The sequence below is a fragment of the Trachypithecus francoisi genome, unplaced genomic scaffold (genome assembly GCF_009764315.1).
Source record: "Trachypithecus francoisi isolate TF-2019V2 unplaced genomic scaffold, Tfra_2.0 Lachesis_group6, whole genome shotgun sequence".
NCBI classification, from domain to species: Eukaryota; Metazoa; Chordata; class Mammalia; order Primates; family Cercopithecidae; genus Trachypithecus; species Trachypithecus francoisi.
The window spans coordinates 129,987,639-130,131,817 of NW_022681471.1; positions in this window are offsets into that span (position 1 = coordinate 129,987,639).

The window sequence follows — 144,179 nt, forward strand, 5'->3', positions numbered from 1 at the left end:
CCAGTTACTCTGGAGGCTGAGGCAGAAGAATAGCTTGAACCTGGGAGGCGGAGGTTGCAGTAAGCCGAGATGGCACCACTGCACTCCAGCCTGGGTGACAGAGCCAGACTCTGTTTCAAAAAGAAAAGAAAAGAAAAGAAAAGTAGTTATGTGAAAGTACAAAATGTCTATATAAAATTATGAAATACACAATGCCCAATCAATACTGTTACCTCACAAACCCTACTAAACATTAGTCATGTTATTTCAATCATTTCAGCATCAGTAAATACAATTCTAAAACTGCTTGTAGTCATCTACATGTGGTTATCCAGCAATTTAAAAACAAAGCTATGAATTATTTATTTAACAATTAGATGAGAAAACTAATGTGACATTTTTACAGTCCAGAATAACTAACCAAATCAGCACAATTCCAAAAATATTTTGATTGAAATTTGTGCATTTTATTTCTTTAAAAAGTAAAACTATTATTTCAAATTATAAAAAAATTAATTCATTGATTCTCAGCCTACTTTAAGTTAGCAATACATATTTCTATGAATATTACATGTTTTTTCCAATTTTACCTAGCTGATATTTTAAGACCAGTTTCTCCTACCTATAAATATTTTTCTACTCATCTCTACTGCATTATTCCTTGATTTAAGTTTAGCATTTATACCACTAAAAATATTATAAATAACACAACAATAAAACATATCGATCTAAGTATTCAGAAATGTTTGTAGAAGTTAAAGGAAAAGTTAGCCAAAAAAACCTAAGACTTTCTTCTGTTTTTTTTGTGTGTTTTTTTGTTGTTTGCTTATTTGTTTATTTGTTTGTTTTCCCAGCAGTTGTCTCCCCTGTGCTTAATCAAGGTTATATTTGAATTGATTCTAACCACCACCACCAGAGCCAGAACAATAACAAGAAATTACTTCCAACTGAACAGAAAGTAAAAGCTCAATTTATTTAGCAAGGCTTTCTCTCTGCTTCTCTTTTTGTTCTGCTTCTCTCTCCTTCTTCTTTCTCTTTCTTCCCCTGTGTTTCTGCTTCTCTCTTTAGCTATTCCTTCCCTTCTCTAATTTTTGGTCAAATGTATTTGTGAACACTTCCCCCTTCAAAATCTTCTCTGATTGAAAACCCTGAAGTGGCGCTCCCATGTTGAAATAGCTGCAAGATAGTGGCACATACAAGGATAAGTTACAATCTTCCTAAAATAGGTAAGGACACTTCGCACTTCATTTGATACATAAACATGGCTGAAACTTGGTATTGTAAATGCTGGAGTTAATATATTATAAAATAGTGTTAAAATCACACTCAAGGTCTCCAGTTATTTGAACAAATGACCACAAATGTTGTCCTGGTTTTAATGTAGCAGCACATCTCGACTGGTGTAAAATCTGTCCCACAGCGGGTACTTGGCAATGTCTTCAGGCATTTTTGGGTGTCACAGTTGGGGAAATTAGGTGCTACTGACATCTGGTAGGTCCAGTCCAGGGATGCCACAAAATATCCTACAATACACGAGACAGCCCCCACCACAATGATGTCTCAAATCCCAAATGTCAACAGTGCTAAGATTGGCAAACCTTCATCCAAATAAAGGATTAGAACAAGTTATACCAATCTGTATCACTTAATGTGAACATTTTAACTTCATAATACTTTCATTATCCATCGATTACTTGACATTTATAGGCTTTTAAGCATGCTCATTTTATTTCATTAAATGTTCATTTTCTAGGGCCTCTCCTTCTACAAAGAAGACATTGACACTTCGAAGGAAAGTGTGAAGGTGGCTAAGGGAAGTTGTGATCATTAACTTTATGTGTCAGCATGATTAGGCAAGAGGAGACCCAGGTAGATGGTGAGACATTATTTCTGAGTGTTTCTGTAAGTGAGTTTCAGGAAGAGATTAGCATTGAAATCTGTAGACTGAGTAGAGAAGATCCAATGTCACCACTGTGGGTGGGTATGATTTAATTCGTTGAGGTCCAGAATAGAAGAAAAAGGTAGAGAAGCAGTGAATTTGCTCTCTCTTCTTGAGTTAGGACAATCATCCTCTCCTGACCATGGACATGTGAGCTCTTGGTTTGCAGGCCTCCAGACTCGGGCTAAATGACATCGACAGCTTCCTTTCAGCTCGCAGATGGGAGATTGTGGGACGTCTTGGCCATCACAATAGTGTGAGCCAATTTCCATAGTAAATCTCCTCTTATACGTCTCTACATATCCTGTTACTTCTGTTTCTCTGGAGACATCATGGAATATAACACAGGGACATAATGAGATTGTCTAACTGAGAAAGCTGGATGAGCAAAATTAGTTTAAGTTTTGTTTGTCTTGGCCAGGCGTGGTGGCTCACGCATGTAATCTCAACACTTTGGGAAGCTAAGGCGGGCAGATCATTTGAGGTCAGGAGTTCGAGACCTCTCTGGCCAACATGGTGAAACCCTGTCACTACTAAAAATACAAAAATTAGCTGGGTGTGGTGGCACACACCTGTAGTCCCAGCTACTCGGGATGCTGAGGCAGGAGAATCGCTTGAACTCAGGATGCAGAGGTTGCAGTGAGCCAAGATTGCCCCTCCGCACTCCGGCCTGGGTGACAGAGTGAGACTCCATATCAAAAAAAATAAAAATAAAAAAATTCTACTCATCTTCACTCTGGGTCTTGTTATTTTTCCCATGTTGTAAAACTATGTGGAGGGGATGTGCTTTAATATGGTTTGTAATGAGAGGGGCCTCCCTCTGCAGTTTATCCGTATTTCCAACTTTGTTCCATTCCCCAGGGAAAACTGACTGGACTCTCTTAATTCACCTCTATCTGAACTGATGAATTTTGTTAAAAATCTTGAAATCAAAGAACAATCCAAATCAAATCTAGAACTGTTGGTCTAGGCTTTCCTTGAAGTGTCCAACATTTTCTCATTCTTCTTGGGACCAACTCACTCGTGTAAGAGGCTGCACAGGGTTTTCAAGAGGATGTGTTCATTGACAACCAGTGGTTTTTATTTTTTTATGTCCTTCAGAAGTTAATTGGAAAACAATTTCTGACATTTTGTCCGCAGTGAGAGATTCAAGGTTTTAGCCAGTTTTCATATGTCGAAAAAGGCATGTTTGTGATATTTTTATTTGAGTGTGTTTACACATCTCTTTGTAAAATATAAAACTAAAAAAACCTACCATGAGCAACACACAATTACTATTTATAAAGCTATGCACAGTGGCACACTCCTGTATTCCCAGCACTTCAAGAGGCTGAGGTGGGAGGATTGCTTGGGCCCAGGAGTCTGATACTAGCCTGGGCAACATAGTGAGACTCCATCTCTACAAAAATAAAAATAAATTAGCCAGGCATGGTGGCATGTGTCTGTAGTCTCAGCTACTTGGAAGGCTGAGGTGAGAGGATCACTTGAGCTCAGGAGTTTGAGGCTGCAGTGAGCTGAGATTGCACCATTACACTCCAGTCTGGGCAACAGAACAAGACCCTGTCTCAAAGAAAAAAAAAACATCTCTATTAGTTTCCTGTGACTGCTGTAACAAATTACCACAAATAGGGTAACCTAAAATGACATAATCTATTATCTTCCAGTTCTGGAGGTTCCAAGTCCAACATGGGTGTCTCTAGGCTAAAATCTAGATGCAACAGGGCTGTATTTTCTTCTGGAGTCTGTAGAAGTCAACAATTCTCTGACCTTTTTCACAGAGGCCAGTTTCTCTCTGGTCCTTGGACGTAGCCTCCTATTCTCAGAACCAGTGCAGGGACTGATAAGGCTTCACTGTGTCCCACCCAAATCTCATCTTGAATTGCGGTCCCATAATCCCCACATGTCGTGGGAGGAAACTGGTGGGAGGTCATTGAATCGTAGCGGCGATGACCCTCATGCTGCTGTTCTTGTGCAAGTGAGTAAGTTCTCATGAGATCTGATGGCTTTATAAGGAGCTCTTCCCCCTTTTGCTCAACACTTCTCCTTGCTGCCTCCATGTGAAAAAGGACTTATTTGCTTCCCCTTCCATCAGGACCGTAAGTTTCTTGAGGCCTCCCCAGCCATGTGGAACTGTGAGTCAATTAAACCTCTTTCCTTTGTAAATTACTCAGTCCCAGGTATGTCTTTAAAAGCAGCATGAGAACAGACTAATACAGGGACATGGAGTTCTTCTTCAAATGCCATATCACACACTCTTTTCTGCCTCCCTTTTCTACTTTTAAGAACTCATGTGGTTAAGCTAGACTCCTCTGGGTGCGGTGGCTCACACCTGTAATCCCAACACTTTGGGAGGCCAAGGCTGGTGGATCACTTGAGGTCAGGAGTTCGTGACAAGCCTGGCCAACATGGCGAAACCCCGTTTCTACTAAAAATACAAAAATTAGCCAGGCGTGGTGGTGGGCACCTGTAATCTCAGCAATTTGGGAGGCTGAGGCAGGAGAATTGCTTGAGCCTGGGAGACAGAAGTTGCAGTAAGCTGAGATCATGCCACTGCACTCCAGCCTGAGGGACAGAGCAAGACTTTGTCTAATAAATAAATAAATAAAATAAAAAATAAAGTGGGCTCACCCCAATAATTCCATGAAAACCAGTCCACCTCAAATCCATAATCGAATTCCATTTGCAAAATCCCTTCTGCCATGTACATTCACATATCCATAGGTTTCAGGGGTTGGGATGTGCACATGTTTTTTTTCTTTCTTTCTTTTTTTTTTTTTTTTGTAGAGTGGTATTATTCTACCTACCACATCCCCCAAAATATATTTTATGCTAAACAAGAATATACATATAACACACTGGCCAAAATTAAAAAAACACATTGTTTGTTTTGGGGAGGTGAACACAGGGAAAAAAACTGTAAAATATAATTTTAAAATACTGTTTTATTTATTCAGCAATTTTCTTTTATTATTAACAATGAGCTAGATCATTTTTAGAGTACTTGAGATACAGTAGTGACTAAAAGAAGCCAGCATTCCTGCCTTGACAGAGATTTTATTCTATTGTGTAAACTGACGGCACATTAAATAAATGAGTAATGTGTGTAGTTCTTTAGGTGTGGGAAAGTGCAATGGGGAAGTGTGTGGTAGGAGATGGAGCTGCACACAGTGTGTGTGTGTGATTCACTTTTTAAAAATTGTGGGTGGCAGATTACTGTCGAGGTGATAATTGCACAAAAATTAGAATAACCAAACCCCCTGGGAAGACAGAGTACCACAAAAATGAAATTGCAAAAGAGACACCATGCTTGGTAATTTTTTGGAAGAGCAAGAAGATCAGTATAACAGCAGCTGAATTAAATAAGTGGGAAATTGGTAGGGTCAGCTACTGGATAAGCAAAGGGGATACTAGATCATGGTGGGCTATGTCATTTTCAGCATTTTGACCTTTATTCTGAGTAGAAGATAGAAACACTGGATAATTTCAGCAGAGGAGTCACATGAAGTCACATATTTTATTAGGAATCTTCTGGGTGCTATGTTAGGACTGAAGTGTCGAGAAGTAGAAAGACCAGTTGGAAAGTGGCTTTCAAGTTCCAGGTAAGAAGATGTGTTTATTTTGAATTCAAAAGAAGAGATTCACACAATTAATTTTCTATTACAGGTAATTATTTTTATTATTCAAAATATTATTAAAGCTCATTTTAAGAACATACTCAAGAAGTCTGAAAATTGTAATTCCAGCATTTGGGGAGTCTTAGGCAGGAGCATAGCTTGAGGCCAGGAGTTTGATACCAACCTGGGCAAAATAACAAAACCCCATCTCTACAAAAAATACAAAAATTAGCCAGGTGTGGTGGTGCATGCCTGTAGACCCAGCTATTTGGGAGGCTGAGCTGGAAGGATGGTTTGAGCCCCAGGAGGTTGAGGCTGCAGTGAGCTAGAATTGTACCTCTGCACTCCAGTCTAGGTCACAGAGCAAGATCCCATCTCTTAAGAAACAACAAAAAAAGAAGTCTGCGATTATCTGCTAGTCATGAGAAAAAAGAGGACAACATTGAAGTGAAAATGATTGAAATGGGAGATTCAACTGGACTTGGGAAAGAAGAAGTAGAAAAGTAACTCTTCTTGATATTTTTAAAATATATTGTTTCATGTGCTGATGAAATCATTGGCTCGGCTGGGTTCGTGAGTAGATAAGGATGCTCATCAAAATTTCACATACAAATTTGGGTTGGATTAGCAGGATGCGGGTTGTAGAGAAAAGGAAACACACACTGTTGGTGGAAATGTGAATTAGTTCAACCTCTATGGAAAACAGTACAGAGATTTCTCAAAGAGCTAAAAACAGAACTGTCAGTCAACCCAGCAATGCCACGACTGGCTATCTAACCAAAGAAAAATAAATTGAGACGAGGTGTGGTGGCTCACACCTGTAATCCCAGCACTTGGAGAGGCCAAGGCAGGTCGATCACTTGAGGTCAGGAGTTCAAGAACAGCCTGGCCAACATGGTGAAATGCCATCTCTACAAAATATTTAAAAAATAGCCAGGTGTGGTGGCACATGCCTGTTGTAATCCCTGCTACTAAGGAGACTGAGGCACAAGAATAGCTTGAACCTGGGAGGTGGAGGTTGAAGTGAGCCAGTGCACCAAGATTATACCACTGCACTCCAGCCTGGGGAAAAGATCAAGACTCTATCTCAAAAACATTGTTTTGTCAAAATGATACCTGAACTCATGTTTGTCACAACATTATTCACAATAGCAAAGATACGGATTCAACCTAAGTTTATATCAACAGATGATTGGGTAAAGAAAATGTGGCATATAGACACCATGGAATACTACCCAACTATAACAAAGAATTAAATAACATATTTTGCTGCATCATGGCTAGAACTGGAGGCCATTATCCTAAGTGACATTTCAGAAACAGAAGGTGAAATACTGCATGTTCTTACTGATAAGTGGGAGCTAAAAAATGGGTACACATGGACCGACAGTGAGGAATAATAAATACTGGAGACTCCAAAAGAGGGGATGATGGGAGGTTAGTGAGGGTTGAAAAAGTACCTCTTGCTGGGTGCATGTGGTGGCTTAGTCCTATATTCCCAGCACTTTGGGAGTCTAAGGTGGGCTGATCACTTGAGGTCAGGATTTCGAGACCAGCCTGGCTAACATGGCAAAACCCCATCTCTACTAAAAAGAAAATACAAAAATTAGCTGGATGCTTTGGCACATGCCTGTAGTCCCTGGTACTCGGGAGGCTGAGCCATAAGAATTGCTTGAGCCTGAGAGGCAAAGGTTGCAGTGAGCTGGAATTGCACTGCTGCACTCCAGCCTGGGCAACAGAGCAAGACTGTCTCAAAAAAAAATTTTTTAAGTACATATTGGGTACAATGTTCACTATTTGGGTGATGGGCTTACTAGAAGTACAAATCCCATCATTACACAATATAATCAAGTAACAAACCTGCACACGTATGTACCCACTGCATCTAAAATAAAACAAAAATTTTTTAAAAATTAAAAAATTTGGGCTGGACATCAAAGGCTAGTAAAAGCCAGGTAATGCCACAAGATGGGAGGCAAGAGAAGAAGGCTGTGAACAGAATCACTGGATGTGAAACAAGGACATATTAATAAAGAGAAGAAAGAAGAATCTTCGGAAGGAACTGTTTCTGAACAGTTGACAGTCATGAACACAGTGAAATTTTAAATATATATTTTTAGATGTTCCAATAGAGTTGGCAGGGTCTAGTAGGATGATGTGGGTCAAGGCGGTGGCTCTCTAATGGAAAAGTAGAGTTTAAATACATGAGGTGGGTGTTGAAAAGACCAATTTCCATTCTGGCCAACATGGTGAAACCCCGTCTGTACTAAAAATACAAAAATTAGTTGGGTGTGGTGGCACGCACCTGTAGTCACAGCTACTTGGGAGGCTGAGGCAGGAGAATCACTTGAACCCTGGAGGTGGAGGTTACAATGAGCCGAGACTGCACCACTGCACTCCAGCCTAGCGACAGAGCAGGACTCCGTCAAAAAAAAAAAAAAAATTATCTCGCTGGAGAAGTGGCTGTGGCTTGGGGGCTTGGGTCTAAGGACAAGTAAGAATCAAGCCAAGGTATAAGAATGAGCAAGGGCAGATGGCTTTGAAGGTTCCTAGCGTTACAGAAACTGAGCCTACTGATAGCTTTGCAATGAAGTGAAGAGCGAATGGTGAGATTATATTCAAGTACTGTTGGCTAAAATCAAACTGACATCACTATGAAAGGCACCTGGCCAAGCCTGCCCATGGAAGGTGTTATTTAGCATCTAAATGAAATAATAATAAACTAAGGGACAGAGAAGCAGTATCTTGGTCTTGGGAGACTGGACATTGGGCATCAAAGGTAAAGGTTGATTATCTGCCCTGGATGGGACATGATGACTGAGTTTCTCAGGTGGAGCATCTCAGAAAATTGTAGAAGGAGCAAAGTCATGGGAAATCTATGGAGACAACAAACCTTTTAGTGTAACCAGCTTCAAGACTCATGGTCTAGGGGCAAGCCTCCAAACACATGACTACTAAACTTTTCTTTACCTAGGGATAGGCATGGTCTTAAGTAGTGGAAAACTAAAGTCTGCAATAAATGGACAATCAGGCCAGGCACAGTGGCTCATGCCCATAATACCAGCACTTAGGAAGCTGAGGTGGGTGGATCGCTTGAGCCCAGGAGTTTGAGACCAACTTGGCCAAAATAGCAACATCCCGGTTCTACAAAAAAATACAAAAGCACATTAGCTGGGTGTGTTAGTGGCATGCCTCTGTTCCCAGGTACTCAGGAGACTGAGGCAGGAGAATCTCTTGAGCCTGGGAGGTTGAAGCTGCAGTGAGCTGTGATAGCGCCACTGCACTCCAAGCTGGCCAATGGAGTGAGATGCTGTCTCAAAAACAAGACAAAGCAAACAAACGAAAATATAGTCAGCCATAAGGTTGAGGATTTGAATATCTAAGAAAACAAAAGAAACATATTTGCACCTTAACTATAGACCAGGGGTCCTTCTAACCATAGCTGGTGGGCTATGTCTGTCTCAACGCTTGTTTTTGCAGATGGAATTTCATAAACACACAATCACACCCATTGGTTTACATATTGTTTCTGGCTGCTTTTGTGCTAAAACTATAGAGTTAGGTAGCTGTACAGAGACCTGGAAAGCCTAAAATAAATACATTCTACATTCTTCCCCTACAAAGAAAAGGTTTACTGACCCCTGATAGAATCTCTTCTCCCACAGTTTCCTTTAAATCTACTTGTGTTCTCTTCACCTTTTTCCCACCCCTTTCAGGGTGACTGTAGGTGAATGCAACTTATTCCTAACCCATAGTAAAAAATCACCCCTGCTTTAGCATAGGTCTTCTTTCACTCCATATGAAGAGAACGATGTGTTCTATTGTCTCTTGGTATTGCCTCTGTAGTAATTGTATTTTAATACTGTTCCTATGAAAACTTTCTATGTTTGAGCAACAGTTTATGTTGGACTAAAATGCACAAGCTACAGTTAGTAAAGGAGTCCCTCATTCACACACACTCACACAGACACACACATGCACACACAGACACACACATGCACACACAGACACACACATAGACACACACACACAAGCACACACACTCACACAGACACACAGATACACGTACACGCACTCACACAGACACACACTCACACAGACCCACATCCACATACATACTCACGTAGACACATACACTCACACACACGTACACACATTTTATAACAAAGTAAGAAAGCAAAAACTGTATAGCATTTGCTGTTGGTTTCTTAGAATGCATACTGCTTTATATCCCATGAGTTTCAATTAGGAGTCATTTATTATTGCTATTAAAGGAAAAATATCTATTTTGGTACAAAAGTGCAACCTTTTTAGGGTGTGATTGTACTACTAGTACACCCCTAGGAAGGGATCATCTATTCCTTTTAACGTCTTTAGTACAAACATGATTTAAGTTGTAAAACGCCAGAAACAGCTCTTCCATGTCAGGTTTATCTCAGTCTTTAACAGACTCTCAAACTCAAGATATTTCTGAGCATATTGATGCATTAATTATGGAGAAGACAATTAATTATATAGATCATAATGAGACTTTCATCTTTGCTTAATTTAATGCAAAAAACCCCACAAAAATGAAATTTCCTTCACAAGAATCAGATAAATATGGGCTATCATCAATGTTTTTAATCATGGGACATTTCTTGATGACAATCTTGGAAAACCGTGAGCTGAGTCATTTTGTTCCCAGAGGAACTGATACCACTGACCTGAAGCTGGTCCTATCTCGTTCTCTCCATAGAGACTATTGCATCTGTAGCAGGTGTAATTTCTGCATTAACATACTTCCCAATTTGAGTTCAATTAAAAGTTCCTCACAAGGAAAAACAATCTCATTTTATTGAAATTCATTTCCTATAAAATATTATTGAATGACGACGGGTTTTGCTTGTTCTATTTAACAAGAGAAACAGAATAAAATGAAATGGGCTCCTGGGTCTACGGTCTTCCTGCAAAAATCAAACACGTTCATTACATTTCTTAAATAACTGAAGACAGTTGGAGTATCTTTCTGCAACTAAAGTTTAGCATGGGAAGCTCACACTAGTGAGACCGACACTTAGAAGATGTATTTTAACTTTTTTTTATCTTTCAAGTTCATGTAAGGAGATGTATTTTAAGAAAAAATAATTTGGTTTTAAGTAATATATTTTTGAATTATTAACAGAATGTGTTTTCTATCAAACTAAACTATATTTAAGTATTATCAATCTTATGTAAGAATTTTTACAAGTGTGTGTCAGTACTAACTTCAAGCTATTGATTTTTCCTTCCCTGGCTCTGTCTCTCTTTCTCTCATAAACCCAATTCTTTAAAAAAAAAAATGACTGAGATTCTTGATTGCATTTAAAATTTGAATGCTAGAATTTTTCTCTTTCTTCCATCAGTTCTGATTTAGCAATTATACTTAAAATATTCTTGTAAAGTCAGAGACTATCATTCCAATAACCTTACAAATGTGTATCCTGCAATTAATAGTCATGTTCTCTCAAATCACAAAGTGTTTTTTCTTAATTCTCTTATTTTATATGCCAGTTCTCAGAATGCCCATTGCAAGCCAAATGTATACACATTATGCTGCAGAATTAAGGTATAATGTATTCCTCAAGATACTTAGTAAGACTATGCAAGACATGAACTGAAATGAAGTTAAGCAAAGCACACACACACACAAACCATCAATACACTCTACATGCCTCTTCCTTATCTTACATGTTATGACCCAATAATCAGATACATACCCTGTGGTAGGCAACATAATGGCCCTCCCAAAATGCCTGCATCCTCTGCAAATTCTGAATGTGCCACCTTACATGGAAAAAGAAGCTTGGAAGGTGTGATCAAATGTGTAGATTTTGTAATGGGGAGATGATGCTGAATTATTCAAGTGGACCCAATTTCATCTCATGAGTCCTTAAAATCAGAGATCATTTTCTAGCTGTGACCCGAGGGAGATATAACTATGGAAAAATTCTCAAAAAGAGATGTAGCACTACTAGCAATGAAAATCGTGAATAGGACCATGTACAAAAGAATGCGGATCACCTCTAGAATTTGGGAACAGGCAAAGAAACAGTTTCTACCCCGAGGCTGCAGTTTTGATCTCCAGCCCTTTTGCAGAACTGTAGGACAAACACCTGCATTGTTTTAGATGCCGAGTTTGTAGTAATTTGTTACAGAAACTGTAGACAACTAACGCAAGCCCTACTTTTGTTGTATGTTAGTTCTCTTGAACTACAGTGAATACCATGCATTTAACTCCAGAATTCTGCCAACAATCATTGGCAGTGTAAATGGAATGGTCTCCCTAAATGATACATTTCAGTACTTTCCTTTCTTTTTGAAATGTCAGCAATGCTAGAGCACTCAATCTTCTGAACATGTTTCATTCAGCCCTAATGATTCAATCTTCTCCTTAGTACCCATACATCTGAGACCCCCTAGGCAGAAACCATGGTGACTTGCTCATAAGAATCCCTTTGTTAATTATCTTCCTCTCTTCTGGATTGATTTCTGTGTCCATCTGTGTTGCCATAACACTGTATTTTTTGGACTATAACTCAGCTGAGTTAAATCAAGTCTTATTATTTAAGTCTCATTAATTGGGTCTTTCCTGATCTTTCTTGTCACCAGTAGAACTGGCTACATCATAATTTGTGAGCCACTTATGAACTCTGCATGTATTGCACACAACATCATGATGCTTTATTCACTGGGTTTGTTTGCAGGTTTTCCTCCATCATGATTCCCAATAAAAGGACTTATTCGAACTCCCATATTTCCCATAATTACAAATAAAAGCAAAACTTGCATGATTCTAATCATGCAAGGCTCTGAGAAATAGAGTCTATATCAGCACATCAGTCTATGGGATTGGTGGACAATGACATAGGAGATAAAAGGTGAGTACTATAGACATTCTTTTGCCTTGATGAAGCTTATAATCTAGTAGTGTGGCAAACAGTAGTCCATAAATGAGTAACACTGCAACTTTTACAAACAATCTGAAGGGAAGACAACATATTGTGAGTGTGAATGGTGAGATAAAAGGATTGCTCACATAAAGACAGTCAGGAGATGTTCTGCTGAAAATATTATTCATACATGTCATCTATGACCTGAAAGATGAAAGCAGTAAACTCGGTAGCAACGTGATAAAGAATTCCAGGGAGGGACTGACATCCATCAGTAGTGGAAGCACCATAGTGCTTTCATAGGAACTCAAGGATGGCAAGCGAAGACCCAAGATTAAAAAAAGAAGACTAAGTCAATGCCAAAAAAGGTAACTGTAGGATTCTGCAGTATGGAAGACAGCATCTGAAAGACAGGTAGAGCAGGTGGACTTCAACATAGTTAGGGAAGCTAAGATCAAGAGACAAAGGAAAATCTGGAAAGAGTTGTATCTTTGAAGACAAGGGAAGCAATTCTTTGCAATCACTGGGAATGGACAATAGTGTGGAACTACTGACCAAAGGGTCAAGAAGGACAAAGAAATTTCTATTAGTTTTACAACGTAGAAGTCAAAGGGGACTTGTCCATAATCTGCAGTGGTAGAATGAATAGGTATCAGAGAAACGCAATAAAGCAAATAAACAAAGATTTTCCTTAAAGGCAAGTGTTATGTCCTTATATACACAATGCCTGGAAGAGAGTAGGTATGTAAAATTAGTAGTTAACTGAACATGTAAGCTTAAAGATAGATTTTCTTCCTAATGCCTGCTATTGAAGGTACTCCATGGCAGAATCATGTATACATTCAAGTTTCTCCTTCTGCAGAGGAACAATGGAATAGGGCTAGCAATACTCAGAGTCCTCTCAGCCGTATGTGTCAGTCAATGAGGGATGTTCTCTCCGCCTGGAATTCATTCATCCCGAGCCGTGTCTCCAGATTCTAATGTCTGTGCTTCACGACAAGTGCATAGGAGGGTTAAAATAAAATCCTCTCAAGTGCAAAATTAGTGCCTGAAGACTTCTAGATGGGTCTTAAGAAGTTCAGATGAGATCTTAGTATGCCTGGGCAAGATATATCTTTTAGTGTTAACTCTATTGCTTGTTGTGTCTTTGATCATGACCCCCCAAAAGTTAAAAATACACCAGAAAATGTCCCATATTTAAAAAGCAATGGCTACAAGAGCACATTTTTAATCCATGGCATATGGACTTAGCATCTGCCAGGAACATCCGAGAGTTAACAAGATGTGACGGTAAAGAAATTGAACATTAGAAAAATGATTAAATATTACAAGTGTAGTCCAAACTACACATATGTCTATGTGCATCTCGAATGAATTCCAATTAGAAAGAACATGTGGGTATTCTCTTCCCCAAAAACTTTATTCAGTAATAAAGACAGAAGCAACTTATATTTCAATCCAATTATTTTTAATCATGTGATAAATGTAAAAAGTATAGGAACAAAGGAATAACAGATGAATAGAGAAAAATGGGTAATATATGGTTTTAATTTAATAATTCTTAGACTATACTGAGATTAAATGGTTGTGAAGGTAGTCTAGATTTCTGAAATTAAAAACCTGACATTTTGGCAATAACAAAGCAGCCGTCCCAAGAGGACCCACAGATGCTCTGAAGGAAGCGGACTGCTCCTGCAGGACCCAGGAGACCCCCCAAAAACTGTGAGCCCCAACTGAAGAAGTGGGAAGGGGTGTTGACATGGTTATATGTTGAGAAAGAAACTCTTATTCTAAGATCAGTTATATTCCTACAGCCAAAGAGATTGTTGTAGAAGTCTTTCATGATTATAGTAGAAACCATGTCATAAACATGAGATTAAAAAGAAAATTTCCCATAATAATGCCACTCCTAAATGATGAGCCCCATAGTAGGCCAAATAATAGTTTTCCAAAGCTGTATCCTGGACAAAAGTCCCAGAAGCTGCGAATGCGTGAGCTTGCATGGTAAGAAGGAATTTGCGGATGTAATTAAGTAAAGGATTGTGACATGGGGAGATGATCTTGGATTGTCCTGGTGGGCCCAATATAATCGTGAAGGCACTAATATACAAAAAGGAGGTAGGAGAATCAGAGTTTGTAGTGGAAGATTTGAATACTGAAGAAATACAACTGGTTGGAAGAAAGCAAAAAAGCAATTATGAGCCAAGAAATGAGGACAGACTCTATCAGCTGAAAGAGATGAGAACAGATGTCTCCCTAGAGCCTCGAGAAGAAACACAGGCCTGTTGAAACCTTGATTTTATACTTTCTGATTCCAAGGCTGTAAGAATATGAATTTGTAATAAGGCACTAAAGGTGTAGTAATTTGTTATATCTGCATTAAGAAATTAAAACCAATTCAATTAGTATTTTATGTTATGTTTCATAAATACATATACATATGGGTTGTAGTAATTTAAATACATACTATGTATTTAATCATATTAATAGTAATAGTAATCATATTACCATGGTTGCAGCAATTAAATACATACTATGCACTTCTGGATTGATTAGAAATATTTATGTGCACATACTTGCCACAGTTGCTAATATGTTTAATTTATGTAGGGGTGTGTATTTGTATATATATACGTGTGTATACACACACACACATATATATATATACAACTACGTAGATATTCACATGCATGTGTGTGATACAGGGTTAAGTGCAGGGTAATATTACTTACACTACTTTCTGAATTTTTGTTTTAGACACATGGTCTTGTTCTGTCATTAGGCTGGAGTGCAGTGACATGATCATAACTCCATGTAGCCTTAAACTCCTGGGCTCAAGTGATCCTTTTTTCTCAGCCTCTTGAGCAGCTGGGACTACAGGCATGTGCCACCACACCTAGCTAATTTTTTCTTCTTTTTTTTCTTGTAGGGATGGGCTACATCAATGTTGCCAAAGCTGGTCTCGAACTGCTGGGCTCAGGTGATCCTCCTGCCTCAACCTCCCAAACTGCTAGGATTACAGGCCTGGGCCACTGCGCCCAGCCTGAAAATTTTTTATTAAAGTGAAGTTCGGCAGCCAAATATACAAATACGAATTGTGTGGGTTGAGAAATTATTACAAAGTGAACATACCACATACCACCAATTAAAAAAAGAGTATTTAGGGCATGTTAGAAATTGTGCCCTTACAATTGCTGCTTCTTCCTCTGTAGACTGCCTTCATTCTCCTATTATGAATCTGTTTTGCTGTATTTCATATTTATATTAGCACATCTGGAGGACACATTATTTAGTGTTTGGCTTAGGGCACTCACCAATGTGTTCATGAGATGCATCTATTTTGGGTCATGCAGACACAATTCATTCCTTCAGTGCTGTGGAGTAACCCAGTGCATTGACAGAATCGAATCCTCATTGACATTTGGGCTGTTTATGTTTGGCTATTAAGAAATGATGTTATACATACATGTAGTGCCACCTGGAACACATGTTCTCGATGGTCTGTAATGTATAGAACTTGGCATGGAATGATGGTTCATAAGGAATGGGCAAGTTCAATTTTAGAGGTACTGCCAAGCCAGTTTTCCTGACTTATAGAAATTTACATTTTCCACAGGAATGTATAAGAATTATACTTATATCACATTCAAATCTACATTCACAATTGTCTACTTTTTATTTTTCAAGGTGGCTTTGTTGAATTTATAATGATATTTCACAGGGACATTATTCGATAAATTAATTACTTCCTTTACTAAGTTGATAAAATAATAATTATATTCATTGTAACAATATATAATGTGTTATAATAATTATAATATAGTAGAATATAATTGTGTAGTATTTAATTAATTACTTTCTATTGTTAATTAATTTATTAATACATTATATATGTTTACATAACAAGTTGAGGGCCTTCTGTTGAATTTAATGTTCTTTTCTATGTTCTCTTTGGAAGAGTTTTGTTTCAGTCCTCACCCTTTTATTTAAAAAAAGAAATTATATTTGTAATTGATTGTCTCCCTTCCTCTTATTTGTTTGTACATGTTCTTTATATATACTGCATAGCAGTCCTGTGGTACACATGCCACAGATTTGTTCTCCCACTCTGTAGCTATAATCACTTTTAATTGGTCACTGCTATTTTGTAAAATTATTTTTCAAATTAAGATAAAATAGGGCGGGTGCAGTGGCTCATGCCTGTAATCCCAGCACTTTTGGAGGCCAAGGCAGGTGGATCATTTGAAGTCAGGAGTTCAAGACCAGCCTGGTCAACGTGGTGAAACCTCACCTCTACTAAAAATACAAAAATTAGCCAGGCATAGTGACAAGTGCCTATAATCCTAGCAACTCGGGAGACTGAGGCATGAGAATCACTTGAACCCAGGAGGCAGAGGTTGCAGTGAGCTGAGCAGTCACCATGGAAAAAAACAGTATGATGCTTGTTCAATAAATAAAAAATAGAATTACCATATGATCCATCAATTCCATTTCTACGAATATACTCAAAAGAATTAAAAACAAGGACATAAAGAAATACCTGTCCACCCATGCACATAGCCATTTTCAATATTGTCCTGTATGGTCAATAGCTATCTCCTGTTTATGTGCCTAATATTTGAGAACAGCTACTACTTTTTGATATTTGAACATTTTTTCATTGTAAAATTCCCTTTCATTGTAAAACTACCACCCCCCCCCCCCGCCTTTTTTTTCTTGAGATGGAGTCTTGCTCTGTTGCCCAGGCTGGAGTGCAGTGGTGCAATCTTGGTTCACTGCAACCTCTGCCTCTGGGGTTCAAGCGATTCTCCTGCCTCAGCCTCCCAAGTAGCTTGGATTACAGGTGCACACCTCCATGCTGGGCTAATTTTTGTACTTTCAGTAAAGATGGGGTTTCGCCATGTTGGCCAGGCTGGTCTCGAACTCCTGACCTCAGGTGATCTGCCTGCCTCGGCCTCCCAAAGTGCTGGGATTGCAGGCGTGAGCCTCTGTGCCCAGCCCATATTTTTCTTAAAGCCTGCTTTGACAGCTATTCATATGACTGGGTCTACATTATTTAGTGCTGAAAATACATTCTACTTGTCATTCATATGACCAGCTACATTATTTAGTGCTGAAAATACGTTCTACTTTTCATTCTTTTACTCTGAATTTGTTTGTATTTCAGGAATGCCTCTGGTAAGCAGCATCTGTTAGTTTTTGTTGTCCTTAATCAACAGTCAGTTAGAGATATTATGGCTGTATGACAGATAACTCCAAAGGTTCATGGGCTTTGTGGACAAGGACTTCAGACACAGCAGTATGCACTGTGATATAGCAGCCTCAGTGGGGGAAGCGTGGTGTCAGAGGTCACTGGATAGTTGGGCTGAAGGCTTGGTCACCAGATGAGTTAAAAATGAGAACGTCCAACCAGAATTTCTCTTTGTGCCCTTTCTATGTGGCATATTTTCCCCACAGCATTAATAGTTATTCTTTCTACAAGTAAATTCAGGGTCTCAAGTGCAAAATTCCAGTAGACCACATGGAAGGCTTCTTCCTACGTGACTCACCCTCAAAAGTAACACAGTCTCACTTCCTCCCTGAAAAACTCGCTGAGATTCATGGGGGAGGAATCTGATTCTGTCTCATGATCAAGGTGTGAGAAATTCATATTGTAGGAGACACTATGGAATGGAAGATATTGTTACGGACCTCTATGGAAAATACAATTATCCACATAGCTTAATATTTGCTTTCTCATATTTAGAGCATTAAATCCATGTATATTAAAACTAATTATTGATATATTCATTTTAAAATCTACTACCTTATTATTTATGTTCCCTTGTCCCCCATCAATTCCAACCTCATCATTCCTTCATTTCTTGATGCTTTTGAAAAATTGCATTTTATTATTTTTTCCAGTTATCTTCTTGAAAGTTATGCTGTAAAAAAATTAAATTATTATTCTGTGTTCTGCATAGAGAAGAACTTGTATCATAGGTTACTACTTCTTCCCACAAAGTGCAAAGATCTGACACTACATCAACAAAATTTATTTACTCTATTTGTCAATTATATCTACATTTTAAAACCCAAAAGCCAATATTATTATTACATAAATATTTATGAATACATACATATAAGTGTATGTGTTTTATACATATACCAATATTATACCATAATACATATTAGCTTGCTATATATCAATGACATATTATGATGCATAACAATTATGTATCAATTTTGCACACACACACACATGCACACACACCCACCACTATCACCACCACCATTTGGATCCTGTAAATTTCTCCCACATCTCAAAACTTTTATCTTAGAGAGTTTTCTTTCTGCCTGAATTGTTACCTTGAGTGAAAATCTACTGTTGATAAAGTTCCTTGAGTTTTGTCTTCTGAAATATCTTTTCTCATTATTTTTTTCTGAAAGTGTTTAAACAGGGTACAGAATTCTAGGTTGGAAGTTACCTTCTTCTTTCTTGCTTTCCAATTTCTTCTTGGTTCCACGTGTTCTGCTGAGAGGTGATGTTTAAGTTTCATAGCTGCTCTTCTAAATATAATCCCTACATGGAAGGTAATTCACAAAAAAGTTCTATTATTTATTGCCATATTTTTGTAGGTTAATTCTCAGTATTTTATTATTATATGCTATGTATGTGGAGTTCTACAATTTATCATTTTTCTTTTTAATTATTTCTTGTACCTCTTTTGATGTGTATTGTCAAAATTGAATAGAGGCTGGCCTAATTGAACATTGCCGATTCCCCATTTTCTTCTTTCTGTGTGTGTATAGAAATACAGATATACATGTGTTGGGCATTTTTACTTTGTTCTCATGTCTTTTATGTGGTTTTCTGTATGTTCAATCTTATTATCCCTTTATATTTTATTCTGCATATTTTCAATGACGTATCCTTCAGTTTCTTAATTCCCTCTTCAGTGGTTCCTAATTTGTTAATAAGATCATGCTTTGCCATCTTTTAAAAAGTAATTTATATAGTATAATCTAATCTATACACAGTGGAATTTACTTGTTATATAGTTCTATTAATTTTGACAAATATAATATATGCATTTATGTAATCACTCTTACAGACAAAATATAGAACAATTACCTCAACCCAATGCACTCTATCATGTTTCTTTCTAATAAATTCATCCTTCTCCCCAAACCCAGATGCTGACAACTTATCCTGTCCCTATTTCTGCAATCTATCTTTTCTTATGCCAACATCTGTGTCTACCCTTCCACAAACACTACACTGTCTTATTATTGCGGCTTTATGTAAATTTTCAAAACTGATGAAAGGAGTCCTCCAACTTTGTTATTGCTTGCCAAATTATTTTGGCTTGGTTCCTTTCTTTTCCCATATATATTTAATAACTAACTTGTCAATATGCACGAAACAAATTTGACTGGAATTTTGACCAAGAATGTGTTTATTCATAGTTTTAATTCATTGTCTTGCCTCTGAGCAAATCTACAGAATTTTTCTTGGGGTGCAAGGAATTGAAGTGTAAGAAACACTTCACCCATTGTTGCTTTCTTTCTGTCATAGTACCCATTGAGGGCAGGCAGTTTGTTCACATATTTATGACTGTTAGGACAAGTGATTCACCACCTTATCGCTTGTAATAGAATAAATTATATCAATTTATTATAGGATCAATCAAATTAATTCTAGGTCAGGTGCCTGATAAGTCACTAAAAGCCCACAAAATCACCTGCACTGCTTAAATTTTTATTTTTTTCTTGCCATTTTGAAATATAAAGTTAACCATTTTATAGTATAGTATGGGCAAGACGCAGTCACTGAGGCCTGTAATCCCAGCACTTTGGAAGGCTGAGAGGGGAGGATCACTGGGGTCCAGGTGTTCGAGACCAGCCTGGGTAGCATCGTGAGACCCCCCGTCTCTCCAAAATTTAAAAAAAAAAAAAAAATGCCGGTGTGTTGGTGCACAGCTGTGGTCTCAGATACTTAGCAGGCTGTGGTGGGAGGATTGCTTAAGCCTGGGAGGTCAAGGCTGCAGTGAACTGTGATCATGCCACTTTACCCCAGCCTGGGAGACAAAGACCCTATTAAAAAAATATACAAACACCCAGACACACACACACACCACACACACACACACACACACAGTTTAAAAGAAACACAAATGGTGAAGTAAGAAAGGACAAGTAAGAAGATTTTCAACTTTGCAAAAATCACCCTAAGTTTTCTTAAATGTGAGCTTTCGTGGCCCACTAATTATTTACAGAACATGTTCGAACTGAGGATAGACTATGTACAAAATTAAATTTAAGAGGGCCTACTGGTTGAAATGGATCATTTACAAATTTACACAAAACAATTGGAAAACAAGAACCATAACTCTATAAAACTGATTAACTCACAGATTTTAAAACTTCTATTGCTTAAAGAAAGATAGATGTTTCTTTAAAGACTTATATATACATATATTTTTACTTAAATTTCTTCCTATCTGAACCCAGGTAAACAAAGGAAACTTCAGCATATTAGAAAAAGCATTTCACACACCAACAGAATTTTCCTCTACATATGTTAATCCTTCTTTTCCAGGTCAATGAAACTATTAACTTTTCTACAGCATTTTTCTGAACATATGTGTTTTCCTCATTTTGCTGAAGGTGAAATGGGAATTCTCAAATAATACTGTGAACAGCAATATTGCAATATGCACCAAAAACTTGTTAAATGTTCATTTGTCTCACCAAATGATTCCAATTCTTTCGATATATCTCAATGAAGTGGTATAGATTTTGAAAAAAATAATAAAAACAGATTCATAATGCTTTAAGTGGGTGTTGTAGATGTTAGTGATCGAAAAAAAAATCTGATGTCGAATTTTAAGGTATTTTGTATGTAATTTTGGAAGGACTACCTCATGGAAGAATACTTAACCATTACGCTGATGCATAATAGCATAGAAAAATGTTGTTAATATAAAGTGACTAAAGGTAGGGTATGGACTTATATGGATAAAAGGCATACACACATGTGCATATATATGTGTGTGTATATATATATATCAACATGACTCATATATTTAAAAAGAAAACTATGGGTCAGGCAGAGTGGCTCATGCTGGTAATCATAGCACTATGGGAGGCTGAGGTGGGCAGATCATATGAGGCCAGGAGTTAGAGACCAGCCTAGGCGATATGGTAAAACCCCTTCTCTACTAAAAATACAAAAATTAGCTGGATGTAGTGGTGCACCTGTAATCCCAGCTGCTCCAGAGGCTGAGGCAGGAAAATTGCTTGAATCTGGCAGGTGAAGGTGGCAGTGAACCAAGATCGCACCACTGCACTCCAGCCTGAGCAACAGAGTGAGAGTCTGTCTCAAAAAACTACATACATACATACATAAAAATAAAAACTATGTAAAAACAATACCAGATACATTTAGAAACATGTTAGTAATGACATTTTTTGCTGCCAGGCATGGTGGCTCACTTTGGGAGGCCAAGGCTGGTGGTCACGAGGTCAGGAGATCGAGACCATCCTGGCTAACACAGTGAAACCCCGTCTCTACTAAAAGTACAAAAAATTAGCCGGGCATGGTGGCGGGCACCTGTAGTCCCAGCTACTGGGGAGGCTGAGGCAGTAGAATGGCGTGAACCCAGGAGGCGGAGCTTGCAGTGAGCCCAGGTCCCGCCACTGCACTCCAGCCTGGGCAACACAGCAAGACTCCATCTCAAAAGAAAGAAGAAAGAGAGAGAGAGAGAGAGAGAGAGAGAGGGAGGGAGGGAGGGAGGAAGGAAGGAAGGGAGGAAGGAAGGAAGGGAGGAAGGAAGGAAATTTGTTGAACGATGCTTGCATGAGTAGTTCAAAAGAAAGAAAAAAAGAAAGAAAGAAAGAAAGGAAAGAAAGAAAGAAATTTGTTGAACGATGCTTGCATGAGTAGTTCTTAAAATGTTTCTCAAATTCTCTCACTTCTTTAAGCTCCTGCTCCACACATATCCTGAATCCTGCCTGTTTCCTTCCGGTGGGTGTCTCCATTTCTGTTTTTGTCTCCTGTAGTGCCTTCTCCAGAGAACACACAGAATGATTGTTAAGCCTGTAATCCCAGTCAGACCACTGCCTGGCTTGAGCTCAACACAATTCATTGCACTCAGAATGGAACGAAGACTTTTTGCGCTGGCATGGGTAGCTGTCCACACCTGGACCCATGCCTGGCTCTCGGATCCTCTTCCAACTCCTCCTGTCTTTGTTCAGTGAGCTCCATCCAGGAGGTCTTAGCTTTTCCTGGAACATAAAAAGCTTGTCCTATCCTTGAAGACATTCTACTTGCTCTTCCTTCTTGTGGAAGAAACCTCTTTCACCCCACAGCCAAAAAATTCACATGGATGGAACCTTCTCAATCTTCAGGTGACAGATTATAGCTTCCTTACCTGACTACACCACACAAGACAACACTTCCCCTGTCACTCCTCCCACAGCTGGCTCTATTTTATTTTCTCTCTGGCAGTCATTACTGTCTAAAGTTTCACAACTTATTTTTTTCTACTATTTACTTTTTCTGTGTATATGCCCTCCGTTATTATAGAAGAACATGAGATCAAGACTTCATCTGGTAGATTCTCCTAGCTTTGCTCCTACTTCCTTATGTAATATATAGTCCTTAACAAATATTAAACAAAGGAATAAATTACTGATGAACATGGCTACTTTTATAGTAAAAATTGGCATTAGTTTAAAAGAACTGCATCCAACAATTGACCAATGCGCATTTTTATCAAAGATGCCTCTGATGTGTGCTTTAAGTCTTCAATGAAAATAAAGGTAAGTTTATTAATGAGCACATAGCAATGGAGTAGAAAGTATAACATGTTAAATTAATCATATGCTTTTAAAATTCTAATTAATTAGAATATAGATACATTAACAGGAAATTCACCATGCTTGGTGTGATATAATATCATGGGTTAGAAAAATGTTTTCTAGATATCTTTACTTGTCAGTTTACAGCAAGTAGTCAGCACATTTTTTTTTATTGTTGAGATCCTTGTAGTAAATCTTTTTCAGATTTGTATGCTATATGATCTCTCTTGAAGCTGCAGTATGTAATTCTGCTGCTGTATTGAAAATGTAAGGACAGACAATAAGTAAATAAATGGGCATGGCTGAGTTTTCATGAAATTTTATTTACCAAAACCAGGGACAAGCTGAATTTGGCTGTAGTTTCTCAACCCCTGGCTCAGAATATTAACCTTATCATTAAGTTTTTTGGGGGGTAACTTTAATGTCTGAAAATAAAATAAAATAAAATAAAATGTTTTAGAATGATTATTGTTTTCAAAATATACTACAGTGCAGACTAAGTATTTCCTGCAAATTCAATATACCTGAAAGGTTAAATATTTATGATATTTATATACAGTCAATACGTTATGAGTTTACAGCTACTGTATTTTTATCCTTATTATTTTCATTATTTGCTCTAAAACCATTAGACATGCAGAACACTTTTAAATCTTTTAAGCATAATTTCATATCTTTAGAGTTTTAAACCTCACATGAACCTTAGCTTCCTCATGGAACAGATAACACATTTACCTTTTAATAATGCCATGGAAACATTGTTTCAACAAAGTTACAGAACTAAAACAAACCTGTAATTCAGAGGAGAGCTGATGCCAGAAAGATTCTCTGATGAGTTTTTGCCCCACCAATCAAGCACAAAGCTGACCACCAACAGAAAACAAAAGGAGACAATTAAGATAGGCGGTGTTACAAGTTGAACAAATTGCATCCTTTTATTTCTAACTTGCTGGGCTAAGGAAAATACTCAAGTGAAATCCGCATGCACACACTCAGAGAGATCTGTGTATTCCCCAGCCTTTATACAGACTAAGCAAATTGAGTGCTTTCGAAGTTACTTTTATAAATGTAACTGAATACGAAGTCCACCAGATTACAATGCTGAGTATCAGATATGTCATAGGGTTTAAAAAGTTTTAACTAATTATTATTATTTTTAAAATACAGATGGGGGTCTTGCTATGTTGCCCAGGCTGGTCTCAAACTCCTGGCCTCAAGCAAGCTTCCCTGCTTGGCCTCCTAAAGTGCTGGGATTACAGGTGTGAGCCACTGTGGGCAGCTGATGGTAGAGGTTTGTAAAGATCAGTTCCCTGAGTACTGCCCCAGACATTTCCCATCCATTTTAGGTCTGTAGTGAGCTGAGGGATGATGGGGTTGAATTATAACTAGTTGAGAAGCTCCGCTACAGACATCTTGACAAGAAAAAGGCTCCTTGGTGGTTTTAAATTAAGACACTGCCTCTTCTATGTGTGAGTTCCATTACATAGTGCTTTGTTTTTATTTCCTAATTGGAATCATAGTTTCTGTTTATATACCACAGGTATTACGAAGACAAGCGCCATTCAGATGTGTCACAAATGGCAGTGTTTAGGGGTCGCTGTCTGAGTGATTACATTCTTACAAAACACTTTAAACGAACAAAAGTATTTAAAATATCCTGCAAGATGCATACGGTGAGGCAAGTGGGCCAGTCTACACGCTGTTAGTCATTGCGTTTCTTTTGTTAGCTAACAAAACTTAAGGTTTTGCTAATGAATCATGCTATGCCCCAAATGTTGTGAAATTCATTTCCAAAATAACTGATTCTCAGGGCTTAATTTTATTGATAAATTTGTTGCTGGTTTAAGCAGAAAGCAACAAAGAACAAAGTGCATATCCACAACAAATACCCAGAGTATGTATCTGTGTGCTGTGGTGCTCAGAATCAGTGTTCATGAATGCCCTGGGATGACACGTCGTTGTGAGATCAAGAAAATGGGATGATGGGGTGGGAAACTTGGCAATAGTTCAGCTGTTCCTCTATAAAAGGCTGCATTATGCGTACACCTCAGTCTGGTTTTAAAGCAATGTTTATGGCTTCTCATCAATGGTTTATCGGATGTTTGATTGGGGCACCCAAATACAGATATGAAGCAGTGAGTAAAGGACTATTCCTAAAAGCTACTAAGGGGCTGTAAACTGAGCAACTTTACTGCCCCCAGCTCAAACAGTTCACATAAACCATGTCAGTTTGGTTTGTCCATCAGCATCCACCACAGTATGACGACCACAATCAAGAACAACTCTTCCATTAGCTGCTGTAGGAAGGCTACCTGGACCTGGGAGCTTTCTCAGGACCTCAACTACAAAACCAATGTGCAATCACATTCAAAGAAGAATGCATCTAAGCAGAATGAAATGTTCAATTACATGTCTATAAAGTAAATTATGCCATGTTTAGAAATAAGTAAATTTAGTAGTCATGAAAATATCACTGCATTTAAAAGAATGCAATGGATCCTATTTTTTCTTAGTTCTTAACCATTCCTAAATAAGCATGCTTGCCCTTCAAAACCACATAGGCCAGTTTAAATTAAAGGATTTGTTTACAGGCAGACAAATGATGTTCTTTAAATATTGATTATAATATTATGTTATAATAATATAGAAAGCATGTATAATTGATATTACATACTATATACTACTTATATATATAATTGTGTTTAAAATATTTAGAGTACATGGGTTTGTTTTATACAGATAAGCATTGAGAATACATATATGCCTTCTCATATATAAATATATATATATAAAATATCTATCTCCTTAAATAGACAATTCTCAATCTATATACTACAAACATATATTCTCAATGATTATCTAAAACAAACCCATGTACTGTAAATATTTTGAAAGCAAATAATTTATATAAATATTCTGGATTATATTATAGAATATTTAAATAAATATTCTATGTATTTTTCAATAACTGTCTAAACAAAATAAATATTACAAATATGCGTACTGATATATGTCTATCTATCTATACACCTATATCTAATCAATATCTATCTATCTATACCACAACCATATAGATTGGAGGATGAAATTATATTGTGATAGCATAACATTCCAAAATTAGATTCTGCATTTTGTATCTGAAAGTCGATTTCAAGTTTGCCCCGGGTAGAACTATTTGTTCCTTCTATTGAAGAGAATTCTCGTTAAAATAAATTTGCTTTAAATTCTGCAGAAGAGCTTATCTTAATCATTGATATCTGCCGCCATGAAGAACAGAAGATATCAACTGAGCCTACACATTTAAAATACACAGCTTAACATGTTTCTGTAGAGCAAAGCTATAGATTTCACATTCTATCTCACATCCCACCACCCCAGAGCTTGTTAACACTTCTTATTCCAAGGTGATTTTGCCAATTATGTCAAGGCAGAACATCCAAAATGGCGCCCAGAAATTTGTTTTTACTGAGTTCCCCAAGAGGCTTTCATGGATCTATCCCAAGACCAATCTTTCAGAAATAGCAGCTTAGAATATTAATTAGTAAAGTAACAAAAAGGGACAGAGAAGCCTTGAAATGGCTGTAGGGGGGAAATATGGAAAAATAAGAAGACAAGCTACCATGAGAAGGTATTATCATGGAGGTCAAGAAACAAGCCAATGTCAAGAAGGTGCTTGCGGGTAACTTTAATGTCTGAAAATAAAATAAAATTTCTTGCAATGATTATATATATATATATATATATATATAATCTCCTAGAATTGTATAATACATATGAAAACTCAGCTATATAATATAAAATAGAGATAATAGAATTAACATAGAGTACACAGAATATAAAATATGAATTATTATTAGTCATATAAAATATGTACAACCCATTAATTAGAAGAGAAATTATCTAAAAGTACATTAAGATCTTTTTTTTAACTATCAGTTTTGCAATCCTCTTAAATTTTGACTTAAGTCTCTGTTATGAGCTCTGAAGTGTGTTGGATTATAATGAGCTACAAAATTAGCTACAATTCAATTATTACCAATGTCAATTTGTAAGTATCTAAGAATATTACAAGTGTACCTGTACTTGACCCAGAAATCTTATTGCTATGAAATTATCCTACTGATACATACACACTTTTATGAAAAACAAGCACAAGGTTATTTATAGCTGCATTTTTTAAACAGAGAATGGATACACAGATGAATCATTTTCCATATGTATGAAGGAAATTACATAGCTGCAAAAAATACGGTATTTAGGAATTACTATGTAGCATTATGACAAGATGGTCAGAATACACTGCTAAGTAAAACAACAAAAGATTAGTAAGCAGAGAACAGAATAAAGCTATATGACATCTCTTGTGTAAAGGAATGTAGAAAATGAACACTGGTGTTTGTAGTTGCTTGCAATTGCACAGATAATTTTTTGGATGGATTCATAAGACATTAATATATGTCTGAGTCAAGGTTTAAGTGGAACAGATGGCACTCTCATGTGGGGCAGTTGAGGATTGCTAGATAAAGGGACATTGTGCAGATATGTGAGGAAGGTTACAGGAAATGAGGAGGGGTGAACAGGACTAGTGATAGCAGGAAGACCTGGTACTCCGATGGGACCAATAAAGGGAACAGTTATCAAATTCTGCACATAGGCGGTGGCTGTCAAAAAAACCTGAAAAGAGGAATTTTAGCATTGCATAAAGGCCCAGAAAACAGCTGCAGGGCATGGGTAACTCAAATGTATGCTCTGCCCAATCTTCCGATATCCATTGGCCAAACTTAAGCAGAAATCAGAGAGTTGGGGAAGCTTCTTGAAGTTGGGCCAGGCTCCAGATAGAGAACAATGAAGAGTCAATGTCCAGGAACCAGGCTGGGTATGATGGTTCACACCTGTAATCCCAGCACTTTGGGAGGCGGAGGCAGGAGGATCACTTGAGGTCAGGAATTCGAGACCAAAACTCCGTCTCTACTAAAAATACAAAAATTAGCTGGGAGTGGTGCTGTGTGCCTGTAGTCCCAACTACTTGGGAGGCTGAGGCAGGAGACTCTCTTGAACCCAGCAGGTGCATTTTGCAGTGAGCAGAGATCACACTGCTGCATTCCAGCCTGGGTGATAGAGCAAGACTCTCTCAAAAAAAGTTAATCTCCAGAAACCAGCAGACAGTGCAGCCTGGTACTGGTTCAGGGCACAGGATACAGGATATGGTTTCAGAAGTAGAAGAGAGATTTTTTTTCCCTGCAAAACACTTCAATATCTCTTCATTTTTTGAAGCATTGGCTGTATCTCTAGCTCAGAAATAATTTGTGATGCCTCAAAGAATTCTTGTTTGACAGATTATGTTTTCACTGTTCTTTTATCCAATGTTTGCAACAAGTTTTTTTGAAACTTAAGAAGATTCTCGTGGAAAATACTTTCCCTGAAGCCATACTAACATGTTGGCAGGTTGGACATTTCTGAAGAGGACTTGTCATTCTCCTAACCTGTGTCGTCCCAGCCAATGCTCTCTTCAAACGGATTTGTTATCTTGAAAATGTGTAAAATGTCCCTCAGGAAACGACCTTGAAATCACTTAAAAAAATACATTCTTCTTTTCACCAAGTCTTATTCAATATGCAATGTGAAAGTTTTATTCTGTTCTACTAGTAGCCAAGGTGTGGTAAAAAATGTATTTATGCTGTCCGATGCAGTGGCTCACACCTGTAATCCCAACACCTTGGGAGGCCGAGGCTGAAGGATTGCTTGAGTCGAGGAGTTCGAGACCAGGCTGGACAACATGGCAAAAGCCTGTCCTACAAAAAATACAAAAATTAGCCAAGTGTGGTTGTGCATAATTGTAGTCCCAGCTACTCGGGAGGCTGAAGTGAAAGGATTGCTTGTGCTGAGGAGGCAGAGGCTGCAGCGAGCCAAGTTTGCACCACTGCACTCCAGCCTGGGTGACAGAGTGAAACCTTATCTTAAAAAAAAAAAAAAGGTATGTATTATGCACAGCTGTTACAATAACTGCTATAGTAATAGTGATTTTTAAAAATTAAACTCATAGTAGTTCATAACAGCCCACAAAATTGCTAATTCCCTGGACCATGAATAAATGTCATCATTCATCTTAAATAACGCTTGGATCTGAGTAGAACACTATCTTGCTAGGTTGACCCTCATGTTGAAACATCAGTAGTAAAGAAGTGCTAGAGAAAATTTTCTTCCAGGTAAAAATATTACACATGAATGGCTTTTTAGAAACACTTTTGAAATGGGTATGCTGTGATAAATTAAGCATTCCAAAACCAATCATTTAATAGAAAGCGGTTTCGTGGAGACAGTCAATATCCAAAGTGCTCCTGCCCCCGTACATATTTCACTCCATCCCGTAGAATATTCGATCAATTCAGAACCTGCAATAAATATTAAAGCTTTAGATTCTATTCACTAAGCCAGAGTAGTATATAACATAATTTTGCATGATTTCATTCAACAGTGAGTTACTGGGAATGGCTACATATTAAGGAAGCAAAGATGAATGAGAAAAATGTCCATTTTCTCCTGCTAATACGTAAGTGCAATAGACATAAAAATGTGTGACAGCATGATCTAGAATACTTCCTTTCCTCCATGCTCTGAGTAGATGTTACTATAAATACCTAATTCTACAAAATGGACCCATTCGTGATATAGAGCTGAAAGCCAATCTCTTTCTAAAGTGCTTTATTTCCCTTTGTAGCAATCATTCAAATTATTCAATTTTGAGACGGCTGGGTCTAAATGTTACCACCTAATATACAATCACGTCGACAAATTGCTTTTCATTCTTTTATGGGCAATGCTCTGAAAATTATAAATATTGATTCCCACCTGAGGTATCTACACAGAATCCTTGAAAGGGAAAAATAAAACGATTCTTGACAAAGATTATGCTATGTTTCCTCAGTCAGGTTTATTTGAGCACAATGGGTCATGTCTTTGCAATCATGACTCACCGCTTGCTATATTCTTAAAAATCAATCAAATACATGTAATTTAATCAGGTATGGGTTTGTAAACAGTTATAAAAAGACAAAAGAGGGAAGCATATAAATCAATGCATTAAAAGCAGTCTTCACACAGCATGTTTCATGACAACTCAGCCTATGAGATCATCTATTTTTTCCAGGACAAGTGAAAATTTCTACAAAATTTTCAACAACCAAGACTGAGAAAAGCTCAATGGCTTAATTCCAGAGTTTGTATGTTTTTCCAAGTAATCACAGTGCTTTGTCTCTTCTATAGCCATATTTCCCATGTATTCTTTCATAGAAAATGCTCTAGTATTTGGTGTAGAGCATTTTTTTCTACATCAATATCATAAGGACATTATCCAAAGTTTCATTCTGAATTTTTGAAGCATTTGCTTTTTACATCCAGGTTTTAAGTTCACCTGGAGTTTAATTAATTTGTTCATCATGGAGATTTCTATTTGTCTTTCTCTCCTGTATTGACAACTGTGACAACACTGCTATTTGATATCACAATATCTATTCTTTTCCATCCATATATGTTTGCATATAAACAGGTCTTTGATTTGTTCAGGATGATCGACACTTATAATATGATATGCACTCCTCTGCAAACTCTCTTAACATCTAGCTGTAACTTTGAGATGTATTTCCAAAAAACGCAATGAGGGCTCAAGTCAGCTGGAATAAAATTACTTCACTCCTACAAGAAGGATCTTTCAGATGTGTGACCTGCTGCCCTCTTTCGTCCTAGCTGTGGTGAGAATATTATTTATACAGAGCTTCTTGGAACTATAACCCTGCAATCCTGGATTTCACAAAAATGAAGACGAAAACTGCAAAATTTTTGCTACAGAATGACTTTCTTGAGCACTTCATTTTCCATGCCTTAACACTTATTATTATATAACAAAAATAAAGTGCCATTTGATTAAGCAATGTATATGGATAGCCGTCAAACTAGAGTAGCCAAGAGCAATTGTTACAAAACTTGTCATTTTATAATTATTTTGTATGTGACATGTTCTTGTGACAGCTGCTTATAATGCAAATGTTGTAATATGAAAATGGCCATGTTCCATCTATCTGCATCTAAGCTCTGTAGTTTAGAGAGATTTCTTTTATTCACCCTGCCTAGATTCCACAGTGATCACTGTGTAAGTCTTGGTATCCAAGGAGAAAAGCCATAACAATTATTCTGCATTGTACTTCAAAATGCTCTTGGACATTCTTGACTTGGTATATTTTCATATACACTTTGTGGAGAAGTTTGTCAGTTCAAGAAAATATAGTTAAAATATGTTAGAATTTTAAAATCCATTCAGTGGAAATGTTTCATCTTCTGAACTCATTTGGGGGGAAATTGACATGTTTACCCTTTTGATCCTAACCTGTATCAAATACGGACATACCTCAGTTTATTTTGATTTTCTTTTATGTTGTTCGTTAAACTTTTGTTCTTTTGCATATAAAGTTCTTATTCATTTTTAATCTCATTTTTCACGAATAACTTACAGATTTAGTGCAATTGCAGTTATGATATCCGAAAAAAGAATAGTTACATTTGTATTTGATAGCTGCTGGTGTAAATTAACACCACTAATATGTGTGCCCTGATCTTTCACTGAGCATACTTTATAAAAATGATCATGTTATTTTATTCATGAATTTATCTATGTAAAAGTTACATCGTTTGTACCATCTGCCAATAATAACTGTTTCTTTCCTTTTCTATTCTGTACTGATAGAACTTCCAATCTAGTATTAAATAAAATTGTCAGAGTGGAGACACTTGTCTTGTTAAGGATTTAAAGGAAATGTTTCTAATATTTCACCATTAATGCCAATATTTTCTTTAATATCGTATTGCATCTGTTTTATCAAGAGAGTTCCTTTATCTTTCAAATTTTATAGGCTCATTGTGTAGCATGATGTCACAATGTATCAACTAATTTCCTATATCTCTGGAAAAAAGTCAGGCCTCTCTATTTTAGTCTATTAAAAGGATGCATGAATTCTGCTGATTTTTGCAATGTTGCATCATGTTTGCAAGTTTGTTGCATTGGGGTTATTGCCATTATTACCCGACTTAATTTGCTCAACTTTGCAGTATGTTTGTTTCCGTGCCAATAAGGAGAATCAGTCTGCGTATTTTCCCTCACTGGCACTCGCGTTTTGGAATTTGATAGGATGTGGGCTTTACGGATGCAAGGCTCCCGCATGTCCCTGGACTTGGCCATGGTGAGATTAGCAGATGTGATACAACAAAGATGTGAAACGGCTCTGCTCATTTGGGGCAAATTTGTTGGTCTAACTTTGGCTAAGCCATTTGGAAATCCTGGGCAAGACTGATTGAAAATAAAAGATAAGAGAAACAAATGAGTTGCCCCAAGCCTCCCAGCCAAGACTATGGTTGCTGAATGATTGAAAGCTGATTTCCAGATGGGTGACAGAACCCAGGCAGCGTGGAGGGCCACCTACAATAAGAACAACTCACACTACTGTGGTCCACCACTGGATGTTCTGGGACTTTAAAATCCCCCAAAATCTAACTGAACCAGGAACTAGCCTGTGGTAAATTATGTTTTCTACAAGACTGCTTGTTTTATAAACATTTTTAAATTGATTGTCCCTATCCTAATGTTCTTTACATTTTTATGTTATATCAATTTGAGGTAAGAGCCTTGTAACATATTCTCAGAAACACTTATTTGTGTTTTCTGTCTTTATTCTGGGGGAAAAAAAAAAACAATGACTGCAATGGCTCACACCTGTAATCTCCAGCACTTTAGGAGGTTGAGACAGGAGGATCGTTTGAGGCCAGGAGTTGGAGATCGGTTGCAGGAAATACAGCAAGACCCTGTCACAATAAAACAAAAAAAAAAAAGTTTGTCCTTAAAAGTCACTGAAGAATTTATAACATATTGTTTTGCCTATTTTATATAGTATTATTTAATATAATTTTAATATTGTATACCAATTATGTTATATTTATTAAGAATCTTTATGCTGAGAAAAAGAAGAAGAAAACAAGGAATTTATCATAAAGGTATCAAAAAATGGATACTGTTTTAAGAAGACCATATTTTAAACGAAGCATAAAATAAATAACAAGTTTAAAATTGGTTTTCAAAATGATCACTTTAACAAACCAAAAACCTATTTTGACAAAAATGTTTCGGTTAAAAAATAACATGGCCGGGCGCGGTGGCTCAAGCCTGTAATCCCAGCACTTTGGGAGGCCGAGACGGGTGGATCACGAGGTCAGCAGATCGAGACCATCCTGGCTAACATGGTGAAACCCCGTCTCTACTAAAAAATACAAAAAACTAGCCGGGCGAGATGGCGGGCGCCTGTAGTCCAGCTACTTGGGAGGCTGAGGCAGGAGAATGGCGTGAACCCGGGAGGCGGAGCTTGCAGTGAGCTGAGATCCGGCCACTGCACTCCAGCCTGGGCGGCAGAGCGAGACTCCGCCTCAAAAAAAAAAAAAAAAAAAAAAAAAAAAAAATAACATTTAAAAAATGAGAATTAGAAAAAAAATTCTCCTTACTCTTCTCTCAACTCTTATTACTAGAACATGATAAAATTAGCAGTTAACATGCAATACACTCTTTTCCTTTACCAAGAATGAAAAAAGAGAAAAGAAAAGTGAAAGGAAGAAATAATAAAGGAAAGAAAGAAGGAAAGATGAAAAAAAAGAAAGAATAGAAGTTGAACTACATATAATAACATTAAAAACAAATGTCAGGCCTGCTGATAAAGTGTTTATATTTGCCAGTGGGAAAATCCTTATTTTCACAATGTTTTCAGCAGGATATATCAGCAGAATATTTTTACCTGAATTACTCGGGTAAATTAACTTCAAATATATGGATTTATGGGACAATGTTCCCTGGAAAATATCATTTAAGCCATGTAATTCAGACAACATAAAATAAAGATGCTTGTTGCAGGACCAAAACAGTCAACTTTTTTTAAACGTTTCTAGGCATTATATAGTTAAACTCTGGACAAAGTGGGTTCCCAGCAGCTAAACGGAGACCTAAGCAGAGATGTTGGTTTTCTAATGCATATTGATACTTTCTGTGCATGTACTTGTATCGTAAGAATAATTACTAAATTTTATGCTGGGGAAGATCTCCAATTTTAAGATGGATAGATAGATAGATGATAGATAGATAGATAGATAGATAGGCAGGCAGATAAATAGATGGGATAAAAAGATTAGATGGATGGATGGGTAAGTAGGTAGATATACAGACAGATAGATGAGTGACTTCTACTGTAAGTTGTTTAACAAATGAGCTATGTAGAATTTTCCTAACATTTAAACATAAGTGGTTCGTAGATCTTTTATATTTATTTCTAACTCCATTACCTCACCATCAGAGGAAATGGCATATTTGACCATTCTTTATGTTTTTGTTTGCTCATTTTTTGTTTTTGAGATTTCCTTCAGAATTAGAGTTAATAGATTTAGCAAAGAAAAATACAAGATGCCTAAGTAAATTTGAATTTCAGTTAAACAGCAAATAGTTTCTTAGTATAAGTATACCTAATACAATATTCTGGGCACAGGTTTACTATAATTTGTTTGTTAGTTTAAATTCAAATTAAACTGAGTATACTGTCTTTTAACTGGCAACCTTATTCAGAACAAATCATAAAGTTGATTTTGAGGAATGCTCTATGAATGCTTAAGAAAAGCAAGTAATATTCTTATAGCTGAATTCAGGTTTGTAAACAGTTCTACAAGACCATAGCAGCACATGATGACAATAGTTAGCATAATTTATATCTTCTTGATTTTTACTAATTTTTGTCAACTTTACCCATTTCCTGAAGAGACGGAATAAAGTCTTTCATCTCAATTGTTAAATTGCCAGGTTACAATTCAATATTTTTGCTTAATTTAATTTAATATATTAAGTTAGGACAGGCAAGTCCAGAATTGAAGTCTTTTTTTGTTGAATCATTTTGTTAAATGTTTTTTCCTTGTTTTGTCCATCAAATAAAATAATTCATTTTATTTTTTAATTACCCAGGTTCAGAGTGTTAAATTATAAAACATTTTGTAGAGAGAATAGAAATATGCTGTTTATTAGTTGCTGATATCAGACCTTGCAAGATATTATTCAAAATTTCCAACTAATCCGAGCCCTTTGATGTGCTGTAAACGCATTCCATACTTCTAGTTCATTCACCTCTTGCTCTTTCTTCAGGCTTTATGTCTCTACCTCTATTTCATTGTTCACATGTCAAAATTTCATGATCTTTCTATTCAGTTAAGTGTCATGTCCACAATCAATGTACTTTTAAAGCACGCGTGTAGCTTAAATAAGATATTGAGCTATGTATATAAAATATAGATGAGACATAATCCCAGATACATGCCTGACACACACAGCATTGCTTTATATCTTCGTCATGGACTTATAAGAATAAAATGTTCCTAACACATTTACATTTCTTTTTAACATTTCAATAAATTTCGTTCTTGATCAAAATATACATCATCTCCCTTTTTTGTTCCACCTATTTTATGACTCTTGAAATTGTCAGAATGGTAAGCATGTATTAAATGTTATATAAATCCTCCATTAAGAACCTAAAATTTCTGTAGATATTGTCTCACTTCACTTTATAATTTGTATGTGCCCTGTTTGACATTTTCATAACAAGTGTCCTACTCACACACATAATCAAGATGGAGGGAACCTCTCATATCCCACACCATGCCCCCTTTATTTTTGTCTTTAAACTCATAAATCCTGACTACCTGGATACCCATTTTAGATACATAAAGCTTCACAAAAGTGCTGTATTAACTAGACATTTTTTTAAAAAGGTAAGATATTTCAAACTGAGGATTTTAATATAGAGGCTTGGTTTAAAAAATCAATGTTAGGTTGGGCACAGTGGATAAAGCCTGTAATCCCAGCATATTGGAAGGCTGAGGCAGGAGGATCACTTGAGCCCAGGAGTTCAATAACAGCCTGGGCAACATAGCTAGACCTTGTCTCTACAAAAAATAAAAAATTGGTTGGGCATGGTGATTTGTGCCTGTGGTCCCAGCTACTCAGGAGGCTGAGGTGGGAGGATCACTTGAACGTGGGAGGTCAAGTCTGCCATGAGCCATGATCACACCAGACTGCACTCCAGTCTGGGCAACAGAGTGAGACTCTGTCTCAAAAAATTAAAATTAAAATAAATGTTAGAAATGCCAGGGAAGGCCAGTCATGGTGGCTCACGCCTGTAATTTCAGCACTTTTGGGAGGCCCAGGTGGGTGGTTCACAAAGTCAGGAGTTCGAGAGCAGCCTGGCTAACATGGCGAAACCCCATCTCTACTAAAAATACAAGAATTAGCCAGGCATAGTGGCACACGCCTGTAGTCCCAGCTACTCAGGAGGCTGAGGAAGGAGAATCGCTTGAACCTAGGGGATGGAGGTTACAGTGAGCCAAGTTCATGCTACTGCACTCCAGCCTGGGCAATAGAGCAAGATGCCATCTCAAAAAACAAAAAACAAACAAACAAACAAAAGCCAGGGAAAACAGAAAAGGGAAACGTGAGGAAGGTGATGATATCTTCCAAATAAGGAAGCTTCTATCAACTCTGGGCTGAATTCCCAAGCTCTAGCCTTGCTTCTGCAATGACGAAAATGTCTGAGCAGTGGCTTCTGGAACTGCTAGTGAGGTTTTGCAATGACCAGGCAAACATTTCACTGGGCTGCTACAGAGTCCACAATTGCCTGCCCAAATTCACACTCCAGCTACTACAAAAGACTGCCAACCACTGGCATGACAGCACTCCCATACAATAATCTCTCTTCCTCCTGTTTTCTGATTCTACTGCCATTGAGACAGAATCTGTCAGGAAGACAGCTGGCAAAGACATCTGGGAAATGTAGTTTGCTGACTTCTAGCCCCAGTGTTACAGAAGGGAGTTTAGAAAAGTTGGCCTGAGCAGGGACAAAACCAGATAACTGAATACCCAGAACTGACTACTAGATATATATCACATGTACACATTAAAAGATGAAAGCACATGTGATGACAATTCATGCTAATTATGTCATTGGAGGATCCTTTGTCATTACACAAAAATAAACAATCACCATTTTCTGGTCCAATTTTGTTCAAGGAAGTCTTCATTTTCTTATACTTGGTTGTGCAAGTAGACTCCTAGAACATGACACTAAATTTTCACTTTCTTCTGTAACCTTTGTTACTCTTCTAGAGATGATGTAGTAGCAATACATTTGCACTGAAAACTTGGCAATTTCCAAGAAACACATTTGTCCAAAAATCGGCATAATTATTTGCAAAACTAACGCAGAAGATACTATTTTGTTTTTATCAGTTATTCTTTATCTGTGTTCTATTGTTTTTCAGGTTTTTCATGAAGAGGGGCAGGAGGTTGAGAGGCATAGCCGGGCAAGCTAAGTTTCCACTTTGTTCTCTGGATATAAAATAACATAATTATCATAGAATATAACCTTATGGCTCTTTTCCTTAACTGCAGTTATCTTTTACTTGTATTTTTTCATATGACTTTAACGAGCAGAAACTTTGAATTTAAGAGGCAATTCTGAAAAAATCAATACACTTGGCCATCACTCAAAAATTTTTGTAACATAACCTGAATCTGATTATATCTTCATATGAATAAGTTTGCAATTTGTTTTCTAATTAAAAAAATAATATAACAGAAGAATAAATTTATACTCCTAATTGGAAAGGTCACTGCATGTTTTAGCACAGATGGAATTACAATTATTTTTGAAATTACTATAACAATGAATTTCTCCTCAACAGTCTAATTACTTTTTAAAAAGATCAAAATAACTAATGGGAGTTTCTGTCATGTGGTTTACATTTCCCTTGATAATGACAATTTAGACTTGTTCCTGATGATTTTGGAGAGCTGAGGGAGTAGCATTTCTGGTATGCCTTTTTCCTACATTTATATACATTTTCATTTACTTTTATCCAATGTCTTTTCATTTGTGCTTTTATTATGCACTGTAGTACGTACCTATTAGAATGAAGATGTTAAACTGTGCATACTACAAGAAAATTTTTTTTAAAATGTACATAAGTAACATTTCCCTTCAATGGATGGATGCAGCTGTTGAGAGCATTCTACTCATTGATCTTGACCATAACTTTACTGAGTTGAATCCTTACCAATGTTCCCAGGTGACATGATTCCTACTCAAGACAATGTTCTAGCAATAGTACTCTTATTTCTGAAACTGTATGCTCTCATTACTTTACATATCAGCTAAACTTTATTTGGACACCTGGCATTTTAGATTTGATCTTGCTGGATTCTCAAGATCATCCAACAAGATGATCTAATATTTTCATGTGTGTGTCCCAATAAACAGTCCTGAGCTTTGTTCTGGGGTTCATTAGGTACATTGAAAACAGTTTGGTTCTTTTGAGTAATGCATATTAGGTGGCACCGGAGCAGCACTTAATCTAGGCAAAACCATCCACTACTAAAGATGCCAGACCTTTCTGTGTACTTCACCCAATCCCATTGACTTGTGAACTGTTAAACTAGTCTAGCTGGCGAGGACTGCCACTATTCCCAGATGTGGCTAAGCACAAACAACTCCCTGCTCTGACTCATTCAGGTGGTTCTTTCTACCCTCAGGGAGTTTCCCAATACACTCTTCTGCTGAATACTGAGGGGGAGTCCATGGTAGGTCTCTAGATTTCCTTCTCTTCTTCAAAGCTCTCTCCTGCAAAGGATGGCCATATTTTTCTCTGGTTCTGATTCTCTGATTCTGAACTTTGTCTTCTCGATTCACAGAGTTTCGCTGGGCTTCTTCTGAAATCCACTTCCATATGCAGTAGCCTGGAAACTCTCTCCTGATTGTGAGCTCGGGGCAACTGTGAGTTTCGGCTCCTTGTTTTGCCCATCTCTGCCTTTTGCTCACTATCTTGACAACTGTTGTTTTTATATATATATTTTAAACATATATATGTATTTTTTCAAATAATAGGTTCTTAAAACTTCGATTCCAAACCAATCTATTGGGTTTTCCTGTTACTTCTTTCTAGCATGTTCATCCCATGGAAGTAGAATTTGCAAGATACAAGTGGAAAGTAATTTTTTTCATTGCCTTAATGGTGTGTTTCAATTCTTCTTCAACCCTATTCAACAGGCAGTTTTTCTCAGATAATGAAATCTCCTCCCCTTATTGAAATCTCAAGGGTTGTTAATCTCATTTCAAAATAACACAAATGTCCAGATTCACATAATAGTCAACTCTGGGAGTCTATTCATTTTTATGCTAAAATGGTCATAAAATATAATCTGCAGTATTTGTCTTTAATAGAGGAAGGTTCCCCACAGAAGCAAAAGTGCCTCCATCCATATAAGTTGTAACGTATCTGGTGTCTAATCTCTATGCTTCTACCCTTCTTTAAGTATTCTTCACCATGGCATTCATTTTTTTCTTCATTTGGTTAATTTTCTTATGCATTATAATTCTCTTATTAGAGTAAATTGGGAGAAAAGTGCTGTATATTTCTACTCTTTGTACTTAGAGTAGAATAAGGGCTGGCATCATACCGTGAGTCTTAAAATACACTTGAGTGAATGTGTTGGACTGTCTCTGTTGTTCACTAATCAAGATTTAGCTGCACAAGTATATACGAGGAGAATACTAGCTACTCTGTAAATTTTAAATGGATAATGAGCTCATATAAATTCTGCAATTCTTTTAGTGCACAAAATTATCCTGTATTTTGATTTAAGATAAATATAGCACGATTCTATGAAGATGGGGAGACATTCCCCAATTATTTTAGTTAGAAATATTATCATAGCATGATATGATTACTAAGTAAAGCATGAGTAAATTCCATTTTACCTGTCTTCAGTATAGCTATGATGAATTAATAAGTGTTGACGCCACTTCTGATAAGTATATTATAATATAATGTTTCCCAACTTCATATGACTAACTCTAGTCATAATCAAATCAGAAATCTACTCACAATCACTCAAATTATTTGATCAATATATCAAAATATCCCACTGATATAACAGTCTATATTCATGATTGCAAAACAGTCTTACTGTTAATTAAAGAGAAGCAATTGACATAATTGATTTATGTTTAAAAATCAGAATGATTTATAGCTTGCTCTGAAATTTATATTTGGAGCAGATATACATTTAACTCCAATTTCAACTTATGCATTCAAAGTAGTAGAAATCATACTTTTTTTGAAATACATGAGACAACATGATTTTAGCTCCTAGTGAAATCCTAAATACTAATTATATTTGTGAAATCGATACAGAATTTGAATAATTTTGATTTTTCTCTAGCAATGATAAATATCTCTGGTTGTGATATTTTAAAATGTGAATTAGAGAATTTACAAATTAAATACCCATTGTATTCAGTATAAATGCACTTACAACATGCTTCTTGGAAATGCATTGTATGCCAATGCCTTATAAATCCCCTTTGCATGGTAATAGGTTTCTGACTGGAGCACCTTCTCTCATTTCACTACAAGCACCTTTGAATAGAACAGCAAATCAGTGAGTTTAATGTTGTACACCAAAAATAAAGTTCTAAGCTCCCCAACTAATTGAATGGTCCCTGCTCTTGGCCAAGGGCATTCCAAAGTAAACCCAAAAAATATACTTCAGACCATGAAGGGAATGGGTGATCAGACATACCTCATTACACCCTTCTCCTTTTGGAATTCAGTGCAGCAGACCAGCATTCACATTAAGACAGAGACCCTAAGACTGATAAGACAGACTCTTTGTAACGTGTAATGTGGCTCTGGTCTCTATCCTTAATTTCTAAGCTTCTATTATACTCCACCATGTGTGATGGTTAATACTGAGTGTCAACTTGATTGGATTGAAGGATGCAAAGTATTGTTGCTGGGTGTGTCTGTGAAGGTGTTGTCAAAGGAGATGAACATTTGAGTCAGTGGCCTGGGAAAGGCAGACCCGCCTCAATCTGGTGGGCACCATCTAATCAGGTGCCAGTGTGGATAGAATAAAAGCAGGCAGAAGAACGTGGAAGGACTAGGCTGGCTGAGTCTTTTGGCCTCCATCTTTCTTCTGTGCTGGATGCTTCCTGACCTGGAACATTGGACTCCAAGTTCTTCAGCTTTTGGACTCTTGGACCTATACCAGTGCTTTACCACAGTCATCGGCCACAGAGTGAAGGCTATATTGTTGGCTCCCGTACTTTTGAGGGTTTGGGACTCAGACTGGCTTCCATGTTCCTCAGCTTACAGATGACCTATTGTGGGACTTCACCTTGTGATCGTGTGAGTCAATACTCCTTAATAAGCTCTCTTTCATATATACATCTATCTTATTAGTCCTATTCCTTTAGAAAACCCTGACTAATACACCATGGCAATCCTTTTTTTCTTCACTTGGCTAATTTACATGTGATGTACTAAGATACATTACATGACAGATAGTGGGCACTAAAATAAATAAAAGTATTTTACCCCAAATATTTTTGATGTCTTTTTAATGGCCCTGCAAAGCTGTCTCTTGTGGAGAAAATTTACATTCTGTGTAGAATCCCCTTCGCTTTCTAGGTGTCTTCCTGATCCAGGAGAGTTTAATTAAGTGTATGCCACCTTTTAAAGTCTGATAAGAAATATTTACCACCTTTTCTATGAAGCCTGCTACTGGGAGGCTTCATCTGCATAATAAGAACCTTGGTCTCCAGGGGGCGGAGCAAGATGGCCGAATAGGAACAGCTCCAGTCTCCAACTCCCAGCGCGAGTAACACAGAAGACCGGTGATTTCTGCATTTTCAACTGAGGTACTGGGGTCATCTCTCTAGGGAGTGCCGACAATCGGTGCTGGTCAGCTGCTGCAGCCTGACCAGCGTGAGCTGAAGCAGGGCGAGGCATCGCCTCACCTGGAAGCGCAAGGGGGAAGGAAATCCGTTTTCCTAGCCAGGGGAACTGAGACACATAACACCTGGAAAATCGCGTAACTCCCACCCCAATACTGCGCTTTAAGGAACCAGGCACACCAGGAGAATATATCCCACACCTGGCCGGGAGGGTCCCACGCCCACGGAGCCTCCCTCACTGCTAACACAGCCGTCTGCGGCGATCTATCCGCAAGGCAACAGCGAGGCTGGGGGAGGGGCGCCCGCCATTGCTGAGGCTTAAGTAGGTAAACAAAGCCGCTGGGAAGCTCGAACTGGGTGGAGCTCACAGCAGCTCAAGGAAACCTGCCTGTCTCTGTAGACTCCACCTCTGGGGGCAGCCCACAGCTGAGGTCCAATAGGGAAAGCAGCGGGGGCGGTGCAGAGGCGAACGACTCTGTCTGACAGCTTTGGGGAGAGCCGTGGATTTCCCAAGGCGGAGGTTGAGATCCGAGAACGGACAGACTGCCTGCTCAGGTGGGTCCCTGACCCCTGAGTAGCCTAGCTGGGAGACATCCCCCACTAGGGGCAGTCTGACACCCCACACCTCACAGGGTGGAGTCATCCCTGAGAGGAAACTTCCAAAGGAAGAATCAGACAGGTACACTCGCTGCTCAGCAAATTCTATCTTTGGCAACCTCTGCTGCTGATACCCAGGCAAACAGGGTCTGGAGTGGACCTCAAGCAATCTCCAACAGACCAACAGACAGTCCTTCTGACTGTCAGACGGAAAACTATCAAACAGGAAGGACACCTATACCAAAACCCCATCAGTACGTCACCATCATCAAAGACCAGAGACAGATAAAACCACAAAGATGGGGAAAAAGCAGGGCAGAAAAGCTGGAAATTCAAAAAATAAGAGCGCATCTCCCCTGCAAAGGAGCGCAGCCCATCGCCAGCAACGGATCAAAGCTGGTCAGAGAATGACTTTGACGAGATGAGAGAAGAAGGCTTCAGTCCATCAAACTTCTCAGAGCTAAAGGAGGAATTACGTACCCAGCGCAAGAAACTAAAAATCTTGAAAAAAAGTGGAAGAATTGACAGCTAGACTAATTAATGCAGAGAAGATCATAAACGAAATGACAGAGATGAAAACCATGACACGAGAAATACGTGACAAATGCACAAGCTTCAGTAACCGACTCCATCAACTGGAAGAAAGAGTATCAGCGATTGAGGATCAAATGAATGAAATGAAGCGAGAAGAGAAACCAAAAGAAAAAAGAAGAAAAAGAAATGAACAAAGCCTGCAAGAAGTATGGGATTATGTAAAAAGACCAAATCTACGTCTGATTGAGGTGCCTGAAAGTGGGGGGAAAATGGAACCAAGTTGGAAAACACTCTTCAGGATATCATCCAGGAGAACTTCCCCAACCTAGTAGGGCAGGCCAACATTCAAATTCAGGAAATACAGAGAACGCCACAAAGATACTCTCCAGAAGAGCAACTCCAAGACACATAATTGCCAGATTCACCAAAGTTGAAATGAAGGAAAAAATCTTAAGGGCAGCCAGAGAGAAGGTCGGGTTACCCACAAAGGGAAGCCATCAGACTAACAGCAGATCTCTCGGCAGAAACTCTACAAGCCAGAAGAGAGTGGGGGCCAATATTCAACGTTCTTAAAGAAAAGAATTTTCAACCCAGAATTTCATATCCAGCCAAACTAAGTTTCATCAGTGAAGGAGAAATAAAATCCTTTACAGATAAGCAAATGCTTAGAGATTTTGTCACCACCAGGCCTGCCTTACAAGAGACCCTGAAGGAAGCCCTAAACATGGAAAGGAACAACCGGTACCAGCCATTGCAAAAACATGCCAAAAGTAAAGACCATCGAGGCTAGGAAGAAACTGCAAACAACTAATGAGCAAAATAACCAGTTAATATCATAATGACAGGATCAAGTTCACACATAACAATATTAACCCTAAATGTAAATGGACTAAATGCTCCAATTAAAAGACACAGACTGGCAAACTGGATAAAGAGTCAAGACCCCAGTCTCTGCTGTATTCAGGAGACCCATCTCACATGCAGAGACATACATAGGCTCAAAATAAAGGGATGGAGAAAGATCTACCAAGCAAATGGAGAACAAAAAAAAGCAGGGGTTGCAATCCTAGTCTCTGATAAAACAGACTTTAAACCATCAAAGATCAAAAGAGACAAGGAAGGCCATTACATAATGGTAAAGGGATCAATTCAACAGGAAGAGCTAACTCTCCTAAATATATATGCACCCAATACAGGAGCACCCAGATTCATAAAGCAAGTCCTTAGAGACCTACAAAGAGACTTAGACTCCCATACAATAATATGGGAGATTTCAACACTCCACTGTCAACATTAGACAGATCAACGAGACAGAAAGTTAACAAGGATATCCAGGAATTGAACTCATCTCTGCACCAAGCGGACCTAATAGACATCTATAGAACTCTCCACCCCAAATCAACAGATATACATTCTTCTCAGCACCACATCGCACTTATTCCAAAATTGACCACATAATTGGAAGTAAAGCACTCCTCAGCAAATGTACAAGAACAGAAATTATAACAAACTGTCTCTCAGACCACAGTGCAATCAAACTAGAACTCAGGACTAAGAAACTCAATCAAAACCGCTCAACTACATGGAAACTGAATAACCTGCTCCTGAATGACTACTGGGTACATAACGAAATGAAAGCAGAAATAAAGATGTTCTTTGAAACCAATGAGAACAAAGATACAACATACCAGAATCTCTGGGACACATTTAAAGCAGTGTGTAGAGGGAAATTTATAGCACTAAATGCCCACAAGAGAAAGCAGGAAAGATCTAAAATTGACACTTTAACATCACAATTAAAAGAACTAGAGAGGCAAGAGCAAACACATTCAAAAGCTAGCAGAAGGCAAGAAATAACTAAGATCAGAGCAGAATGAAGGAGATAGAGTCACAAAAAACCCTCCAAAAAATCAATGAATCCAGGAGTTGGTTTTTTGAAAAGATCAACAAAATTGACAGACCGCTAGCAAGACTAATAAAGAAGAAAAGAGAGAGGAATCAAATAGACGCAATAAAAAATGATAAAGGGGATATCACCACCGACCCCACAGAAATACAAACAACCATCAGAGAATACTATAAATGCCTCTACGCAATCGACTAGAAAATCTAGAAGAAATGGATAATTTCCTGGACACTTACACTCTCCCAAGACTGAACCAGGAAGAAGTTGAATCCCTGAATAGACCAATAACAGGCTCTGAAATTGAGGCAACAATTAATAGCCTACCCACGAAAAAAAGTCCAGGACCAGATGGATTCACAGCTGAATTCTACAGAGGTACAAGGAGGAGCTGGTACCATTCTTCTGAAACTATTCCAATCAATAGAAAAAGAGGGAATCCTCCCTAACTCATTTTATGAGGCCAACATCATCCTGATACCAAGCCTGGCAGAGACACAACAAAAAAAGAGAATTTTAGACCAATATCCCTGATGAACATCGATGCAAAAATTCTCAATAAAATACTGGCAAACCGGATTCAGCAGCACATCAAAAAGCTTATCCACCATGATCAAGTGGGCTTCATCCCTGGGATGCAAGGCTGGTTCAACATTCGCAAATCAATAAATGTAATCCAGCATATAAACAGAACCAAAGACAAGAACCACATGATTATCTCAATAGATGCAGAAAAGGTTTGACAAAATTCAACAGCCCTTTATGCTAAAAACGCTCAATAAATTCGGTATTGATGGAACGTACCTCAAAATAATAAGAGCTATTTACGACAAACCCACAGCTAATATCATACTGAATGGGCAAAAACTGGAAAAATTCCCTTTGAAAACTGGCACAAGACAGGGATGCCCTCTCTCACCACTCCTATTCAACATAGTGTTGGAAGTTCGCTAGGGCAATCAGGCAAGAGAAAGAAATCAAGGGTATCCAGTTAGGAAAAGAAGAAGTCAAATTGTCCCTGTTTGCAGATGACATGATTGTATATTTAGAAAAACCCATCGTCTCAGCCCAAAATCTCCTTAAGCTGATAAGCAACTTCAGCAAAGTCTCAGGATACAAAATTAATGTGCAAAAATCACAAGCACTTATACACCAGTAACAGACAAGCAGAGAGCCAAGTCAGGAATGAACTTCCATTCACAATTGCTTCAAAGAGAATAAAATACCTAGGAATCCAGCTTACAAGGGATGTAAAGGACCTCTTCAAGGAGAACTACAAACCACTGCTCAGTGAAATCAAAGAGGACACAAACAAATGGAAGAACATACCATGCTCATGGATAGGAAGAATCAATATCGTGAAAATGGCCATACTGCCCAAGGTGATTTATAGATTCAATGCCATCCCCATCAAGCTACAATGAGTTTCTTCACAGAATTGGAAAAAACTGCTTTAAAGTTCATATGGAACCAAAAAAGAGCCCGCATTGCCAAGACAATCCTAGGTCAAAAGGACAAAGCTGGAGGCGTCACGCTACCTGACTTCAAACTATACTACAAGGCTAAAGTAACCAAAACAGCATGGTACTGGTACCACAACAGAGAAATAGACCAGGGAACAGAACAGAGTCCTCAGAAATAATACCACACATCTACAGCCATCTGATCTTTGACAAACCTGACAAAAAACAAGAAATGGGGAAAGGATCCCTATTTAATAAATGGTGCTGGGAAAATTGGCTAGCCACAAGTAGAAAGCTGAAACTGGATCCTTTCCTTACCCCTTATACGAAAATTAATTCAAGATGGATTAGAGACTTAAATGTTAGACCTAATACCATAAAAACCCTAGAAGAAAATCTAGGTAGTACCATTCAGGACATAGGCATGGGCAAGGACTTCATGTCTAAAACACCAAAAGCAACGGCAGCAAAAGCCAAAATTGACAAATGGGATCTCATTAAACTAAAGAGCCTTTGCACAGCAAAAGAACTACCATCAGAGTGAACAGGCAACCTACAGAATGGGAGAAAATTTTTGCAACCTACTCATCTGACAAAGGGCTAATATCCAGAATCTACAAAGAACTCAAACAAATATACAAGAAAAAACAAACAACCCCATCAAAAAGTGGGGAAAGGATATGAACAGACATTTCTCAAAAGAAGACATCCATACAGCCAACAGACACATGAAAAAATGCTCGTCATCACTCGCCATCAGAGAAATGCAAATCAAAACCACAATGAGATACCATCTCACACCAGTTAGAATGGCAATCATTAAGAAGTCAGGAAAAATAGATGTTGGAGAGGATGTGGAGAAATAGGAACACTTTTACACTGTTGGTGGGATTGTAAACTAGTTCAACCATTATGGAAAACAGTATGGCGATTCCTCAAGGATCTAGAACTAGATGTACCATATGACCCAGCCATCCACTACTGGGTATATACCCAAAGGATTATAAATTACTCTACTACAAAGACACATGCACACGTATGTTTATTGCGGCACTATTCACAATAGCAAAGACTTGGAATCAACCCAAATGTCCATCTGTGACAGACTGGATTAAGAAAATGTGGCACATATACACCATGGAATACTATGCAGCCATCAAAAAGGATGAGTTTGCGTCCTTTGTAGGGACATGGATGCAGCTGGAAACCATCATTCTTAGCAAACTATCACAGAAGAGAAAACCAAACACCGCATGTTCTCACTCATAGGTGGGAACTGAACAATGAGATCACTTGGACTCGGGAAGGGGAACATCACACACTGGGGCCTATCATGGGGAGGGGGGAGGAGGGAGGGATTGCACTGGGGAGTTATACATGATATAAACGTTATGCACATGTACCCTAGAACTTAAAGTATAATAAAAAAATAAAATAAAATAAAAAAAAATAAAAAAAAATAAAAAAAAAAAAAAAAAAAAAAAGAACCTGGTCTCCACAATCCCTTATATTAACCCAAACACTCCTTTCTATTGATTCGGGTCTTTAGATAATAACTCTTTCAACCAATTGAGAATCAAAACATTTGAAATCTCCCTATGATGTGGAGACCTCCCATCACCAATTTGAGACGAAACCAATATACATCTTACATGTATGAATTGATGTCTGTCTGTAACTTCTATCCCCTTAAAATATATGGAATCAAGCTGTAACCCAACCACCCTGGGCACATGCGCTCAGGACCTCCTGAGGCTCTGTCCTGGGCATGTCCTTAACTTTTGCAAAATAAACTCCTAAATTGATTGAGACTTGTGTCAGGTACTTTTCAGTTTTACAGTGTGAGGGTGATACTGCCTTGTGTGGCTCACTAAGAGGACCTTGCTAAGGCAATATGTAAACTTAAAAAAAGTTAGCAGATCTGCAAATCACTATGTCCTTATGACAGATTACATGTTAGAAACTGCAAATTATGTTCAATTCAGCTTTTCATAAAGAAATGCCATTAACTGATAGTGGGGGGGGCAGGGGTGGGTATCTTTTATAGCTATCAGGTGTAGGTGCCAAATTCTCTGGCAGTATCCAATTTCAAAAAATTTATAACTTCCTTGACATCCTCTGCGGTTCATTAAAGTCTCATGAGGTCTGGTTTACCTCATTCTAATATCTCTGCTATTCAGAATTTGTTAAGAAGAAAAATAACACAGATTTTTTTTTTTTTTTTTTGGACAGGGTCTCACTCTGCTGCACAGGCTGGAGTGCAGTGGTGCAATCATGGCTCAGTGTAGCCTCGACATCCTAGGATCAAGCAATCCTCCAGCCTCAGCCTCTCAAGTAGGCATGCACCACCACACCCAGCTGATTTTAATATTTTTTGTAGAGATGGGGTTTTGCCATGTTGCCCAGACTGGTCTCGAACTCCTGGGCTCAAGGTAATCTGCCTGCCTCAGCCTCCTAAAGTGCTGGGATTACAGGGATGAGCCACCACACCCTGCCAGGCAGTATTTTGAAATAGAATCCCTTCAACATATTCATCAGTGTCTGAATCACGGTATGTAGTGTTTTTTTATCCTATCCCTTTGGATAAACTTTGATGTTCTTGAATAAATTCTGATGCCCTACTCACTTCTTGTACTTCCTATTTCAAACCACAGGCTTGTGCATTTAAAAGTGTTTAAATGTGTCTAAGTTTAAAAAATATGGATCAACAAAATACCAAGTTTTGAAACAAATGGTTAAATGTTTAGATGAAATATAAAATGAGTAACTACACTATAGCTTATATGAAATTATCTTAGTGCTGTAGCATAGAAGTTTGATTCTAAAAATACTCATTTTCCTGGAACAAACACAAACCCTAAAGAATAAAAGAGGGTTTATTTTGTGCCTAAGATTAAGAGTTATATTTGGTTATTTCCCTGGTTTTGAACAGAAGCCAATTTTGAAGTAAGCAAAAGGAAAAATGTAAGTAGGTTTGTAATACAACAGACATGCATATGAACAAATAAAAACAAAACTGTTCCTAAATAGTTATTTTACATCTGTAGAATATGTGTGAAAGAAGTTTGTATGAAAGACTATAAAATTATTAAATGTAAATATGATATATTTACTAAGTTTAAATTATGAAACTAGAATATAACAATAAAAGACAGTCAAGGTCTTCATTGCTTACAAATTAAGCAACATTTTCCTAATGTTGGATCAAAGTGCTTACAATAAACTCCTCTAGTGTTAGAATACAAAGATGCATAATTAGCACTGAATGCTAAAATACATGGTCAAATCTGCACTAAAATGAGATTATGCATATGCAAATGTCATGAACGACATTTTATTAAAGACAATTTTTGAACATGAGGAATGATATAGTCACTTTAAAAATTATAAAATAAGGTTATGGAAAAGCAGTATTGGTTCAGGTAAGAATGAGAAAACATTGTATAGAAAATAAGAAATAGTAGCAATTATGTATAAGTACAAATGCTGGTTCTTTGAAAAAAATCAGGGAAATCACATCATAATACAGACTGAGGAATAAGGAGAAAGTGGACAAAGTAGTAAGGTGTTAGAAATAAAAAGAAAAAAGAAGCACAAATAAAGAAGAGTTTTGACACAATATAGAAGAAGGATTATAACTACCAATTAACCTAAAAGATTTTCAATATTTTTTATTGATTTTCGTTGCAAAGTGTTTCACAACTAAAGTATCAAAGCTAAATTATACATGATTCCTTTGCTCTACAAAACAAATGCACAAAACCAGATAATTTTAATTCTATTTAAAGAGAGTTCCCTGATCCATTTAATTAAATCATTATAAATTACTACTAATCCCAATCAAGATAACAATAAAAGAACTACAGATCAATAACTAATATATATTTCTGAATACATTTTAATAAATCACAATCAACAACATGCTGATAAAGCAATACAATACTTTCCAAATAGAGGGTATTACTGGAAATCATGTGCTTCATTTAAATAAATGATTCTATCAACACAGTTGTGGAGAAAGTACAACACATGATGATAACGTTAGAAACTGGCTGGGCACAGTGGCTCATACCTGTAACCTGAACACTTTGGGGGATCGAGGTAGATGAATCACTTAAGCCCGGGAGTTTGAGAACAGCCTGGGCAATGCAGGGAAATTCTGTCTCTGCCCAAAATACAAAAATTAGCTGGGCATGGTGACATGCACCTGTAGTACCAGGTAGTCCTGTAGTCCCAGTAGCTGTCTCAGCTACTCTGGAGGATGAGGCAAGAGGATCACTGGTGTCCATAAGGTCAAGGCTGCAGTGAGCCATGATCATGCCAGTACACTCCAGCCTGGGTGACAGAACCACATTCTGCCTCAAAAATAACAACAACAACAACAACAAAAACTAATAAAGCAACTGATAAAATTGAATATGAAATGTTAAAATTCTCTGTAAAGTTGAAAAACCTCCCAGGTTCAAGTGATTCTCCTACTTCAGCCTCCTGCATAGCTGGAATTACAGACACGCACCACCACACCTGGCTAATTTTTGTATTTTTAGTAGAGACGGGGTTGTACCATGCTGACCAGGCTGGTGTTGAACTCCTGTCCTACTTGATCTGCCCATCTTGGCCTCCCAAAGTGCTGTGATTACAGGCATGAGCCATCGTGCCAGGCCAGTCAGGCCAGGTCTTTATGGGATGGGAATGGATTATTCAACCAGATCCAGTTAGAGGTGTGGCCGGAGAAAAGATAACTCATCTTCGCACCTATAACATTCAGGCTTCTCACAAACTGGCCAATTTATCTGTGTCTACATATTATGTTCCTTAAGAAATTATTTCTCTTTTAGGTACAAATAGAGTTACTGAAGCTCAATAATTTGGATTCATGACAATTGTAAAATGTCATGTGTATAGGCACAGAGTTTCTTTCACATTCGACCAGTGGCAAAACCAAGCACAATGTGGGATGCATGTTGAACACAAAAGGCTTAACGAAGTATCCAAGCCATTTACTTCCTTAAAGGGACTCGCTTTGCAGGATTCCAAAATATCAGATGTAGTTGCAACCCAGTGTGGCATTCTTTAATATTTAAATTGGACTAATCAATATACACATTTAACTTTTCTGTACATGCACGTGAATGAAAGCCTATCTAGATTTTTATGGTATGTGATCAAAAGAGATAAATTTATTACACAGTAATAGATGTTGCATTACTTTTGAAATCTTTGCTTACAAAAACAAGCAATAGGGAAAACACTCCTTATTCAATAAGTGGTGCTGGAATAACTGAGTGGCCATATACAGAAGATTGAAGCTGGACCCCTTCGTTACACCATACACAAAAACCAACTCAAGATGGATTAAACACTTAAATATAAAACCCAAAGCTATAAAAATCCTGGAAGAAACAACAGACACTGGGATCTACCAGAAGGGGGCGGGTAGGAGGAGGGAGAGGAGCAGAAAAGATAACTATTGGGTACTGAGCTTAATACCTGGGTGGTGTATTAATCTGTACAACAAACCCCCATGACTTGTGTATATCTATGTAACAACCTTCAAGTATACCCCCAAAACGAAAACAAAAATTTTTTAAAGAGCTTTTGTATGTATCCTGGATACTTCCATAAGAACATCTGCCAATGGTTGTGCATGTAACGAACATGACATCCTTATTGTTATACGTTTTAGAATTTAAATATAATGGAAATAAAGAGAAACTCTCTAAATTGCAAAATGGATGGATATTTATTTTTTGTTAATGAATTCACATGGTTATCAGAGGAAAGATTCTAAGAATGTTATTTAACTGTCTCATAGACCTGATGAGAACTCCAAAATTGCTTTTGGTTTCTTAAGCTTCAGATAAGAAACAACTGAAGGCAGCACAGATGAATAAAGATGCACATTATTGGCTTAGAGTTTTCCTGAACAAGCCAGTTTGTGATTTTCTTCAGTAATGGAGTCAGATATTCAATCACCATCATCTTAAGGAAAAAACGGTTGGCGTTTTTGTGCTTTATTTTGGATGGTGAATTAAATCACCTTGTCATGAACTCCTAGGTCTTCATCTGTTATTACCAGTGTTTACAGGAAATGAGCATTTGAACCTCATGTCTTTTCTGGGTTAAGGGTCATTTTGTTTGAGAGAATTACTGAAAGAAAGAGAAGCAAGACATCCACGTAGAGAACACTTAAATCCATCAATGTCTTCTCTAAGTCTCTTGAGTCATTGTGAGAGTTCCTAGATCTGCTCAAGATGTCTCATGAAAAGATCCTTTATGCGAGCCATGAGAAAAGAGATGAGACATGCACGTGCAAAAATGTGAATGTTTCTAGTCTGTGAATGATATAGCCTCTTATTTCCAGGTAAGACAAAGGCTCTTCAACTTTTGCCAGCCATTCATCAGAATCACCTGGAAACCTCATGGGAAAACACATTCCTGGATCCCATGACTAGCTTATCCATGAAACACAAGGACTTATGAAAATGTTCCCATGCTTTCTAAAATCAGAAGAAAAATTTGTAAATTTAAAATAAAAAAAAAAACTAAGAATAAAATTGAACTTTTAAGTCAAAGAAATGTTTGAATATAGGATAATAACATCTTTTTACCAACTCAGTCATAAAATATAGTATACATTTTCTTTTTTCAGTGGAGGAAGAAGCCCATGAAGGCTTTAATATTCTTCCCACAGACAGGAAAACAAATAAGCAAACAACAAAACAACAAAAAATCTCACTCACCACAATGCTGGTTTTCATGAGTCAACATAGTAATCTCCATGCTATCGTGTCATGAAGCCCAAATTCTGCTCACCTCTGCTCATGCATTGCCAACTTGAAATTTTTCAACGTTGCTATCTCTATCTCTGACTTTTCCAGATGTGACAGCCACAAGCAGCGTGCTTGGATGTCTTCAACACTCAGCATTAGCAGACCTAAGTGTCAGACCAAAGAAAATGTACTCACAGAAATCCAAAATGCTGTTGCAGTACATTCCAGTCAAGAAATAATCAACTTTATATGAATAAATCTTATTTAGTGTAATATCAGTAAGGCAACAGCATACATTACCAAGCCTCCAGGACAGTAATTAGCACGTAAAAAGCTGATAAATCATATGTGTTGATTTTGAAGCAAGCCAAGGTTGATTTGTGAAAGAAGCAGTTAAATTTCAAAACAATCTTGAAATCTGAAATCCTGAAGTTTTATTGAATTTTCATATATCGTATATAAGGCATACCTTTCTCTAGTAAACTATTATTTTTAAACATTAACACGCACATTAACAGAATAATATCACAGACACATCAGAATGAAACAATAAAAAAAGACTACAATTGTTGCTAAATAAATTACTAGTGAGGTTCAAAGATGAATCTGTGTGTTTAGTATTCATTTTAGAATGTGAAGTATTTTTCAAAAGAAAATACTTCAGCAATATGAGGACAATTTAATGCTGATATTAAAATTATACAGTTTTTAAAATGTCAACATAATAAAGTTGGTAACATAAATACTTCCTGCATGCATTGCTAAAGATTATCATTATTAAATTAGAACCTTATTGCTGTAAATTAAAACTAGCTCAGATTCCATTGATTTAGAGACTCTATAAAATATCATGAGACACTTAAATCTCCTCTGAAAGCTCCCATTATAATCAGAATTTATGATGAATACTAAAACCGGGTTTTCTAATTTATCAACTCACAACTTGTTCCTTGCCTTCCTGTTAAATAATCCTGCTTGATTCCAATGGAAACTTAAATTAGTAGCTTTTAAATCTATATTTAAGACTTTTTTTTTATAAAAAAAAGCTGAATTATAACATAGGATAAAGAAAATTATATTTTAAAGTGAATATTCATAACTCCAGAGAAAATTCTAAAAATACTTTAGTAACATATAATATTAATTTGTATTAAAATTTCAACATGATTTTAGAAAAAATAAAGGTTTTTTTGTTTTTTGTTTGCTTGTTTGTTTGTTTGTTGTGACAGAGTCTCACTCTGTAGTCCAGGTTGGAGTGCAGTGGCTCGATCTTGGCTCATTGCAACCTCTGCTTCCCGGGTCTCCGTTCAAGCAGTTCTCCTGCCTCAGTCTCCCAAGTAGCTGGGATTACAGGAACACAACACCATGCTCAGCTAATTTTTGTATTTTTAGTAGAGATGGAGTTTCACCATGTTAGCCAGGCTAGTCTTGAAAACTCCTGACCTTGTGATCCACCCCCCTCGACCTCCCAAAGTGTTGAGATTACTGGTGTGAGCCACTGCACTGGCCTAAAAATAGAGATTTATAATGTAGTTATGTTGAAATCTGAAATCCTAAAGTTTTATTTAATTTTCATATATCGGATATAAATTTATTTTTTAAATATAATAAAAATCTTTAAAACCAGATTTTTGTGTAAAAATAATGTGACAGTGATTAAGTTTGAATCCCTTTAATTTGCTCCATAAATTCAGTAGAAACAGTGTATCTGTAGAATAGCAACCTTTCCTCCTGTAAGAACACTGATACCAATTCACTCATTTCATTACATAATCATTTCCCCCAAAGAAAATGTAACCTCTACAAGAGCAAGGTATGCCTGGTACATAGTGAGTTCTCAATAAATATATGCTCTGTGAAGCCATGAATGAATAAACCATAATTTATTGATAAATTACTAGTGAGGTTCAAAGATGAATCAAGTATATTCATTGAATCTGATCATTATTTTGCAATGTGAAATATTGGACTTTCCTCTTGGAGATGGTATACTAGAATGTAGTAAGTTGGATTTAAACTATGATTAAATTTCGTAAGCTTGTCTATATCATAATACATTTAGGTAAGTTGTTCAATATTTACAACTAAATTTACAATAAAAACAAAAATTGAGCTTTGAGCTTTGCTAGATTTTTATACCAACATCGCTAACCTAAAATACTATTTAGAGAAGGTTTTCACAAATCAATATTTACATTAAAAAAATTCTCTTTATTTCTTTCATCTTTCTTTCTCTTTATGCCTCTCTGCCCCCTGTTCCCTCCTCCCTACTTCTCTTCCTGTCTTTTCTTTTCTTTTTTTTAACTTGATGGCCTGTGTGTGTGTGTGTGTGTGTGTGTGTGTGTGTATAAATGATCCTACTTGAATAAGAAGCTGTGTTTCCAAAGGGCTTTTATGACAAATAGTAACAAAATATTCCAAACTCTTTCTGGTCTATTTATGAAACCAATAGTCAATTTATGAAACCAGTCTGCTATGTGACAATTACATAAATTACTGCCACCATGCATACACAGGTCCCATTTGTCATAGGAGAGCAAACAGCTGGTGGAAGTCTTTTCCATCTTTTACAAACAATCTTTGTAACACACTTTGATGTGAATACACGTACACAGTTCATTAAGACTCCCTTAATTTTACTTTTCTGCATAACTGTAAAACATTGCAAAGTATTATTACATTACCCATTTCTTTCCTCATTAATCAAATATAAAAAGAATTAAACAAATTATAATGCATACAGAAAATTATAAAGCTATAATTTTACTGTTACTTGATAGAGGTATTTATTGCTAAGTGGGAGAGAAAATATAAAAATCTCATGTTCATCTTTAGTATTTAAGTATAGGCTGTTTTAGAAACTAGAGAAGACCAAAACTTTTCCAAAAATAATTAATTAAAGATGTATTCAAGACCAAATATTAAGCCACGGGCATAGGAGAGACTTAGAAATAGATTAATTTCTCCCTCTGATATATTAATCATCTGACTTCTATAATTTTAGGGACTCAAATTTTATAGCCATGCAGAAAGAGGACATGTTTAAACAAAACAGAACTCTTTGTAGAATTTGTCATCTCTAAATCCTTAGATTTTAGTGTGAAACCAATGAAGTCAGTCCACATTTTTTATTTAAATAAAATAGCTTAGAATTTAACAATGAGTGCATACTTATTCAAAAGTGACATAGAAAAGATAAAAAGATATAAACAATGAAAATGTTTTAAAGGAAATGTTTAATGGGCCAGGCACCATGGCTCATGCCTATACTCCCAACACTTTGGGAGGCCGAGGCGGGCAGATCACCGGAGGTTGGGAGTTCAAGACCAGCCTGGCCAACATGGTGAAATCCCATCTCTACTAAAAATGCAAAAATTAGCTGGTGTGGTGGCACACACCTATAATCCCAACTACTTGTGAGGCTGAAGCAGGAGAATCACTTGAACCCGGAAGGCAGAGGTTGCAGTGAAAGGAGATTGCATCACCACACTCCAGCCTGGGTGACAGAACGAGACTCCATCTCAAAAAAAGAGAAATGTTTAACGGGATGCTTATTTAACCAAATGCAGAAAAGAAAATACAGAGTGATTAAATAAAACAGAAGGTAGTTTAACTCCATGACTTGGTCTGGGTACGCCTATGATGTTGGTTTTTGAATTTTCTATTGGGTCTTTTTGGACTAGACTTAACACCTTCAAGAATGTCAGGGACATTGGAGTTTATCTCAACTCAGATGACTTAGGAATAATGCACTAATGGTACAATTGTTTATACAAGAAAGTAAGACACAATTTTGTGACTTGTTGATTTGGAAGAATCCGTAATCTTGAGAAAAGCACTGAGTAGTAGTTCAAAAATCAAGTATTTGTTGGGCAGGCGATGTGTTCCATTCTGGCGCCAGTGTGTACAATGATAAAAGTTGTTCGGTTTCTTTAATGCTAAGAACCCCGATTTCCTCATAGGAAACATGAGCTAGTGATAAGGGTTATATGTGAAAGATTTAGCTCAATGCTTGGCACAATTAGGTTAACCAAATCAGCTCTAGTGATGACTAAGAAAATTATCCACATAACAGTGGGAAGTAGACTTGATTTGGGAGCATTTGGTAAGTTTGCCTTTAGAAGCAACTAAATAAAGCACAGAAAAATTGTGGAAGTACAAACAGGACATGAGAGGGGCATTTTTTTTTAACTCCTTTCACTTTTATGTGATGGTTAATATCGTTATTTAAATGTGACACGAGAGTCATGGTTTAAAAAAGATCCATATACTCACTTTTGAGAGGAAATAAGATAAAAAGATGGATTTATATTTCTTTCTTGAGAATGCTGTATCTCAGTTTTTCTTTTCATATTCAAACTGAAGCTGCAAACGTCTGTGACTGAGATGGGGACTCTGTAAAGAAAAATAACTTCAATTTCATGAAGCTTATTGTAGTTAATCATCTCTATGGAGTGCGGGATTTAAATCCCTTTGGTGATTTTAATTACTCAAGCTCCTGGGAGACCAAGCCCTCTCTGGAGTAATGACAAAAGAATCTGCGCTGATTCCGTGCTGGTTTACAGGAGTCAATTAAAGAAACCAATTACAGTTCCAAATGGTGTGAACACAGATTGACCTAATTTGATCTCTGTTAATCAGGTACGTACACAACCCATTTCCAGAACAAACTTAAACTGAGGAAAGAAACATGAAATGAACCCTCTCAACTAAGTTCAACCAACAACAAAAAAAAAAGAGAAAAAACCCCAGTAGGCATTATTTCAAATTGTACTGATGATATACAAAATGTGTACCCAATCCATAAATCACACAGTTTCTACTCTTTGTTCCTACTTTGATTTTCCATGGGTAGATCCTTTTATTATTATTATTGTTAACCTAATTATTGTGTATTCAAATTAATTAATGGCATTACCTTAATTAATCTGCAATCCCATATGTTAAGTAGAGTGCCTCTTGATGAAAACGGACAGGGAAACAGGCTGGGTGTGGTGGCTCACACCTGTAATCCCAGCATTTGGGGAAGACAAGGTGGGCAGATTGCTTGAGCTCAGGAGTTGGGCACAACCTGAGCAACATGGCAAAACCATGTCTCTACAAAATATACAAAAAAATGAGCCAGACCTGGTGGTGCACCTGTAGCCCCAGCTACAGGGAGACTGAGGTGGGAGAATCCCTTGAGCCTGGGCGGTCAAGGCGGCAGTGAGCAGAGATCGCACCACTGCACTCCAGCTTAGGTGACAGAGTCAGACCCTGTGTCAAAAAACAAAACAAAAACAAAACAAAACAAAAAACAAAAATACATTTAAAAAACACCTCTGAATGATAAGGGGCCAGAACTATGCAGGTATCAACAGCAACTATTTTAAATGGCAAACATTAAAGGAAATTTTAATCCAATAAGCAAAGAAGAGAATACTTACTTTCAACATTATTAAATAACATGACCTTTGAGATTTTAGCAAATAGATTAAATAAAAAGTTAGCAGCATGAACTGTAGAAATGAAAAGATACAGTTATTTCTGTTGATATAATCATATACATGACAAACTGAGTAACAAGAAAAAGTAGAAAGTAACATTAATATTAGCATTTGGAAAACTAGCTGGCTACAATTAATTACCTTTAAAACATAATATTTTTCTAGTCCTATACTTAAGGGGAAAACAGAAACACAGTAATGATTTAGAGTAAGAAAATAATATAGTCATCAAGAGTCATGAATAGCATCTAAGTATATGAAAAGGTAGCTTTTGATGAAAAAACAGTAACTAAAATTGTTCATGTGTATGAATGCGTGTATGTGTCATTCCATCCAATTCCAATACAACAATTTTATTTCTAAATTGGGCAAAATCATCTTAAAATGCATTGAGAAAACAAATCACACTAAGAGCCAAAATATGGAAAAATATAATGGCTACAGGGTGTGCAGGGTAAAAGAACTTGTCTTGCCAGGTGCAAAAATGTACATTATGGCTGGGCGCTGTGGCTCACGCCTGTAATCCCAGCACTTTGAGAGGCTGAGGTGGGTGGATCACTTGAGGTCAGGAGTTCGAGAACAGCCTGGCCAATGTGGTGAAACCCCGTATCTCCTAAAAATACAAAAATTAGCCGGGTGTGGCAGTGCACCTGTAATCCCAGCTTCTCAGGAGGCTGAGGCAGGAGAATCACTTGAACCCAGGAAGTGAAGGTTGCAGTACGCTGAGATTGCACCACTGCACTTCAGCCTGGGTGACAGAGTAAGACTCCATCTCCAAAAAAAAAAAAAAGAAAAGTACATCCTGGTCACCATCACAACCTCCATATGTATCCACACAGGAGTGCAGAGAAAATTAGAGTGAACAGACTAGAAGATCAGAATTAGACGTCAGGGTCAATCTCTTCATCCTTTTGCTCTCAATGTAAACAGTGTTGTTTCTGTCTCTCCTTTCCACATTTTTCTCCTTTGTATAGCCTCAGCAGCACACCCTGCACACAGCTAGCTCCCCTTAGCCCACGCAGTGCATAGTGCTTATTAAGAAACAGCATACCTCACTCGGGGCCGACACAACCGTGCACCAGGGCAGAGCTTGTAGAGTCGACCTTGATTTCAATCTTCCTTTGTCCCTGTCTGATGCGTTTTGCAGCAGCTGTAAACCCACACAACTGTATCTGTGGGCTTTTCCTTCAAAGCACCAATCCTCTGTGTGACTAACAACGTAACACAAGTCTGCCCGTAAACACCAATTATACTTATCCTTCAAAGCACTAATCATAACTGTAATTCTATTTTAATGTCTTTTTAAAAAATATATTTCCTTAGGCTTTTGGGGAAAAGGTGGTATTTGGTTACATGAGGAAGCTCTTTAGTGGCGATTTGTGAGATTTTTGTGCACCTATCACCCGAGCAGTGTACACTAAACCTAAGATGTAGTCTTTTACTCTTCACCCCTTCCCACCCTTTCTCCCTGAGTCCCCAAAGTCTATTGTATCATTCTTATGCCTTTGCATCCTCATAGCTTAGCTCCCACTTATGAGTAAGAACATATTTTAATGTCTTAAAATAATTTTCCTTACTAGAATATAAGCTCCGTGAGGAACAGGAATGCAACTATCTTGTTCATTTTGGATTCCCAGTGACTGAAACTGTGATGGTGCAACATTGATTTTCTAAGTACGTAAGATAAAAAGATGAACTAATGACAAAATTGTGTCTCTAATGGTAGAAATTTCAGACACATCTGTGGATCTTTGTTCTCTGAGGCCTTCCAATCGAAATCGTCTGCCTAGTTTATGAATTTCTCCAGGTCTGAACTGACTCATGATGCAGAAGTCAGATGGTGTCCTAACTCCCTTGCATGTCGGGTGTATACCAGATGACCCAATTTCTAGTGATATTGGACAGCCTACAGGGAGATTTGGTTTCAGAAGTGAAGGACTTGCTGGTCAGGGCACTGGGCTCCCGGCTTCTCCTGGGAAGATGTTAGGCTGAATAGCAGCAACAGAAATGACATTTCTGGTTTCCAATGGCAGGAGTCAAAGGTGGTAAGCAAACTGTTATTTGTGCTATAAAAGCTCCCAAAATGTGGCTGAATTTCTTTTTCAGGCTGCATAAGCTTTAAAACCTAACTTTCTGATACCCCAGGATATTCTCTGAACTTTGCACTGCTGAATAAGAAAATCTTTTGCTGCCTAAGGTAGTCAGTGTGAATTCTATTTATTGCACAAAAAAAAAAAAAAAAAAAAAAGAACGGCATGTGTTTGTTAGAACTGCCATAGCAACATGTCACCATTTGAACGGCTTATGCAACAGAAATTTATTACCATACAGTTCTAGAGGCCAGAAGTGTGAGATCAGGATGGTGCTCTCGCTGAAGGTGTGAGGTCAAGATCTGACCCAGCCTTTTTCTTAGTTTCTGGTAGTTTCTTAGAGGAATAAATCCAATCTCTGCTTCTATCTTACTTGACCTTCTCCCTGTGAGTCTTTATATCGAAATGTTTCCTTTTCATAAAGACACTGGTCATATTGGATTCAGGGTCCATGTTATTCTGATATGACCTAATTCTAACTTAACTACATCTGCAATAACCTTATTTCAAAATATGGTCATATTCTAAGGTATTGGGAGGTAGGGGGTGGGAAGGGCTTTATCCTATACATTTCTGGGGATACATAAGTCAAATTATAATAAAGGCTGATGGACACAGATGCCATGCAGGCTTGTGTGAAAAATCGTGGAGATGATAGTTGTTAGTGGCATGTCCAGGGACCGCCCCCCCGACTTACATGATAACTTTCCCCTCTTTACACAAGATTGTTAAATATGGTTTTCTAGTCTGTTATGTTCTAAATGTCCACTCCGACCATGAGCAATTTGGTCTGTCCTAGGCGGTTGTTACAGGCATGCTTGATGTCATAATATCTTTCAAGGGCATTCCACTAGCACAAGAGTGTTGCTGTCAGGGAGTCATTGTGAAGCTGCCCAGATTCATGGAAAATATGACGAATGACAACGTCACATGTGTGCTGGAGCCCTTACAAGTGCTTGTAAATCATTGAGTCTTTATTATAAAGTGGATTTTCAAGAGCATTTTCCAGAGATGAGCTTTCAAGGTTAAATGTTCCAAACTTTGTCTATTGTTGTTGCTTTTTTTTTTTTTTTTTTTTTTGGAGTTTATAGACTAATACCATGCAAACTAGGGTATTCACGGAGTGGCTAAATATATGAGTTTCATGGTGCCCTAGATTCTGATTCTATGCATTCCTGCAGGTGAATCTCCAGTTTTCTAGGTCTAAGCACTCATTGTATATTGCAAAAATAATGCTGTATTAAATGAGCTACCTGGTTGCCCTGCTAATAAACAAGCAAAGCAGCAAAATGTGCTCCACTTAAATTATATTACCTATGGCTCCAATGGTCATGATGAACACCTACGTTTCCCAAACTGCCATGTGTATTTCAAACACTAACCCAAATTAACTTTGTGCTGCATTTGTGGATGGCACTGAGCCTTGTCTGAGCCAACATCAGTGTTCCCAGAGTAACTAATCTGCTTCATTAGTTTCCGTACAGTGAGAGGGAATAAAAGAGGAACACGAGATTTGTTAAAAGTCTCTATATGAAGCCGAACAAGAGACAGAGAATGGGGAAAATGAAGTGATTTTGTGGAGATTCTTTCAATTTCTATTGCCAGGAGCTAAAGGTGGCTGAGAATGCATTAAGGAGGGAGGCTATAAATGAGTCCTTCAGGATTTCTCAAGCATGGACCAATAAAAAGTTTATAGCAGCCCTACAACATCATTCTGTCTTCTTCTTTACTTACTTCATCCAATTTGCCATTTGTATTAAGTTGGCCTCTTTTAGCTCCCTTTAAGAGTCTTAATTACACATAAACAGAAATGTCACAGGCAGGGCTTTAAGAAGAGAATGCTATTAAAATGGGATTGCATCATGATTTGGCATTTGCATGCTGGCCACAGGAGTGGAAGTGTTGGAAAGAGCTCTCAGGACACGTGGACATTTATACACACTGTTTTTACTGTGTGTGGTGTTAATCTCTGAGCTAACAGCTGGCTGAGGTGATGGAGATATGGGGCATGCTTGCAAGTATCAGAAGTCTAGGCCTTTTTTTGAAATGGAATGGCCTAACTTGAATTTTCAAGTGTAGCTGCCTTATCTTCATGAAGACCATGTGCTGTCTCTGAATCATTTTCCTAATTATGTAATAGGGTTTTGCCCCTCATCATGAATATTCTGGTCATGTTAGTAATATTGTGGCCACAAATATTTTGAATCCTAAAACTGTGGTCAATTTGTGGATTTTTGTTTAATATGTTCTGGTGATTCCTTTAGAACAAGGGTCCCCAAACCCCTGGCCATGGACTGGTACCAGTACGTGGCCTGTTAAGAAGTAGACCGTGGCCAGGTGCAGTGACTCACACCTGTAATCTCAGCACTTTGGGAGGCTGAGGCAGGCAAATCACTTGAGGTCAGGAGTTCAAGGCCAGCATGGCCAACATGGCAAGACCCCATCCCTAGTGAAAATATAAAAATTAGCCAGATGTGGTAGCAGGTGCTTGTAATCTCAGCAACTTGGGAGCCTGAGGTAGGAGAATTGCTTGAACCCAGGAGGCAGAGGTTGCAGTGAGCCGAGATCACGCCACTGCACTCCAGCCAGGGCAACAGAGTGAGACTCTGTGTCAAAACAAAAAACAAAACAAAGCACAACAAAAAACCAGGCAGCACAGCAGGAGGTGAGAGGCAGACCAGCAAGCAAAGCTTCATCTGTATTTCCAGCCACTCCCATTGCTCTCATTACTGACTAAGTTCTGCCTCCTGCCAGATCAGCAGGGGCATTAGATTCTCATAGGAGTGCAAACCCTATTGTGCACAGTGCGCTTCTTATAAGAATCTAATGCCTAGCGATCTGTCACTGTCTCCATCACCCCCAGATGGGACTGTCTAGTTGGCAGAAAACAAGTTCAAGGCTCCAATGGATTCTACATTCTGGAGAGTTGTATAGTTATTTCATTGTGTCACAATAGAATAATAATAAAAATAAAGTACAGAATAAATGTAATGCCCTTGAATCATCCCAAAAACATCTCTCCCAACTCCCAGTCCATGGAAAAATTGTCTTCCAAGAAACTGGACCCTGGTGCCAAAAAGGTTGGGGATCACCTTTTTTAGAGTATTGACTTTTCTCAACCAACTTATACACATGATATCTAGAAATGCTTTCATAGATTTCTTAGAAGGATTTTATGAGCCCTAGATGCATTTTCTTCTCACTGTTATGACATACAGCTGGTTATATCCTAACACTAATGATTTGTGTTTGGGATTTTGACAATATCTGAAAAGACAGAATCATTAATGCCATCTTATTTCTAAAGACAACACACTACACAAAATGCTTATAAAATAAACATCAATATATTATCCACCATCAAGTCAAAATATCCTAAAAGAAGGACCATAACATGTGTTTAACATTGAAAATAAACACCATATTAAAAATCTGCTGATCTAAGTTTAGTATGACTTTCTAGCTTATGTAGTTGTTTTTAAATTAGATAGATAAGAGATACACACACATAGATGATAAATAGATATAGATGATATACAGAGAGAAAGATAGAGATAAATGCATACATGAATGAATGAATAGATCAATACATCATAGATAAATAGAGATGGATAGGTGGATAGATGGATAGATAGATAGATATGGAAGGAGAAAGAGAAAGATAGAGATGGATGGATAGGTAAATGAATAAGTACATGCAAGATAAATGGAGATGACGAGTAGATAGATAGACAGATAGATATGGATGAAAAGATAGGAAAATTAGAGATGGATGGATGATAGAAGAAAGATAGGTTGATGATAGATGGATAGATAGATAGATGATTAGATAGATAGGTGATAAACACAATAACTGCAATAACTGAGTAACTACTTGTGGTGAACAGACTCCAGTGGCCTCCATGACCCTATCTCCTGGTATTCACACTCTTGTGTAATCCCCTTACAGTGTGAGTGGCACATTTTTCTTGCTCTAACCCATACACTACCAAATATAATTTGATTAGGTTACCTTTTATGGCAATTCTTTGATTAGGTTATCTTTTATGGCAATTATGATAGTGTTGTGCATGAAATATCTGTGTCTCCCCAAAATTCATGTGTTGAGACCTTAACTCCCAAGGTAATGATATTTGGAGGTGGAGCCTTCAGGAGGTGATTAAGCTTGCATGATGGGATTCATTTCCTTAGAAGAAGAAGAAGTGACACCAGAGGTTATTCTCTCTGTCTTTGTCTTCCATGGGAGGATGCAGGAAGAAGGTGGACATAAGAGGAAGAGGGAGGCCTCATCAGGAACTGAATCTTTCAGCATTTTGATCTTGGATTTCCAGCCTCTAAAGCTATGAGAAATACGTTCGTTGTTTAAGCCTCTCAGTCTACGCTATTTGTTACAACAGCCCAGTCACCTAAGACAGATGAAATAAGACTTCATTGTACTAGTTGACTGACTCTAGAATTTGCCTTTTTTTCTTTTGCTAACTTTGAAGAAGAAAGACACCATGTTGTGGATGGACATCCGGGGAGCTTATGGGCCTCTATTGGCTCACAGTGGCCTTCAACCCACAGCCAGCTCACAGCCAGCTAGAAGCCACAGTAGGGTTTCTTCAGTCCTACAATTATGAGGAAATAAATTCTGTCATCAACTTCAGTGAGCTTGCAAATGGTTCTATCCATAGTCAAGCTTTCAGATGAGAATGCACCCTGGCTAATACTTTATCTGCAGCCTTGCAGAAGACCTAGTGACCATGTGCCCAGCCTTCTGACCCATAGAAACAGTGAACTGATAAATGGAGTTTATTTTAAGATGCTGAATGTGTGATGATTTGTTATGTAAATTAGACCCATGTCTTGAGTGCAATGTGTTCTCAGTGAATATATTATGTTAGCAGAGGATAAAAAGTCATATGTTCATAGTTGACCCTGTATTTTATGTATTTATGGGTTTTATGAATGTAACCTCATCCCATTTTTTAATATTCCTAAATCATTCTGTTATAAAGATACATGCATGTGTATGTTGACTGCAATATTCACAATAGCAAAGACATGGAATCAACCCAAATCTCAATCAATGATAGACTGGATTAAAAAAATGTGGTTTGTATACACCATGGAATACTATGCCATAAAAAGGAATGAGATCATGTCCTTTGCAGGGACATGGATGGAGCTGGAAGCCATTATCCTCAGCAAACTAAAGCAGGAAAACCAAACACTGCATGTTCTTACTTTTAAGTGGGAGCTTAAAAATGGGACCACATGGACACATGAAGGAGAACTACACAGGCTGGGACCTGTCAGTCAGCGGGAGAGGAAAGAGACCATCAGGAAGAATAGCTAGTGGGTGCTGGGCTTAATATCTAGGTGATGGGATGATCTGTGCAGCAAACCACCATGGTACAAGTTTAGCTATGTAACAAATCTGCACATCCCACACATGTACCCCAGAACTTAAAAACAAATTGATAATAAAAAAAGGACATGATTTGGGAGGCCGAGTTGGGCAGATCACAAGGTCAGGAGATCAAGACCATCCTGGCTAACATGGTGAAACCCTGTCTCTACTAAGAATACAAAAAATTAGCTGGGCGTGGTGGCCTGTAGTCCCAGCTACTCGGGAGGCCGAGGCAGGAGAATGGGGTGAACCTAGGAGGCCAAGATCACGCCACTGCACTCCAGCCTGGGCGAGAGAGTGAGACTCCTTCTCAAAAAAAAAAAAAAAGACATGATTTAACTTAAACATCTTTTATTCCTTTAAAAATTTTCTTCTCTTTTCCTTTTTTGCTAACACAGCAATAAAATATGTGTTTGAAGATGAAGATGATGTCAACACTTTTTCAGAATCAAACCGATGTTGTTTCTGTATTTCTTGCCAACACCACATTACTCAAATTTCTATATATTTTGCTGTTTGAAAGTTCCATTTTCATCTATTCATTCTTTAATTTCGTATTGTCCTTGGGTACTATTACCTCATAATGTTTCCTCAAAATTTTAGGATATCTTGTCAATTTCTACAAAATAATAAACATTTTCTTTGGGATTGCGTTGCTTTTGATATAAGATGATATGTCATTTTTACACTATTGAGTTTTCCTATCTACATATATTCATACTTCTCCATTTATTTCTATTTTCTGTTACTTTTCAACACTATTGGGAGCTTTCTCTTTAAAAGTCTTGTACATTCTTGTTATAATCTTAGCTGATTAAGAAAATATTTTAAACATTAAATGTGCAGACACTGAGAACTAATTTTGCTTCTAATCATTTTTTAAAAGATATAACTCCCCCCAACATTCCCACTCCCTGCTTCCACCACATATTACTGCTTTCCTAATTATTCTATTTTTTCTATATTTTTAAAAAATTTAAGTTTATGTATGTATCCTAAAGAAAACATATTTGATTGATTTCAATTCTGGCATATGAAACATATTGTCTTCTCCACTTATGCACATATGTTTCTGCTGATTGCTTCTTTAGCTCAAATATATGCCTCTGAGATTTGGTCTTCTTGGTAAATATAGACCTATTTGCTCCAATAACTGTATAATATTCCACTATATGAATAAATAAGACACATTTTTCTCCATTCCTCCACTGTTGTACATTTAAGCTTTTTCCAGTTTTTCCCTACTTAAAAACTGATTGAGATGAGCAACTTTGCTCTGCGTGAGAAAGGGTTGAGTTGAAAATGGAATTGCTAGATGGACAACACAGTGAAACAATTCAAAGCATGTGTGTTTTGCTGCCTTGTAAGGAAGAGGACAATATATAGCTTCCTGGAAATATATCTTCCTACATCTTCCACGAAATAAATGTAGCTTTCCACTTGGACACATATGGTCATACCAGAACAAATGACTGCATCTTTCTACTATGGATTCAGTGCCAACTCCACATTGTTTTCCAGTTTTTATAATAAATATATTTGGAAAGGGGCTCATAAATGTTAATTAAAAGGATTTTTCCACTCGAGACCTTATTAATATTCACTAAAAGTCAAATATTCTATTTGGTCAACCTACTCTATAAATTCCTTAAGGCTAGATATATTCACTTCATTTTGTTTTTCTTTAGAGACAGGGTCTTGCTGTGTTGCGCAGCCTTGAGTGAAGTGGTGAGATTATAGCTCACTGCAGCCTCAACTTCCTGGCTTCAAGTGATCACCCTGCTTCAGCCTCCAGAGTAGCTGGGATCCAAGGTTCACACCACCATGCTCAGCTATTTTTAATTTTTTGTAGAGTTAGGAGTCTTGCTGTGTTGCCCAGCTGGTCTTCAACTCCTGAGCTCAAGTGATCCTTCTGCCTTGGTCACCCCAAGGTGCTGGGGTTACAGGCATGAGCCACTGCACCTGCCCTCACTTTGTTTTTATGGCAATGATTAGTAAAGTGCATTTCACATGAAATGTGCCATCCAAATTGTGTATAATATTAATAGTTTATTTTTTCCCATGGAAATCATATTTGGCAAAATAATGATGTTTACCATTTTACAAAGTATTACATTTCTTTTGTTGTGCCTTTTTGTAGAATAGCTAAAAAGGGAATCAACTACAACTTTTCCTATAGCTATCATGTTTTGCACAATCAGTGGTTTTCTTTACCATTTTATATGAGTTATAAAATTTATCTGCATGGGTCTCTGTTTTATAATTTCCCTCTTAGTAAAAGAGAAAAATCAGATCTTTCTCTGATGACAATGGGAACTCTAATATGGTGTTTTTAGGGTGTCTTCTATTCTTTCTCAAGCATCATGCTGGACATTCAACAAAATGAATCATTTTGATATTTCAGAAAAATAGATTCGACGTAACCTACTAAGAAGCTGCCAAATGGATCAAGCATAGTTATTTTCAGGCCTAGGCTTCTGCAAAGAAAATCTTGGTAATAAATGAATAGCACGACTGCCTTTCAAATCATTAATCTCACTGTCAGCTTTCAAGAAATGCAAGATATATGAACAGTAGCTATGTTGTCATGGGATTTATGCTGTCCACACCACTCTGGAGTTTGCAGCCTCTCATCTTCTGTTAACACTACCCACCCCACCATCGTTCACTGTCAGAATATCCTTGTAACAGTCACCATAGCCCCAGATGGTTGCCCAAGAAACAATTTTTTTAAGAGGGAGAAAAAGTGGGTGGGGAATAACTTTTAATTTCTGCATAAAGATGAGAAGATATATTTTACATCAAAAATGCAAAAAAAAGCCATGACCTAAGCCAACAATCCTTACATGTGACTGTGAGTTTACTTTTTAAGGCTGCTGTTCTCTGAATATTGGAACAAGCTGTGTTGCTTTGGATGGATAGCAGAAACTTCAGTAAGAATTCATCTGCATCATGGGACCAAAACATTTGCTGCCATTTGTCAAGGAGAAATTAGACAGGCATAGAAAACACAGAATTGGCCCAGTTCTTTCCTTTCCTCTAATCTGATTTTGTATTTTTTCTCCTGGAACATCAAGCCATAAACTCTTCTCTCATTTTCATGGGTCAGTTGCTTCAGGGAGTGTGGCTTACTGATGCTTTAAGATTTGAAAGAACTTTGAACTTGGATTATTTTTAAAAATGTAAGTGGGAGCTAGAAGATAAGAACTCATGGGCACAAAGAGGACAACAGACACTGGGGTCGACTTGATGGTGGACAGTGCGGGGATGGAGAGGAGCAGAAAAAGTAACTGTTGAGTGCTAGGCTTAGTGCCTGAATAACAAAATAATCTGTATAACAAACCCCTGTGACACACGTTCACCTATATAACAAACCTGCACATGTACCCCTGAACCTAAACGTTTTAAAAATTGCAATTATTTATCTTCAATTTATTAATAGCAACTTGCCTTCAACACTTACTTTCTTTTAATGGTAGAGACTTTGAAAGTTATATTTCTATCAGGATGCTGTCCTATTACTCTACATTGAACAAGTTTTCTTGATTAGACTTCAATGAAAAACTCCTTTGTTTTCCCTGAACAGCTTATAAAATATTTCAGGAAAACACGCATTGAAGTTGAAAATGTGGTTATTCAGACAAACAGAATTAGTATTTGTGAATATGTATGCAAAATTATATAAACAAACATATATAAAATAATAATACTACATATGTGTGTGCCTGTATACTCTTAAATATGGCGTCAATTCTGCGAAGAGAATAAAAAATGAAAACACAAGTAAGTTTTATTTTATTTTTTCTTATTCAAGGTGGCCCTAGATTTATTTTCTCCACAACTGAAATGAAATATTTGTTGATATAGATGTTTCTAAATAGAGGCAAATCCCTAGTTACAAATAGACAATATAAGGCTAACTAGACTGTAGGTATAACCATTATAAATTCACGGTTTAAAATTAGTAACCTTCCAACACTACACATTACACAAATGCTATCACATAAAAGTTGATGTTTTGTGTGAAAAGTTGGAGGATCTGCTGTGATTTAAATGTTATGTCTTCCTTGATATTCATATGTTAAAGTCTTAACCTCCAAGATGATGGTAATAAAATGTGGGGTCTTTGGGAGCTGATGAGGTCATGAGGGTGGAGACTTGTGAATAGGATGAGTGCCCTTACAAAAGGGGTCCCTGAGAGCTCCCTTGACCTTCTACCATGTGAGGGCACAGCGAGAAGTCTCCGTCTCTGTGAACCAGGAAGTGAGTCCAGCAGACACTGAATCTGCCATGCCTTGATCTTGGACTTCCAGCCTCCAGAACTGTGAGCAATAAGCATCTGTTGTTTACAAGTTATGCAGTCTCTATGGTATTGTGCTATAGTAGCCTGAATGGGCTGAGACAGGATCCTTCATGGAAGGTAGGTATAAGGAGGTAATTTCTAATTCAAGCTAAAGAAGAACCATCAAACTCAGGAGGTCAGGCATGCTCCAATCAGCTTGAGATGACACATTCCCTGTCCTCAGTTGCAGGTTACTCAGGTGCAATTGATGACTGCTGTGTTGAAGGGTCCTGGGACATTCAATGATTAGGCGTATTCAAGCTCTCCTGGGTTCCTCCAGTGCAGAGAGTCAGTGGTGAGGAAAAGATCTGCCTAGTGTGACAAGCCTTCCTCATGCTCAATGTCATGACTTGCAGCCTTGCTCTTGGCTTTATTCCTTACATTGAAAATGCCCTTGCCTTCTGTGGCAAGACAAACTTCCAATATTTTAGGAAATCAGAAAAAGGAAAAAAGAAATGAATAACTGATGATTTAACATTCATAAATAGATCCATGTGTAATATGGTTTAGCTGTGTCCCTACCCAAATCTCCTCTTGAACTGTAGCTCCCATAATTATCATATGTAATGGAGACACCTGGTGAGAGCTAATTGAATCGTGAGGGTGGGTCTTTCCCATGCTGTTCTAGTGATAGTGAGTAAGTCTCATGAGATATGATGATTTTATAAAGGGGAGCTCCCCTGCACATGCTCTCTTGCCTGCCACCATTTAAGACGTGACTTTGCTCTTCATTTGCCCTCTGCTATAATTGTGAGGCCTCCCCAGTCATGTGGAACTGTGAGTCCATTAAACCTCTTTCCTTTATAAATTACCCAGTTACAGATGTGTCTTTATTAGCAGCATGAGAATGGACTAATACAATGTGCCACTATTCAAATTTGTATCTGGATCACAAACTTTTGCCAAATTTCTCCTGTGTCCCCCCAAAACTTTGCATCTAACCTGAATTTTTCATTTCCACACAGTTTAGCTTGCATGAATGCTTTTGTAAATTCCGTGTCAACTAATTCTTCTGTTTTAAAAATTTATATGAATAAAGTTAGGTGAACATGCTTTTCTGCACTAAGACTTTTTGTTCAAATATTCATTTTTTAAAAAATTCATCCACCTTGATGTATATAGTGGATTATTTCCTTTCCACAGTTGTATGATAACCCATTAAAATAATAATCATGATTTTTCATCTCTTTTGTGTCCTCATGATTTAGTTGTCCTTTTTGTAAAGTGAAAAGCTAGATTTTAAAAATGTTTAATTCTGCTCAACAGTCTTTATCTTTAATTAGAAAACATTCACACTGTTTTCATTTACATTGAGTATTATTCTTAAAGAGTTGGATTTTTTTTTGTCCTCTTATACTGTGAATTTCTAAATATCTTAATTTTTCAGTATCTGTTTTTTTTTTTTAATTTGGGTTGTTCAAAGTTTGTTTTATTATTTCACTGAATTTCCTTGCCCTGAAATTCTCATGCTGGAAGTTGTATTATACACCGCCCACCACATATACTCCCCTTATAATGCATCAATTTATATATACCCATTCATATATGAGGTCAATATTACCTAGAAATTTTACTGCATAGTATTTTAATTAAATAAATTATAATGATAATATACCAGGTTAATGATTTTATAATTCCATTTTACTTTATCCACAGATGTACCACTGTCAATTACAACTAATGACAAGATGGGATTTTTGTAAAATGTTTTCTATTCTCACTACATTTATTATGCTTAGGATTTTTGCTAGACAAACCATGGATATTTTATTTTATTTTATTTTATTTTGTTTTGTTTGAGACAGGGTCTTACTCTGTCACCCAGGTTGGAGTGCAGTTGCATGATCATGGCTCACTACAGTCTCGACCTCCCAGGCTCAAGTGATCCTCCCACTTCAGCTTCCCAAGTATCTAGGACTACAGGTGCATACCATCATGCCTGGATAATTTTTTTACATTTTTTATTTTAGTAGAGATGAGATCTTGCTATGTTGCCCAGGCTGGTCTCAAACTCCTAGGCTCAAGTAATGCCTCGCTTCATTCCCCAAAATGCTGGGATTACAAGCATGAGCAACTGTGCCCAACCTGTTTTATTTTTTATAATGACTATTTAAAATGTTTTAATAATCAGTGCTAGTATATAAGAAAACAGTGCTTAGTATGTATAAAGAAGATATATCAGTTATTAGAAAGTTTGATCTTATGATATTTAAAAATGTGGTAGCATGCATCACAACATCTTGCCATTTCAAGGATGTTATATAAATGGAGTGATATTGTATGTGACATTTTGAGACTGGTGTTACTTATTCAGCCAAATGCCCTCAGGATCCATCCAGTTGTTATGTGAACTATTCATTCATTTATTTTTATTTTTGAATAATATTCCACTGTATGGAGGTATTACAGTTTGTTTAACCACTCACTTATTCAGTGTCATTTTGGTTGTTTCCAATTTTATGCTAGTATCAAAAGCAATTTTTAAAAGATACATTATTGACATGTAAGTGCTTGATTGATTTTATTTTGTTTTCTTTTCAGTGTGTTCCTCTGTTCTTCATTTCCTGTTTTTTTTTTTTGTTTTTTGTTTTTTTTTTCCTAATTGCTTTTCTCTGGGTTACTTACAGGTATTTTCTAATTTAACATTAGTTTATTGCAGGGTTTAAGTGTATCTCTCTCTATAGATGTGTTAGTGATTGATATGAGTATTATATTATATGCATATGGCTCATTACCACCTGCTAGTCTCAGAATATTACCCGTTTGAGAGAAGGGTAGAAACTTTCCTTTCCTTTATCTCTCTTTACCTTTCCCTATCTATAATCCAATTATCTTAATTATACATTCAACATGCATTCACAACCACATAACACAATGCTATACTTTTTTTTTTGCTTCAACTATTAAACACAATTTAGAAAAATCAAGGAGAGAAGAAGAGGCCACTGTATTCACTGAAATGTTTTCTTTTTCTGTTGTTTTGTCTTTCTTCCTGATATACCAATTTTCCTTCTTTATTGTTTACTTTATGTTTTAAAACTTTAAGTAGTTCTTCAAGGGTAGGCTTGTTGGAGACATCTCTTAGTTTTCCTTCACCTGTGTCTAAGGTTCTACATTAATTCATAAACAAATGTGTTAGCTAGATAGACAACCATGTGTTGACAGTTATTTGTATTAAGCACATAAAAACCCTGTGTTGGTGTTTGTTGGGCTTCATGTGTTTTAATGAAAAATACACTGTTAGACAATGCGTTTTGTCCTACATAGATGATGCATCATTTCTCTCCAATGCTTTCAAGATTTTTCTTTGCCTTTAAGTGTCTGTAGTTAAACCAGGATGCATCCTGGTCTTTAAGTTTATTCTGTTTGAGTTCACAGTTTCTCCAATTTATACATTTATTATTTTTGCTAAATTAGGAAACATTTTCAGTCATGTATTTTTTCAGCACAAATTATTTCCCTTTCCTCCTGGGATTCCAATCATATGAAGTCAGGTCCTTGAAAATCTATACATAATTTTCTATCTATTTCTTTCTGCTAATTAAATTGGGTTAAAACAATTTCTATTCTATCTTCAAACTCATTTATCTTTCCTTTGTTCTCTCCATTCTTCTGTTAAGCCTATCTGGTAACCTTTTATTTAGTTACTGCATTTGTTAGTCCTAAATTTTCATTTTGTTCTTCTCTATGTCTTCTGCTTCTTCTCTGAAACTTTCTACTTTTTCATCTGTCTCAAGAGGTTTCAATTGCTCATAGAAAGAAGGTTATGTTTTAGTATGGACAGTGATTCTCAGTTGTATCCTGGACATTTAGGATTATGTTTGAGGTTTTGCACATTGTTTAATTATTTCGTTGTAGGAGAGCTCTTCTGCGATCATGCCTATGGGAGAAGTGGAGTGCCACCTCACTACAGGAAGGAGGGGTCGAAGTCCACATTTTCCCTGTAATGTCTGTGATCCATGTGGATAAGGCCACTGTGGGGTTGTGAGGAGGGTAAAGAGATGTCTCATAATGACTGCAATGACACCACAATGGGAAACAGGCAAACTTCTGACCCTGACTCTCCACTGAGTTTCTTCTGACACCACCCCAGTGGGGACAAAGAGAGAGTTCAAATTAGGGTTCTCTGAGAAAGACTCTATAGAAGATAGATAGATACATAGATAGATTCAAAGAGATTTATTAAGAGAAGTGGTTCACAAAATGGAAAATTCGAGGTCCTAAAATCTGTAGGCAGCAAGCTGGAGATTCAGAAGAGCTGGTAGTCTATGTTCTAGTCTGAAACTAAAGGCCTGAAACCCAGGACAGCTCATGGTGTGAGTTCCAATCTGAGTCTGAAGGCCTAAGACCCAGGAGAGCCAATGGTGTGAGTTCAAGTCTGAGTCTGAAAGCCTGAGACCCAGGAGAGCTGAGGGTGTGAGTTCTAGTCTGAGTCTGAAGGAATGACTTGAGATCCAGGAGAGTTGATGGTGTGAGTTACAGTTTGAGCCTGAAGGCCTGAAACCTGGGAGAACTGAGGGTGTGAGGTCCAGTCTGAGTTTGAAGGCCTGAGACCCAGGGGAGTTGATAGTGTGATTTCCAGCCTTAGTCTGTAGACCTGAGACCCAGGAGAGCCAAGGGTGTGAATTTCAATCTGAGTCTGAAAATCCAGGATCTAGGACAGCTGGTGGTGTGGCGTCCAGACTGAAGACCCGAGACCCAGGAGAACCAATGGTGTAGGTGCCAGTTTAGAGACAGGAGAATCCTATGTTTAGCTGAATCAGACAGGGAGGTGAGGTTCCCTCTTACTCAATCTCTGTGTTCTATTCTGGTCTTCAATAGATTGGAGAGGACCCACCAACAGCAGGGGGGTAATCTACTGTATTAAGCGTATGAATTCAAATGGGAATCTCATCCAAGTACCCACCTCACAGACACATTCAAAATAATGATTTCCCAAATATCTGGGCACCCTGTGACCCAGTCAACTTGATACAAAAAGTTAACAGTTATAGTTGCCTTGCTTCTGCCTGGTAGGAGTGAAAGTCCAGACCAGCTAATCTTGTCTGATATCCACCTGCTTATTGGGGAGGGATAATTTGTTACAAATGGGCCATGGTGGGAGTTTATGCTTGAAGATCGGTCTTTGCTGATGGGGGTGGGTGGGAAACCACAGTGTGTCTGCGGTATATGCTGGACACACAGAAAATACAGAGAACTCATTCCCATGTTTTTCCCCAGGCACTCAGGTCTTTAGTTGGGTCTTCTTTCTTCTTCTCTTCATCTGTCAGGGACTTCTTATACTTACTTTGTGTATAATGTCCAGGTTTTATGGCGTATTTAATGGTGACAACCGGGGAAGCGCATCTACTCCATCTTGTCCCAGAATCACAAATGTGAAGTATTGCATCTTTTTCAGTATGACAGAAAAAATCTGCAAACTCATTTACAAATTTGCGAGCGGTGCACAAAGTAAACCCACTTACATATTTCTGTTTGACTACCTAATTATTTGAATCAAGTGAAATTGCATAAATAAAACCCATGGTAGTTACAAACCAAACGGATTATCTATCCACAGAGTATAATTTTAACAGTCAAACATACCTGTTTCCAATCTAACAAAGGCTTCAGAGAGACTTTCTAAGAATAAGTTTCAGTTTGATTACTCAGAAACTCTGGGGATTTTGAGCACAGTAAGTTAATACTAGAGAGGATTCAATAAATTGTAGACCTTCAAAATTGTTTTCCTTAGAACTTTAAATCTTCTTGCACTTTTACAATTGTTTTTCTGCATTAAACAATGTTATACATTGTAAAAAAAAAAGTGTCTTATGTTAATATTCAGCACAATTTATTTGCATGTTCTACTTTGTGTTCCAGTGAAAGTTAAATATTTGATAGCTTGAATAATCTTTCATCTTTGATCTGAAGCTGCATTTTGAAAATATTGACTGAGAATACAATGAAGTATATAATCATTTTCCAGAGGGCAGCAATGACTGGAATGGGTGAGTCATGTCTCAGTAGCAACACTTCACTTCCTTCAAGATCTGACTTTCTATAAATAATTCGTAATGCAATGCAGCTAAGAACCAAGAAAAGAATGTAATTGAAGTAGCCTCTGAGTAATTAATAATTTATTTTATGTGGCCACTCTCAGGACCTAATCCAAATAAAAAGTCTACAGAAATACCTTAAAAGGAAAAAAAAATTTAAAGCTTATAATGGACATGTGTCAACTGATCCATGTGGAAAAAGACAGAAAAGTCATTTTAGAAACAACAATCTGAGGTTATTTAATATACGGATATAGAACTCTATACACTTGAATATCTACCAAGTTCATTCTGTTTGATCCAGTAGAAGAATAATGATAACTCTTTGTGGGTACTGCACTGCTTAGATATTATTTTTGAATACCTCCCTAGATTTATAATACCTTCCCTCGCTGAGTTTTGAGTTATTAATGCAAACATTTTACAGATGAAGGCAGATAAAACACAAATTTTAAAGCCTTATGTGAAGCCATATGGTTGATGGGAATGAGAATCCCTTATGTGAAGACATTTTGATAGTCTACTCTGAATCATTGACCAGTAACAGTTTATGTGACTCTAGAGTTTAATGATTATATTACTTTGGGAATATAGAGGTTTTGTGATCTGGGAAGATGTGTAAATGCATTTCTGTGATCTACTCACATGCATATGAGAGGTATGTTTCATATAAATTTTAGCCCAGAGAAAGGGGTTAATCTCTTCAGCCTGTGGATGTATATCAGAATTTTAAGGAATTCTCCTGAGATTTTTTTCTCTGCAATACTTTTAAGACAATTTCAAGTTTATTGTGCTTCACCTGTCATACTGGCAACCTGCACCAAGAGTTTGTCACCAAGCTGCCATTGTTAAGTTCGGAATGTCTTTAACCCCAAATGGTTATGCAACTTGGGAATGACTGGTTCATTTTCCAAGAGGGTAAGATGCATCCTGTTGGTGAATGCACACATTCTGGCTGGCCAGATGGATGAACCTGTGCCTCCTCCCACCATGACAGGGTTTGGATGAGACTCCAAGCCAATGGGTAGGGTTTTCAGCTCCCTAAGTGATCGCCAATGAGACTGGATGGTGTAATCCACGAATGTGCCACCAGCTCGTGGAGGAGTGAATCAGTGTTGTTGTGTGTTTTCTTTAGTCTTTGTTTCTCAGTGCTCATATGGATGTGCCTATCTGCTATAAAACCAAGTCACTAAAAATATTTAAATCTGTTATAATTACACAGATTCACATGGATAAGATACATAGGGTATTATCTTTACTCTTTCAAATGTATAAACTGTTTGCTTCTAGTTAGTTCACACAAGAGGGCAGACTCATTCTTTCCTTTAACTTAAAGAATCAAATTGTTGGTAAATTATAAACTTATAGATAATGTGCTCTTGAGTTTATAGCACTTGAAATTGATCCATTGAAGTGCATATTTTTGGATATACATATGTATACCATATATGATACATATATCATTGATTCACATATTTTTTGATATATATATACACACATATGTTTTATTTGTAATTACTATTATTTTTCAAGGGTCTGTGTGTATTTTAAAATTATTGTCTACTTAGTATTCTGGAAAAAAAAATTAGGAGACTAATGCTGTTATATGCTATTTTAGAGGGATTATGTCCAAAGTCATAAAACAAGAAAGAGGTGAACCAGGATACAAATGAAAAATTGACATATTAATAAAATGTGACAATTTCACCCAATGTATGTAGCCAGAAGTCAGACACAGTCAAAGAGTTGGGAGTTAAAATATACAAATTATTAAGAGCAAAAGAAGAGAACTATTCCATGGAGTTTGCATTGTAAGTTGATGAATGAATGTAGAAAATGGTAATTTGGTCTGCTTCATTCCCAAAGTAAATGTCTTCATTGATCATGGAAAAGAGCCTATTATTGGAGATGTGTGTCCAGATGTTCCATTGGACATGAATCCATGAATCATGAATCCATGAATCCCTAATCATCATGCTTGTCACTACCCATGAATGATCCAAAAAAGTCCCACTTTATGATTGACCAGGCACCTAACACACACTGTAACTTTTGCTAGGATGTGCAGTTTTGACTTAAGATGGAAGTTTGGCTTCTGCTCTCATACTGGCTGATTCTAAGTAGTGGCTGAACATTGATTTCAAAGCGATGAACCCTACTGAATGCGTTTGTGAAAAGATGGTAGAGTCAATATACATGCAGCAGCATAGAACCTCCAGGCTGGGTGCTGTAGCTCATGCCTGTAATCCTAGTGGTTTGGAAAGCTGAAGTGTGGGAGGATCACTTGAGTTCAGATGTTTGACACCAGCCTGGGCAGCATAGTGAGACCCTGCCTCTACAAAGAAGTTTTTAAACTTAGCTGGGCATGGAGGTGGATACCTGTAGTCCCAGCTACTCAGGTGACCGAGGTGGCTTGAGCCCAGGAAGTCAAGGCTGCAGTAAGCTATGACTGCACCACCGTACTCCAGCCTGGGTGACAGAATGAGACTCTGTCTCAAACAAACAAAACAACATAGAACTTCCTGAAGTTTCTAGATCATTACACCAACCCTCGATTTCAGTGGATAAGGGGGTTAGAAGAGAGGCTTGCAGGTAGAGTGTCTTATAATATCTATTGCCTTCCTGTTAATACTCTGTAATCGAGTCATTCATCTTATTTTTGCTCATTTTTCAGGGATCAGGAGGTAGAAGACTTCTTTAAATTATAGATTAGAGAATTAGTTCATAATGATTACAAAATGTATGATTATTATTGTTTTCCATTTTATGTATTTCTCTCTAAAGAACCTGTTTCAATATCCAAGAGAGTGTACTACATGCAAATCTCACATTCTATAATGATATAAACTTAGATTTCATATAACAGTATAGTTTGCAATGTCCTTTCACTTGCTTTATTTGCTCATTGGGAACTTGTGCTTTATTGAATTAAAAATCAAATGAGGGAGATAAAGTTTTATAGTTTCTTATGCATGCAACAGAACCAATAATTTTACCAGGGTTTCCTGGTTAAAAATCCAAATGGCTACCTATTCAGGTAAGTGTGTCCTGCATGGTACAGTATGCTTGCACTGTGAAGGAAAAGCCAATGATGGTATATATAGTAGACATAACAAATGTATACACCCAAGAACAAAGCTTCTTAGATCAATGGTGAGTTGGAAATTCCAACCAAGGTAAAAGCAGAAAAGCAACATGAGGACCTTTCTTGACATTTCTTTTTCACATCATTTCTGGAAACCAGGTCTGTGTTTTCCAAAGGAAAGGAAATGAGAATGGGTGAAATTTGAAAGAGGTAGTTTAAAATCATTTTTGACATCCATGAACATATATATTCTATAGTATAAAGTATTATGGTAAATCAAGTAAGCTTATTTATTTGCAAACATTATTTCAAAGTAGGTTAAAATATTATATTGGCAATTAAAATCAGCATGCTAAATATATATTATTTTGTGTATATCAGTCTGTATTTGTATGTTGTGTTGTTGGTGTATGTAATCCAGCTAAACAAAGGAGAAAATCTATTTTTATAGCAATCTCCAGCTGCTCAAAAGCTTCATTCTAAGTAACCTATTCTAGTGAGTCAGTACTAAAGACCAAGAAGCAGTATAACTTCAGTACATAACTGTTCTTACAAAATTGTCAGAAAAGTCTCATTAACATCTATTTTAAGATTGTATTACCTCAGCTTTTAGAAGTGTGATATTGATGAAAACATGTAATTGTTAAAAACACTAGGTAGTAATTATAATACATTGTATTTTAAATAATAAAAATAATATTTACATTTTTGTTTATTTTTAAGCACAATGGTAGGATTATTTCCCAGATTACATTTTCTACTTAAATTTCAAAAATTAATTAGTGTTTACATAAAATATTGGAAATTAAAGTAATTTAATGTTCAATTTTAAAACAATTTCTAATGTTTGTAATTACATAAATTTGACTAGTCTAATTAGACTGTGTATGATGTGCTCAAGCAGAAAACACTAAGAGGTTTGGTTTTAGTTCTATGAAGTCTGTTAACAACTTGATATTGTCACTGTTACATTGAACAAGAATCCTAAATGCAACAAAGGAGAATGTTAACATTCAATTGAATCCAATTCTTTGGGCTAGAAAGCGTTCCCTGATTTGGTTCGGCGATTCAACTATTCTGGTCACTCCCAGATCACACGAAAAACAAACAAAAATTCTGTGATTTCCTTCTAATTATAAAAGACAACTTGATTTTATTTTAAAAATCAGACTCCTATAATACTCCAAAGTGCTGTTTCATGTACAGCATGCTGTTGGCTGGGCAGGTGTCTAAAGGCGACTTGTTTTTTTATGCAACACTCACACAGGTTCTTTGGGGATGGTAGCATCCCCCGAGTCTCCTCTGCCTTTGGTGCCTGGCAATATTTCACTTATATCTCCTTTCTCCATGGAACCTCTTCTTGCTAGATTATATTGCCTTTTCAATCATCTGCAAGATATGAGCTGTCTTCAGGTTAGATTTCTCTTTTGTAGGATCCACGGGAAAGACTGCATCATGGACTCTCTATGAGCTTAAGATAGTCCATATATCCTTTGCTTCTTAGCTAAGAACCTTGTCATCTGCTCTTCAGATGTCTTAGGTATAAGTCAGATCCTAGCCCTTTGAGCCCCCTTAACTATAGGGAATGGCTATTAAGACCTCTGAGAGGTTTCACTTCACCTCCCTTCATGCTGTGTTGCTTTTCTCAGCCCTTTGAAGCATAAAAGTATTTCACATTCTTCTAACACGTATCAATCGGCTGACTTGCATCTTTGAGCACCACTTACATTTTTGCCTAATCATTTAAAAAAATCAGAACACACTCCCTTCCCTTGAGCGTGTATAGTAATTTATTTCACCTTCAAATTTTGATAACTTAAAAAATACTGAAAATAAAGGTATAAGTTTGAAACAGATAATTGATCAAATAACCGTTATAAAAACTACTATGTCTAAAAACCTTAGCTTAGTTTAGTTTAGTGTTGTCTTGCTTTTGTGATCTGCCTGTATCCTATTCTGAAACTACTTTCATGATGATATAATTTGACTTATTTACCTATTTTGACTTGCATCCTTACCGGTAATATACATTTTTCATTTTCTTATAATATAAGAAAATATTATAGCAAGTTAAGTAACAGGTGTTGAAGAATATAAAACACACTTTGATTGAATTAGTTACTTTTCTTTCCCAATTGACAATATTCAATTGCAAAATTAATTGCTGGTTCTCAAATATTTAAAAAAGAATAGTCCAGACTTGACAATGATGACCACAATCTTCTGTTAATGATAAATTAAACACAATCTCTCTTATGAACACATTTACTTGCTCAAAATCATACCATAAAACGTACTTCTTCTTGAAATATGATGTTAAAATAGAACTAATTAGTCTTGGCTTCTGCTGAGATCTCAAGAAAAAATAACACAAGTACTCCTCCGTTGTAAAATGAAAGTTATAAGATCACCATACAGTATTTGCAAAAATCTGCCTTGTGACTCTTAGTTCATCCCAGATGTTGAGAAAAATAAGGAGTTAGGAGTAAAACTTAGTGAAATGTTATTTTCAACTCTTTGGGCTTTACTCCTATGGGTATATAGGGAGAGGTTCTGAGGAATAGGCTCACTTCTTGCCTTAACTCTGGGCGTGGAAAATGAAATAGAACCTCCGGAAGGCTTACTATCTGTTCCCTGAAGTTTAGGAAACTCTTTGGGCTAGAGTTTGTCTCATTCCCAAGACATTGAAAAGGCAGCCAATTAAATAAAAAGCAGTGGCCCAATAGATGTGAAACTTTGAACAACTCTACACAACTCTTTAGATCTGGGAGAGTCAGTTCTCCTTTTCCCATGAACATTATATTGAATTTTTTCAGCTCTTTGAAATATACAAATGACTTTTACATAGAAAATGCTGGTCATATATCTATTCCCATTCACCTTAATTTTCTCAAAGAATTACCTGTAAGACATAAGAAAAGTGTAAGAGAGTGAAAAAAAATAAGTAAGCAAACATCACCAAGTTCATAATGGAAAAGACGCAAATAAAAGGGTCGTGGAATGCCCACTATTCGAAAATACCGAGTCCAACACTCATGGAATTATGTACAGAGTGTGGAACCCTTGGTGAGTGTTTTGGTAAGTGAGCAAATGCAGGCAGCTGATTATTAATAAGTATGCACCTAGTATTCTTGTGAGCAGCCCTGAAGTTCATTCCTGAAGTCTGGAGGTGCAGAGGAGAGAGGTGGCAGGCATAAAAATTCATCCCCAGGATTAGTTCTGGAGGGCCTCATGGGAATCGAGGAGATCTGTCTAATATGGAAATTATCTCCTGTTTTTGATCACAAGAAGCTGAAAATCAAAGTGAATAGGATTGATGAAAAGTAGGAACAGGGGTTGAGTGACCTTTATACTGGAAAATAAGAGAATAATTGTGTTTTTAAAAACAAACAAAACTATCATGCTTACAATTACAAAAATTATGGAGATGAAGGGTGACAAGAGGATCCATTTAGAGGACTACACAGATTGGGTTCATAAATAGTGCATTATAGAATCATAACATAAACACCAGACTATAAGAAATTACGTCAAATACATACCACAATATAGAAATAAAGATAGATAGATTTCACTAATATGCTAATATGCAAAGACGTTTCTACAATAGAAAAGTAACTAGAATGACAAAAGATCAATGAACTTATCTTTAAAAATACATTCAAGTTCTCAGGTTTGCTAGAAGTCAAAAAATGTAAATAAAAATGGTAATAAGGGATTTTAATCTATGATATTGGAAACAAGTTTTCTATGATGCAATGTCATGAAGAAGAAAAAGTAGAAAAATTTTTTCTCTCTTCCTTCCTTCTTCCCTCCCTCCCTTTTTTCCTTCTTTCCTTATCTCCCTCCATCCCTTGCTTCCTGCCTGCCTTTTCCTTCCTTCATTTTCTTCCTCTTATTTCCTTCCTTTCCTCCCTCCCTCCCTTCTCACCCTTCTCGTTTATTGCTGGGAAGACTGTAAATTGAGGCAAAGTTCATAGAAAATAATTTGGTAATATGTATTATATTAAGAATTGTCAAATAGATCACCACAGATATATTTTATATAAATTTTATAAAAATAATATCACGTGTGCATAAAAAGGTGTACAGCAGGAACAGTTCATAGTAAGAAACTCTACAGTTGGTTGTTACTAGGCCACCATTAAGCCAATAATAAAATTGTAGGAATGCATGTTTGTGTGTGTGTGTGTGTCCATTGGTTATATGCATTTTAAAAAGCACATCGAAGTTGCACATCAGGTTATTAATAATGGGTATTATCCGTGGGGCATTTTTAAGGGAATTCATTGACATCAAACTTTGTGTATTTTTTAGACAATGGTAAGGTTATGGAATCCATTTTTCTCACTAAAAATGATGTTTTAGTGAATAATCCATTTTAAATCTAGTTTTTAAAAATGATGACAGTATTGTAGAATTCCAAATAAAAACATAAGCTACATCAGAGGTGTTGTAAATAGAGCAAAAGAAAGTTATTTCAATTATCAGCAGATGTAGAATCTGTAATTGATTACTATTGCATCAAAGGCAAAACAGGAGTTGGGAACTAAGCTATGGGTATACAGAAGCCTACAGAATTGTATAATGGACATTGGAGACTCCGAAGCAGGAAGGGTGGGACGGGGATGAGGGCTGAAAAACTACCTATTGGGTACAATGTACAGTACTGGGGTGGCAGGTGCACTAAAATCCCAGACTTCACCACTGTGCAATCCACCCATGCACCCAAAAACCGCCTGGACCCCTAAAGCTATTGAAAATAAAAAAATGTATATTTATAAAAGGAATTGAAGATGAATTTGTTTTCTTTCTTATTTAGCCGAGTGAAGGCTGATGACCTTAACGAAGATGGAACATACAAGAATAAAAAATGCTTTTAAGGAAGAACAAAACTGCTGTGCTTTAGAATTTTTCATTTGACTTTCCCGCGGTACATTCAGGAGGAAATTATTTGAGGCAATTAGGCAGAGAAATTTTAACTAAAAATGTCTTTTGGAAAATACAGCAGTTGGGTTTCTTCTGCAAATGCCCTTCAGCTACAGCAAGTAAGAAAACAAACATCATTTTTTACTTGATTGTAGGATTTTATTAAAACATAGAATCTGCCCTTAAGAATACCTTGAGCGTTCATATAATTCTTATAAGAAATATGACCTTTGCCTCACTATTACTGAAACAAAAACCATAGATCTTAGAAAACACAATGGGATCGACATTAATAAGTAATTCCCTAGGAATTATTGTATATTTCAGAAAGTATTTTATGAATATATCATTTTGGCAAATGAACAAACTCAGTTTTAACCACGAACCATGTGAGGGGTTATTTAAGTTTCTTCTATGGTTGAAATAGGTGCTTTATCTCATTTGCTCTTTTTATTATCATTATTTATAGTAATTCTGTGACGTTAACCTAATGTCTTCCCAGGGCTGAGGAAGACCAAAAAACTTTGTTTAATTATTTGTTGCTTATTTAAGGGCTTTTATAATGAATGAATATGAAAATACCACTTGAAAATGTCTGTATCTGCAATAACATGTGAACTGTATTCCTCAACATCCTGGCTATCCCACCAGACAAAAATTGCATTGGCTGGCGGGTCGTGGTGACTCACGCCTGTAATCCCAGCACTTTGGGAGGCCGAGGCAGGCGGAATACGAGATCAGGAGATTGAGACCATCCTGGCTAACACGGTGAAACCCCGTTTCTACTAAAAACACAAAAAATTAGCGGGGCGAGATGGCGGGCGCCTGTAGTTCCAGCTTCTCAGGAGGCTGAGGCAGGAGAATGGCGGGAACCCGGGAGGCGGAGCTTGCAGTGAGCTGAGATCCGGCCACTGCACTCCAGCCTGGGCGACAGAGCGAGACTCCATCTCAAAAAAAAAAAAAAAAAATTGCATTGGCAATTGACAACCTGTTCATACATCCTCAGCAGATCACTTTAGATTTGTACACAACAATTTCGGAAATACCTGATCCATGTGTTACCCATTTTTAATGAAAATTTTCTTTGTCTTTCCCCTGTTCCGTAACCTAGCGAGCACCAGACTACACCAGACACTGGGCCGCTTCCTAATTGGATGGCTTCCTCCTTAACTAGGGGCCGGCAGGGTTCTACAACTGGGAAGATACTGAATGCATAGATTTAACAGGGACAGGAATCCTCTTGGTGAAAACGTCAGTTCCTTCCTGCCTTCCTGCCTTCCTGCCATCCTGCCTGCCTTCCTTTTCTCCCCTCCACTTTCTTCTTCCCTCCCTCTCTCTTTTTCTTCTTTTCATATGTCCCTCCCTTCCTCTCTCCTCACCCTTCCCTTTCTTCCTTCCTTATTTCATTCCTTTCCTCCTTCCCTCCTTTCCTGCCTTCTGCCTTCCTTATTTCCTTCCTTTTCTCTTTCCTTCCTTTCTCCTTCCCTCCTTCTCCTCCTTTCTTCTATGCCTCTCTCCCTTCCTTCCTTCCTTGGTTCCTTCCTTCCTTCCTTCTTTCTTGCCTCCCTCCTTCCTTTCTTTCCTTCCTTCTCTCCCTCCTTACTTTTCTTTTCTTCTCCCTCCTCCTTCCTTCCTTGCTTCTTTCTTTCTTTTCTTCCTTCCCTTTGCTCCTATCCTCCTTTTGTTTCTTCCCATCCTACTCCTCCAAATAAACCATATCTTTAAGTGCACCACACCGTGTGAATGGTGCGTTAGGATCTCTCTGCACTATTCATTGTTCCTGAAATCACTTTAGGAAGCGTCTCATCATACCTGTTGAACTTTGTAACACGCGTCGCAGGGGAAACCCTTGTTTCTAGTACAGCATCTCCAAGGAGTGCAGTCCTGGGATCTTGAGCATGAAGAGAGATTGGATTGAAATGTGCAAAGATTTTGTTTTTGCTATTTTTGCTCGTTTGCTTTCCTGGACCCTTCAGGGTTCTACCCTGGGTCCTCAAGGTCACACAGTGAGGGTAGCTTTCATTTCCTTCCACAGGCGGGATGATTTGGTCTCAATGACTCAAAGACCCAGGCTTGTGCCTGCCTTTGCTGGCTTTTAGTCAAAGACTCCCCAGCTCCTCACAAGGCAGTCCAGTGAGACCCCGTTTTGCACATGGAAAATTTCTATTGGCATTGAACTCAGCTATACCTTTAGTTCTTATTTACATATTTTATCTGCCAGCCCTCCAATGTTTGCAATATGCAACTGATTTATTGTTTAATGAAACACCAGAGAAAATGATTTTTATAACAAATGTGTATTTTCTTCATCAGATAATAAAAATTCCTACAGGTAAATTCTTCCAAGGCAAGAAGTGAATTTTCAAAAGTGAAAAAATAAATAACTACAAAGTAAAAATAAATAAAAATAAAAAATTCCTACCAAGTTCAATTTCTACTGTAGCTGCAAGAAACACAAAATTTTGTATTCAACAACATGAATTATTACAGTAAGAGACTATTTTGTATTCTCGACTTGCTTTATTCTGACTTTGTTTTAGTTAATCCCTTTTACCATGGTTAATTGTATAAACCAGAAAACCACAATCCCTTTTGAAATCCCTGTACATAAAATACATAATATTGCATATTTTAAAACAAGTAATATATATTACTACTTATATAGGATTATATAACAGAGTTACATATGTATTTTTATAAATATATCATTTCTATATTATGTCTATTAAATATAATGTGTATAATTATTTTATATGATTTTAATCATGTCTCTAAGACAATTTTATTTATGCAATATAATAAATATAAATGCATCCTATTGCATAAATAAAATTATATATAATTATATAATTATACATAAAGATAAATAAATACACATGTACTTATATTAATAAATAGGTACATATGTGTGTGTATTCATGTATTTGTACAGTTAAAACAGACAAGTATACAAGTCACAGATGCATATATTTATATACATGTATATTATTGATAGAGCCTTTGAAAGTCATATATATGACAAATATAGCTGTATATATGTCTTTGAAATGTATATTTGTCATATATATGACTTGCAAAGCCTCTGTGAATAATCAGTGCATCTTGTTAATATAAGCCCATTCACTAGGTATTGATTCCTTTCATTTTCATCTTGTCTATTGCATTCATAGTTATCCTCAACCAAACTCTAAAATAGATTATGAATTCCCAGAACTGAATGATCACATTCCTCTATTTTTTGAAAACAACTAGCATTGTCCTACATGTGATTTCTTCACAGAATACAAGGTACTCAGAATGATAATTCCATCTCCTTGCATATGTTTAGGTCAAACAAAGAAAAGAACACAGAAAGATTTGCTTGACTTCACTTGGTGTACCATTTGAGGCTCACAGAGAGGACTCTGACAAGATGATTTGTGCATATTAATATATTTCCTTTTTCCCCATAGTATTAATTGAATGTATTTGCCCATTCGTTGTTTTGCTTAAGTCATTTTTCTATATTTTCAGTACAATGTATTATAAAGTAACAGTCAATTTTCTTCAAAGAAAAAGAAAACTGAGTCACTTTAAAAATCACAATAAGAAAATTGCATTAAAAAAGCATTATATTTCATTGCATTACTATGACTATAATACTACCCCACAGGACAGTTTACAACAGAGCAAGTCACACTTCAGAGAAACTCCGTCATATGATGAAGATACAGTATTTTAATAGTGATACTTTTGTAACTGCAAGAGATGCTAAGTAGCACAATTGCATCAATTTGTTGTTGTTGTTTCATTGTAAAATTATAGAGTTATTTATCGCAATAGAATACCAGGTTATTTCTTTCAAATCAAAGACTCTATGTATTTATAATCCTCTTTCATATTCAAGGATATTGCTGATGGGTTTGTTATTTTTATGTAGATGATCAGTGTGTATCATGAAGCTCTCTTTGCTACCCAGAAACAGCTGCCAAATAAAGGAAATTTGAAGCCTAACTCTTTTCTATTCCTCATTCCTCTACGTCTTCTATAGGAGCAAGATATTAATCCCATTTCTCCTTCCCCGTTAAAAAACATGTCCTTCTGTGCACTCCTCCCCCCACTTTTCTTGAGACAGGGTCTCTTTCTCTTGCCCAGGCTGGAGTGCAGTGATGTGATATTAGCTCACTGCAGCCTCCACCTCCTGGGCTCAAGCAACACTCTCACCTCAGCCTCCCAAGTAGCTGGGACTGCAGGCTCATGCCACCACCCCGAGCTAATTTTTGTCATGCACCATTTTGATAGACTCTACAAGAAACTCTGCACTACAGATCTCAAGCATGAGACTCAATCCTCTGTATTCCCATTGCCATCTTCCCATGGATTTATTACACCCAGCCTGGAGCAGGAGTATGTAAGTTCTTTGGTGGTCTAGCCTCTGATTACTGACTTTTTAACCCATCCCTCCTTATCCCAAATTCCTTAAAGTCCCTGGTAACTTGGCTTACCTCCCAGTTTAAGTTCATGTTGACATGAGCTTTTCAAACTTTGGGTGCCTGGCTGAGGCAAATCCCAACTCCCTCTAGAGAAACTTCCAAAACAATATTGCCCTTTCTTCTGTATTTTCCAAGCCCTTACATCTTCTTAGTACTCTGTTTTCCCTTGCTGGGTTTAGAGGTATAACTTTCTTTTTTTTTTTTTTTTTTTTGAGGTGGAGTCTCGCTCTGTCGCCTGGACTGGAGTACTGTGGCCGGATCTCAGGTCACTGCAAGCTCCGCCTCCTGGGTTTACGCCATTCTCCTGCCTCAGCCTCCTGAGTAGCTGGGACTACAGGCGCCCGCCACCTCGCCCGGCTAGTTTTTGTATTTTTAGTAGAGACGGGGTTTCACCATGTTAGCCAGGATGGTCTCGATCTCCTGACCTCGTGATCCGCCCGTCTCCCCAGTCTACTTGGCCGGAGTTCTGAAGTTCCAAATCTTCAGGAGGTAGGGCCTGCCTCCCAAGAGTCAACATGATTTTCTACCACTTTCCCCATTTTGGGAACTGATTCTAGACCCAATAAGGCCATGCAGAACTTTGGACATCGATTTCCAACTCTACCTATGACCCTTTAAGGTTTATGTCTCTCTAAACTTGGCATGTATATCATGCTTCTTAAACATGCAGGGCCATGTGAACCATTCTCCAGTATTTCTGGTCCAGCAAGTCTAAAAAGAAGTTAATGAAGTGTATATTTAAAAGCTTTCAGGTGAATCTAATGGAAGTAGTAATCAATAAACCACACCTTGAAAATGGCTAGTTGATAATGCCACCATTCTCCTTTCACTCCATTGCTTTGAAAATAAACACTGACCGACATATATACAAAAATTAGCGTAGTGCATCACCTTGATGACTGCCCCACTTTTTAGAAAGCTGCAATTCACTTTTTGTAATTAACATATTGGCTGGGTGCAGTGGCTCACACTTGTAATCCCAGCACTGTGGGATGCCAAGATGGGAGGATCACTTGAGTCCGGGAGTTCCAGACCAGCCTGGGCAACATGGTGAGACCATATATCCACGAGAAAAATATTTTATACATTAGCCAAGTGTGCCTAATTTTTAAATATTTTAAAAAATTAGTCTGTAGTCCCAGCTACTGGGGAGGCTGAGGTGGGAGAATTACTTGAACCCAGGAGCTGGAGGCTGCAGTGAGCTGTGATCACACCTCTGCACTCCAGCCTGGGCAACAAAACGAGGATTTGTCTCAAAAAAAAAAAGAAAAAGAAAAGATATCTCCAAGTTATGGACTGTTTCCCATTTTCTGCTTCACTGATACTTATGTGAAAAGAGTTTTCGTTACCTTCCGTTTCTCAGTAAATTTGTAGTATATTTGTTTTCATCATACAGGATGAGAATAATTCTCATAAACTAACATGTGGATTGAAGTCAGACAGCACTATGGATGGGCTTCCTAGGAAGCAGAGACATAATTACCGAATGCCACAGCACTGTATAACCCAACAGAACCTCACTAGTGCCTTCTCAGTCTAACAGGCATCATTGAAGAAGTTGCTACCTTCAGTCTCTTCCAGAAGAGGATATGTACACGTAGGTAAAATGAAATGATAAAATAATGCTTACTTCATTAATATTATCAGATTTCCACCCTCCACTTTGGGGCAAATGCTAGGGAGTGAGGGAAACAGAGAGAACATCTACTCCCTTATGTACAGTTTACAGATAAAGAAAAAAAAACCCGCCACATTCAAGGGTACATGTATAACCACGTGCCCCATCCGCGGTGGTGTGAGGGCAGCTGATTTCCAGCTCACGGCGCACCCATTCCACTGAGGGGACATTACACCTGCATCCAGGTGATTGAACTTGGACCAGACTCAAGTTCTGTAGGAACATGGATGTGTCTCATCTTCCCTCAGGCTGATAAGTTGGAGCTGATGCAGACATCACATCCATCTTCTTGAAGAAGTTCCATGGCAAAACACATGAGTGTTATTTATCAATCTGTGGCAGAATGGAATAACCAACCCTTCACTCTCAAGAACACAGTCAGTGCAGCAGCACAGAAATAAATCTTGCCGCACCACAGTACCCTGATGAGACAGTGATTGCTGTGCAAAGATTCATGGCACTTACCTGAATACTTTCATGGAAATATTTATGAAAACTCCCCCAACATATCAAAAGTTGAGCAAATAAAAAATTACAGGCCAACAAATGTTTTCATATCTGATGTTCAAATCTAAAAACCAAAGTGAAGCTAAAATCTTCACTGTTTCCTCAATAATTATGAACTGTTGATATTCTTTCTATTAAATGTGTGATATTTGCGGTTTCACCAGAAAGCTAGCAGTCCATTTCCCAAGGCAGCACAAATAGTACATAGACTCTGATAACCGTGTTTTAAAATTATGTATCATTGCAAAGCAGAGACAAGTTAGGTTGTTTTGTGGTATGAATGTGTTCTATTAAGTCTAATTCAGGCTGATGGAGTGCTGAAGATCATGTTTCCTTTTTAATAATGAGACCTTTTAAACGCTGATATTAATTTTTATTACCCATCTGAAGAATAATAAAACAAAACAATTGACAAAACAATAAGCAAAAATAATGGACAAAACAATTACAACATAAACAAGCTGTTTCTTTTAACCGAGAGTGAGGCTGTTCTATTTTAACAAACCACTTTTATTTCACTTGATATATAGCCCGAAAGACCAAATCATAACATTTTAGTAAAATCACACTTTCTCTATGACCCAGGTTCCAAGAAGACAGTGTCTTTGAATAATATCTAGACTTTTTGATTTGACAGAAACATGTTTCTGGTCTGTAGTTTAAAACAACCACATTCTTTGAAAAACTCAAAAGTTCTTTAAGAAACACAATTCTGCTAGTAATTACCTCTGACATTAGCTACCTTGATGGCAAACATCTTGAAAATCAGAGTGAAAAAAATCTGCTGAGTCATTACTGTGGTTTATCTCTGTGTCCACACCCAAATCTCAGGGTGAATTGTAATTCCCAGTGTTGGAGGTGGGGTCTGGTGGGGGGAGATTGGATCATGGGTGTGATTTCTAATGGTTTGGCACCATCCCCCTAGTGCTGTCTCATGATAGAGTTCTCAGGAGAAAACCCCAGCTTAAAATAATGTGAACAATGAAAGGAATTTATTGATTCACGTAAAGAAAAATGGGTCACCACTAGTTTCAGGAATGGCTTGATCAGGGTGCTGACTCCATTGCTCTGCAGTTCTCTTGATTTTGCCTTCCTTTACATGATGGTTCACTTTTCAGACTCACTTTTATCATGGTGACAAAATGTCTGGAACAGTTCCATACACCACATCTTCCTGAAGAAAAGTGTCTTTATCTCAACTACCAAACAAAATCCTAGGTTTCACTCTAACTGAGCAAATAGGTCACATGCCCATCTCTGAATCAGTTACCGCAGCCAAGGGAAGTGCTGTGCTCTGATTGGTTCAGGATGAGATTTGTGCCTATCTCTGAAATGATCCCGTGCAAGAGTAGGATGTTCTGATTGGTTTTAGTCAATTGGAGGGGGATTTACCTCTGGAATTGTGAATGGAGTCACTGTCCCCAAAATTATTATACATGACTCTTATGCATTGGGAGTAGAATCAATATTCTCAAAATCACATGATCCCATGCCTTTGGGGAGCAGATGAATGGATGCTGCTAAAAAAGCCATCGGTGTCTTTCTGAATGTCTTTACATCCTTTGGGATGTAAAAAGTGCTTTTCATTCTGGCCTTTCATTCTTCAACACAAAAACTAAACCTCTCTCCTATTACAAAAAAAAAAAAAAGGTGTGTGGCACCTGCCCCTTTCTCTCTCTCTCTCTCCTGCCACCTTGTGAAGAAGGTGCTTGCTTCTCCTTAAACTTCTATCACGATTGTAAGTTTCCTGAGTCCTGCCCCCAGCCATGCTTCTGTGCAGCCTGCAGAACTGTGAGTCAATTAAACCTCTTTTCTCCACAAAGTGCCCAGTCTCTGGTAGTTCTTCATAGCAATGTGAGAACAGACTAATACAGCCATTTTTATGTCTCTAAATAGTTTTGCATAATGTATTTTTCTAATGCATTTATATGAATGTATGTGTGTCTACTCACTGATATCTACCTTTCAATAGCAATAGACTAGCTTAACTATTTCTATTGATTATCACAGATGCCTTTAAATAATAGGGCGATATATAAGTACCAGGTAATGTCACTCTAGGAAACTTCTCCCCGAATTTCTTTCTGCTTGTGATTCATGTTAGCACATAACCATCTCTTTTCCTTAATTCACAATGACATTTCAAAACCATTTGGTTTTTTAAACAGTTCTGTAATCTCACATGCCTCTACTATATATCTAAATACTTCTATATTAGTAAATAATAATTGCTTCTAAACAGTTTTTAAATATATACATGGTAGTCTACTTAATAAAATAATGTTAGTATATTTAAAAGTGGAGATGAGGAATACTGCTGCACCACTTTGTTGAATGATTTGGAAGTTTTCTCCCAGAAGACTTTACTTCTCACTTAACTTCTTAGCTTCATTTCTATTATTATTTCAAAAGTAACAATAAGAATGAATACCTTATGTGAAGTCACAATGCCAAAATTACCTAAAGCAAAAATACAATGTTTGCTTTTCATTAGACAGTAAAAGGTAGTGATATTGACTACCTAATATAACAATGTCAAAGTAAATGAAAATAAAATGATTATCTAGCTCTGAAAGTTATGTGTGTAAAGACAACCACATGTAAAGTCAAGAACAATAAAGTTAAATTGCTAAAGCAATTGCAATTTTATTTGAAAGGGGGGATTCCAGACTTTGAAGGGAAATCTTCTTCTAGATTATTTGAATCCAGAGGAACTCAACAATGGCCGTGAGAATCTTTATTTAAGGGGAAAACCTTAAATTAAGTCACCAGATTGATCTCTGTTCAATTCATGCACATCTGCGTTGAGAACAATACTCTCATTAAATTACTTAATCAGAAATGCAAGGGTTGAACAGGGATCTATGAGAACTTTCACCAAAAAAAGATTATGTGTTGAGTTATAATCATTAATTGACTTATAATGATGAAACACTTTTTACCCCAAATGGCATAGAGAAGTCACAAAAGAATTCTGCTTGGCCAATACATCACCTACTATTCTGATAGGATTCAGCTCTCTGTGCCCTGAAATCCCCTGGATTTCAAGGATCAAGGCTGATTCACAAAGACTCGATCCCTTATTGACACTGATGATAACCAATGTTTGGTGCTAGGGTTGGGGTGGGTGTTTTGGGGGTACAAGACCCAGCCTGTCATGACCCCCAGGCTCAGTGCATACTGTCATGTTCAGAAGAAATCTCCCCACCTCATGATTCCATTGTCTGATCTCTGAATGCCCACCTGTGCCCCTCCTGGTGAGATCTGGGGACCTCGGATCACTCTGCCTTCTTTTGCTGCATGCTAGTGTCATGAGTTGCCTCTTCATAGTATAAACCCTATCTTTTTGCCATAGCCACTGAGTATGACACAATTCATGATGATGGCCTCATATGCATGGCCTTGGTCAAAATCCACAGAAATTCTGCTTAGCCTCACTCCTATAATGGTGAACAAGCAAAAGCTTTCATTATTGTTTTCTGCCTTGTTTAGTCTGTGGTTCCACAAAGTCTGTGGTTCCACAAAGTCAGGTTGACCTTTCAAATCTCTTCTAGGTTTCATACCTTTCTCTGTATTATCAAACCCTGACACTTTTCTATCCTCTCACATGTTGATTTTCTCATTAACTCCATACTTTCCTACCCATACGTGTTCCCATTTAGGATCATTCCATAATGATTGGGCCATCCATATGTATTTGGCAACATAGTGAGACCCCATCTCTACAAAAAACTAAAATTAACAATTAGCCAGGCATAGTGGCACACACCTGTAGTACCAGCTACTTGGAGGTTGAGGAGGGAGGATTGCTTGAGCCCAGGAGTTTGAGGCTGCAGTGAGCTGTGATCATGCCACTGCATCCCAGCTTGGGTGACAGAGCGAGACCCTGTCTTTAAAAAGACAGAGAGAGAGAGAGACAGAGAGAGAGAGAGAGAGAAAGCTGTCAGTATTTGTTTCCACTGTGCAAGATGTATTTAAATGGCCACTAAATTCATAAGTCTTTGCCCTAATTTCTGTATTCAAAATGGGGTTTGGATTGAACTTTTGGAGGCTTGATAGTAAAATGATGGTATTACTTTATATCTATTGTTGTCGTCCATATGACATGAAGCAAATAATTTAACTATTATTTTCCCAATCACTTTCCATTACGTTGACTGTTTTTAAAACCTAGTAGATTGGCTTGATCTTATATTGATTTCAAGTAGATAATGTAACCCCATGATAAAATAGATGGCAACAGCATAGTAAAATCCTAGGGGCATAGGCTTGCAAAGAACCTAGTAACTTCCACATGTCACCAATTTGAAGAGACCTTACATAGCCATATCTTATGGCAACAACTTTTAAGTAATGTGTGCTTAAACTTGGATGACACAGAGATTTGAAAGAGAAACCAGCAGGTCTGTACAATGGATACCATTTCTTAGCTTTAGATTGTTCTTAGGTGAGGCATGAAGAATTCCCAGGAAACTTATATGATAAATGACAGAAAAGGACCCCTTTGTAGAAAGCCTGGAGGTGAGAGCATAGTGAATTTAAGGAGGGAAAAGCCCAGGTTGAGATAAACAACACGTAGCAATCGATGATGTCTCTCTCGTTATATGTTTGCACATATATGTATTATTATTATAAAATGCCTGTATGTTCTGGGAAAAATTTAAGTTAGAGAAGAGTTCTGTCAATGTGAACGCAAGTTAAGAATTTGCTGTAGGTCATGTGGCTAGAATTATAGGGGCACAAATTTGTTGCACAGTGTGTATGTGTGTGTGTGTGTGTGAGAGAGAGAGAGAGAGAGAGAGGAAGCAGACATAGAGAGAGAAAAAGGAAAAGAGGGAGAGAGAGACAGAGAATGAGAGGGAGAGAGAAACAGAGACAGAGAAAAGAAAGGAGAAGGAGAAAAAGAGAGAGATGGAGAGAAAAAGAGAGAGATGGAGAGAAAAAGAGAGAGGGAGAGGAGAAGAACAGAGACAGAGAAAAGGAGAGAGAAAGACAGAGACAGAGAGGAAAAAGAAGAAGAGACAGAGACAGAGAGAAAAAGAAGAGACAGAGACAAGAGAGAGAGAGAAAAAGAAGAGACAGAGACAGAGAGAGAAAAAGAAGAGACAGAGACAGAGAGAGAAAAAGAAGAGACAGAGACAGAGAGAGAAAAAGAAGAGACAGAGACAGAGAGAGAAAAAGAAGAGACAGAGACAGAGAGAGAAAAGAAGAGACAGAGACAGAGAGAGAAAAAGAAGAGACAGAGACAGAGAGAGAAAAAGAAGAGACAGAGACAGAGAGAGAAAAAGAAGAGACAGAGACAGAGAGAGAAAAAGAAGAGACAGAGACAGAGAGAGAAAAAGAAGAGACAGAGACAGAGAGAGAAAAAGAAGAGACAGAGACAGAGAGAGAAAAAGAAGAGACAGAGACAGAGAGAGAAAAAGAAGAGACAGAGACAGAGAGAGAAAAAGAAGAGACAGAGACAGAGAGAGAAAAAGAAGAGACAGAGACAGAGAGAGAAAAAGAAGAGACAGAGACAGAGAGAGAAAAAGAAGAGACAGAGACAGAGAGAGAAAAAGAAGAGACAGAGACAGAGAGAGAAAAAGAAGAGACAGAGACAGAGAGAGAAAAAGAAGAGACAGAGACAGAGAGAGAAAAAGAAGAGACAGAGACAGAGAGAGAAAAAGAAGAGACAGAGACAGAGAGAGAAAAAGAAGAGACAGAGACAGAGACAGAGAAAGAAAAATCAAGGGGGGAGACAGAGACAGAGAAAAAGTGAAGGAGAGGCAGAGAGAGAAAAAGAGAGACAAAGAGAGATAAAGAGAGCGGGAGAGACAGAGACAAAGAGACAGAGACAGAGGGATAAAAAGAGATTTGGATTATTTTGAAATGTATAACCTTTCACTAACAAATATTTTAGAATGAATCAAAACAATACATCAAAACATTATGACAAATATTGAATGTTTTATTCCCATACCATATATCCAAAATAATAAAACTCAATAGACTAAGAATCTGCTTTAAAAAAAATAGGCTGTTTTCTCCCTGGTGAGAAAACTGCAGTAGATGTTTTTCTTTCCACCCTAAATCTAATGGGATTCTTTGCATGTATGGAAGTGGAATAATTTGGCATAGGGTTCCACATTGTTAATGATTTTGGTGGTGAAGTATGTTTCCATTCATTCTTTTGTTTGTTTCTTCTCTAACAAAACATCATAGATAGAGTGGCTTTTAAACAACAGACATTTATTGCTCACAGATCTAGAGGCCGGAAAGTCCAAGATCAAGAAATGGCAGATGCTGTGTCTGGTGGGAACCTGCTTCCTGATTCACAGATGGAGCCTTCTCATTGTGTCCTCACATGGCAGAAGGGGCGAGGAAGCTCTCTCTAGTGCCTTTCATAAGGGCAGTAGTCCCATCTGTGAAGCTCACCTTCATGACCTCATCACTTCCCAAAGGCCACACCTCCTAACACCATCCCCTTGGGAGTGCTGATTTGAACATAGGAATTTTGCGGGGACATTGATATTCAGACAATAGCACTATGTAAGGATATAAATAGTGACCCCAGATCAAAGAGCCCTGGGAGAGTATGAAGCACATGCCACATTAAGGATTAAGTGGGCCAGGCGGGATGACTCAGGCCTGTAATCCCAGTACACTGGGAGGACAAGGCAGGTGGATCCCTTGAGCCCAGGAGTTTGAGAATGCATTGGCAACATAGCAAAACCTTGTCTTTACAAAAGATGCAAAAATTAGTCAGTCATGGTGGCAAATGTCTTTGGTTCCAGTTACATGGGAGGCTGAGGCAGGAGGATTGCTTGAGCCAGGGAGATTGAGGCTAATAATATGTATGCATATATTAATATATACATAGTGATATAAGATGTGCATGGTAATAAAATAGTTGGATAATATTAGAAACATGACTTTATAATCAAAGTTCCAAATGTATATTTGAATCATAAAATTAATATTGCTCATATATATTCACTAAATAATGTGTGAAATGTTTAGATGATTATGCAGAGAAGTAAAAACATTATTTAAATGATATTTGTATACAGCAAACATATTTTTAAAATTTTATTTCTATATGCCTCCTTTTTAATTTGAACAGTTTCAGTAATTTTTTAATTACACGTTTGCTGTCAAGTAATAAGATGCATTCAAGAGCATATCAATATGTGTGCTGTATAGTGTATAATATTTATTTGGCTTGAATGATATATTCTTGAATTAAGGAGAGACTGCTAAATCTTCCCTGGCCTTAGAAAGGATTTCCTAAAGCACCTGAGACAAGGTCATTTTTGAATCAAGATTACCTGGGATGTATTCTCTGCCTGCATCTTATACTCCAGCCAGCAACATTGATACCTCATTCAGATGCAACTAGAATCAGACCCAGATCGCTTCAGGGAAAGCACCTATCACTGACATTTGATTGCAAAGATGAACAAAGCAGAAGAAACAAATACTCCACATGAAAACACGTTCTTTTTATATCAGGCCTTCAGGGGAAATCCCTGTAAAATAATGATGTCCTTGAAGAACACATGCAAAGGGAATGTTAGACCATTGTGGTTGCATGTCTCTTTACCCTGCCTGAGTGTACAATGAGGCTGATAGACAATGCCCACTAGTGCTGCAAACATGTTAGAACAATAGAGAAACACATAAACACAACAACATTCCTTGATCCACTGCTAGGATCCATTGATGAACAGCAGCTCATTTTTAAAAACATATTAAACATTGATATCTCACTTATGTGTGTGTAAAACCCACTTTTGGAAGGAAGAGCAGAGTTTGAACCACAGTTCCAGATACAAAAGTTAACGATTGCCTATGTAAACCAGATGTGTGCAAAGTGGTTGTTTTAGGAAACTCTCTTGACATTGTCCTTTCCTTCAGGGCCTTCTCAAATAGCTTCAATGAGTGTATCCAGGCCAGCCTTAGGAAACGGGGCAGGGTACATAGAGTTTGGACAGTTGTTCCTGCCAAATCTTTTGTTGACATGTGATCCCCAATGTTGGAGGCAGGGTTTGGTTAGAGGTGTTTGGGTCATGGGATGGATCCCACATAAATGGTTTGGTGCTGTCATTGCAATAACAAGTGAGTTCTCAATCTATTAATTCTTATGAGATGTGATGGTTTATAAAAAGTCTGTGTTGGGCTCAGTGGCTCACACCTATATTCCCAGCCCTTTAGGAGGCCAAGGAGGGAGGATTACTTAGACCAGGAGTTCGAAACCAACTTGGACAACATAGTGAGATCCTATCTCTAGAAAAAAAAATTAGCCAGGCATGATGGTGCACACAAGTGGACTCAGATACTCAGGAGGCTGAGGTGGGAGGATTGCTTGAGCCCAGGAGGTTGAGGCTGCAGTGAGTCATGATTACACCACTGCACTCCAGCCTGGGCAACCAAGTGAGACTCTACCTCAAAAAGTAAAAAAAAAACACCAGGAAACTTCTCCCATCTTCTTCCATGTACTACTCCCAACTCCCCTTCGTCTTCCATCATGAGTGAAACTTCCTGAGGTCCCCCTGGAAGTAGATGCTGGCACCAGGCTTCTTGCACAGCCTGCAGAACCATGAGCCAAATAAACCTCTTTTGTTAATAAGTTACCCAGCCTCAGGAATTCCTTTATAGCAACACAAAGCAGACTAAGACAGAGCAGTTCAACATCTTTAAGTATTGAAGAAAAAACTCTAGGACCCATATATGGACATTTCCAGCTAGTGGAAATGTGGGACAAGAAGGACCCTAAGCATACATACTAATGAATACAGGGCTGTTCTCCAGCACGTCCCAATACTTAGCCCATGAATTACCTGCACCCTTAACCTCTATAGAATCCTAACACAGGCCCACCTCCCTGATAGAGACCTTGTCCTTAACCATAACTAGAGTCTGACAACTTTGTTCTCAGAAATATCAGGTGTTCTGAGATTTCATTTCTAATACTTTTCTTCCAGGGCTTCTCAGCCTCAGCACTGTTGACATTCTGGGCTAGGTAATAGTAAATCTGTGCATTGTATTGACTTTTATCCACTCTGTGCCAGTGGATAAAAGTCAATTTCCTCCCCATTGTGACAAGCAAAAATATCTGGACAAAATTGCCACTTACGGTTCTCACACTGTTCCTGATTCATTGGAGTCTGGTCACCAAATCTTCCAAATGATCTGTCCTTTGTAATCCCTGGCTTTGGACTTGATCCCATGCCCAGTAAATCAAACCCTTTGCAGAATCAAAGTGCAGGAAATTGGGCTCCTTAAAACACTGCCATACAGACCCTCCAAAAACACAGACCCTACCAAGACTCTTTATCAATGGGAATCAAGTTGCCATTTCTTTATCTCCTCATCAATGAAACTTTCAGAAATTCAGGGAAGAAGAGTCAAAAATTGACATCAGAGACCCAGGTCGGAGAGGCTGACCTACCATCTACCCAAACAAGCTCAAGACCCAGGGCTGCAAAATGAGATAGTGGAGGAACTCTGAAAGTGAGCCTTGGTGCAGGAATATATAGGAAACTGGATATGTAGGGTTGTGGTCACACACTTGCAACCATCAGTAGGTCTAGGAATTTGGGGGCACACATTTTAGGTCTACCACAAGCACATATATATTGTCGAAGTTCTTGCTGCTGCAGGACGTGTTGTGGAGAATTCTGCTTATCTCTAGATTATAAATCAGAAAGCTTATGGTATTTGCTTTCCATGATTTAAAAAGAAATGTTCATGTTGTTGTAAACACTACTTCAGTATTTTACAGATTATAGACTCATCCAACCCAGTGGAAATTCTTAAGCATTTCTTAAAACACGAAGGGATATAGAATTCTCTTTTAACCTCTCCACGTGTTTGTTAGAGATATTTTGTTGAAGAGTCTTGAGAAAGCACACTCTGTCCTCTCAAGCACTCCTGAATACTTGGCAGGAAATAAATCTCCTCATTCTCATTCTGGAGGAGAGACCTGCGTGGATTTGAAGGCTTGCAGTGTCTCGGAAGCCACTGGGGAAGCTGAGACCACAGGAGCTGCTATGAAGTCAGCATGTCTAATAAAAATGACAAAGACGAGAGGGAGTTTGCCTGATGCAGATGCACCTTTAATAATCATAAAGCATATTTGCGGGTTGTTAAAACTTGAGAGTAAAATTACCTTCCTCTGAATGTATGTTGGTTGGGCTTAATCAGGAATTCTGAAAAAAAATTAACTTATTAGGAAGGTTGCTGCAGAAAAATTAGTAAGATTGTTTTATTTTTGGCCGAAACATTATTAAGAGGACAAAATCATTGTGTGTGCATGTTTGTATATAGAATAATATAACTTTTTAAAACAACAACCTCCATCCAAAGGATTAAAATAAAATTATCTATATCATTTTTTGTTTACAAATATATATGCGTCCTGTATATAGTCCTATAATATATAATATACTATCATTTCATATGTAATATCTTACCTATACACTTTTGCACTTGTATTATCTATACCTACATTACATGTATATATTATGTCTACTGTATTAGATATATAGTATTGATCCATGCATATTGTATATTATATATATCAATTTATGTATACCCTGTTGTAATATAAATATAATATGTATATTGTATACTTTGTATATAGTATTATAAATATATGCATATACATTTATAATACATAGCATACGATTGTAATTATGTACCTATGTTTTTATTTATATAATCTTTAGAAGAGTTTATTTTGTGGGGCAATGGTATCATAGTTTTTGTCAAGTTTAGCCTAAGGATGTGGAAGGAAGAAGGAATTACACAAATAAATGAAAGCAAACTTGATATCACAGAACACTAATGTAGCAGTTGTAGGAGCTAAGGAAGCTTGGATACAAAATTGAAGCCCACTCCCAGTTGATTTTCAAAGCCAGTCCAAAGGTCTTAGCAATGAGAGTTTAAGATAGGGGCAGAAGAATATGTTATAAAAAGATTTTCTTTGTTTTTGGGTAGGATAGTGTATTAGTCTATTCTCACAGTGCTATAAAGAAGTACCTGAGACTGGGTAATTTATAAAGAAAAGAGGCCTAACTGGCTCATGATTTTGCAGGCTGTTCAGGAAGCATGGTTTGGTGAGTCTCAGGAAACTTACAATCATGGCAGAAGACAAAGGGGAAGGAAGCACGTATTCACATGCCTAGGAGGAGACAGCGCAGCAGGAGTGCCACACACTTTTAAACAACAAGATCTTATGAGAACTCACTCACCATCATGAGAACAGCAAGGTGGATATCCGTCCACATGATCCAATCACCTCCCAGCAAGTCCCTCTCCCAACTTTGCGGATTACAATTTGACGTGAGATTTGGGCGGGGACACAGAGCCAAACCATATCAGATGGTTTATAAGTAATCCAGGAACAAAAGAGCAAATACTGCATGATTCTAAGTATATGTGTGCTATGGTTTGGCTGTGTCCCTACCCAAATCTCATCTTGAATTGTAGTTCTCATAATCCCCACGTATTGTGGGAGGGACCTGGTGGGAGATAATTTAACCATGGGGCAGTTACCCTTATGCTGTTCTCATGATAAGGAGTGAGTTCTCACAAGATCTCATGGTTTTATAAGGGGCTTTTCTCCCTTTTGTTTGGCACTTCTCCTTGCTGCCACCAAGTGAGGAAGGATGTGTTTGCTTCCCCTTTTGCGATGATTGTAAGTTTCTGAGGCCTCCCCAGCCATGCTGAACTGTCAGTCAATTAAACCTCTTTCCTTTATAAATTACCCAGTCTCAAGCACGTCTCATTAGCAGTGTGAGAACAGACTAATGACTATGTGGAATTTAAAATAATCAAACTCACAGAAACAGAGAGTAGGATGGTGGTTATCAGGGGCTGGACCCTGGGGAGAATAGGGAGCTACTTGTCAAAGGGTACAAAGTTTTAGTTATGTAGGATGAGTAAGTTCTGAAGACCTAATGCTAAGCGTAGAGACCATGTGAAACAATACTGTACCGTATACTTGAAAGTCACTAAGAGGATAGACTGTAAGTGTCTCACTGCTAAAGAAGAAAGAGGAAGAGGAAGAAGTAGAGGAGGGGGAGAAAATGTCAGATGATGAATCTGTCAATTGGCTTGATTGTGGTGATTGTTTCACAATGTATACATATATCGAAACATCAAGTAGAACACTTTACATATATACAATTTTTATTTGTCAACTATATCTCAATAAAACTGAAAAATATAAAAATATAAGCTGGAAGCATGCCCCTCACCTTTAGAATTAGAATCTGGATTTTAACAAGTTGCTCTAGGGACTTACTTGAATATTAGTAGATAACTAGGGCAGATTTAAAACAAACATCCTTCATTTTTTCTTCCTTTCATTTTTAATCCATGTCCAGGTGGTCAGCACATACTAGTGGGACACGTTTGTATTAGTCTGTTCTCACGCTGCTGATAAAGACATACCTGAGACTGAGACTGAGTAATTTATAAAGGAAAAGAGTTTTAATGGACTCACAGTTCCACATGGCTGGGGAGGCCTCACAATCATGGCAGAAGGTGAAAGGCACGTCTTACATGGTGGCAGGCAAGAGAAAATGAGAGCCAAGTGAAAGGGGTTTCCCCTTATAAAACCAGCAGATCTTGTGAGATTATTCCAAACCACGAGAATAGTATGGAGGAAACTGCCCCCATGATTCAATTATCTCCCACAGGGTCCCTCCCACAGCATGTGGGAATTATGGGAACTATAATTCAAGATGAGATTTGGATGGGGACACAGCCAAACATTGTCAATCTTTAACAGAACTTGTCACCTCATGTTCTTACAAATCCTGCCATCTTATGGAAGGTGATAAAATGTTCTTGCAGATTGTATACTGAAAAATTGCTTGAATATTTTAATAAATCTTTGATATAGTCTATAAGGGAACAAATTAAGAATGATTGGGTTTACTGAAAAAAATAGATTGAGATACTACATTTTATGGGGTGATGCTTTTAGCCTGCCTTTGGTATTAATATTTCATCTTTGTTAATAGATGCATTCCATAACCAGGAAGATGTTTTTGTTTTCATCAGAATTGACAGAATTGTTTTCACTTATTATTTTCTGATTTAATGTAGCATGCTAGCTCATGCTTCTGCCTGGATTGTAAACACTTTGTATTTGTGCTGATTTCTAAACTACAGAGTGTTTTCACTCTGGATGTAGCTTGGATGTCTGAAGTGATTTTAAGATCAATCCCTTAAACATCACGTTTCTACATCACCTCTACCAAGGCCAGCATCTGTATTTCTGCTTCTGTCCTCAGTGCATCATGTACCAAAGAAGTCTACTTAATGGATGAGCTTTAGAAAATACGGATTTTTTAAAAATAGGATTTCCATAAGCATATTTTGTCTACAGGAGAGAAAGCTATTATGGCTTTTGGATTGCACACAGAGTCAAATATGTAAGCCTGTAAGAGATTTTCTTGCAGGAATCTTCTGCATTATTCAAAAGTCCTTTCCTCTGTGGCTGAGTTTTATTTCTTCATGTTGTAATTATGCCATATTCCCACAGACTTGTCTACCTTCTCTGTAATGTGCATTAATCATGTTATGGACATTCTTGATTCAGTCCCTTGCAGGAAAAATGTATTAGATAGTAATCGAGAAAATAAAAAAGAAGTATAAGGAATAATACACTTGTTTCTTCTGGGTTTTAATACAAATTTATAATTTTCTCCCCAAATTACAATATGCCATGCAAATACTTTACTAGATTAATCCCCATGCATGGTGTACATTGTTATTGTAAATGATTTTCATTTCTTTAAAAACAAAAACAACATTGTATATCTTTCTTCTGTCCAGTGGCAAAGTATCTGGGTTTCTGTTTTGTGTGATGGTAAGGTCTTATATCAAGTGATGCCTAAACTATTAATTTTACAATGTATCTGTTTATCTTTATCATTTGTACTTCAATTTATCTGTGAAAATTATTTTCATGTTTTCTTCTTCACGATTTTGATGTTTTCTCCTAAGTTGACTAGGATTCTACATGCAATATTGAACATGTACAAGGTAATACATGTGCTCGCTTGCTTCTTGATTTTGAAGGAAAAGGTTGCATGTTCCATCATCAAGTGTAAATATAAGATGAGGTGTTTTTCTTCTAATCTAATGTTCTAATTATTTTTCTTATTTTAAAATATAGAAATAGCATCCAATTTTTATCAAGAAGTATGCATTTTTTGAGATGAGCATTTTGATTTTGCTTACTGTGTTAATATTAGAAAACATCCATTAATCATTTGGATAAATCCATTTTAATCATCAACATACACAACACATACACAGATGTCATAGATTATCAGGAGCACAACTATTTTTAAATTATATAATTTTAATATAATACAATTTAAAAATAGTTGTATACTTGATTATCAGAGTTAAAAACACTTTTCATTAGGACCAAGTAGTCAAAGTGAATAGACATGATTCGGCCCTCTCACCTCACCCCTGACATACACACATATTTTATGTCAGAGTTCTCAACAAAAATAAATAACAAAATAAGATATTCTAATGAATACACATATTTGAGGCTTATTTTTCACAATACTTTTTTCAGTACTGTTATAATAACAAAATATAAACTGCGTGGTTTTGTTCTTTAACATGTTCAAGTTTAGGTGTATACTGAATTATGAAATAAGATAATATAGCAACTTGAATCACAGAAAAAATATTGAGAGTTTACAAACATCATTAGACAGTAATATAATGTGAATTATGCAATAATTCATTTCAGGTTTTGAATAAAATTGCATTATTAAATTAGATGACAAACATCTCCTTTTATAATAGACATGTGTAAAAACAAAATATATATAGTACTCTTCACAAAATGTTGAATGTGGCATGATAAAATTGCAAGGAAGCCAGGTCTCCAAATACCTCTTTTTTGAAATGTAATAGAAAATTAAATAAATAAGAAAATGATATTTTGAAAACACACTGGCTGGAAAACTATTTGCAAGCCTCATATCTGACAAAGAACTAGTACTTAGTGCGTATAAAGAATTCTTTAAATTCAATGGTAGAATGAGCCAGACAGTCCAGTTAGAAGATGGATAAGCAGGCTTGGCGAGGTGGCTCACACCTGTAAACCCAGCACTTTGGGAGGCTGAGGCGGGTGAATCACCCGAGGTCAGGAATTCGAGACCAGCCTGGCCAACATGGTGAAACTCCGTCTCTACTAAAAATACAAAAACTTAGCCGGGCGTAGTGGCAGGTGCCTGTAATCCCACCTGTTTAGGTGGCTGAGATAGGAGAATCGCTTGAATCCAGGAGGCAGAGGTTGCAGTGAGCCAAGATTGCACCATTGTACTCCAGCCTGGGCAAGAAGAGCAAAACTCCATCTCAAAAAAAAGAAAAAAGAAAATGGATAAGCAATAATTGGAATTTTCACCCAAGAGGTTTTACGGATGGCAATTAAACAGATGAAAACACGTTCACTGTTATCAGATACTACAGAAATGCAAGTTAAAATTACAGTGAAATAGCTCTACACACTTATGAGACTGACCAAAAAAAAAAAAATTATGACAACATTAAATGCTGAATTCTGGCAAACACGTGAAAACTCAATCAGCCACGTATTTCTATGGGAATGCAAAATGAGACAGTCACTCTAGAACACAGTTGAGCAATTTCTCCAAATAAATAAATAAGCAACCACTATTCAACCCAGCACTTTTGGACATTAATTCCAGAAAAATGGAAACTTACATCCACACGAAGTCCTATACATAAATATTCCTAGCAGTTTTATTCATATAGTACCAAACTGAAAACTGCCAACTTGTCCTTCAGCAAATGAATTGTTAAACAAAGAATGGTGTATCCACACCATAAGATAGCAGTTGGCAATTAAAAACAAACAAACTATTGATATATGCATCAGCTTGGATGAATCTCAGGGGAATTAAACTAAAAGAATAAAGTCAATCCCAAAAGGTTACATATTGCTTGATCCCACTTATACTACATTTTGAAATAAAAATGAAGTTTTATCAATTAGGAACAGAAGAGTGGGTGGCTTGGGATAATGGGGAGGTTGAGAGGGGAAGGAAAATACCAGTAGCTGTGAAACATCAAAAGGAGGGATTTTTATCATGGTCAATATCTGACTGTATCTGTGGTCTATATCTTGGAGGTGATACTATATTATAAATATGAAGATGCTATAACTGAAGGAAACTTGGTAAAATGTAATTAGATCTCTCTCTATTATTTCCTACAATCTCATGAGCATCTACAATTATCTCAGTATAAAAAGAAACTTTAATTAAAAATTGAACACATGAACAAACGAACAACATGTAGCCACGCAACTGGCCATCTTCAGATAAAGGAACAAAACTTCAGAGCAACCTACCTGAGAGACAGCCATCAGCAAAAATAGGGAAGGGTTTCCTAAATGGACAAGCAGAGTCCTTTTCTTCTTCTTTGGGATCTGTGCCATGAAGGAGGAGCAGAAGGGACCAAATCCTCAAAAGATGTCGTTAATGCCTCAATTTGGTGAAAGAAAATTAGCCTTGGAACTATAGTAGCTTGGATGCCAGATGGATTTTCCTTTAGAGAAAATGCTCTATTATAAAGCAGACTAGGGTTCTAATGAGTCTCTGAAATAATTTATATGTTAAACTATACATTCTTTCTCTCTTAATCAGTCATCATGATGAGTATTACTACACATATTATTCATGATTACCTACATAATAGTTTACTCGGGCTGCCATAACAGAGGATCACAGGATAGGTAGCTCAAACAACAGATGTTTATTCTCTTACAATCCTGGAGGCTGGAAGTCCAAGATCAAGGTGTCCACAGAGCTGATTCCTACTGCGGACTCTTTCCTTGGTTTGTTGATGTCATCTTTTCCCTGTGTCCTCATGTGGTCATCCCTTTGAGTGTGTTTGTGTCAGGATCTCTTCGTCTCGTAAGGACCCTAGTCCTATTGGATTAGGCCCATCGAAATGACTTCTTTTTACCTTAATTATCTCATAAAGACCCCATTTCCAAATACAGTCACATTCTGAGATAATGCACGTTAGGACTTCAAGATATAAATTTGGGGAAAAATGAAATCCAGTTCATAACATTCCCTAATGTCTTTCGTTAGAAAGAAAGAAAAGAATGATATTCTTTTCTTTCTTTCTTTTTCTTTTTTTTTTTCTTTTACGTTACATTCAAGGCAGGGGCTTTCTTAGACTTCAAAGGAAACATTGCCACAGTCATTTCCCAAAGACACAAACAAACAAACAAACAAACAAGACTGTTTTGAACCTAAGGTGTTAGTTTTGTCATGGCTATACATATGACACAAAAATATGACAATTTTGAAGTTAATAATATATTTCAACATAAACGTGCATTATTACTTACTCTATGTTTTCTGCTATTTATTGTCAGACAGCTGGAAGTTTGTGTTCCAAAAACTAGTGTGGGAGCTAACATCATAATGAATGAGGAAAAGCTGAAAGACTTTTCTGTAAGAATTCGAGCAAGGCCCGGTTGCGGTGGCTCAAGCCTGTAATCCCAGCACTTTGGGAGGCCGAGACGGGCGGATCACGAGGTCAGGAGATCAAGACCATCCTGGCTAACACGGTGAAACCCCATCTCTACTAAAAACGACAAAAACAAAAACTAGCCGGGCGAGGTGGCGGGCGCCTGTAGTCCCAGCTACTTGGGAGGCTGAGGCAGGAGAATGGCGTAAACCAGGAGGCGGAGCTTGCAGTGAGCCGAGATCCAGCCAGTGCACTCCAGCCTGGGTGACAGAGCGAGACTCCGTCTCAAAAAAAAAAAAAAAAAAAAAAAAATTGGAGCAAGACAAGAATTCCCACTTTCATCACTCCTATTCAACATAGTACTGGAAGACCTAACAAAAACAATCAGTCAAGAAAAAGAAAGAAAGGGGATTCAGATTGAAAAAAGAAAAGTCAAATTGCCCGCTCTTTAAATGATATAATGTTACATGATTTAAAAAAAAACAAAACTAAACTAAAACTTCCACCAAAAAAACCAACTCTTAAAACTCATAGGCTGGGTGCAAAACCCCATCTCTACCAAAAATACAAAAGTTAGCCAGGCATGGTGGCGGGTGCCTCTAATCCCAGCTACTCGGGAGGCTATGGCAGGAGAATCACTTGATCCCGGGAGATGAAGGTTGCGGTGAGCCGAGATAGCGCCACTGCACTCTAGCCTGGGTGACAGAGTGAGACTCCGTCTCTAAAAACAAACAAAAAAACTGATAAATTCAGTAAGATGCAGGATAGAAATCCAACATCCAACATACAAAAATTAGTAGTGTTTCTGTATACAAATAACAAATGAGCTAAAAAAAAGAAATCAGGAAAGCAGTCTCATTTCCAATAGCTACAAAAATAAAATAATTAGAAATTAACTTAATCAAAAAGTGAAAGATCTCTACAATGAAAATTAGAAAACACTGATGAAAGAAATTTCAAAGGACACACAAACAGGAAAGTCATCCCATGAGAATTCATTGGAAGATTTAACACTGTTAAAATGACCATACTACACCACGCAAACACAGATTCAATGTGTTCCCTGTCAAAATACAAATGACATTCTGCAGACAAAAAAAAATGGACAGCCCAAAAATTTTTATGGAACCAGAAAATATTCTGAATAGCCAAAGAAATACTGAGCAAAACAAACAAAGCTGGAGGCATCACACTACCTGACTTCAAAATGTACTACAAAGCTATAACAACCAAAACAGCACAATATTGGTATATAAACAGACATGTAGACCAATGGAACAGAAGACAGAATTCAGAGATAAATTCACATACTTACAGCCAACTACTTTTTGACAAAGACACCAAGAACGTACATTAGGGAAAGGACACTCTTTTCAATAAATCGTGCTGGGAAAACTGGACATCCCTATGCAGAAGAATAAAATTAGGCCACTATCTTTCATCATACACTAAAACAACTCAAAATGACTGAAAGATTTAAATGTAAGACCTGAAAATATAAAACTCCTGGAGGAAAATACAGGGGAAATGCTTCAAGACATTGATCCAAGTAAAAGTTTTATGGGCATGACTTCAAAAACAAAGGCAATAAAAACAAAATAGACAAATGAGAATATATCAAACAAAAAGCCTTCTGCATGGCAAATGAATCATCAGCAAAGTAAACAAACTGTAGAATGGGGAAAAAATTTGCAAACTATTTATTCCACAAGGGACTAATATCTGTAATGCAAAAGGAATTCAAACAACTTCACAGCAAAAACTAACAATTTGATTTAAAAAGGGACAAAGAATTAGAATAGACATTTCTCAGAAAAGACATACAAATATTCAACAAATATATGAAAAAAATGCTTTACATCACTTATCAGGGAAATGCAAACAAAACCACAATTAGATATGATATACTCCCAGTTAGAATGGCTGTTATCAAAAAGACAAAAAGTAACAAATGCTACGTAGGATGAGGGGAAAAAGAGACTCTTTAGCACTGTTGGCAGAACTGTAAATGATTACAGTGGAAAACAATGTGAAGTTTTCTCAAAATACTAAAAATAGAACTACCGTATGATCCAGCAGTCCCACTACCTGCTATCCAAAGGAAAGGAAGGCAATATGTCAGAGACATCTTTGCATCCCATGTTTATTGCAGCACTGTTCACAACAGCCAAGATGTGGAATCAACTTAAATGCCCAATAACATGAATAGGTAAAGAAAATGTCGTATAGATACACAATAAAATATTCTTCAGCCACAAAGAAGAATAAAATCCTGCCAGTCACAGCAACATGGATGAGCCTGGAGGACATTATGCTAAGTGAAATAAGCCAGGCACAGAAAGATAAATATTGCATGTTCACACTCATTTACAGAAGCTGAAAAAAGAAATGCCTCATGTAAGTAGAGGGTAGAATTGTGGGTATTAGTGGCTGGGAAGGGTAGGAGGGAGGAAGGATGGGGAGAGGTTGGTTAATGGATACAAAATTATAGCAAGATAGGAATATATTCTAATGCTTGATAGCACAGTAGGGTGAATATAGTTAAAATAATGTACTGTATATTTTCAAAAAGCTAGAAGAGAGGATTTTGAATGCTCCTAACACAAAGAACTGATAAAAGTTTGAGGTGTTGGATATGCTAATTGCCTTGATTTAATCCTGACACAAAGTATCTATGTACTGAACTATCGCTCAGAATCCCATAAATATGTGTAATTATTACATGTCAACTTAAAGCAAAAGAAAAAAAAACCTTGTTACTAAAGGCACTGAATAGGCATTTACTACAATTTATTTCATATATGTATTTTTGGGGAATTGCGGTAGATAAAAGAATTTTTAACATTGGAAATTTTTCATCTCTTTCTCTAGAAAATCAAATGCAAAGATGATATTCTGGTCAGGTGGAGGGTTTTGGTTTGTTTGTTTAACATTTATATTATTGCCTTTTGGCCTCGGTTCCACTTAACGCTTCTCAACTAAATTGCTGTTTATGGGGAAAGAATGACTCTGAATATTAATGAAAGAACTTCATCTTTAAAAAAGAAAGTATCTAGTTGAACCAGGAAGATGCACAAGAAAACATGACCTCTGGATAAAATGATTGATTATTAAGTTGAAGAAGAAATAGATTTATTAATTCTTTATTTTTAGGAATACCATAACAGTCAGTTTGAAATGTTGATATAAGTGTAATAAAATTGGACATATGTGTCTTATTTAAACTTGTGAATGTTGTCAGAATAAAAGTGGGGTGATTTGTGTTAAAGATCCTGGGAAACAGAGCTGAGGCAGGCCATGAAGAGGGGGAAGGGTGACGCACAAATCCCTAATAGCAAGAACTGTCATAAGACTGCAAAATCCACAACCTTGCACGAAGACCACTACATCCTTAAAGAACTTCTGCAAGGACATCTGCCCAGCAACTGCCTGTGCAACTCCAATTGACATTATACTTGTTATTGATCCTTATAGACAAAGATAATCATGTCAACAATTATACATCCTCCTCAACTTTTCCTTCAAAAATCTTTGTCTTTCTTTACCTTCCTGAATACACACATACTTTACTATGGTGTTCATATTCCCATTGCAATGTCCATTCCCAAATAAATATCATTTTCTTGCAGTGAGTCGCTCTGCCTGCTATTTATGTTGACAAACTTTTACCTTACTGTGATGCAAATATAAAAATATTATCATTGTATTTTAGAATCATTTATTCTAAATTCCAAATGATGTAAAAATAGGCATATGATGCCAGGAAAGATAAGAACGCACTCCTAACTTTACTTGGAGTAGACACCCAAGATCTATTCTTCAGCAATATACAATTGTATATATGATATATATATATATCAGTGCTTATTAAGGACTTGGTGGCTATGGCCAGATATATAGGCTTTGATTTGTCTCTTAAGGTACAAATTTTAACTATTTTAGCATTCCAGGTGCCTTCAGCAGTGCTGTGGGTTGAATTGTGTCATCCTCAAATTAACGTGTTGAAGCCCTAATTGCCAGTTGGATGGTATATAGAGATAGGACCTAAGGGAAGTAATTTAGTTTAGGTGAATATTCATGAGGGTAGAGCCCTTTTGATGGAATTCATGACCTTATATGAAGAAGAGACACTGGAGCTATCACTCTCTCTTTCTCTGTGCCACGTAAAGACACAGCAAGAAGATGGCTATCTGCCAGCCAGGAAGAGAGCCCTCACTAGAAACCAAATCTGCCAGCACCTTCATCCCAGACTTCCAGCCTGCAGAACTCTGATAAGATACATTTGTGTGGTTTAGCCATGCAATTCATGGTATTTTGTGATATGAGCCCCAGCAGACTCATATAATAGAGCATCAAGACCCTGATTTGTGGTTAAGCTCAGGGGAGACTGTTCTGGTAGCAAAAGCTCATCAGTCCATGATGTCAATATGGCAGATACAAAGGGAAGAAACACTAATACATGACCAGATATTAATGCATTTATCCATAACTAGCTGCCTTTGCCTTGAATGATATCACCAGTTTTGTTTGGGACAAAACAAAACAAAACAAATCAAAATTTTCAAGGCAAGATCACCTCTTCTTTGAACCTCTCTAGTGTCTCCAGGTCTTAGTTTCATGGACTCTATATTCTATTGCATGTTGTACACCCTTCTCCTAAGTACAAAATATTGATGATGCATATCAATTATGTATTTGTCCAACTACAAGAATTTGAAATATCTGACCACAATGATCACATTTTTCAATTATACTTTCCTTGCATCTACCCCAATCTTTACACATAGCAGAATGGCAATGATATTTGTGAAATAAATGATAGAGTGGACCACATATGAGGATATAATAAGGGATGCCAGCCCAGCGACCATGATAAAGAGAATAAAATATGTCCATAAAAATGGTAAATGATATTATTTAAAAGTATTATTATTTTAAAAAGAAACATAAAGTAAAGCAAACACAGGGGACAGTTTGAAATAATCTAAGTAAGAATGTTAATAAGAATGCATGTCCTGCTTTCAGTATTTCTCTCTTGCAAGTACACGCTCCTTGCCTCATTTTATAGCACATCGTCTCCTTTCTGTATCAAAGATGGTAAAATTTACAACTGCCCAATTGCCCTTGAAATCATACCATCTTTTTCTCCTCAGACAGAGGACATGAGTTTTCATAGAAAAGCAAGTGTATGAGACAAATCATATTAGATTTCCCATCAACTTATTTACTTTCGAAAGTTATCTTTGCCTTTTAATTTCTAATTAGATTGCTTTTCCTCCACCACAGGCATTATGTAAATAAAATGTTTTCTTTTGCATTTGGCTTCAGGATTAATTCTGACTGGATACATTTCTCATTTCATGGGCAAAGACACAAGGTAGAATGACTATTGACAGCTTGAATCAATAGCTAATTACTAGCAGAGTATTAGAGACATTTAGCACAGGCAAAATTCTTGAATGCTGCTTTCCGAGGAAATTCCAAGTTTAGTCTCAATATCACCTTCAGCACTCATTTTATTAATCATTTACATGATACCTTTTATAGAAAACTTCCCCCTGAAAATCAATTACTGATTTTCCTACTGGTCAGCAATTTGAGAATGACCACTTGCCATGTTTTGCTTAGGATTTAATTTATCAACGGTACCCGGTAGTGGGATAATGAGTAAAGACATTGGAAAAGTGTTTAGTGACTGATTGATTATGAGAAAGGAGGGGAGGATAGAAAACGACTTTACACCTGGCCTGTGGTGTTACTCTTTTGCCAAGAAGTCGTCTTTTAAGATATGGTCATTTCCATCTGGTCTTCAAAGTACGGCTGTGCTGGCCAGTGCAGTGTGTTATTTTCTGGCCACTGTAGGTTAAACTTATCCCCTACCATTTTCTATATGCTCTCAACACATGGGTCCATTCTGAAGCTCTTAAGCCACGCTGATCCAATCTGACATGATTATGAATCCCTCTGCCTAGATACAGCATATTCTATTATTCTATCACCAAAAAAATAATAATAATAATAAAAATGTTTCTCCAGGAAACTCTAAGATCTTGGAATATTCCACTATTTGTATCTGGGAATGAGGGCAGAAAGAATTGATTTGCTTCAGAGGGCCAAGGGCAAGACCTGTACCCAAGGACATCAGCATTTCCCCCCACTTCTTTTCCTGACTGTTCTAATTCACCTTTCCTCACACAGTCCTTGGAATCTTTACTCTGTGCATGGTGGAAAAGCACTCTTAAAAAAACAAAACAAAACTAAACAAACAAACAAAAACCTCTTTAAATTCAAGAGTACATGTACAAGTTTTTTACATAGACAAACTTGTGTCATGGGGGTTTGTTGCACAGATTTCATCACCCAGGTACTAAGCCTAGTATTCGTTATTTTTTTCTAATCCTCTCCCTCCTCCACCCTCCACCCTCAAGTAGGCCCCAGTGTGTGTTGTCCTCCTCTATGTGTCCATGTGTTCTCACCATTTAGCTCCCACTTATAAGCGAGAACATGCCGTATGTGGTTTTCTGTTCCTGCATTAGTTTGCTAAGGATAATGGCCTCTAGCTCCATCCGTGTCCCTGCAAAGGACATAATCTCATTATTTTTAATGGCTGCATGGTATTTCATGGTGTATATATACCACATTTTCTTTATCGAGTCTATCAATGATGGACATTTAGGTTGATTCTGTTTCTTTGCCATTATGAATAGCGCTGCAGTGAACATGCGCGTGCATGTGTCTTTATGGTAGAATGATTTATACCATCTCATCCCAGTCAGCATTCATTTTCTGACCTGTATTCTTTCAATTCATTCAGCTATTCTAGGAGGCTGAAACTCAGTGGCCATTCATTGACTTGTTTGTACCTTGCATTCTGTGGATTGTCCCTTCTTAAATTCTGAGAATGTGCATGGACTTAGGGGACCGATTAGAGAAGGACAAATCACATCAGGAAATGCACCTGAAAAAATAAAAGAAGAAATCACCATGGTCATTTCTTCAAAATTATATTTTGTCCCGTCAGACTTTCTCCAAAAGGCACTTTGATGAATCCTACCTTCATTTGCATGGTTTTCAGAGCAGACAGATTCTTCTTTATCATCTTTCTTTTACTCTCCTTGAAATCCATTTTAAGTCATATCATCTCCAAAAGGTTTATCTGAAGAATTCCATTGTTTTCTGAGTACTCCACATTTTGAATTAATCCAATTTCATAATCTATACTCGTTGTATCACCACTACTGTATGGACATCAACTTCATGTCATCCAAACAGACTTATGTGAACCCCTGCTCCCTGCCCGCCAACCCACATGGCTACTCCAGTAACTGCTTTGTTATTACAACCTTAGAGTCCCTCTGGCCATTCCTGTTAGCCCCAGGATGCGCACCTAATTTGAGTTACATTTTTCCGTCCCTTTGATCTGAGTCATGAGCTAATTGGTTTCTCCTCTTATGTAAATTAGAAGCAGTTCTGGACATAATTTCTTTTTTTTCAGCAGTGTGAGAGTGAGAGAAATAGTTTCCTTTCTTGGGTGCTCTCTTTTGGATTAAGTATTTTCAAGAGAGAGCAGATATAGGGAAAGCCTTTTCCTAAATCTTTACATTCTCCCCAGCCTTCTGGTCAACTTTATTAACAATATGTTTTAGAAATCCTTAAATCTTTGAATCACAATGGTAAGAACTATAGATCTTTATCGATCTACTTAGGTGTCAGTGGCATTTTTAAAATAGTATAAATAGGTCTTCTAATTACAATTCCTTGACTATTTAACAATTTGAATTAGAAGTCTATCAAACAGTAGTTTGCAGTAATTATCTGATTTGGACATTTCTTGAGCATATAAATCTGAGCCAAAGGGATCTATCATCTCTGACAGAGAGATGATTTTTCTCAAATTGGCTAAAATGCTAAAAATAATGTATGTCATCTGTAATATCCTATTGTGAATGCACACATATATAGCTTTAAGATGTATATCCACATGAGTTATTAGCAATGTGGTGAATATTAAGGAATCAATATTCTTAACCATGCCCTTCATGGTTAAAAATTAACTCAATTACTGAGTTAATTCTAAAAGTAAAATAATCTCATTGGAAAGGATCATCCAAAAAATATTAATACTCTAGTCTATGTATATGCTAGTGTCTGAGTAAAAGGATAATGAATCACTAACATTTAAAATATAGTCTCAGTATCTGTGATGTTGTAGTTGAAATCATTTTACAGAAATAAAAAGTTTAAACGTTTTTATTTACCTATAGTACAATTTATATTTTGTCTTCTTATATCTAGCACAGTTTTAAATTTTAAAAATCTTCTCAAAGATCAGATTTCCAAACTTCTAATACAATATAAACCAGTTATAAATATTTCATAAAATCTATTTATAATTATGTAACATTTTGAATTTTGAAAAGCAACATAAATGTCAGCCATGAATGAGAAATTTCTTAAGAATGCAGGGGATCTAAATCAGTTTTTAAAAAGAATTTGAAGTCACATTTTGATATGAAATCAGCTCTTTTAGATAAAGAGAAATGATGTTAAGTCCAAAGAAAACATGGTCACGATAACGTAATTTTTTCTTGTTATCACTAAGGTTTATTCAAAGCTTCATTTGATACACTAATTATGAAGTATAAATTTTTTACTGCTGCATAACAAATCACTACAAATCCAGGTGCTTAAAACAATACTCATTCATTAGCTCACAATCCTGCAGTTCCGAAATTTGGACAATGCATATCAAGGTCCTCTGCCCAAGGTCTTACACAGCTGAAATTGAGGCGTTGTTCCATCTTTTTCTTGAGTTCAGGGGTAGTGGCATAATCTAGTTCCTGTGGTTGTAGAACTGAGGTCTCCATTTCCCTTCTGGCTTTTCTCAAGGGGCAGGGCTCAGTTCCTTGGTGCCTGTTCCTTGTCAAATACCCATGTCCATTTTCAAAACCAGCAGCAAAGACTCTCTCTCTTGTAAAGTCTGCTTCATGCTTTGAATCTGTCTTTCCAGGAATAATGTTGTCCTTTTGAAAGTCTAACATGACTAGATCAAGCCCACTGGGGATAATCATTCTCTCTTAAGGTCAACCGTACCTTGTAGCATAAACTAATCACTGGGCTGGCTATTTTGCTTTCATCATCTCATTGTCAGGCCCATCCTACACTGAAGGGGAGGAAATTATACAAAGATGTAGGTCACTGGGGATTGCCTTGCAGTTCTTTATACCATAAGATACCAATTTTCCTGACCAGATAGTATCAATCAATAAATCTAATGAGAATTAAACCTTGAGTTGAAATAGCACAGTAATCAAACAACTGCACTCCAGCCTGGGTGAGAGAGTGAGACCCTGTCTCAAAAATAATATATGTATATATGTTTATATGTTATATATACTTACATATAATATCTATGTTTATATATCATATATTTATATATATGATATGGTAAACATATTTGTTTTATTTATGTCTTGTAGTTCAGGACAAAGAAATATGTAGGTGATAGATGAACATTAGAGAATATATTGACCAGAATTATCCAAATTGTGGGAAGACATCCAGAAATAGATTCAAGAAGTTAAAAAAAACCCAAAAGTTAGATAAATGCAACAAAACATTCATTCACATTGTGGTAGGCAGAAAACTGCCTCCTACCAAAACAAAACGAAACAAAGCAAACCAAAATGTCTGCATGTAATAGGGTTTGTCTATGTCCCCACCCAAATCTCATCTTGAATTGTAGTTCCTATAATCCGTATATGTTATGGGAGGGACCCGATGGGAAGGGATTAGATCATGGAGGCAGTTCCCCCCATGCTGTTCTTGTGATGATGAGTGAGTGTCAAGAGCTTTGATGGTTTTATAAGCATCTGACATTTCCCCTGTTTGCACTGTCTCTCCCCTGCTGCCCTGTGAAGAGGTACCTTCTGCCATGATTGTAAGTTTCCTGAGGCCTCCCCAGCCATGTGGAACTATGAGTCAATTAAACCTCTTTTCTTTATAAATTATCCAGTCTCGGGTATTTCTTCATAGCAGCCTGAGAACGGACTAATACACCGTCTGAATTCCTGGAACCTATGACTATGTACCTAACATGGCAAAAAGGGGCTTTGCATATGCAAATAAGTTAAGGATCTTGAGATGAGAATGTGATTCTGGATTATCTTGGTGGGCCCAATGTCATCTCAAGGGTCTTTGTAAGGAAGAGAGAGAGGCAGAAAGAATTACAGAGGCAGATATGATGTCACTAGGAGAACTCAGAGTGATATTGGAAAGGGGGCCAGAAGCCAGAAATACAGGCAGACAACAGAAGCTGCAAAAGATAAGGACGTGAACACTTTCATGGAGTCTCCAGTATGAGACATGCCTGCCAACACCTTGACTGTAGCCCAGTGAGATGCATTTTGGACTTTTGATCTCCCAAACTGTAAGATAATATATTTGCATTGTTTTAAGCCACCAAATCTTTTGGTAGTTTGCTACAGCAGCAATAGGAAGCTAATACATACATCATATAGGAACTGTTAAAGAAAATTCTTAAAATCTGCCTTGGGTGAGAACTCTTAGGAAAACACTAAGGCGTTTAAATTCATTGAGAAATTAAAATTAAATTAATTGAGAATATTAACAGTAAAATATATTGTTTTGAATAGCAATGACTTGATTAGAAAAATGAAAATAAAGACACAATAGAGAAGAGCATGAATTACTGACACAAGAAATGGACAACAACAACAAAAGTTGCATTACAACAAATTCCACAGACATTAAGAAGTGAATAAGAGCGAGTATTCATAATAGCTACAGAATTGAAGTATTTTGAATGTCTAGTAACAATAAGCTAGAAATACATGTTGAGGTATATTCATCCAATCAGCTGCTATTCCCAAGCATAGATTGTGCGGTTTGCTTAAAACCAAAGGGATTAGCCGAGTGCGGTGGCTCATGCCTGTAATCCCAACGCTTTGGGAGGCTGAGGCAAGCAGGTCATTTGAGGTCAGGAGTTCGAGACCAGCCTGGCCAACATGGCAAAACCCCATCTCCACTAAAAATACAAAAATTAGCCACAGGTGGTGGTGCATGCCTGTAATCCCAGCTACTCGGGAGGCTGTGAAGTAGGAGAATCTCTTGAACCTGGGAGGCAGAGGTGGCAGTGAGCTGAGATCGCCCCACGGCACTCCAGCCTGGGCGACAGAGCAAGACTCTGTCTCAAAAATAAATAAAAAAAAAAGAGAGAGATGTATCACATAAGACCAATATTTAGCAAATGAAGCCAGAGACAATTTTGCTTTACTACAATTCCTTTCATATGAAGTTCTAGATAAGCAAAACCAACTACAATCTTAGAAATCAGGATAACGACCACCTCGGCATAAGAGTGGGAGCACATGAAACAGGGTCATGAGGCTGGTAATCTTCTTTATTTGGCTGATGGGTGTATACATTTTGTGAAAATTACTGATCTACACAATTCTAATATCTAGGTTTTCATTGTGTTGATTTTCTTTCTTTTTTTTTTTTTTTTTTTTTGAGACAGAGTCTCGCTCTGTCGCCCAGGCTGGAGTGCAGTGGCCGGATCTCAGCTCACTGCAAGCTCCGCCTCCCGGGTTTACACCATTCTCCTGCCTCAGCCACTGGAGTAACTGGGACTACAGGCGCCCACCACCACGCCCAGCTAGTTTTTTTGTATTTTTTTAGTAGAGACGGGGTTTCACCGTGTTAGCCAGGATGCTCTCGATCTCCTGACCTCGTGATCCACCCGTCTCGGCCTCCCAAAGTGCTGGGATTACAGGCTTGAGCCACCGCGCCGGCCCATTGTGTTGACTTTAAATAAGAGTTGCCCAAATTTAAAAACAATGAGGCAGGTCTATAAGTGTTGAACAGAATTATTTCACAATTTATTATTAACTAAAAGGTGAGTTCACACAGGTAGCTATGATAGATAGATAGATAGATAGATAGATAGAGATAGGTAGATAGATAAAAGGATTGGCGGATGGATAGATGATAGATGGATGGATTGGATGGGCGGATAATAGATAATAGATGGATAGATGGTTAAACAGACAGATGAACGAATAGATAGATAAATGGATAGGTTCTAGATAGATAAGTGAGAAAATGGATAGGTGATAGAAATAGGCAGCTAGCTAGTTAGATGATAGATAAATATTATAGACAGACTGATAAAAACAAGCGTATGTGCATATTTTTACATCTATACAAACACCCCATGCATTATGTTTTATATGTAGCATATAACATGGAATCTCTCTAGAAAACTTTTCCCAAAAATGTACGATATTGTGGCTGAAGTCTAGATTTAGTTTTTTTGGTACTTTTGAATGTTGTACCTTTGATTGCATTTAAGAATTCATATTAAAATAGCATGAATGAATGAAATACACAATAACACTCCTAGATTGGAATAGCGGCATTTACTTGCTGTGTTCTATTGGGGCTCGGGACGCGTATCACCCCAGAATATGATTACAGGAGACCAAAATATACCTACTTGGCATATTGACTATTTGGAGCTGATTGCTTTGAGAGACTGCAGATACAGGAGTAGCGCTCAAAAGTTGCTGTTTTGTAAAGCAAATTACATTTACAAAACAAATTTTCAGTGATAAAGATATCTGATCCAGGAATAGGGACTGCTCTGAGAAGACATTGATCTCCTGAGATAATTTTATCTGCATAACAAGCCAACTTTTACTCACCACACAGCTACTCCCTTCACCCTCCAGCAACTTGTCTCCATCACCTGCCAGAAGCCACAGATCCCTATTTCTTTCTGTAGTCCAGGATGCTATGTAAACTTCATAGATCTGGTTGATTCTTGAGTTTCATGTTTTTGTGGAACTCCTGTGCATAGGAAGGTAATTCAAATTGTTTGTCTCCTGCTAATCTGTCTTATTTTAACTTAATGTGTAAACCAGCCAAAGATGTAGAAGGAAGGGTATAGGAGAAAGCAACGTTTTTTTCTCCTCCACAGTTATGCTTAAGAATGTCACCATTTTATTTTATTTTATTTTATTTATATATATTATATGTGTGTGTGTATATATGTATATATATACATATATATATGTGTGTGTGTATATATATATATCTTGTTTGTTGTTTGCTTTGAAACAGGGTCTCACTTTGATACCCAGATTGGAGTGCAGTGGCACAATCTGACTCTCTGCAGCCTCAACCTCCTGGGCTCAAGTGATCCTCTTGCCTCAGCCTCTCAAGTAGCTGGGACCACAGGTGTGTGCCACTGCTGTGAACTAATTTTTTATTTATTTTCTGTTGAGATGAGGTCTCACTGTATTGCCTGGGCTGGTCTCAAAGCCCTGAGCTCAACCAATCTTCCTGCCTCGGCCTCCCAAAGTGCTTGAATTACAGGTGTGAGCCACCACACACGGCCTTCACCATTTTCAACCAAGTGCTTATTGTTCATAGGAATAGTAATATGAATTGTGTTACAGAATTGTGAGAATTAAGAAGGGAGAAAGGGAATGCACTCCTGATGTGGTTAGCACAGCACCTGATCCAAATTAAACACTCTATAATGTTATCATTATTGGCTACAGCATTACACCACTGGTTACATATGAAAATAGAGTGATTAATTTACATCAGAATATATAATTTAACAAGACAACAAGCTGCACTGTCTTTTAATTTGGCTCTTTATTCCATTTAATGCTATATCTACACATAATTATGTGTTATTTTCTGTCCAGTCACACATAACCATTCTACAGAACCTGGCTCTGCCTAATCCTAAATACTCTTTCTAAGGATTGAGAATAGTATCAGGGGGACACCCCTCTGGTTAGGGACAGACATATGCTATAATTCCTAAATTTAAGTAAAATGTGTATAGAAATGATACTGAGTTTGGAAAGAAAACACCTGGATTCTCTCTCTGTCTGACATGCCAATTAATTTCTTACTATCAGATGCATCTAGAATACTTGTATGCAATGTGCACCTTGGTTGCCTAGCCTCTCTAGGTTTCTTTTTGGCTCTTTATTGTATAATATTTTAATTATAATTTTAAAATTATAATTTTCTCAATATGAAAATATTTGGTTAGAGATACTTGATCATAAATTTCATATAATAATTTTGGAAATACTAAAGATACTGATTGGAAAATAATATCAGAACATTAACACACAGATATCCTAAAGTCATCATTCAATTTTACCATCAGAAAATATCAATTGTTTGGACAGCCAGTGGGCTGCCATGACATGACTTTAGTGGTCTGTGCTTTCCTGAATTATAAAGTTTATTTATTTTTTAACTAGCATAGTATTATCACTGAGGTCCCTCCTTTTAATCAGCACTGGGCCCATTTCTCTTCTTTCTAACATCTATTTTATTTATATTGACTATTTACATATAATGCTCCTCTAGATAGCAAAAATTTATTGGGAATTGGAAAAGATAATTTCCTTGGAGATAATAGCTATTTATGCTGATTTTCACTTGCCAATTTCCTCACTGTGAATATTGACTCGGCCAGAAATGCACACTGTCTTGAAAGATGCAAAGTTAACTGCCTGGCTTATATTTAGTCAACTGTTTGGCAGGTAAACTTCTATTTTCAATAATCTCTCATCTTTCTGACAACTAAGCAGAAAGGAAGTCAATTTCACATTAAATTAGAAAAGCTCCAACCAACTGCAAAAGGAGTTATGGGTGGTCAAAAAAGGCTTATGCAAGAATAATTTAGATACATCTTATAATAGGTGAAAATTTGACAGGGAAACTAAATGAAGCGAGGATAAATTATAGTGCTGCATCCAGAATATTTTAAATCTCTACTTCAATATGTGTATCCAGTATATCGTCATGTCTCCTCTGTGAAGAACAAATGTTACTATTGTCTTTTCTAGAGCCCCAATTGAAAGGAATTGGATAAATTTTGATACTTATGCTCACGAAAAATAAGTTTAATAGATCTGTATATATGTGCTTAATAATTCAGTATTTCAAAAAATAAGTTTTTCATGTTCAGCCTTAATTGAAGGTTTTTGTTCCTGTTCTTCAAATTTGATATATGATTCATGAAGTTATAGTTAATAATCTCTTCATCTGTTAATAACCACTTTATATGCTAATCAGGAAATGTTTCCCTATCAAAAAATATTTTATGGAATGAAGGAACTATTGACAAGCTAAATGGATATGTTTTGAGAAACGAATTCTTAGTAACATTTCTATGCACTAGGGTGAGAATAAAACAGTATGCTGATGTGTTATTAACTACAAATAAATGAAAGAACTACTGATATGCCAATTTCGTGTTTAAGCAGGTACTGTAATGTCTGAGAGAGTACCGGGGAGGCTTGGGATCTTCTTCTTTTTCCTTCTTTTTCACATTTCTTTCTTTCTTTCTTTCTTTTTTTTTTTTTTAGATGGAGTTTTGCTGTTGTTGCCCAGGCTGGAGTGCAATGGTGCGATCTTGGCTCACTGCAACCTCCCCTTCCTGGGTTCAAGCGATTCTCCTACCTCAGCCTCCCAAGTAGCTGGGATTACAAGTGCCCACCGCCACACCCCTTTTTTACATTTCTTAGAACACAAGGAAAAGCAAAGTGGACTGCACTGTCTCACATGCATTGAAAAATTACGTTTACTTAGGGATTGGGACCATGCATGTTTTATATGTATGAGCTACATTAAATCAAGTAGTGAGCTCTTATTAAAAATGACCATTAAACACTGTATGGCTGTATCATCATCATGAGCATCATCAGTATCATCATCATCGCCATTATAATCATCAATATTACCACTACCATCATCATCATCATCACTATCACCGTCATCACCATCATATCACTATCATAACCATCATCATCACCATTGTCATCATTGTCATCACCATCACCGTCATTACCATCATCATCACAAACACCATCATCACCATCATTACCATCATGATTACCATCATCACCATCATTATTATCACTATCATCACATTGTCACCTTCATCATCATCATAACCACCACCACCATCATCATCATCACAAATGCCAGAGTCACCATCATTACTACCTCTAATGTCATTATCATCATTAGAATCACCAGAACCACCATTATTAACTTTATAGTAAATTCTTATAGCAATCTCTAAATATATTGTTTTCTTGATTGAATTTTTCACCTTATCATGGCATTAACCATATTGTTCTTCTTTATATCTCTATGCCTACTTCCAGTACTGTGCCTGATCTAGGGGAAGTGTCAGTTCAAAATACATAATAGATGTCCATATTGACTGATACCGTGTTGCAGTTTGTGGTGAAAAAATGAGTAATGTAGATTATTATAAAGATATATAAATTTTGTAATGCATCTATTAGACACATGTTCCTCTAGTTTGCATTAATTTTGCATCATAACTGGCTACTCTGCCAGGTGCTGATGAGGCAACCCTTTTCAGTCATGCAGTATATCTAGGTTACTCATTTTTATGAATTTGTAAGTATTAATAATCTCTTACATTGAAGCTAGTTCTCTAACAGGTCCTATAGAGTTTCAAAGGTTCTTGGTGAAAACAATTTATATGTAAGGATGAGCTCATTCACTCATTTTTTATGGAGTACCAGCTGTTCTGTAGGAGAGGTCTTTGGATTCTAGAGTAAGACTAAAACAAATAACCCTAGGTAATAATGAAAGGTAATAATCATGTATTTATTGACTTAATCCTTTGGGAAGTACACATTTTTTTTCTTCCAACCAGACACTGAGATGGGCTTTTCATGTTTAAGTGTTAGTTAAATGTCGACCTGAAATTCCAGGAGCTCTCATCCTGGATAGGTAGCAGACAAGTAATAAGATGCTCAAAACACGCCAGATAGGGACTATAAGCAGAGTGAGCAAATGATGCTCTCTATACTGTCCTAGTTGAATAAAAGATAGATTGAGAAAGATAATAAGCGGGACGGTCTGGTTGTTTCAACAAGGTTACATAACTTTCCCATGGACCAAGATGACTTCAGGGAAGGTAACTTGAACCTTCTTGTTGATGCGCACACGATAGAGGTGGCTGCTAGAAAAAAGCGAGGTGGTGTAGCACTAGAAGCTATGTTTCCAAGGCCCTCAGCATCACCACCTTACAGGCTGTAACTCTACAAAAAAATAAAGTCTGACAGGGCGCGGTAGCTCACCTCTGCAATACCAGCATTTGGGAGACTGGGGTGGGTGGATCACCTGAGGTCAGGAGTTCGAGAGCAACCTGGACAGCACGGCAAAATCCCATCTCTACTAAAAATACAAAAATTAGCTGGGCATGGAGGTGTGCACCTGTCGTCCCAGCTACTTGGGAGGCTGAGGCAAAAGAATCACTTGAACCTGGGAGGCAGAGGTTGCAGTGAGCCAAGATCGTGCCACTGCACTCCAGCCTAGGTGACAGAGCAAGATTCCATCTCAAAAAACAAAATACATAAATAAAATAAAAATAAAGTCCCCTCTACAAATTTATAATTGTGTGATTTTACAGTTAGCATAACCTTCTGGTAGAGTTTAGACACATGAGTGTCTCTGGAGATGATTTTGCCCCCCAGGAGTCACTTGGCAATGCGCAGAGACGTTTTATTTAGGTCATCACAGCTTGATCAGGATTGCTATTGGTGAGTAGAGACCAGGGGTGCTGTTGTACACTCTATAATGCACAGGACAGCCCTCTGCAAAAAAGAGTTACCAGTCCAAACGTCAGTGGTGCTGAAGTAGAGAAATGTTGCTCCAGAGAAATACATATGTTATCAAGTGAACTCGTTTTCTAAGAAACACTTGAAGTTAGAGTTTAAAAGGCATGTGCAGTTTCTCATGCCTGTAATCCTAGCACTTTCGGAGGCTGAGGCGAGCGGATCTCCTGAGGTCAGGAGTTCGAGACTAGCCTGGCCAATATGATGAAACCCATCTCTACTAAAAATACAAAAATTAGCTGGGTGTGGTAGCACACACCTGTAATCTCAGCTACTCAGGAGGCTGAGGCAGGAGAATTGCCTGAACCTGGGAGGCAGAGGTTGCAGTGAGCTGAGATTGTGCCATTGCACTCCAGCCTGGGCAAGAGAGTGAGACTCTGTCTCAAAAAAAAAAAAAAAAGAAAGAAAGAAAGAAAGAAAAGACTCATCATTTAAGAAGCTCAGAGAAAGTTGATAGAGAAGAAATTATAAATAAACTTTAAAAGTCTAAATTCTAAATTTGGAATTCCAAATTCTAAAATATTAAAAAAGTAAAGAGAAAATTACAAAATACTTGGTTTAATTTTCTATATTTCTTAATACTCTTATAGGAAATCTTGCTCTAATCATGAGAATCTGCATCTGACCAATGTTAAGTAATCTGCTTTTCCCTCGACGGAAGGATAAAACTAGACAAAATCTTTATTGTAGAATAAATTTTATCACCTAATGCACCTGATATAGAATAGTTCACCCTTTTCCTTATTGCAGGAGAAGAATTACAGAAGGACACATTTCTATGTAATCTTTACTCATTCTGCTAAAAGGACTACAAGAATATAATGGAAAGTAATTCATCACCTCAAATGGATCTGTCCAATCCCATATTGATAAACTTGCTAAAGTGTCTTTTAATTATGCCCAAACCATGACTTAGTTGTTTCCTGCAAGCAACTGTCTCCCAGCAATCCAAAATGTTTGTTAACTATGTCAAATGAATGCTCCCTCCAAGATATTAAATACACGTATACTCATTGTTAGAATTTTAAATGTTTATAATACAAGCCAATGCCATTTATTTTTGATTTGTGACATACTCTACCTGGCTTTAATGCAAAATAACATTTATAACCTGAAAATTGACTATATCTTAAGAAAAAGTTGGCATATATGTAAAATATATTTTTAATATTTATTTCCTTGATGGTGGAAATGATGGTGTGTGTTTTTGTGTGGGTGTGTGTGCATATGTAACAGTGAGTACAATCATTGGCAAAACCTTTAAGGAAAAATAAGAATGACTTGTACTAGCTTGTGTTCTTAATATTATTGTTAGCAATATCTGTGAAGTTTTCATTTTACTGATGGAAAATTTAGAAATTTAATGGAAATTCTAGAAAGATGGGAATGTTTGAAAATCAGTTATGACTTAAATATGGAAATATATTTTATACTATACAAGTAGAAGAAAAGCATAAACTCTTAGAGTTGACACCTTGTTTTCAAATGTCTTTTTCATTTTCCCTTTCTTCTTTCTTGGACTTAGAACCGTATTACTCTGTAGAAATTGATAACCTTTCCTCTGACTTCTCTGGTATGAAACTTATTTGCCAGCGTTTATATTTAGCATTTTTTACATAAGTGTTTTTTTCATATAGAAGCCAAGATACATATTGGAGAGTTCTCCATAGGGCTTGATTTTCTTCTCCCACCCATATTGGAAATCTCTTCCTCAGTATTGGCTGATCTAGCAGCCTTCCTATGAACACACAAGAAAATAATTTATTTCCACTGATGTAATGGAAAAGATAGAAACAGTCTTCACAGGCCAGTTTTCACAGAGATCGCCAACAAAAGCGGATCTCATTCTATTTATATGTGAGTAAATACTTATACTTGAAATTAGAACTTTATTAATTCAAAGCTGGGTAAGTTTATTTCAGAAATTCAGAAAATTGGAGAAAAGAAATATTACTTTACTAGAGACAACAATCGCTGCTACTATTGTATATTTTTCTATTTTCTGATACATGATAGATATAGATAAATACATGATAGATAATGGATAAATAATAGATGATAGATAATATATAGGTTATATGTAGATAGATATGTAGATAATAGATAAATGGCTGTAGATGATAGATGATAGATGATAAACAGATATGTATACTTACACTTAAATATACACATATAAATATATAATTATGTTGTAAAACATTTAACGAAACTATGCATGTAGATAAACAAAACTATACACATAAGTAAACCGGCGTTAGTACATCTAGAGTAACATCCTCTATGTATTCTACATCAACCTGCCTGATGCATTTTTATTTTAAACTAGTAGGTGAATTGTTTTCTATGGAACCATAGCAGAGAAAGTTTCTTTATTGATGAGCAAGAGAAATATTTTTACTAAAAAAAAAAAAAAAAAAAAAAGGCACTGTCAGTACTAATTAAGTGACACTCCCATTTTAGCCAAATCACAGTCGTTTTTCAGAATTATTTGCTTTTTATAAGTAATGCTTGCAAAATACTGTTTCCTTAAGTTTCAAAGTCAAAGAAGGTAAAAATAGCATAATTTTAGACATCAAAATACTATTTAATTTCTATTATGGAATAACAGAGGAAGGTGTCTAGCATATTCCTGATACAAACAGAGGAATGACTCGAGAGCCTTTGTTATTGTGGTAAATAAGACTTAGTGGAATGGGCCTGTAATCCCAGCATTTTGGGAGGCCGAGGCTGGCGGATCACTTAAGGTCAGCAGTTCGAGACCAACCTGGCCAATACGGTGAAACCTCGCCTCTACTAAAAATACAAAAATTAGCCAGGCATGGTGGTGGGAGCCTGTAGTCCCAGCTACTTGGGAAGCTGAGGCAGGAGAATTGCTTGAACCCACGAGGCAGAGGTTGCAGTGAGCCAATATTGTGCCACTGCACTCCAGCCTAGGCCACAGAGCAAGACTCTATCTAAAAAAAAACAAAAGAAAGAAAAACTTACTGGAATGGATAAAGAAGGCCCTATGCATTATATTATAGTAGCAGAAGATGTTTTGAAAGACATACAAGCTCATTGAAAAAAGTGACTGATGAATAGATGCTATAAAAATTTTCTTTAAAACTCGCAATCTATATGTAGAATTTTCAATGTTTAATAAAGAAAAATAGGTTACTCTGCATAACACAAAGGGATCAAACAAATCCAATTTGCAAACATAGAAGAAAAAAATCAGAAATGCATTTTAAGGCAATAGTAGATATTTCACAGACAAGAAGCCATACCTGGTCAGAAAGGAAGGGTTGTCATCTTCACCGGCATTAGGAAAAAGCGAAAATCAAAATCTGTAGAAAGATATCCATTTTCACTGACAGGCTGGACAAAAATTAAACTGTCCATCAGAAGCAGATGTTTGTAAGAACATGAGAACATGGGGCAGAGGAATGACACACTTTGGAGATATATTGATGTGATTTAAATGTGTATCTTGTGAACGAACACTTCCACTCCCGAGTATGCAACCCTGACTACCTTTTATTGAAATGCAGTGAGATACATGGACAAGCATCCTCAAACCAGCATCAGCTATTATTATTTTAGGGAATAAAACTAAAAATGACATAGCTGTGGAAATACTAGAGAACTCATACGTGTGTTCTATTCATATCAGGGAATATTATATTTTGGTAATGATCACATCTGCTATTATATGAAATTGGAGTTATAAGCAAATATTGAGTAAAATAAATGAAATTAGTATATATTTGACATAGTTTGGATCTGTGTCCTCACCCAAATCTCATGTTCAATTGTAATCCCCAATGTTGTAGGTGGTGCCTGGTGGGAGGTGATTGGATCATGGGGGGTGGTTCCTTCGAGAATGGTTTAGCACCATCCTTTTGGTGTTGTTCTCATGATAGAGTTCTCATGAGGTCTTGTTGTTTAAAAGTGGGTAGCTCCTTCTCCCTCTCTGTCTGTTTTAGTCCTGCTCCTGCCGTGTGAGACACCAGCTCTCTCACTTTACTTCCGCCATGAGTAGAAGCTCCCTGAGGCTTCCCCAGAAGCAGATGCTGCCATGCTTCTTGTACAGCCTGCAGAAGCAGAAGCCAACTAAACCTCTTTTCTCATACATTGCCCAATCTCAAGTATTTCTTTATAGCAATGTGAGAATGGACTAACATAGCATTTCTATCTAGTAAGGTAAATTTATATAAAATTCACATCCAAAGCCAACTTACAGGTATAATTTTTGAAGATGCATGCGTAAATCCAGCAATCCTAACTGAGAGAAAAGGACCAATTGACTAACTTTTCTCACTTTCATCGGGAGGCATTCATGGGAAAGACCCCATGAATACTGCTAATAGTCTATTCTTCAATTTCTTGTTTTAGGTATAACAGTGTTAATGTGATCAGGTTTTACATATATTATACATTTCATATATCATTTCACACATATGAGTACTTTAAAATAGTTAGTATTCATATGTATTTCATTACATATTTACCCACTTTGTCTTCATTCCCAGTTTCAGGGCTTTGAGTAGAGCTGACCCTACTTCAGAGACCCTGGGACTGTACATAACCCAAGGCTAATTCAACCGAAGCACCACATCCCATTTAATCAGTAACAAGCTCTGACCATAAGAGTGATCCAAGTTGATTCAAGAGAGTGAATCCCAAAATTTTGCCAAGATGTTTGAGGAAGAAAATCTTTTTCCACTAGGTTTACTTTTCCTAAACTCCTGGTAAATAACTGGTCCCCATCTCCAAGGGAAAAACGTGGCTATGCTTGAAGCTGATACAAGAAAAAATAAATATGAATTTGAAGACTCTGGCATATTTTATTAGATGGACAGCATCATTCCTAGAATTCTCATATACGAGTCAATACTCTCTTTTTTTTTTTTTTTTTTTTACTTTCTGTTCACTAGTTTGAGTTCAGTTTTTCATGCCTGCATGAAAAATAGCCTTGACTTGTACTGAATGTTATGTTATTATGAATATTATGTTATACTCATTGCTCCATAGCAAGGCTGCACTTAAGATGACACATAATCAATATCAGTCACCTGAAGCAATAAGATACTATAGCACTTTACCTCCTCAATATCGTTTATTCCATAATTGATGAAATATTTCAAACTAGTAGAAATTATTTTAAACATATGCTGCTGTTGGCACATTTAATAATTCATGCCACCTCTAACGTAAAAGAGGATTTTTCCCTCTGAGATGCCATATCCACCAGAAGGTTCCCCATGGTGAGGACAGCAATAATCCATAAAGGCATTTAATCCATAAAGGTATTTATTTCAGGATAGCTTAATTCACATTTTGATGGCAAGTGGAATGCTGGCACATGTATTAATATTAGTGCCAGACCTTTGGTGAGGTCCAGTTTGTCAACTGATAAAACAAAGATGAAATTCAGGTGTAATACAGATTCTGTGAGTAGAAACAGGTGTGGGCTTGTTCAAAAACCACAAGTATGTGATCAAATTGGAAAAGCTCATGTAAGCAAATGAAAGGGAGTTTAATAACAAGATTGATGAGACCAAAGTTGAATTTAAACATCATGTCTTAAACATTCTTTTTCAGATGAAAATATCAAAGAAGAAAACATGTGAAAATGTTAACTATTTACTATGGTGACCATTTTTCTAACTAACTGATAGCCTGGTTCAGGTGGTAATTGTGGTCACTTAAGTTACTTATGTGAACCCCAAATATCTGAGATGGTAGGTCTCAGTTAATTTAGAAAGCTGACTTTGCCAAGCTTGAGGATGTGCCCATAACACACCTCAGGAGATCCTAACGACATGTGCTCAAGGTGGTCAGAGCACATTTTGTTTTATACATTTTAGGGAGACATGAGACATCAATCAGTATATGTAAGATGTACATTGGTTCTGTCCAGAAAGGCGGGAAAACTCAAGCAGAGAGGGGGCTTCCAGGTCACAGGCAGGAGAGGGACAAATGGTGTTTGCTTTCTTTTGAGTTTCTGATTGGCCTTTCCAAAGGAGCCAATCAGATATCTATTTATCTCAGTGAGCAGAGGGGTGAGTTTGAATAGAATGGAAGCGGGTTGGCCCTAAGCAGTTCCTAGCTTGACTTTTCCCTTTAGCTTAGTGATTTCAGGATCCCAAGATTGATTTTCCTTTCACATTTATCAGTAAACATTACTTCCTTTTAAGATGTATTTGTCAGAGTGATGCAGAGAAAGAGAAGCGATAGGGTGTGTACACCTTTCCTTATCCAATAAATGTGACTTGCTTAACTGGATACCAATATTAAGATTATGAAAAAGAAGAACTGTGAAGTTCCCATGTGTTTAGGAGCTAAATTTTATTCTGTGAAAATCCCATGTGTTTAGGAGCTAAATTTTCAGATTCTAGAATTTTATGATGCAATATGATACTCACTTTGTATGGCAATTCAAATGTAAATTAACCAGCATAAAACAAAATTAGCAAAAGAAAGTTACATTCTCATTTTCACTAGCCCCATTGAAGTTCTTATAGCCTTATGTAGTCAAGACTACTGTATTCATAATGAAGATTAGGACATTTTCATCATTTAAAAACTTTCTGTTGGACAGTGGTCATTTATAAAATTACATAGAATTTTTTAAAATTCAGAGATAGGGTCTTGCTGTATTATCCAGCCTGGGCTTGAACTCTTGGGCTCAAGTGATCCTCCCTTCTCAGCCTCCTAAGCAGCTGGGATTACAGGTGTGTGCCACTACTCCTAGCTTTACAGAATACTTTTAGAAATTCAGGGTAAAGTGAGATATTTAGACAGGACACAAAAGTGCAAAATATTAGAAAGGCATTGATAAATTTGAGTGTATCACATTTCAGACTTTGTTTTGGCAAATGTGACCATAAAGAGAGGAAACATAACCACGTAGTGAGATAAGGCTTTTGGTAATCACACACCCAACAGATGGCTTATGAAGACTATCTTCAAAGTGAGAAGAAAGACACACCGATAGAAAAAATTCAAAAAAATCAGGAACTTTACAAAAGGGAACACTAGAATGACCAATGAACTTATCAAAAGGCAGTCCAGTTCATAGCAAATGGGAGAAAACAATTCATACATCAGTGAGGAACAGCATCTACAACCCTGAAGAGAAACAGTTTGACAGCACTAAGTGCTGTCAGGGAAATGGGAAAAGGGAACGTCCATGGACTTCTATGGTACCTAACTTTGAAAAATCATTTGGCATTTTCTCATATTCATATCACCCAGAATTTCCATGCCTGAGTATATGTTAAACTGAAATGATTGCATTATATGTACCAAGAAATACACACAATGTATTCGTGGCATGTTGTTTTTTTTTTTTTTTTTTTTTTTTTTTTTGAGACGGAGTCTCGCTCTGTCACCCAGGCTGCAATGCAGTGGCATGATCTCGGCTGACTGCAACCTCCGACTCCTGGGTTCAAGCAATTCTCCTGCCTCAGCCTCCCAAGAAGTAACTGGGACTACAGGTACCCGCCACCATGCCCGGCTAATTTTTGTACGTTTGGTAGAGACGGAGTTTCACCATGTTGGCCAGGCTGGTCTCAAACTTTGACCTCAGGCTATCTGCCTGCCTTGACTTCCCAAAGTGCTGGGATTACAGGCATTAAAGTGTCATGGTTTCAATAAAATATAACACCATAATGAAGCTCAAAGTAAAAGCAAGCCAATATTTTCTTGATATTTTACTCATAAGTGCATTTATATTTTTAAGCAATGGCCAGAAATCAGAGACGTGATGTCTGAGCATAAGAGTTTAAAAGTGAATACTTCCCCAATATTATCATTGCATCTTAAAATTGCAGTGGTTCAAATTGTTAATTCAACATTCAGGAAAAAAGAAAAACAAAAAACAAAAAAACAAGTACTGTGCAGTTGAATCTCCGAGATGGGATGTGTTTGATGTGGGAAAAGTAGACATATGTTAACTGTGGGAAAATGCGCACTGAAGAGTTTCTGTTACAGCAGCTGTGATATTTGAGACACGGAGTGTTTCTGCATCTTAAGCGAGCCTCTTCCTTTTATAAAGTAAGTGAAATGCAACTGCCCGTGACACCTTGATTGAAGGGTTTCAGAAGCTAATTAAAGAGGCGTCTAAAAGTATTTCTTAAATATGCCAATAAGACCCTCTGGCATGGGAGTTTTCCTAGAATTATCCACTGACTGCCTCCCCAAATCAAGAAAACACATTGTCAATCCTCCATGGAGGGCTTGCTAATTAAAATGCTGATTCCAAGAGAGATGGAAGTGCTGTATTTTCTACTTAGAGTAGTGTCGGGTGAGCCAGCCACACTTGACAGTACTAAATCGTTAAGTAAGAAAAAAAGTATTCTCCAGGAACCTATGAGGAGCCAAGTAGAGCTGCTTCATTAATTGATACTTAAGCTTCTTAGTCCTTTAATAAATCTGAAACAAGATCGGGGGGCACAAATCAAATGAAGAGTGGAGATAAATAAAAAGAGAGGTGGGATGGCTAGAGCCTTGCCAGAAGGCAATGCAAAATGGTGCTGATACCAACTTTAGTCATGTGTCTTGCTGGATAGCTCAGGTTTCTTTTAGAATTGGAAAGAATCTGAAAGTTTAGCTCCTACACACATGGGATTTTCACAGAATACTCTACAAGAAAAAAAGCAAAATCATCAAATAAATAAAACCCAGGCTCCAAGAAATAATGGATTCAATTCAGGAAACAGTGAAGGTAAGTTTTAGGATGGCAGATTGTCTGAAGAAAAAATCAGTTCAGACTGGAAAAAGAGGGTAATTATTATTGAGAAGTAAATACTTGAGAATTTAGAAAAATTTCCAACAGCACTCAATAATAATTATTCTGTGAAAAATCCCATGTGTTTAGGAGCTAAATTTTCGGATTCTTTCCATTTCTCAACATAACCTCTAATACGTGCATCATAAGATTGCAGTGACTCAATTTTTAATACATGGTAGATAATTGGTAAACATTGCTACTAACAACATTAATTTGGCACTCAGGGCACCATGTTGGTTAACGCCCTACTCTAGACTTTTTCAACTCTAACATCGTTCACACACTTCCAAACACTGTAATCACAGTCATTTTTCAGCACTTTGAGGCTCTTTGTTTAGACATAATAGATCCAGTGTCTACTCTTTCATATGCTCACAGAGCAAAGTATTTCCATGTTCTGTTAGACCTGTCATCCTTCTTCTGCACAGTCTGCAGGTTATTGTATGCATCTCACTACTTACTAGCATAAAGATTTACACATTGTTTTCTTTCAAAATTGAAGAAACAGGGAGAAAAGCTTTAGGATAAAAGATCATATACAAAAGAAAAATCAGTTCAGATTGAAAAAGGAGAATAATATTGCTAAGAATTTAGAAGACTTGCCAAGAACTATAATAGCATATGATGCACACAAAACTCCAGCCTGGGTGACAGAGTGAGACTCCGTCTCAAAAAAATTAAAAAAAAAAAAAAAGAAATTATGAAACAGTTGTTCTGAACAGACTTGGCTAAGGTCAGAGTAGTTCCAGATTTTAAATCACCATATGTAGCCAGCTTGAGCAAATTGCAATAAAATGGCACTGAAAGTAGAATTGCCTTAAAATGATTGCAGACTGTTTACTTTAAACATAAACATTTCTAAATTAGATGAAGAAGTCAGTAAGCTTAAAGAAAAGTCATTCGTTCTCAACAATATATCACGTATTGGTTTGTACAAACTAATCAATCATTTTCTTGGTTTGTCCAGCAAGTGAATTGACCAAGACAACATGCAGGAATTCTTACAGTCAAATGCAACAGTTAATTCTCAAAGTTCCTTGTTTAAGGATTAGTTATGGATGCATTGCCAATGTAAGTTATCTGATTATGTCAGGGGAAAACTACCTATTTAATACATTTGTCCAAGTCCTGACAGGTGTCCTTTAAAAGTGGGACCTACTGAGTTCAGTAGAAATTTGGGATTAGAGCAGACAGCAGACATACTTTTCCAGCTGCTAGAAATCATTCAAATTCTCTTTGATTTCAGTGCTGATGATTGGGTTTCATAATTTTGAACGTCTCTGGGCAATTGTTCAGGCAATTATTGTGGTGATAATACTCTTGTCTTTTGTTCAGCTTTATTCTTAGTATTTAGAAGACTAAACCACCACACCCAGCTCATTTAGGTTTGCACCAAGAAACAGTACATTTTCCTTTTAATGCAATACCTTCTAATTAATGGAAGGAATGGTGATGGAAGTAGGGCCTGGAGACGTACCCAAGTAACAGATATCTTTAAAAGATTGTGGATTTCTTCTAAGTCAAGTTCTCAGGCACTTTGATCCTCGTGTGTTTTGAACTTTGAACGAGTCCCCTATACCACTTGTCTAGCCATCATTATAATCATAATGGCACACTGAAGACTTGTGACATATCAGGGACTGTTATATAACCCACCTAGTTCTTACAAACATCATGAGTAGGTAATTCTTGTTTTCCTTTTTTTTTTTTCATTTATGCAGAATTATGTCAACAAAGCAATGCAACAGATGTACCTGAGTCAAAATCCTACCTTCTTCCCTCTACAGACCTTTTCTGTTTTGAAATCAGGAAATGACTTTAAACTTACCTTCATTACTTGCTCCAGCCAAGACTTCTACTCAATCTCCTCTAGAACCATAATTATGTGAAAATGAACACACAAAAATAAACAGTAAAAACAAGTTACCAAGAGTGAATACTTTGAAAAATAACATAAATATATTATCTACAGTGAATTCTACTTTCATAAATCCCTGTACTTTGAGGGCCATTCACTCTCATCTTTATGCACACTCCCTTCTGAAAAAATGATTGCATAATTCATATTTACAATGTATCTTCTCCCTGTTCCATCATCTACCATGTCTCACTTTCTTACTTTGGTATTAGACATTTTTTTGGTCCCCATTCCTACTGAATGGTCTATTCCACAGCATTCAATGTTGCCCAGGCTGGAGTGCAGTGGCATGATCTTGATTCACTCTGATCTCCACCTCCTGGGTTCAAGGGATTCTCCCGCCTCAGCCTCTTAAGTAGCTGGTACTACAGATGCCAGCCACCATGCCCAACTCATTTTTTGTATCTTAGTAGAGATAGGGTTTCACTATGTTGCCCAGGGTGGTCTCAAACTCCTGGTCTCAAGTGATCTGCCCATCTCAGCCTCTTGAAGTGCTGAGATTACAGGTGTGAGCCATCACATCCAGCCGCATTTAATGTTCTGACCTCTCTATGCTGCTGTGCTGTTGGCCTTTTAATATTATAAATTTCTTTTTAATATTATTTTTAACTGACAAATGAGAAAAAATATATTTAGTGATGGAGTTCAACACAGTGCTTTCATATGTGTGTACATTGTGAAATGATTAAGTCAAGCTAATTAGCATAGCCATCATCTCACAGAGTGTATAATGTTTTATTGTGATGGGGACATTTAAAATCTACTCCTAGTAATTTTCAAGAATACAATACATTATTATTAACAATAGTCACCAATACTGTACAATAGATCTCCAGAAATTATTCACCCTATCTAACTTTGCATCATTCAACTAATATCCTTATAACTCTGTGTCCTTTAACCATTATAGTTGATAACTTGGTTTCCTTTAATCAATATCTTTGATAACTCTGTTTCCTTTAGCCAATACCTTGATAACTCTATATCCTTTAATCAATACCCTTGATAACTTTGTTTTCTTTAAGCAATATCCTTGATAACTCTGTTTTCTTTAACCAATGCCCTTGATAGCTCTGTATCCCTTAATCAATACCCTTGACAACTTTGTTTTCTTTAACCTACATCCTTGATAACTTTGTATCCTTTCACCAATATCCTTGATAACTTTGTATCCTTTAACCAATCTCTCCCCATCATCTCCTCCCCTGCTCCAGCCCAGTAACTACCATTCTATTCTCTGCTTCTATGAATTTGATTTTTTTTTTCCCTTTAGATTCCACAAACAGGTGAGATCACAGGGCATTTGTCTTTCTGTGTTTGGCTTACTTCACTAAGCATAATGTCCTAATGTTTTCCAGTTCATCCATGTTTCTTGGTCTCTTAAACATCCTCTTCTCAACCGCTAAGGGCAGCCTCATTGATTGGAGATGTGGCCAATGAAGAAAGTTTCCAAGCTATTCTACATCCTAGAACTGTGGCTATTTGGCAGTTTGTGTGCAAATCAACTCTGCATCCCTTTCTTGTGCATGAATAAGATGAAAGGCAGGGGGAAGGTAAAGCATGGTAAAACATGGCTGTGCTGCTTGGGGCTTAAATCACTCTCATTCTCCATTTTTCCAGGCAAAATTCTCCTTCTCTCCTATCTCAGTTATGTTCTTTTCGCTTTTTACCCTTTTACAGGAAGATTCTGTAATTATACTTTCAGTGCCATTTTATTGCAATTTGCTAGAGATGGGTACATATGGTGATTTAAAATCTGAAACTACTCTGACCCTAGCTGTGGCTGGTCAGTGCAAGTGTTTCATAACGACATTCCAGTTGTTTTGGAATAATGCGTTGGGAGCAATTCATAAATCACAGGTTGCTTTAAGGCCACCTCTTCAGATAACAGCCTTCTTGAAATTGCATGAAAAAATATAGTATATTCGTCTCTTGGTCAAGTTCTCGCCATGTGGTCGAAAATCATTTTGTGTTGCTTCTTATTCTAGCCAGCGAGGTTTTAAAGGAGGAGTAAACTGTGGAAGTTTGAGTATCGCAAATTACATTATTTTCATTTTTCTGTTTTTGTAGAATGGGAAACCATGTAATCATCCATTACAAAGTGTTTATGCCATTTAAATTTCCAAAATAGTAAAACTTGATAGAAGTAATGGAAAATAGAAGCATTTGGCATTTTCCCATTGTGACAGTGCATGTAGAGGAGAAATTACAAAAATTGAATAAAAATCTCATTATCATCAATGATCTATATTTTTTCCTAAATAATCCTCTTCAGTGAATTAAATATCTCCCATGCTAAGGGAAAAGAAAATGGGTGACAGGAAATCACAAATGAACATTCACCTTTACCTACCAACATGATTAGATTTGAAATACAGAAAATGTTTTCATTCAGTCCAGAATTCAAATTAGATTTTCATGGTAACCAGGAAACTCATTTTCAGTTTCGTTAGAATCTTAGTGGTATAGAAAGAGTCATTATTTCAAATAGAATTTCCTTGCAACTTACATGAATTTTGCGACTATTTTATCCAGAAAGAAAAATGCAATTAGAAAGGAACTTTAGAAGAAACAAAACAACATTTTTATTGGAGTTCCATAATTATATGTGCTCCTTGAAAATTCTGTGTGTATGAGAAGCGTGCAAAACGTTATTTATCTTCATCTGTGAAATGGGTTTAGTTTCCAGGCTTGAAGAGTTATAAACAGATTTTTCACCTACATGTAGGAAGATTTGTGAAAAGAGTGAAGTCAAGGGACAGTTCTTCTATGTTCAGAACTGTCCTGCATCTTGTTGTAGGTGTTGTATTGCTGAGAAGACCCTGCCTTCCTTGCGACAGCCACAATTGACTCCACAGATTTCCAAAATGTTAAATGATTGTATGTGATATTTGATATTTGAGAATGAGACATTGCGATCCTAAGCCATCCCCCTAAAGCTAAACAAATGCTGTTTGTAACTTTCTACTCTGCCCAGAGACAACCTAAGTCTCAAAAAATAGTTGTTGGAAGAAGTTTGAAGAGGAGAAATGCATGTGTTGAAAGATTGCATGTGATAGTTGATGTTTTAGTGTAAGAACTCTTGATCCTAAGAATTCCCCTAATAGAAGCTATGAATGAAAAAAAAAAAAAATGTAAATTTATTTGAAGGCACAAGGGCTTCCAAGTCCTTCATAAACACAACACAGAAGATATAATTTGATACTGCTTTACCTAAAACAGAAATTTTAGTGCCTGCAGATACCAGAATTTCTTCTTCTCCTTGACATAGAGTTAAAAAAATATTGATCCCAGTTTAGCAAGAATACTAACTTTTTTGAGCACTAAAAGAGCTAATTCAAGGCTAATTCAGAAATAAGGAGTCTACATGACTACTCTTTTAAGAGTTGGACTTAATATTAACAGTAAAACTTTTAGTGTATATCACATGCAATCAGCAAAAGGTATTTGTTTATGCTGCAAAAATGTCAGTTTAAAGAACTGACATTTTTTTCTCTCTGATTATGAAGATCTAGTAGGATTTTTAAAGAATATTATGTAGAAACATGCAGTTGCATTTTAACAACTAGTCCTTAGTCTATCGTGACCACAATTCACTTAGCTCCAAACCTTCATACACATTTTGGATCATATGTATTAAATAGTGTAAACCAGCAGCTTACAAAAAATATTAGAATAATAAAAGATGAAAAATGCGTAATGCCATCTTGCTAACTTTCTCATTCATTACAGTTCACTCTACTGTCCCATCAATACAAAAAAATTACATTTCCAAGAAGATAATTTTATATCTTATTTGTCATTCTCATCATAAATGTCAAAAACAAGTTTAGTTACAATTTACACTTTTCAAATGGCCGCTCTAGTACTTTTGGCTGGAATAATAAAATAGTACATTTGGCCGAATTTTACTTTAGTAGAATTGACAGCATAATTATTTGATACAGAAATTCTCTTAATGGAATTTCTCTTAAGCCAATTAAAGAGGAAAGAATGTAGTTACAATAACACTATTCGTTACTCACCCATTAATTTAACATGTTATGAACCCCAAAGACTTTCTTAAATAGCTTTTATGAACCAAACGATGTGATAACCTACAAATCCAATGGAAAGTTATTCTACAACTTGCATCTATAAGGAATGTAAGAGTCATTCTTTGGTACAGAATCTTTTGGGGTCCAATCATAAACAGATCTGTATGTATAGTGTATGTGCACACACTCATACACCCATACTCATTCACACTCACACACACACACACACACACACATATGGAGAGAGACAGAGATAGAGGAAACATCTTTATATTTCCTTAAAACATTAACAGATGTATCATCCTTCTGGGTGCGCACAAAATTTTACTTTTTTTTTTTTGCACTATGCCTCTGATCACAACTTCCTTCTGCAGGCAATACTGTTTCTTGTCACCAGTGTCAAAATTCCTCTCTTCCATGTTGCAGTTTAGTTGTCTGGAAATCTTCTGTGATTCCTATTGCAAACAGTGCCCCTCATTTTGAATTAGGAGGAAGCTTGTCGTCTGCAATTTCTATAGGACTTTGACTTGTTGGATAATTAATTGTATACAAGTACTGCTATTAAGACATTAATACCATGCAGCCATAAAAAAAAAATGAGGTCATGTCTTTTGCAGGAGCATGGATGGAGCCCGAGGCCATTATCCTTAGCAAACTAACCCCGGAACAAAAAACCAAATACCCTAAGCTCTCACTTATAAGTGGGGGCTAAATGAGAACATATGGATAGAGGAGGAACAAAAGACACTGGGACCTACTTGACGGTGGAAGGTGGGAAGAGGGAGACAATCAGATAAAACAACTATGAGGTACAAGGCTTAGAACCTGGGTGATGAAAAAATCTGTACAGAAAGCCTCCGAGACATGAGTTTACTTACATGAGAAACATGCACATGTCCTTATGGACCTAAAATAAAAGTTCAAAAATACTAAGACATTATATGATCTCAGCAATACTTTATAAACTAGCTTTAAATACAAGCTAATGATAGATAGATGATAGATAGATAGATGATAGATGATAGATAGATAGATAGATAGATAGATAGATAGATAGATAGATAGATTAATATGGGACAACATTTAGAGCACTTGGACCTTAAAAACCTATTTGTTATGTTTTCTAGCTAAGATCTGTCCTTGTGTAAAAAGATAAGGCCTACATTTTAGAATTAATCTCAATATTATGAATATAATTTTCTAATGAGTGAAATGATTTTAGGTTACCCTGCCTATATTATATTCTATGAATATAATCACTAAAGTTATCATAGTATAATAACACAAAAATACAACCTATATAATGGAAGTTACAATCTTGATTGTAACATAAGTTTTAAGATGGTCTACTGTTGTCAAAATTAATTAAAAAAAAATTACAAGACCCAGGATGGCAGATCACCTGAGGTCAGGAGTTTGAGACCAGACCGACCAACATGGTAAAACCTGCCTCTACTAAAAATACAAAAATTAGCTGGGCATGGTGGTGGGCACCTGTAATCCCAGCTACTCAGGAGGCTGAGGCGAGATAATCGCTTGCACCGGGGAGGCAGAGATTGCAGTGAGCCGAGATCGTGCCATTGCACTCCAGCCTGGGCAACAAGAGCAAAACTCCGTTAAAAAAAAAAAAAAATTCAGAGGTTGATATATTGAATTTCTGAACTTATAGCTTATATAGCAAACACTAAATTCACATGCATAACATTTAAATTTTACATGCCTTCTTAATGAAAATATTAGTATAGAGACATCATTAATCTAAATTTTATGCCTGATCCTGACATTAGCTAATTGTTCACTGTGTGCAAGTTACTTAGCCTTTCTGGATTTCAATTTTGTACCTAAAAAATGAATGGAATGTATTTAATGGAGTTTATTTTCCATATTTAAGAGTATATGATTAACATAAATATTTGTATCATCTGTATAAAATAATGCCTACTTTGTTTTCCTAATTTCACTTGGTGTTCTGCTATAAAAACTACAAATTTCATTTTTAACGTCTTTTTCATTTTGTAAGATGCATAATATACAATATCTGGCATAATTCAGGAAATGATAACCTATATCAACTGGTTTAAAATTGTTTTATAACATTTGATTGTTTTCTGATGCACCCCATAAGAGAGACATATAATTCATGAAGCATAGATTATATGATAGGTTAATTGCATGGATTCTTTTGCAAAGCAAATTTAATTGCATAATTTTATAGTGAAATTGACAATGTCATTTGTACATCTCTTCAGTTGAAGTCATTTTGTTCAAAGAGGCTTCCTAAACAGAAATAAATAATCAATCAATAAATAATTAATTAATTAACAAAAACTAAACCGAAATATTCTCATTAAAAAAAAAATCTTTGTATTTAGTCATTTGATGTTACAGGGTAGAGTTGACATCTTCGATTTTCTCACTGCCAATTAATCTTTAGCTGTTTATTTCGATCTCTGAACTCATCTGTGTGAATTACCCACCGTGTATTTCTTAAACATTTTTGGTACTTGTAGCTTCTTTGAGTGATAATCTTTAAAAGCAAAGCACGTCTAAAGTTAGAACACAGAACACACTAGACGCAAATCTTCACCTCTAACACAATAGGAAGTTTCACGTTTTAGAATTTTACTTCTAATGAAAAATGTGGGTGTTTCTCAGTTATGAGTAGAGTGCTCACATCAAAAGCTGCATTCCTTAGAAGAGGAAGAAAAATCATATTATTAGATTCTATATTCCCCAGCAGGCTTTTCTAATGTTCCTGAGAA